Source organism: Lactuca serriola, chromosome 2 (assembly GCF_051521515.1).
Source record: "Lactuca serriola cultivar US96UC23 chromosome 2, Lser_US96UC23_V15, whole genome shotgun sequence".
Classification (NCBI taxonomy): domain Eukaryota; kingdom Viridiplantae; phylum Streptophyta; class Magnoliopsida; order Asterales; family Asteraceae; genus Lactuca; species Lactuca serriola.
Window position 1 is genome coordinate 213426131 of NC_136409.1, and position 144179 is coordinate 213570309.

The 144179-nt window shown below is 37.8% G+C and overlaps 11 protein-coding genes, 2 non-coding genes and 1 pseudogene across 14 annotated transcripts; 8 read left to right on the top strand and 6 right to left on the bottom strand.

Annotated features, from left to right (window-relative positions):
* Positions 1 to 2410: 2410 nt before the first annotated feature.
* Positions 2411 to 4648, top strand: LOC145088435 (THO complex subunit 4B-like). Its single transcript, XM_079026792.1, has 5 exons — positions 2411 to 2759; positions 3027 to 3134; positions 3830 to 3898; positions 3991 to 4175; positions 4249 to 4648. Exons 1-5 carry the CDS (start codon positions 2556 to 2558, stop codon positions 4436 to 4438), a joined length of 756 nt encoding a protein of 251 aa, XP_078882918.1. The 5' UTR covers positions 2411 to 2555; the 3' UTR covers positions 4439 to 4648.
* A 7377-nt stretch (positions 4649 to 12025) lies between these two features.
* On the bottom strand, positions 12026 to 19672 carry LOC145088436 (uncharacterized). Its single transcript, XM_079026793.1, has 15 exons — positions 19342 to 19672; positions 17982 to 18061; positions 17207 to 17257; positions 16367 to 17110; positions 16212 to 16277; positions 15865 to 16044; positions 15463 to 15778; positions 15272 to 15382; positions 14732 to 15190; positions 14030 to 14647; positions 13444 to 13955; positions 13315 to 13375; positions 13140 to 13208; positions 12616 to 13059; positions 12026 to 12494 (listed from the first exon to the last, which is right to left on the bottom strand). The coding sequence occupies exons 1-14, from the start codon at positions 19558 to 19560 to the stop codon at positions 12976 to 12978; spliced, it is 3570 nt and encodes a 1189-aa protein (XP_078882919.1). The 5' UTR covers positions 19561 to 19672; the 3' UTR covers positions 12026 to 12494; positions 12616 to 12975.
* Positions 19673 to 35413: 15741 nt separating this feature from the next.
* Positions 35414 to 36342, bottom strand: ECI1 (delta(3), delta(2)-enoyl CoA isomerase 1). The gene has a single exon (XM_079026794.1). The coding sequence runs from the start codon at positions 36257 to 36259 to the stop codon at positions 35537 to 35539; it is 723 nt and encodes a 240-aa protein (XP_078882920.1). The 5' UTR covers positions 36260 to 36342; the 3' UTR covers positions 35414 to 35536.
* Positions 36343 to 39585: 3243 nt separating this feature from the next.
* Positions 39586 to 86703, top strand: LOC145090787 (uncharacterized; annotated as a pseudogene).
* LOC145091111 (small nucleolar RNA R71) lies at positions 65192 to 65298 on the top strand. The gene has a single exon (XR_013701999.1). It is a non-coding gene; the product is annotated as a small nucleolar RNA R71 (small nucleolar RNA).
* A 2408-nt stretch (positions 86704 to 89111) lies between the features above and the next one.
* On the bottom strand, positions 89112 to 91112 carry LOC145088438 (ACT domain-containing protein ACR9-like). Its single transcript, XM_079026795.1, has 6 exons — positions 90791 to 91112; positions 90363 to 90593; positions 90177 to 90282; positions 89761 to 90082; positions 89401 to 89685; positions 89112 to 89303 (listed from the first exon to the last, which is right to left on the bottom strand). Exons 1-6 carry the CDS (start codon positions 90942 to 90944, stop codon positions 89163 to 89165), a joined length of 1239 nt encoding a protein of 412 aa, XP_078882921.1. The 5' UTR covers positions 90945 to 91112; the 3' UTR covers positions 89112 to 89162.
* A 19635-nt stretch (positions 91113 to 110747) lies between these two features.
* On the top strand, positions 110748 to 112834 carry LOC145090036 (uncharacterized). The gene is made up of 3 exons (XM_079028394.1): positions 110748 to 110811; positions 110920 to 112771; positions 112816 to 112834. The coding sequence occupies exons 1-3, from the start codon at positions 110748 to 110750 to the stop codon at positions 112832 to 112834; spliced, it is 1935 nt and encodes a 644-aa protein (XP_078884520.1).
* On the top strand, positions 112762 to 114439 carry LOC145088439 (uncharacterized). The gene is made up of 3 exons (XM_079026796.1): positions 112762 to 113054; positions 113141 to 113390; positions 113474 to 114439. The coding sequence occupies exons 1-3, from the start codon at positions 112863 to 112865 to the stop codon at positions 114259 to 114261; spliced, it is 1230 nt and encodes a 409-aa protein (XP_078882922.1). The 5' UTR covers positions 112762 to 112862; the 3' UTR covers positions 114262 to 114439.
* A 7136-nt stretch (positions 114440 to 121575) lies between these two features.
* On the top strand, positions 121576 to 123476 carry LOC145088440 (Transducin/WD40 repeat-like superfamily protein). Its single transcript, XM_079026797.1, has 8 exons — positions 121576 to 121852; positions 121991 to 122093; positions 122180 to 122287; positions 122384 to 122493; positions 122580 to 122687; positions 122782 to 122827; positions 122908 to 123039; positions 123195 to 123476. Exons 1-8 carry the CDS (start codon positions 121644 to 121646, stop codon positions 123276 to 123278), a joined length of 900 nt encoding a protein of 299 aa, XP_078882923.1. The 5' UTR covers positions 121576 to 121643; the 3' UTR covers positions 123279 to 123476.
* Positions 123477 to 123697: 221 nt separating this feature from the next.
* HDH (histidinol dehydrogenase) lies at positions 123698 to 127225 on the bottom strand. Its single transcript, XM_079026798.1, has 15 exons — positions 127028 to 127225; positions 126425 to 126536; positions 126254 to 126291; positions 126002 to 126123; positions 125859 to 125911; positions 125690 to 125762; positions 125489 to 125590; positions 125314 to 125415; positions 125154 to 125225; positions 125009 to 125071; positions 124822 to 124923; positions 124618 to 124728; positions 124375 to 124545; positions 124189 to 124279; positions 123698 to 124117 (listed from the first exon to the last, which is right to left on the bottom strand). The coding sequence occupies exons 2-15, from the start codon at positions 126532 to 126534 to the stop codon at positions 123840 to 123842; spliced, it is 1488 nt and encodes a 495-aa protein (XP_078882924.1). The 5' UTR covers positions 126535 to 126536; positions 127028 to 127225; the 3' UTR covers positions 123698 to 123839.
* Positions 127226 to 128382: 1157 nt separating this feature from the next.
* On the top strand, positions 128383 to 128455 carry TRNAK-UUU (transfer RNA lysine (anticodon UUU)). Its single transcript has one exon. It is a non-coding gene; the product is annotated as a tRNA-Lys (tRNA).
* Positions 128456 to 131097: 2642 nt separating this feature from the next.
* Positions 131098 to 132333, bottom strand: LOC145090037 (uncharacterized). The gene is made up of 6 exons (XM_079028396.1): positions 132326 to 132333; positions 132090 to 132167; positions 131733 to 131989; positions 131648 to 131658; positions 131370 to 131582; positions 131098 to 131283 (listed from the first exon to the last, which is right to left on the bottom strand). Exons 1-6 carry the CDS (start codon positions 132331 to 132333, stop codon positions 131098 to 131100), a joined length of 753 nt encoding a protein of 250 aa, XP_078884522.1.
* Positions 132334 to 138789: 6456 nt separating this feature from the next.
* Positions 138790 to 139032, top strand: LOC145088444 (Oligosaccaryltransferase). The gene has a single exon (XM_079026801.1). It carries the CDS (start codon positions 138790 to 138792, stop codon positions 138901 to 138903), a length of 114 nt encoding a protein of 37 aa, XP_078882927.1. The 3' UTR covers positions 138904 to 139032.
* Positions 139033 to 139077: 45 nt separating this feature from the next.
* On the bottom strand, positions 139078 to 142308 carry LOC145088443 (uncharacterized). Of its 2 annotated transcripts, none has more exons than XM_079026799.1 (7): positions 142193 to 142308; positions 140726 to 141104; positions 140483 to 140625; positions 140314 to 140409; positions 139893 to 140149; positions 139571 to 139791; positions 139078 to 139488 (listed from the first exon to the last, which is right to left on the bottom strand). In XM_079026799.1, the coding sequence occupies exons 2-7, from the start codon at positions 141077 to 141079 to the stop codon at positions 139171 to 139173; spliced, it is 1389 nt and encodes a 462-aa protein (XP_078882925.1). In that variant the 5' UTR covers positions 141080 to 141104; positions 142193 to 142308; the 3' UTR covers positions 139078 to 139170. The 2 variants fall into 2 exon arrangements, with proteins under 2 accessions (XP_078882925.1, XP_078882926.1); XM_079026800.1 differs by having other exon boundaries at positions 140726 to 141097; positions 142193 to 142245.
* Positions 142309 to 144179: the final 1871 nt, after the last annotated feature.

A 144179-nucleotide genomic window follows, 5' to 3' on the forward strand; every position in this document is an offset into this window, starting at 1 on the left:
CGGCTCAACCGGGTTTTTCTAAAAACCGGTCGGTTCAATCTGGTTCAGAAATCGACATAAAACCGGTGATAGTTGAACCGTTCATTTTCTCGGTTCCCAATCCAACCGGTTCAACCGACCGGTTTAAACTGGTTTTTAAAACATTGCTTTTAAATAGGTTTTAAGTATAAAACACCAATGTTTTAAAAACCGGTTTTTTAGTTGAATCGGTATAGTGACCAGTTTGCGGTTCAACCGGTTCTACCGGCGGGTCAATCGGTCTCTATAAATTTCATATTTTTTTCTATTGTCCTATACATAAATACATATATAAATAATGAATTTGACGTTTAAAAGTTCAAACATTAAAAATATACATACAAATAAGTTGTAGATCACTCCAAATACATTAAAAACTTTATAACATTTATCATATGTTTTTATTTAGAGAAAAATATATAAATTTGAAAAAATTCACCAAAGTTTATTATGAAAATGGTTTTTTTCTATGTGTTTTTATTTGTTTTAACCGGTTCAACCAGTATATTTTGACTGGTTTAACCGGGTTTTCTAAAAACCGTCCGGTTCAATCCGGTTCAACAATCGACGTAAAACCGGTGATAGTTGAACCGCTCATTTCCCCGTTTCCCGGTCCAACTGGTAAACCGGTTTTTAAAACATTGTAAAACACGTTCAACAATAAGTCAAACTTATGGTCATCCTCTTACAAAAATGGTCCTCAAAGTTTTGTAGAAAAACAAGATTTAACAAACAAAAAAAAGACAATTGAGTTATTTTTATCATTTCACGTCAATTTAACAGCGAAATATGGATGGTAACAGTCCCCAAGGACCATTAGTAATCAAAACCAATTTTATGTGTGTTTCTGAAAGGGATAATGACTTAGGAGGGTAATAACGTTTCATGTTTGTCCATTTTAGGTCCCTAATGTATTTTTTTTTTGTGTATTACACCATTAAGGTTATTATAACCATTTACAAATAGTCCTTTTAACAGAAAAAAACCGGTAAAAGGGATTATTTCTAAACAATTATAACAACCTTAATAGTGTAATACACACAAAAAATACATTAAGGACCTACTATGGACAAACGGGAAACGTTATTACCCTCCAAAGTCATTATCCCCGTATGAAACTATAAACCCCTATAGTAAATTTTTACTTTTTAAATAAGAAACTTATAGGTCTTGGGGTTGGTAGTTTGGATGCTTTTAACCTCGGCCTTCTTTATTAATGGAAGTGGCGGTTTCTTAATGACAATGAAGCTCTTTGGGTTAAAATTGTCAAATTCCGTCATGGGGAAGGTGGTGGTTTTTCGGACGATTCGAGAATAGGAACTGGAGGGGGTGTTTGGCAAAAGATTGTAGGATCCATTAATCATCTTCATGAGAATGGTTGTATTCCTTCTAATTCCATGTATAGAGTGGTGGAGGATGGGACTTAAACGAGGTTCTAAAAGGATGTTTGGTGCTTGGATATTTCTCTTCAGGAGCGGTTCAGGATGCTCTTTTCTTTGGCCTTTAATCAAGATGCTCGAGTAAGTGAATAATGAGATTCGGGGGATGGAATTTTCATTGGCATCGGGGGATTAGAGGAGGGGCTGAATCGACCCAATTTGATTATCTTGTGGAACCGTTTTGTCCCTATTAAAATTAACATTTTTTTATGATGTGTGCTTTTGGATTGCATTCTGGTAAGAGCTAAACTGGTGGAAAGGGGGGTGGTGATAGATTCCTTATTGTGTCCCGTGTGTCATAATTCTCAAGAAAGTGTGAAGCATTTGTTGTTGTAGTTTTTGGTTGTTGATCAGGTTTGGAGTCGGGTTGGGCATTAGCTTCATTTGGACCTTCCTGTGTTTTCATCTATCCGTGATGTGGTTACAAATCCAATCCGACCTTAATTTGTTCTTCTCTCTAGCTCCTTGCTAGAGGTTTTGTTTTGCTAGAGGTTAACTGGATGATGTGGTTACAAAATCCAATCCAATTCAATCTAATCCAATCCAATCCAAACCATTATACTTTTTATTCTTTTTAATTTCAACAACTTTATATGAAATACACATATAAAAATAAATACTAAAAATCTTAAAAATATATATTCAAAATAATAAATACTAAAGATCTTAGGAGGGTAATAACGTTTCCTGTTTGTCCATTTTAGGTCCCTACGTATTTTTTTGTGTGTATTACACCATTAGGGTTATTTTATCTGTTTATAAATAGTCCTTTTAACAGGAAGAAACCGGTAAAAGGGATTATTTCTAAACAGTTATAACAACCTTAATGATGTAAGACACAAAAATAAACAGGAAACATTATTACCCTGATAAGTCATTATCCCGTTTCTGAAATAATAAGAGTGTACAATTACGATTACAGGGCGAAAGCGTTAAGCGTCCATAAAAAGCAGCCTCACATCAAAAGTTGAGCCAATCAAATACCTACCCGTGGTCTCTCATGCCTTGAAACCCTCCCTCCAAATTCCCCCCCAAACTCACCGTCCCTTCATAAACCCTAACGATCATATCACGAAATTTACACTTTCCTTGCCGAAAATGACGGGAGGTATCGACATGACACTCGATGATATAATCAAGAACAACAAGAAATCCGGAAAAGCTGATACCGATACTAGGTCCAGAGGCGGAGGTCGCGGCGGTGGCGGTGGCCGTGGTCTCGGTTCCGAATTCGGTCCCGGCCCCACCAGACGTGTTGACAACCGGGGTACGCCCCGTATGAGCCCGTACTTCGCTCCGCAGGTGGTGTTTTAGGGGTTTTCCGTGTATATCAAGATCATCTTTACCTTTTATTGTAATGTCTAGAATTCTACATGCTTTTATGAGCACAATGGGTAGTACTTAGGCCAAGATGATGATTACGGTGTGTCTGAAATGTGAGGCGCACTTAATAATTACGTATATATTGATGTATTTGTGTTTAATATTGTTGAGAAGGTAGAGATTATCATTCTTTGTGTCTAAGGAATATAGATGTGAGGCGGCTTAGGGTTACGGTTTTGATGGCAGGCTTTTCGTGTGCAAGAAACGCTTGTTAGAGGGCATTCCAATTCTGAATCTGGGACAAAGCTTTACATCTCGAACTTGGACGAAGGAGTTACTAACGAGGATATTAAGGTAATAAATCAAGAGCTACTTCAGTTGTATTTTGGTTGATACTTGTTGAAGAAACTTTATGTCTAATGAATATTATAGCACTTGAATGCTGTTGCATGCTGTATTCAAGATGTTCAGAGGGGTTTTTGAGTGATTGAACCTACTTAACTGTGGATTTTGTGTATTAGCAAATTGGAAAAAAGAGATTACAGTGTTTGGATATATTTGTGAGTACTTCATTTTTTTGTAGGTCAGATGTGATGTATGTGTGTATGTTGTGTGAAGTATATTTGTAAAGAAATAGCAACACATATATGGTAACATAACAAATTCCAAAATAGATATATAAATTCTCCCATCTATCGACTAAGATTTTATTGATTACATCATTATCCACCAGCATGACTTCTTGTAATAGAAATTTGATTGGTATATTTGTTCTTTCATATGTTAGTCATTTCAAATATGCATTTTTATTAGCCACATCTTTAGATTTGAATCTTAAGTTATACATGCATGCATAAGCACATAGATTTGAGTTATTTATAATTGTTTAGTGTCTCGATATATGGCTCTAACTTTTATGATGGATAGATTTACTTTTATTTACATGTAACTTTGTGAGTACAAAAATCCATTTGATTTATAACGTTGAAGTATCAAATTTCTATGGAAAATCAAGTGATGAGCATGATACTCATGTGGTCCATCTGCAGGTGCTGTTTTCAGAAGTTGGTGAGTTGAAAAGGTACTCGGTCCATTATGATAGAAGTGGAATATCAAAGGTATGTTAAAGTTTAATACCTTTGCAAATATGACTGTATTTGTATTTACTATTTACTAGGTTTTTAATTTTTTTATTTTTATGGAAAAACAGGGAACTGCAGAGGTGGTGTATATGCGCGAATCAGATGCAGTTGCAGCTATGAAGAGATATAACAATGTACAGCTTGATGGGAAACCCATGAGACTTGAACTGGTTGGATTGAACATTGTTACCCGTGTCCCCATGCCATCAGTGCAAAAGGTTATTTTGGGAAATCCCACTAATCCTTCTCCAAGGTTCGAATTCTCTTCTTCTATACTAGAGTAAATAACTAGTGGCATTGTAAATCTGAGACATTTCTTATGTTAGAATTGTTGGAAGAGGGCATTTTGACAGCTTTGGAGGTAGAATTGCTGGAAGAGGGCAAAGGCGTGGTGGTTTTGGTGGCGGTGGGAGGAGTGGAAGTGGGAGTAGCGGTGGGTCTCCAAAGATAGTGTCGGCTGAAGAGCTTGATGCTGATTTGGAGAGGTATCGTATGGAAGCAATGCGTATAAAGTAAGAAAGAAATGGTTGTTGAGTTGAGGGGTTTATATTTTTGTTGAAACTTGAAAACATCCAAAATTTTGTCATGTAGAGTGTGTAGACTCACTGTCACTGTTGAAAAGGTGGTAGATAGCAATTAGCATACAGTAATTTTGGTGGTTGGTTTCTGCATATGATTTTTGAGTTTTGAGATGATTAATTTGCTAGTGCAAGCTTCATTTCTTTAGCTAACTTTCTTACATTACATTATACATACCAATAGAAGGTGACAGTTCAATGCATGTCAAACACAGTATCTGATATAGTTAGAATGTTGTTGACCTGAAATAACCTTCAAGTCATTTTATGAGGATGATGACACACTGTTAGCACAGTCTATGACAGAATCTGAATAAGGGCTCAAATTTTTTATCTTTGCTGAGTTTGAATAATTGACAAACTGCAGTTATGTCCACCCAATGCCTTTAGTGTTTATTCACCAGACCAGAAGAAGTGATTTTTTGTGGGGATGTACAGTCCCTTTATTATCCAGCAATACTAATCAAGGTCTTAACCCCAACAAAACAACTTTGACTCATGTCGAGATACTGATGACAAATACCTTTTAGCCTAGATGTAAAGTAGGAAGAAAAAAAAAAACTCAGTGGTACCATCTATAGTTGTAGGAATAGAGTGAGGATTGTGCAGTGAGATTGAAAAGGAGGCTGATCCGAGACAACTTTCTCAAATCTCCATGAATGCATTGGATGGTGTGGCTGACTATCATACCATATATAAGGAAGGGTTGTTGAATGGATACATTGAAAAAAAAAATTAAACTAGACATTTAAAGCAAGCATAACTAACTTCATGGCCATTTCTTTTGCTTTAAATTTAGGCTTCAAATTGACAAAAAGGTAAATGGAAATAAGATTCAGTGTGACACTATGGTAGGAGGCTTTAATTTGAAGGCACAAACAGTGGAGTTCTAATTTTTATTCTTAATACCTTTAGGAGTATGCAATATATTCTCAATGGTTTACTTCTTTAGGGGTGTCGATCTCTTTTTATTTCATTAACCTTTCCATAGAGTTTCAATAACCATAAGGGAGTATAAGATCAGTAAGGCTCTAGAACAAGCAATGGAGCTTCCAATGATACTACTATATATCATATATGGTACACTTAAAGAGGAGGTACTTGAGCTATAGGTAATGCATTTTGACGACAAATTAAGATAAATTCATATTGGCCATCTCACTTGCACGATTTAACTCTTGTGTTCAAGATCTTGAAGAAACATTTCTTGTTTGCTAAGCTTAGCAAATGTGCTTTTTGTGTAACAAAATAGAGTATCTGGGGGATATTATTTCAAAGGAAGCAGTAACTATAGATCCTAGAAAGATAGAAACCATAGCATAATGGACATAACCTGCCAACGTTAAGCAACTAAGGGTTGTTATGGGCCTTATCATGTATTATTTTTTGTCAAAGGGGTATATATAGGAGCATCTCTAAGCCACTCACTCAGGTATTAAGTAAGGATGCTTTTTCTGGAATGAAGAAGTTGATTAAGCTTTTACAAGAATTAAAGAAAACCATGTTCCAACCACATGTATTGACGATACTTGACTTTGATTTATCATTCACTAACAAGGTTGATAAATCTTGACATGGAATATGTAATGTTTTAATGCAAAAGGGGACATCATATTGCCTTTATTAGCAAGGACCTTCCAGTAAGAAAACTATCATTATCAAACTATGGAAGGGAGTTGTTGGCAATTATACATGATGTCCACCTTCTGTTTAGACACCGTCATCAAGATTCATTAATGAAGTATGAAGTAGCTTATAGAGAATAAACTATCTACTCATTTTCAACAAAAATGAAAATGGATGTGTATTCTTTTGGCTTTTGATTATGAATTCCAATACAAGACTGGACTATAAAACAAAGTTGGTTATGGACTTTCATGTGTCACAAGTGGCAAAGTGATGCATATGGTATTTTTCACAATCTTTCATATTATGAAGGGATATGTTTTGAGACGTTCCCCATAAATGTAAGTGAGCATAATTGAGGATGCTTTTGGTTGTGTGAACCCAAGTGTTGAATTTCACCCTCTTATGTTTTCCAAGTGTGCAATGCTTGCAGAACTCTAGTTTCCCTTTGTTGTATGTTGTAACCTTCAAGAAGATCATGCTTGTTTAACCAAGTTGACAATGCCAGCCAGATCTTGATGGTATCTGTTTCAATGGATATATAGACATTTTATAGGTAAGATCCTTTTTCATGTATATGCCTTTCAATTTGAGCAAAACAGCAGTGCATTCATTCTTCTTCTCTTTCTTAGTTTGGCCGGTTTATCTGTTGCTTCTAAATTCATCTATAGATCATCATAGAAACGAGTATCTTGATCTAGCAGTGAAAGGTCATATTCACTGATGTCATTGTCAATTATCACCTTAATAGGCTTTGAAAGAGAAGTCAACTGAAACCTTGTAGGTTTAGAAGAAATCAATTAAAGTATTAAACCTTTGCGGGTTTCATGGAACTTGGCTTTGATACCACTTGTATAAATCAACCAAAGAAGGATGGACCAATATAAATAAAGAGAAAATAAGACGTAAGAAATTGGGTGGGAAACCTAGAAGGCACACGACTTGGTAAATGATTAATGAAGGGTAGTAGGACTAGTCGCAAATCGATGGAGGGATAGAAATTTGGGTACATGAAATGGAAAAGCCAATCAATAGGCTAGTAACAAGAGTCCTAATATAAAGCTAATGACTAATAACTATCAAATAGATGGTAATTTTCCAAATCCTGATAAGTAGGAAAAGGAAACAATACGACAATGACTCTTAAGGTATTAAACTAAGTTGGTAGTTTAGAATCAGATTGTTATTATTATTATTCTTTAGGGTATCAAAGTGTAATTATTCTTTTCTTTATATTTGGTTGTAATATTGTCCAAATCAATATGAAATCACGTTATTCTTTAGGGAAACTAGAGTTCTGCAATTACAGTCCCTGCTCCTGCCAATCAACAGCAATCAGGTAATCCTGAGTCCTGAATCACCAATTACAACTCATGGCAGCAATAATTCAATTTTCAAATCAGGAGAAAACGATTCACAACTCTCACAAGTTCTCCTTTTCTCTCAAACCAACCAATTATGGCTATTGGAGATCCATGATTGAATCCTTCCTCACCTCTCATAATCTTTTTTGCTATGTTGATGGAACTGTACCCTGCCCTGAACAGAAAGTCACCAATGATTCTGTAACTACCGATAATCCAAGCTACGTCCCATGGATCTGTAATGATGCCCACATCCGTATGCTCATCATCTCAACAGTTTCTGAAGACTCCTATCAGCATATTCAGGGAAAAACATCACGCGGGGTATGGTTGTCACTTGAACGGGCTTATGCTCCTGTTACTTTATCTCATGAATTCACTCTTAAAAGTCAACTTCTGAGAATCACCATGAAGGGTGATGAAAAACCGGCTGAATATCTTAGCAGAGCTCAAGAATTTGCTACTGCTCTTGCTAACATTGGAGAACCAGTAAAGGACAAAGATCCGGTAATGCTCACTCTTACAAGACTTCGAGAGGAATACAATGGTCTCAAGGCCAACTTATTGGCTCGTGTGCCTCCTGTCAGCTTCAATGAATTACATGGCCTTCTATGCGATCATGATTATGTCTTCACAAAAATGATGACTGCCACTCCCCAAGATTTCTTGGCGAATACTTTTTCGGTTACACAATCATCATCAGTTGCTACTCCTTCGATTCAACAGCCAAATATTGATCATTTTCAACAATAACTACAAAGTATTCAACTGATGGCCACTCAGCTGGGTTATCAACTAAACCCCATTCAATCTCCATGGCCTCAAGCTCATTTTGGTTCTCGGTCTTTCAATAATAATCGAGGCGGTCGTGGATCTCGTGGCTCTTCTCGTGGCAACTCATGTGGTGGTTTTAATCGCTCTCGGGACAGCAGTGGCATACGACAGTTTTCTTGGGCCTCCACCCAAAACACCGTCTATGGTCATTGCAACAGGTGTGGTATAGGACACTTACCATCTCAGTGTCCAGCTCATTCGAACCAGTCTCAACCTGCTTCACAGGCTAATTTTACAACACGCTCAGAGGCTGACACATCTAGACCTACTTGGAAGCCCGACACCGGTGCAACTCATCATGCCACTCCAGACCTATCTAGCTTGGATAGCTCCGAGGCCTACTATGGTAATGACTCTTTACTTGTTGGTAACGGTAACTCTATACCCATCTGTCACATTGGTTCATCTAAAATCTACTCACCAAACAAAACTTTTACCTTATCTAACATTCTTCATGTTCCTCAACTTAAACAAAATCTTTTATTTGTTCAAAAATTTTGTCTTGACAACAATGTTTTCTTTGAATTTCATTCTTCTTATTTTGTTGTGAAGGACGAGTCTACTCGCACTACCCTCCTTTCGGGTCCCAGTGAGCAGGGTTTGTACTCCATTCGTCTTCCACAACTCAAGTCAATGTGGAAAATCATCAAAACTATCTTTACCTGATTCTACCTTTCATAGCACTAATATTTTAGATCTTGTTTATTGTGATGTTTGGGTTCCCTCTCCTGAACCATCCTTTGATGGTCATCGTTATTTTCTTTTGTGTGTTGATCATTATACTCGTTATATGTGGATTTATCCTTTAACTCAAAAATCAAATGTTCACCCCATTCTCACAAACTTTATCACCATGACTGAACGTCAATTCAACACTAAACTAAAATGTATTCAATCTGACTGGGGGGTGAATTTCGCCCTCTCACCAATCTCTGTCGCAGCCTTGGCATCATTCATCGGCGGTCTTGTCCTCACACCAGTGAGCAAAATGGCTTTGTTGAACGTCGTCATCGTCACGTTGTGGAAACTGGACTCTCTCTGTTGGCTCATTCCAGTCTTCCTCAATGTTTTTGGAACTTTGTTTTTGAAACAACTGTATACCTCATAAATCGCCTCCCTTCTCGTGTCTCATCCAACAAATCCCCTTTTGAACATGTCTTCAAACGTAAACCTGATTACTCCTTCTTACGAGTTTTTGGCTGTCAATCTTTTCCTTTTCTTCGTCCGTATAATCATCATAAAATTGAATTTCGGTCTACTCCTTGTGTTTTTCTTGGCTACAGCCCTGCTCACCATGGTTATCATTGTCTTGATCCCTCCACTGATCGGATCTACATTACTAGAGATGTTCGCTTCAATGAACACGTCTTTCCTTATCAGCCTTCACCAATACCTCCACCACCTTCTACCTCTCCTTACATCTCTAATTTTCCCGACCCACCACCCGGTTTTCCATCTGAACCACCCCGACCTCCACAATCTCCACCATCATCACCACAATCTCCAGCATCATTATCTCAATCTCCTTCACCAACTAATACCAACTTACCAGCTCCACTACCAGCTCCTCAGCCTCGGCCATCCAACCTCCGCCCTAATCCTAAACAACCAGATCGATACAACCCCGCTGCCTACACCACCTCCACCTCCACCTCCACATCTCCTCCTTTTGAACCTACCAACTTTACCGTTGCTAACAAGTCTTTAGAATGGCGTTAAGCAATGGCCGAAGAGCTATCTGCGCTCCATAGGAATGGCACGTGGACCCTTGTTCCCCCTGTCTCTAATGCTAATATTGTTGCTTGTAAATGGGTTTACAGGGTAAAAACTGATGAACATGGAAAGATTACCAGGTACAAAGCCCGTCTCGTGGCAAAAGGCTTTAATCAACAACATGGTGTGGACTATCATGAGACTTTCAGTCCGGTTATCAAGCCCGCCACCATTCGTACGGTTCTCTCTCTAGCTGTCAGCAACAAATGGCCCCTCAGACAGTTAGATATTCAGACTACTTTTCTTCATGGAGATCTTGAGGAAACCGTATACATGCGCCAACCTCCGGGCTTTATTGATCAAACCAAACCTGATCACATATGCTTGTTGCATAAGTCCTTGTATGGCCTCAAGCAGGCTCCTCGGGCTTGGTTTACAAAGTTGTCTACTGCGCTTCATCAGTTGGGATTTTATGGGTCCAAAACCGATCCCTCCCTTTTTATACTAAACTCATCTGGCTCTCTTGTCTATCTTCTGGTTTACGTGGATGACATCATCATCACCGGTAACAACTCCACTGTTGTTGACTCAATCATTCAGAAACTCAATTCTCTTTTTGCACTTAAGGATATGGGACAGCTACACTATTTTTTGGGAGTTGAAGTTGTTCACAAGGGGTCTGACTTGGTTCTTTCCCAACGGAAATATATTCGTGAGATCTTACACCGTGCTGGTCTTGCCGAGTGCAGGCCAATATCAACTCCTATGAGCACTTCTCACGTGTTGTTACCCGATGATAGCCCCTTACTTGATGATCCCTCTCGTTACAGGCAGACAGTTGGAGCTTTTCAGTATGCTACTCTTTCTCGTCCTGATATTGCTTTTGCAGTTAACAAAGTCTGTTAGTTCATGCACGCTCCTACTGAGAACCATTGGGCCGGTGTCAAACGCATCCTTCGTTATCTTAAGGGCACCATCGACTTGGGGTTATGGATTCGACATAATACGGGGTATCAGCTTCAAGCCTTTTCAGATTCCAATTGGCACTCCAATCTTCATGCCTTCTCGGACTCTGACTGGGCAGGTTGCCCTTGCCCAATCGATCGTCGATCCACGGGGGGATTTGTTATCTATTTAGGTTCGAATCTCATCTCTTGGTCTGCTCGCAAGCAGAAAACTATATCTCGATCTTCAACAGAGTCCGAGTACAAGGCTATTGCAGATATTGTTGCTGAATTGATTTGGTTGAAGTCCTTGCTTCGAGAACTTGGTTTGGCCAGCACGGCACCCACACTTTGGTGTGACAATCTTGGTGCAACATATCTCACGGCTAATCCAGTTTTTCACGCTTGTACTAAACATGTTGAAGTTGACTATCATTTTGTTCGTGAACAAGTAACTCAGGGAAAACTAAATGTCAAGTTCATCATTGCTGATATTTTTACAAAGCCCCTGTCATCTCAGAAGTTTGAGTTTTTGCGTTCCAAGTTGCAGGTTGCTAACCGCCATGAACTTGCGGGGGAATATTAAACTAAGTTGGTAGTTTAGAATCAGATTGTTATTATTATTATTCTTTAGGGTATCAAAGTGTAATTATTCTTTTCTTTATATTTGGTTGTAATATTGTCCAAATCAATATGAAATCACGTTATCAATTCCTTATTATTGTTATAAGGGAAAAATCCAAATGATGCATCAACAACATGTGTTAGAAAGTTCTTTTTATTGGCATAAGTTATGCTCTCTTGACATACCATGTATGTTATGCTTGAGGATGGGGAATAGATGTGGCAAAGCAGACAACTAAATATAACAGGTAAAGTTATTTTATAGACATAAGGTATGTTCTCTCAAGAATTTCACAAAACTATAGACATAAGTTTACTTGCATTTTCCGATCATAATTTGATATTCATGACATACTACTGCTTGTTAAATGTTAAAGAATACCAATTGTTATAATAGAAAGGACAAGCAAAAAGAAGCAGTTGAAAACAATCTTCACACGTTACGTTGAATGGTAACAAAAAATGTATATACATTTGAGGGGTGAAATTGTGCAACTATGTATTACAAAAATGTTGAGGGAGGAAGGGAGGGAACCTAAGAAGAAAAGCAACAAAAAACATACATTTACACATATGTACTAATGTCTTCCATAAATAACAGGATATTTACCAGATGCACCTTGCCATGACCTGACTAACCCCTTCAAAAATTCAACTTGTGCTTGTACAATTTATGAATCAACTCAACTCCGACGTAAACGTTTGTTTATATACTTTTTTACTTTGATTTGATTGAAGCATATATCCTGAGACCAAAACCTTGAGATGATTATTCTTAATTAACAACACCCACCACCCACCACCCACACATATGCCAACTTCCAAATCTCCTCTCCTCTTGTACATCAATAAACACAAACCCTCGGCCCAACACACCGCATGCGTTCAACTGTTCCATGCAAATTCCATTAGCATATGTACTAACAATAATGATATACATATATATATATATATATATATATATATATATATATATATATATATAATCAAGAGAGAATAGTAGTTAGTACCTGAAGAGTACGGGTTATTTGATACTTTGAACGGACGTGTACAAGTTTGACATATATGTATGTATTTTGCGTATTTATTTATTTCCACAACAGTAACAGAACCAGACACACCCACCCACCGCTCACAAAAATTTCATCTCAGGATCAAGGCCTTTTCCACATCAACAATCCAAACCAACCACACAACATTTCAACAGAAAACCAATCAATTTGAGATCACCCGGTCCAGGTATTTTGACGAATCGAACAACCATCTTTGACTTTGTGATTCACCCACCACTTCACTCAGCTTTGATTCTCAACTCAACTCAAGAAAAGGGGACTCTCTCAAAAATGGAAAATACTATTTTAATATGCAATCTAATTCCATAGTCCTTCACTTGATAACTGAAGTAGACCACGCATCTGAAGGTAAGGATTCTCCAATAATTTCTCATTGTTACTCTGCATGCACATCAAAAACAAACAAACCATTTAAACACACTCGCTTTAAATCACCCAAGTCAAGTCAAGTGCACACACACCTGTTGAGCTCTGGATACAAGAGACGAGAGTCCACGTTGGTATTTATCCGCTTCTTCAGTCATCATCCTCTGCAAAATTTATACATTTATATCAATAAAAAAAAGATAACACTGTTGTGATAAAATATCTTTCCACTTTATAGCTTTTGAAAAAAGAAAATGTATCTTTTTGAACCTTTAAAAGGAAGGTTGAAGAGAAGTAAGCCACCCTTGAATCAGTATCATCTAATAGCTCCCTGCCAAATACCATACAACCAATTACAACAGTCTGTTTGCTATAGATTTTAAAAAGAATCCATCTTACCTGAAGAACTCTTCACCACCAACTTCTTTAAAAGCACCAGGATCCGCAGTGCATTTACCAATCAGCAGTAAAAGAAGAGTGGATCTAATATCTGATGTGGCACCAGGTAGGTTTCCACCTCCTTTACTCCCAACAGAAACACCAAGTGCTATATTATCTGTAGCTGCAGCCGCCAGTTGAATCAAAGGCCAGTAAAACAAATCAGCAGGCACACGTGCAACCAGTTGCATAGGAACAATCGCCTGTCCTTGAAGAAGCAATGCTGCCATTGATGCCGTCTCACTGCTTGCTGCGGTAGCAGAATTATTTTTGTTAATTCCAAATCTGCCCTTGCTATCGTCCACTGGTTCCCAGCAAAAGTTCTCTCTTACAGGGAGATCTTCCATCACGCTCGCCTTTTTATTCCAAACCGAGTAATTGAAACTCTTGCAACTACGCAATGTGTCTGCTGATGTGGACGTGTTTCCAGGTATCACTTTCAGACACAATTGAGAAAATAGAATGTCGCACATCTGTTAAAAAAAAACAAAAGACTCAAAATTTTTAAGTATTGTGGCCATAGTAATAATAATTAAAAATGTTTTACCTTCAAAATATTCATACGATCTGTGACGTTGATCTGAGCCACCAAGGATAAAGCACTGCTCATAATATCTATGACAGCATTCGCTTTATCAAGACGTGTTTTCCCATGAGCTTCGTTAGTAACTGTAACCGAATGTTGTAACTCATTTTCATCCAATAAAAATTTACATCTCATGAGAAGTCTTTCAAGAACAAAAAGGAAGCCCCATCTTATGAGATTGTTTCTGGACTTCAAAAGTCCACACATGAGCCAAATGGGTAGTGGAATATCCAATTCGGGTGAATAATCTTTAACAGAAGCAAGTGTGATTCTTTTTTGTAGATTCTTTATGTTTGACCAAATGGAATCCCCTTCGTAGTTTATCTCTGCTATAAGCAGATCACCTAACCATACATAACCGTTTTCACGAATGGCTGCACGTTCTGAATGAAGAAGAGAATGTAACGTGGCCCACGCAAGCTTCACCTTTAAGGCATAACTGTTTCTCACAAAACCTTCCTGAAAGCTCTCTAAGTATTTGTAGGATTTTGTAAGTTCTGTCATGTGACTGAACTCTTTGTCCAAATGAGTTAATGATCTTAACAGTGCATCGAATTTCTCCATGATTTTCTCCAATAGCTGCAGAAAAAAGAGTATAAATATAAACATTAAAAAAAAAAAAAAGGTAAATCAAAAGGACAAATTAATCTTGTGATGACCAACCATATTGAGTCTTTCACTATTGGAGTATCTTGGTAAAGCAGCAGAAATGGATCTTCTTAAAATATCACCAATTCCTTCTATACCAAGTTTAACAGAAATATGTAAAGCTTCTGGAGCATCTGCAAGAGTGAGTAAGGAGGCGATTGGCTGTATCTCATCATTGCTATATTCAGAAATTCCATTAGCTATACAGCTTTCATTTATCTCATGAACAACATAGTCAAAAAGCACCAGATATAAATTTCTCCTGCCTTCTCTGGAGTTTGAGATCACTAGCTCGATGAACACAAACTCAATTCCTCCAATTACATCAACTTGATCCACAAGAAAAGTAGGAGTGGATGTGGTGGACACATCAGAGACTTCATAAAACATGTTTGTTAACATGTTTATTAACTTGCAATGAACCAACTCTGCCCATGAGTTTCTCCTGCTAATTTGTATAAGCATTTTAATAACCTACAAATGGTACAAATTATAGATTTTAGCCTGTAAAACTTTTTGTAAGATATATATCATTTATGCAACAAAATAACTCACTCTTATGTCAAGACCTCTTAATCTGCTTCTACGAATTTTGCCTCTATCACAAACAAAATATAGTAAACAACTAAGAGCAGAAGCCCACACAGATTCTTCCTTCTCTTCTGCCTGCAATTCATCAACATTTTTATAAGGTATCCTTTGAAAAAATATATATAAAAAATGCTAAAAGATTTAAAAGATATTACCTGCACCAGAAGGAGGAGGACTTCATATAAAATGCACAATATCCATGATTCAAAGTTATTTATTGCTGATAAACTTTGGGCCTTTAGGTAATCTTGCTTTATTGACATTTTTTTGTCAAGGTATGGTTCTTGGGTGTATTCTTCTTCAATGGTGGAAGCATCATCAGCTAAAAGTGGCTCCAATAAATGGCCATGAACCCCAAGGTTTAAAATTAAGTCAAAAGCACGAACTTTTGAGGTCAACTGTGAAGAACTAAGCATTTCCTCAAGCATAGATAGCATGAGTGGAGCAGCAATCCCAGAGTCCAATACATACCTACAGAATATAAATATTTTAAATAACTTTCCACGACATCAACAAACTTTATACCAAAAATATAAAATATTCAAATTGAGACTTACATGTCAATTACAAGTTTGATTAAAACACTCACAGCCACATCCATTGACGGCTTCCCACTACTGCTACTTAATTTAGATGAGATTGTCATCATATTAGGAACTGGAGAAGGTTTTTCTGAACAAACTGCAGCTATAACTTCTCCCACTTCATCTGGATTCAATCTTAATGGTTGTTGTTCACTGACAAAATAAATGCACCAAGAGTGAGTGCAACGATATATAAAGTATAAACCACATTCACCAAACTGAATAAGGCTAAAGTCAGTCTGAATTGATTACAAACAGTCAGATTCTAATTTCTAAACAGCTGTCATCATCAAATCTAATATCTAAACATGCAGTCATACCTGTAGTGTCTATATTGGAAAAGTGGTCGAGAACGAGGGCGGAAGGTAGTTAGAGGAGAATCTTCCCTGTAAAGCAAGAACAGATGAAGGACTATATATTAATAAAGTGACAACATTGATGGAATTGGAAAGCATCATAGAAAGTGTCTACATACCAAATCTGATGAGGGCCTGTTTTGGAACGTTTAGAAGCTGTTATTGCTTTCAAATGAGCACGTGCAGACGCGGAATTTGTTACAGTAGTGAGTAATGAAGGCTGTAATAGTTGATCAAGGTAAGGCATATCAATGCTACCAAAATTTCTCCAAAATTCACCCTTTGTTTTAGCTTCCATGTCCCCTAAAAGAAGGGCAGCAGCACCTACTTCAAGAAAATTGTGCTTACTCATGTCTTGATGATTCAAAGGACTATCAGAAGAAAGCAAAGATGATTGTGGGTCCCCATGCCATCTCCATTTGAATACATCACGGGCTATGAATTCATCGCCTTCAATTCCATCAATATCTTCAGGAATCGGTGAATCCAGAACGGAAACAGAAGAACCTTCTTTGTTCTCAGAAGGTTCTTTACCGATTCCAGGGCTAATTTGGGAATTGAAAGATTTACTCATTAGAGATGATAATGATGGAAGTGACTGTCTTGATGCAGAAGTAGCTCCAGCAAAAGCTGCGGGTTGGAATGATCTTTTTGGAACATGTTGAGCCACTAGAGAACGAATGTAGTTTAGTGATTTCACAAGTGCACCTGAAGCAAAACTTGCAACAGGCAAAGGTGATGATACATTTAAAGTAGAGGATGAACCACCAGCTTGTCTTCTGTTTGGACTAATATCACATTCCATGATTATATTTGAACAAAACCGATCAATTTCTAGTAGGGTCTCCTCACTTGGTTTATATCTGCAACAAAATTGCAATTTAAGTAAATAAGTGTTGGGAAACACAACTGATATTCTATAATGAATGAAATGATTCTTAACAAAAAGGAACACCTACCGCAGGAGATAACGTTTCAAAAGAGCCACACACCTTGCAACTACTGCAGGGCTGTTACAGATGAGAAAATGAATCAAGGGGTAAAATCTAACTAGTGTGACTGACGTTTGATCAACACGAATGTTAAACATATTATGTTCAGTCAACTGAAATCATTATCACAAGAATACAGGCTGTAAATTTATACCCATGTTAACCATCACATTATGAAGCTCCAAACCATGGTGACAAATCTATTTTGTGTTTATTTGTTTATGATGATAACTGGTGTTCCATGTGGTTATTGAGAAAAAAAAAACTTTCGTTGCTGGAGTGGTATATTCAAGCATGCTGAATAAACGAGACAAACTTTCAAATTATTTAGCAGCAGAAAACAGGCTACAGGTTGCAATGCATTGTTAAGAAGGTAAACCATCAAGGTGAAAGAAAAAAAAACATATAGACAATCTTAGACAATGATGTGTTACATAGTAGTACTAATTAAGTAATTATCATATTTTTTTTGTTGATCTGGGCTTACAGGCCCTCTATTGTTCTCAAAACATTAAGGGTTAAGTCCTCTGTAATTTATATGCTATTGTACCCTAAAGGTTAACATGGTGCTAGTACTAGAGCCAAAACTTTGAAAGCAGAAGAGTTGATAGCACTTTGTGCAGTATTTAAGCTGCCAGTATGGAAAGAACAAATATAAGAATATTAAATATATGCATACGTTAAGCATTTATTGGAGGTATAAGCGAAAGATTATAATAAATAACAAATATATATTGAAAACCTTCGTTCTCTCTCTGCAAGTGTGTGCTCTATTATCACACCATATGCCAGGTCAGTAGTTGCATGGGATGCTAAATAGTCCTGCCAAAAAGAAAGCAAATCTACATCACTTGTCAGAATAGGTGTTCACAAATCACAATGTTAATAGCCGGATTACATTTTACATGAAATGGATAATGTTATAAATAGAAGCCTAGTAAGGACTCCTTAGTCCTTACCATTTCTTCTATATAGAAGTAACTTTATGAATAGTTTCCAAATTCCAACCACAAGCAGCTAAGTTGTGAAACTTCAGACACTAAACTGTGGCAGTCCAAGTCTATCTCTATCACATATTCACATTTCATTACCATGTAACAAACTAAGTGTCTAAGTTATGACCACATAGTTTAAGAATACTCAGGTATTAGTCGCCTACACCAACTATGTGACATTATCAGTGCAGCACTTCCCCTTTGGAGAATCTATATCAAGTGAACCAGAATCTTCGATTCTACAACTCTATAGATTCAAGGTTCTATTCTAGACTAAAGAAAGTAATAGAAGTCTTGTGACTAGATATCCTAAACCATATCACACTGCATTTGCTCCATATGTAAATTTAGCTACAAATTACGAAACCACATGCAATAATGGGCACTCTAAAACTTGGTGTATGAACGAGCTCAGAGAAAGAACAAAACATTAAGGACACATATTTATTTTACTTTCTTCCGATGTAGTAGGTTCAAAATAGTGGGAAAATAACAGTAGGGAATCAGTACTGAATTACTGATAATGGAACTAGAAATCTATCAAAACAGAAGAAAGGTTAAAAATCCTTAAACGGAAAGATACATCATCTGCAAGAAGTACATCCTAAGTCCATAACTTGCTGATCACTTAAACGTTATCTACAAGTTCATCTTGAAACCATGGAGTACTTAGGTTAGTATTGGTGATACTAGACCGACTTAGCATTAAATAACCTAAACTACATATTAAAGATATTTACAAGCAGACAAGCAAACAAATTTCTCTCCAACTTTAAACCCATAATATACCCCCCATAAAGTAAAACGATGCAAAATTCATAGATTAACCATCTGGTTTCCACAATTAATAATGTGAGAGCTACAATTTTCTCTACCTGCACTAACAATATAATTCCCTAATCCCTAACCATAAGAGAAACCTAACATCTACAGATAACCGAAAGTGCAATTCCATGTATGAGCACAACAATGTACAACTATCTGTATAAAAATATCATAATCCAAATAAATTCCAAATCACGCACGGCCACTATTAAACCCTAGATTCACAAACTAAAAAACTAAGGGATCTGAACAAATAAAGCGAAAATTAACGTCCGTTCGTACCCGAAGAGTCCTAGAAGCTTCGGATACAACGGCTGAAGAGCTGCCCTGGACGGATAGAAGAGAAGAAGAGAGACAATCGGCGATTGCGCGGCGAAGAGGCTCCGGCGGTTTCTTGGACGAAGAAGATCTCATAGCCCTGGAGATACCACCAACGCCTCCTAACTGTAACCTGGAGCTCGTAGCAGGGCTACGAGGGCCGCTGTTGAAGCTCGTCGACATCGTATGTGTAGATATAGCGTCAGTGTATCTATCTATGCGAAGAAACAGTTGTTCTCACTACATCTCAACAATCGAACACTCTTTCTTCCTTCTTTATGTTGTCTATGCAAGAGGAGGCGCCTTTTTATGATTAAGAGAGAGATTATATTGTATTTTGTTGAGATGTAGAAAAATAAATAAAATATAACAACAATACTATATTCTTTTAATTATTTTTGTAAGAAGCTTCAAGTTGAAATTTAAATATCAATGAATTGTATGTGGAAATAAATAAATAAAAACTATGTAAAACTTTAAAAAAATTAATTAAGGATCATTTCGACTTTACAAGGAAGGTCGATGGAAGTATTCTTGAACATCTATGTCTTATAATGAAATAATGAAAAAAAAAAAAAAAAAAACATAAAAATATTTATATAGTGTTCATCGACGTCAATAAATGTATAATAATCATGTTAGATGATACAATTTAAACGATCTTGAAACTTATAACGGTTTCAAAAGAGATACACGGTTAAGATGAAATGTCTTTGTTACGTAATGATTATGGAGTATAAATAGGTATTCAGGAGCATGTGATACACTCATGGAGGTATATGATCCACGAAGAAGAGGATGTTGAGGATGATGTTATCCTGGCGATTAAAATGAAGGGTAACAATGAGAAAAATGTGTGTCAAGTGTAACACCCATAAAAATCACAAGAAATTCAAACTTTTTAAAACCAACCCAAATTCACAAATTGTTTACAAACATAGTTTTCAAAACATTTTTCGAACATTAAAGTCTCCCAAAATCATAAGTCATAAACAAGAGGGATGTGTATGGTCATGCCTTCACCTTCCCGCGGTCATCCGAAATACCTGAAACATAACCCCAAATTGTAATCCAAAGTTTAGTGAGATCCCCTAAAGTACCAACACATAAACATATAACATATACAATAACAGCATGTCGGGTCCAATCAACCATCGGGTTTGAATAGCCCCAAGCCCAATCAACCATCAGGTTGGAATGCCAATATACTATGGGTTCAGTCAACCATCGGGTTGGAATACCCCAGGCCCAATCAACCATCGGGTTGGAATGCCAATCTACAACAGGTCATGTCATCATCGGGATGGAATACCCCCGGGCCCAATTAACCATCGGGTTGGTATGCCCCCGGCCTGTTGGCTTATACACAAAGCAGTAAAGCCTCAACCACCACCAAATATGTACACATATAACATATAAACATATAAACAGTCTACAGACGGTCATACAGATCTACAGATCACTAAGCATAACATCATCTTATATACCATGATACCGATCTAACAGATTACTATATCACGATAACATACTATCACATAATAGGATATCAAATCCAAATGGTCGGCCTTGGTGCCTTCGACCCGCAAGTACAACAAGGAAACTCACCTCACAAATTGGACAAAAGTTGATGAGGTCCCGACTCCGAATCTCAACTCTCTAACCGACACCTAATCCAACTAAATGACCAATCTCCATCAAAATCCTAAAATACCAAAAATACCCTTGAGGTCAAACTTTGTCAAACTAAATCAAAGTCAGTGTCAAACTGTTCAAAATCCATAAATCAACTGAGTCAACCCAACCGAGTCAACTCAGCAAGCGTACGTTGGGCGGACTCCTATGCTTGAACAAAAACAGGGTCATTAACCGTGTACGGGGAGTACACCCAGGTACGCACGACGTAACCCCAAACTTCCTTTTTCCTCATTAAGTGCTTAATACAACGTCTTAACACGTCCAAATGCAGATCCAAGGTCAAAATGACATTAGGAGTCATAAAGTTTCCAACGTTATGACCTTGCATGCTTAATAAGGGCATAATCCATAAAAATCCAACATCTTAATGCCTTAAGACTCTATATATCATGCATGGGACAAAACTAACCATTGGGACTCCATTTTTATGACTAAAGACCCCTACTAAGGTCTAAAAGGACAGCTTAATGGTCAAGAGCGGGTCATGCTCAAGATCTAACCTTTTGGGACCGAAAAGCATCATTAAAACACCCATTTCTATATCTATATGATAGAGGGATAAAGTTGTAAGCTTTATAACTTAGAAAGGTTGCAAATGATGTAGAAACCCCAGATCCAGAGTGTTTCACTCTTCCAAGATGAGTATGGCTTCCTTCCTTCTTATTCTAAACACAAAACACACATTCTTAGGCTTTGAAATAGCTTCTCAAGGTGAACTAGGGTTGCAAAACGTATAAAGATGGATGGAGGCTGATGAGGTGAAGGGAAATGAGGCCATAAGGGTGTTTAAATACGAGCTAAACCCTAAAAAATATGGTTTCCAAATCTGGAAAGTGCGCCCAACGTACAACATGTACACCCAGTATATTAGGGCACTCAGTGTACACGCGTATGTATGGCGTACTGCCCAAGCTTATTTACGAAAATGCCACTATGGCTAATTTACACACTTCCTTGAAATTTAGGGACCAAAATGCAACACAAATAAATTATAGGGTTAAAATTAGAAGTACCTTATCATCAGGATATTACAATTCTCCCCCACTTGAACTAGACTACGTCCTCGAAGTCTGCCGCGGCGAATAACTCTGGATAATGCTCTCGCATCTCAGCCTCTGGCTCCTAGGTCCACTCGGAGCCTCTCCGATGCCGCCATTGTACCTTTACCAAAGGTATCCCCTTGTTGCGCAGGACCTTCATCTTACTTTCTAGAATAGATATCAGTCTCTCAACATAGTTCAAGCACAGGACCTTCATCTTACTTATAAAGTACTTTTGAATATTTAGAAAAAATGATATTGAATGTTGACTTAAAGATAATTAATGTTGTGGTTGAATTAAAAATAAAATTTTTACCTCATAATTTTGGGACGTTTCAAGTTAGTATCAGAGCCTTGGTTTGAGGGATTCAGGCACACTCTCGGGTATGCCTGAATTCAAACTGAGGAATTAATAATCTTTTGATAGAAGATGAGTTTCTAAAAAGATTTTGAAAAAAGGGAATTAATATCTAAAAATATTTTATAAAGACAAAGGGAGTGTGATGTGTGCAATCAACCAAGCTCAAGTAAGTGATTCCCATAATACCATACATGTTTGCTATGATTATATGTTATGAGAATTGCATGTTAGGATGAGGTTAGGAATACTTTTAGGAGTTTCATGATAGATTGGCCCAATATGTGATGCCTTGTAGCCTAGGAAACATTGGATGCTATGCTAGGTTGGGAATATGTATTGGTATCAGTAATTGCTAAGTATATGCTTTAAAAGTTGTATATGTTTAGGATCATATAGCCCTAAAATGATTTATTTTGCCTTATTTCCTGTTCCTTGTTTTGTTGTGATCCTAGGGTAGAGTCTTTTATTCGACGGTCTATTTGATATTGTATTGTGTATAATTTGCATGCATAGGGAAACCGGTAGCGGGAGTGGAAGTTCCTAGCATGAGTTGTAGTAAGTGAGTTTGAATGTTCTTTGGATATTCTATGGATTGGAGTGCTACTACACGAATGATGCTTGCTTTATGCTTTGTGGAACTCTTAAGTGATTTGAGCTAACTACTAAGTGAATATCTTAGGTCACGTGTGACGAAGGTTGAATAATCTCAGAGTGATGTATTCGAACCTATTACGCAACTCTAATTTGAGTCTAGCCGTTGTAGAGATGATTCTTTTACTCAAAGGATTATCTAAGCTTTGTTGCATGTAATTGTATTCATGAGATGGTTAACTGACATTATTGGGAGTTCTTCAGCAGCTGATGGCAGGATGAGATTGGAAACCTAGGAAAGCCTAGGAAGTGCTTTAGTGGTTTTAGTTGTGCTGTTTAGCGGGCATTTGGCGTATCAGTTTGAGAATGTGACTTAGAGGATTTTGGATGATTCTTGAGGAAAGTATGGATAAGTGTGGAAGGTAGTATTGGGTTCGTACTACTGAAAGCACAGGATCCATACTCGAATCGGGAGAGTCTTGGAGAATCTAGGAAGCCTGTGGGATGAGGATTCTTGGGTATGTTCTGATCATTTGTATGTTTATTTTTCGGTGTGGCGATGAGCACTCAGGAAGGGGATTCAGGTTCTGGTTTTGGCTCAGGTGCAGGTACTGAGTCGATCAATGAGAAGATGCGGGAGTTCATCTCGTCAGAGATTACCCGCCATATTTTGGAGCAAACTCTTGTGATATTTGGTACGGACAAGGAAGGGATTTTGGAGATTTTGGATAAGCGTCTGGGTGCATTCTGTACTAGAATGCTATTGTTGGAGCTACCACTCTTTATTTCCGTGAGTTCCGTGCTTGTGGAGCTCCCAAGTTATTTGGGGAGAATAACGCTTTCGGGATGAGTTTCTACCTTGATGGGTCAAATGTCAGATTTGCCTCCTGTCTTCTGAAGGACATAACACGAGATTGGTGGGAGGAGGTAGACTTCGCTTTGGGAGGCGAAGCCCTGGAGACGATGACTTGGGATGAGTTTTTGACCTGGTTTAGGGCCGAGTTTGCACCGGTTATTGAGGTGAAAAAGTTGGTGAGGGAGTTTCAGGAACTTCGCCAGACGACTGAGACTGTGGTGGAGATCACTTCCAAGTTCCGAGAGAGAGCTTTTTTGGTTCCATAATATGATGCGTACGAGGAGATGAAGAAAGTAAGATATCATGACATGTTGAGAGATGACATTGGGGAGTTTGTGAGTTTATCAGGGTGTGAGACCCTGAATGATATGATTGCTAGAGCCCAAGAGCGTGAGATTGATTTGGAGCACCTCGGAAAGAGGAAGCCAGAGCAAACTCATATTTCAGTGGGTCAAGTGAAGAGGCCCAAGACTTAGGATTCGGATTCAAAAGGCCATAAGGGTCGGGGCCGTTGTGCCAAGTGTGGGAGGACCCATGAGAGAGGATGTCGGGAGACAGGCCGAGGATGTTCTAGTTGTGGTCAGATGGGTCATTTTAGTCGAGATTTACCCCGTGGGTCGGTCCGATGTGTTTTCACTACAACCAGGTGGGCCAAAAGAATGTCAATTATCCGATGTTGAGAGGATGAGCAATGATTGCACCTAATCTAGCTACTTTGAGGATTACTAACGATCGCGAGGGTAGGGCAGGAGCCCCAACAGCGAGGAGTCGAGCATTGCAGTGTCAGTCAGAGGAGGCCAGGGTTTCATCCGGAGCTATTGTGAATATGTAATCTTTGATTTCTTCTTGATTATTATCAATATTTTGTTGCCTTGGAATCTTGTATTGGTTTGGGTAAGCATTAGATTTGGTTTAGTTCTCTGTTATTGCCTAAGTTATATCATCAAGAATTGTTATATGCCAGTTTGCATGCCAAGAGTCAGTAGGGGGTTTTATCTTGCTGAGCGGAATTCAGTTTGTTCGGTTGTCGTTTCGGTTCTTTGATGGGGTCAATTCAAGGGTATCGCTTGGAAGGTCCATGGTCGGATCAACTGGTTAGTTCTTTAACGAAGTCGAAGTTCGGATGTGATAGCATTTGTTCAAGTAGGATCAACAGTCGTCTATAGCAGGACCTTTGGGTCCGATCTCTACCATTTATAGGGAAGGAGTCGTAGCAAGAAGACGAAGGTGGCAACCACATGATTTTGTTTGGTCATTGGATGTACCAGGGGAATTTTATTATCACAGGGGTTGAAGATGGTTAGAATTCAGAGAGTTTATGAGGATGGGAAGTTGGAGTGAAGATTCGCCAGTTCGGAGCAAGGGTTATGGTCCTTGTTACCGACATAAAGGAATTAAGGAGGTGGTTGATGTATCATAGGAAGCGAGTGGGGTTGTCAGATTTGCTGAGGTTTCGAGAAGTGTTCATCTGGATTTCAAGAGTTTATGCGATCATCGAGATTGGCTAGTATCGATAAGCCCATGTCGTCGACGGTTTGAGTTATAAGGAGGTAAGGTGGGTTGGGAATCCATCAAATTATGTGGGTTCGGAGAGCTTCAATGAATCCAAGTGGGGGAGAATCGTTCAGATTTCCGGGAGTTGAATCAAGAATGAAACTAGGGAGAGTTTCACATCCTAGTCGGGAGGGAAGACGACTCAAGTGGCCGTTTGGATTGAAGCTATGTAATTTGGGAATTCAAGAAACTTCTAACAACTAGTTGGTGTCTTATTGGTGATGTTAAACAAGCATGTGAATGGATCCAAGTTTAGGGTTGTGTTAGAGCTTCACTGCCTGTTCTTGTTTGATGAATGCTCTTGGGTTCAAAGCATGACTCGGACACCTGATTGGGATTCAGTCGGATGCGAGTTCGACTCAAGATGATTGTGGTTGATATGGTAGAGGTGTGGTAAGACCATGGGTGGTGACCATGGTAGGATAGACGTATTGTAAGACTGCGGGGTGGCCGTAGCATTCATGGATTAGCAAATAGTATGGTAAGTGTTGTAAGTCTGCGAGTGGATCGTAGCATTCACCATATTAAGGTAGACCATCGTTGGGGTGGCCGTGAGTATAAAATAGGATCAGCTCGTGCCTTGGTCAAGGAGGACAGTAGGGTCAGGGAGCATCTTTTTGTTAGGGGAGGATGACCATTGGGGTCCGAGACGAGGTTGGGCCTGTGTAGCTCTAGACGGGGTGAGACCTATGGGCGTGGCCCGTTCGTTGGTGTAAACTAGGTGAGACCCGTGGGCGAGGCCCGTACGATTATAGAAATGCAAGTGAGATGATCGATGTCCTTTTATCAATCAAAAATACCCTTAAAACCACTAGATAGCTAGGGTAAGTAAGGGTCGAATCCACGAGGAGTTTGTGGTCAAACTTTGTGTTAAAATAATTAACAAAAAACTACTAGCAATTGCCACGGAAAAAAGATTAAAGCAAAGATCAAACAAAAAACCTGGAAATTTATTAATTAAAACGAAAATCTCAATGAGAAAACTAGAGTACTCCCGGTTTAGTTATGGACAGTTTAAATTCACACACTTTCTTCCTTTAAATCCTAATTTAATTACTTAGATGCAATTGGGGTTTATTAACTTGTAATACATAGTTTAGGCACACTAAATGTTCATTTAACTAGTTGTCTTACTCCTTTATGTCTAAATGGATTAAGAATAATTAGTGGACTAGCTATAAAATGTCTTACAACTACCTATTACCGCATTAAGATTCAATATCACAAGTTGGAATAATATATGTTGATTCAGTCACTTGTCTTTATTCCTAAACTAATTGAACTTGGAACAAATGATGAATTGACAATAGACTATCTTAATTATGACATCAAACAATTCATACAACCCAATTTCAGTTATCATTACCAAAATATCATCACGTGAAGCATAAAACAACAATTGAAATTAACTAGAATCAAGTAATAATCAAGTGTGTTCATCAAAAAGTCATAAACATCCCCGGAAGCAACCCTAATGATTTAGCCTTCCATTGAGTTCATAAAAACACCAACTTGGATGAAATAAATAAAATACATAATAGAATTCGTAATCAAACTTAGAATCATCAAACAAATGTAGCCTAATGATTATCAAAGTATGAAACAAATAAACATTGGGAGGAAGTAATCGTTTCTGAATATTACTAGAATTGATGAGAATCACCGGTTGAATGATCTTCAAATGTTGCTTGATGATGAATTGAATTGAATCTTTCCTTGAATCCGGATTGAAATGGAACGGACTTGTGTTTCCAAATGTTTCCAAGGGTTTTTGAAGCCTTAAAAACGCAGGAAAGACTCTGAAAATCGCAGGTGGTAGCCCTAAAAACGAATGCATAAGTCCCTATTTATATTATTTGACAGAAAAGAGAGAAATCGAGCGATGTGGGACGTTGGACGTCCTAGGAGACGTCTTAGACGTTGTGTATAACGCCCAAGCATTCTTTATACGTCCTAAAATGCCTTATGTCGTCCTTGAAATACACTAAAAAATGGCCAAAACGTCAGACGTCTTAGGAGACGTCTTAGACACGTCAGACGTCAAAAAATGGCCACACCGTTCCAACACGGGACGCCCCTAAAACGCCTGGACGTCCTAGGGGCTGTCTTAGATGCCATGCAGGACACCGACGGGCCCTTCTCTTTCATTTTCTGCTCCGAAAATTTACCAAATGTTGAACGTTTGACTTGGACGTCCTAGGTGACGTCTTAGACGCCTGGAGGCGTCCTTCATCTTCCGTGCAAGTTTTGGTGGTCAAAACGACACAACTAGCAGAAACACAAAACACAAAAGTTGTAGAAAATCTTGTCTAGTTTCTAGAAATTCTTTACTCATATCAGTTAGAGCTCCAAAACTTGATATATGACCAAAACATTGAGGCATGGTCAATTTTCCCAGCAACGTTTCTTCATTCCTTTAGCAATCTGTTTTACTTGCAGGTTCCACCCACTTTTAGTATGATATATTGACATGCATATGAAGTTCAACAACTTATCAATTTAGTGCCATTCTTGGACAATTATACATCAATTCAACAGATTTATGACAATTTAGTATATTCACAAAATAGACTTATCATGAGACTTGGTAGAGACCGGTTGGGTAAAGGAATTGGATTATAGTTTTAGTGGGATGGTCATGTGGTCAATAAGTGGAATAGTGTGGTGCATAGGCTAGGGTATCCTTATCAGTTGGACTCTCAAGAACCTAGTGGCTGGACCAGGTATGAGGCTGGTAGTCTCAGCGGTGGATTGGGGATTTTATATCCAGTTTAATGAATGGATGCACTGAATCAAAAGATTTTAGGTGAAATGCAAGTGTAAATCCTTGGATCTCGGGTTATGAGTTATGCACCAATTTGGATTTTGGTCGGGATTTGCATTGGGAGTCGCTAGTGTGTTTATGCAAGATCTTTACTTCAGCAAGTTGTGGATTAAGGAATATGTATGTCGGGTTATCAGTTGGAAGGTTCAACGTTAAAAGGATGTTTTCAGTTCTGATGGTAGGAGGAGACCCTTGTGATTTTGTTTCGAAATGGTTCTACATGTGCGGAGGTTAGGCAAGTTATGGGGATTCAAAATTATTGAAGTAACGTATTGGATCAACAATTTATAGGATTAATGATTTGTTCAACACTATAAGGTTTTGTTCGGAAAGTTGGTTCCCAAGAGGGTGGTAAGGAGTGATTTTGAGGACAAAATCTAATTTAAGTGGAGGATAGTTGTAATGCCTTGTTCCGAATCATTTCCTAATGTGGGGCGGTGAACCGAAGATCGGGTATCATAAGGCTTAGGGACTTTGGAAAAGATATATTTAGACCCATTTGGCTATGGTGTAACATTCGAAATTTCGGGTATGATAGTTTGCGTTTCAATTTTTGAGGATTTAGGAGGGACTCGACGAGTCGAAGGTCTGACTCGTTGAGTTATGTCGAGGTGATCACGTGTATTTAATGAGCAGACTCGACGAGTCCAAGGACAGACTCGCCGAGTAGGCTCTGGGCAGATAAAACCCTAAGTTTTCGGGGTTGGGGCCTATTTAAGGGAACTTATGACCTTAGGTGCACCTCATACCTTCTGTGAGAAGCCCTAAATCCCCATTAGAGCCATGAGAGAGTTCTTATGATGAAATCAAGTAATTTGGTGGGTCTTATGGAAGGAAAAGAGCATAATTCAAGCAATAAACGAGATGGGGGTTGTGGATCTAGCATTTCTTCACGTGGAACTGCTGTAGAAGGTATAAACTTGCATCATTTTCATCTAATTTGGTTAGATTTCATGATCTTGGGAGTTTTAGGGTTTTACTCCCCTTATTTTGTGCATATGAGCTAATTGAGACATGATCTGAGGAGGGAAACCTCATATTTAAACCTTGTGAGGTCCTTGAAGACTAGATGCCCCAGCTTTAGTTGTCCAAATGAGGCTTACTGAGCTAAATCTTTCATGGAGGGCATGTAATGGCATTTTGAAGCAATAACATCATGCATGAACGTAAAGATTGAAGCTTTACGTGATTATTGATCCTTGAGATGATAGATCTATAGTTTAGAGTGATAGATCTGAGTGAAATCGTCTGAATGAGAAAAGGGTTGGATAGACTCGCCGAATCCATGAGCTGACTCGACGAGTCAGTTAGGGTTTTCCTGGTCAAGTTGAATCGCGTTCTAACTCGGCGAGTTGTGGGGTCAAATCGACAAGTTGATCTGAATCCTCACGAAACTTCGGAGAAAGTGAGTGGACTCGGCGAGTCACAAGGGTGCACTCGCCGAGTCGGGTCAGATTTGGACTGTGGACTCGAGTTTGACTATGGTTGACTTTAAGGTTGGGTCAACCATGTGTAATGGAAGCCATGGAGGGGTAAAATGGTCTTTTACCCACTTCAAGAGTTAGACAGAGAAAGAGAATAGACTTGGATGTGTTGAGTATGATTAAGTATTGCTAAGAGATGTTTATCTTATGTGTTAGGTGGAAGCTAGGTCGAGATTTCCGAGTGCGAGGCTGTCACTTGGTTGATTTTAAGGTGAGTCTTCTCACTATACTTTACCTAGAGGGTAATTATGCATGACCGACAGGTCTTATGTGCTATGATGACTATGTGATGTATGTTGTTATATGATATGTATGTTTTATGTTATGTTATGAGTAATATGATATGGACCAGAAGATCAACAGTGTATGGGTCGGAAGGTCAAGATGATACGAACCGGAAGGTCAGAGAAGTGGGACCGGAAGGTCTACCAGGATTATGGGGCGGAAGTCCCCTGAGACACATTGACCGGAAGGTCTTGTAGAGTATTAGCCTTGAGTGGCGTACGTGTTGTATGTAGTATTTTGGGGAACTCACTAAGCATGCGTGCTTACCGTGCTATGTGTTACGTGTTTCAGGTTCTTATCAGGATCGCAGGAAGGTGGCGGCTCGATTGTACACACAAAAGAGAAGAGTCATGAATGAGGATCATGGATTTTGATAATTACTTTTGAAAACTATTTCGAAATACGTTATGACATCGACACTAGAGATTTTGCGAATTATTATATGTGACGTTGGAAATTTAAAATCGAAAAATTTGTTTGAAAATTTACGGTGTGACATATGGATAATGTAATTTAGGTGATTCGAGAGTTCAGTTTGTGTTTTGGAGTCAAGGGGTATATCGATAAACTTTTAGTTCGGGCTTTTATGAATATTGGATTTTTGTTCGGAAAGTTTTAAGGCAAGGATGATTTGATAGATGTGTAGAGCTTCTCGTCGCCTTTGTGTGGATATAAGGATCGTCGGAAACAAACTTAGAATGAAGAAGTTATGGCATTCGAAAGTTTGGTGGTTTTAGGGTTAAACAAGTACGCGGGGTGTACACAAGTGTATGCAGAGCGTGCTAATGTTAAGGCCAATACATCAGACGTACTAGGTAGAATGATCACGGATGCTTAAGGGAGTACGCTGGATGTACCAAAAGTATGTAGGACGTACTCCATTCAGACCCAAACCCTAATTTAGGGTATTGGACCCTATTTAAGTTCCTTAACTCACCACCAGACCCTATTATCTTCAGCCTCCAACCCTCCAAAACTTAAAACGAAACCCTAGCCCCCATTTGAGTGATTTTTTAGCTTTTGGTGGTATTTCATGCTTTTTGGTGTTCATAGAATAAGAAGCTTGTTGGAGAAGTGTGGGATTGCTTGAAGCTTTTGGATACAAGCTTGTTGCATCTTAATCTATCTTTTGGAGGTATAAAGTTTATATCTTGATGACTCTAGGTGTTAGATCTGGTTTAAGGAGTATTTTGGGTTCATTTTGGTCCTTAGAGTTATCATTGTGAGTAGAGCTACTCCAAGAGCTTAGAATGTTGGATCTTGGCCTTTAGGAGGTCCCTTGTTCATAAAAATGTCATCTTGATAAATTATTTTGGACCATGTCTGCTTTTGGGTGTTTTCTATGGATTTTATTAAGGTTTTGGTCCCACTGATCCATTTAAAGGCGTAAAGTTGCCAACTTTACGTGTTAAGACGTCTCACTAGGGTCATATCTGAGTTTGGAAGTCATTGTCTTAACTATTAAGAGCTTAGTATGGATTTTCGGTCTATGATGAGTACGTTGGGCGTACGTAGGAGTACGCTCAGCGTAACGGGTGTTTCATGCATCAACCGCTTGTACTCTGTGCTTCGAGGGTGAGTACGCGGGGTGTACCATTCTGGACGCGGGAGGTAGTCCCCAATATGTTTTTTTTCGGCTTTTTGAGGTTTGGGCCTTGTTGTTCCATTGGACTTCTGAATTTGGGTCATGGATAGACTAAGGGCTTTCTTGGAAGCAGGTCCATGATGGTTTTGGGGCCCAATCGGGTATTGGGCCATAATGGGCTTTTGTTGCTATTGATTTGGGCTTTGGTTTTGGGCCAAGTAAAAAAAAGGGTAAAATGGTCGTATACCCTTTAAGAAGTTGGTTTATGAAGTGGGCCTCAGATTTAGGGTTATCGAGATAGATATTGATTAAGATTGTATTATTTTTATTTGGTTCGAGGTTATCTGGTTCAACGACTCGAGCAGTTATTTGATTATCAGCGGATCGAGGTGAGTCTCCTCATTGTACTCATGGGTCGAAGGCACCAATGTCGACCCACTAGGTTATGTTATGCTAGTTGTCTTTGTGACGCTTGCATCATATATTGGGCTAGGCCCATGGATCAGGAGCTAACTGTTTTTGTGACTTTTGCATTTGTATGATTGGGTTAGGTCCATTATGGTGGACTAGGCCCAATATGCGGGTTAGGCCCAATGTGATGGCTAGGCCCAATGGTATGTATGGTATGCGGTATTTTGGGGAACTTACTAAGTTTTATGTTTACATTTTTTATGGTTATGGTTGCAGATACTTTAGGTTCAAAAGGGAAGGGCCCGACTTAATCGCAACGCATCAACCCATGTTTCCTCATTATAATGATTATGGGATTGTACTATTATAACTGTTTCCTTATAAAATACTTTTGAATATTTAGAAAAAGGATATCGAATGTCGACTTAACGATAATCAATGTTTTGGTTGAATTAAAAATGAAATTTTTACCTTGTAATTTTAAGACGTTTCAGAAAAATAATTATAAAGTACCTCAAAATCTGGATGTTACATATGAACTTTGTTTTTGACGTTCTTTATATCCATTGAATCGTCTTTCAGTGAAATACAAATTTTCTTTAGACTACTTTGGCTAAAAGTAATATATTTTCACTTTTATTTATAAACAAATGTTTATATACTACTATCTTTAAAAGTGAAAACAATATGTTAAATGCTCTCAATGTACTACTTATTATATTGTTTTCTAATTAGTAATACTAATTAAATGATGACAATATTTAATTTAATATTAGAGCCTATTTGTTGCAATACTCTAAAATAAGAATAAAAGTGACTTCCCAATAATAGAAGTCACAAAGTTGGAGAAGACAGAATTCAGAGAACATCAATTCCAGAAAAATGAATGCAAAAAATTGTTGAAATCATAGAAGTTTAGAGGTATAAAAATGAAAGGATCGTCCATCATTTATTTTTTTATAAGACTAGGTGTTAGACCCGTATGTTATATGAGTTTGATAAACAAAAAATTAAATATAAAAGTTTAAACAAAAATTTATTTAAAGTTGAAATTTAAAATTTAAAATGTGAATTAAAGGAAACATATTAAATATTATATGAGTACTAATATTGTAATTTATTAGTAATTTTCAATTAAGTTAATTATTAATTGAGGTGTAAATATGCCGTGTTAAATAAGAAAACATAAAAATGTGAGAAAATGACAAATGAAAAAACATTTATTCAAAAATACCAAAAATTGACATGTGTCAAAGTTAATGAAAAAGTGACATGTGACAAAATTATTTTTATTTATTAGAGATGATTCATACGTGGACTTTGTTGTCTAATATTATTTCATTCCAAATAATTAGAATAATCTTTTGTTATTTATTATGACATTAAATAAATTTCTAATTTGAATTTGTTATTTTTAGAGACTATTATAAAATACCTAATTATATTTATGTTTCTTTATTTTGAGGAATGGAATCGAAGGTTTTAGAGACTATTATAAAATTGTGGAATAAGTGAAAAAGGAAATAAGATTAACATAAGGATGCATGTCACATAAACATGACCTAGAAATATGTCATGTGCAATTAGATTGACTATATTTGTAAAATATACTTTCTTAATGTTATTGATATAAGTTTTTGTAAAAGATCATATGTTGTTAATTTAAAATTTTGTAAAGATATTAATGTTTATGATAAAAAGTTTAAATTGTTATTTGTAAAAACAAATTAGTGATTAATGTGTAAAGAGGTCTGTTTTGATCATTTTTATACATAAACAAAATTGGTCAAATATGAAAAAAAAATAGTAGTTTAGAGATGTTTGATAATCTTTGAATTGAACATTTTAAAAAAGGATTATTGACATAAAAACCCTCAATTTTACACAAAATGTTCGATTTTATCCAATGTTCATTTTTGGTACGTTAATACCTTAAGAAACTGGAAAATTAGTTCATTTTTTCCCTTTACCCAATTTTTACCTCCTACAACAGCAGGATACCAAACAATTTAACAGGTAAACTATCACCCTGCTCAGTATCACTTAACGAAAGAAGAGCACAAAAGTTAGAGGATTTGGAAATGATAATGCTTTGGCAGTGGAGGATGGTGAAATGATGATATCGATTTTCAATGGGCTGAAGTGGTGATCAGATGTTACCGGTTTTCAGTGGGCTGAAATGGGTCTCGTGTTTGGTGTATGATCACAATGGAGATGAAAGTATGTCGATGACGAGAACCTGGGAGAAGGGTGTTGGTGTTGATGGTCTAGAGGGTTGAATCGGAAACCTTATTACCCTCTGATACATTCTTCTATGAATTTATATATATATATATATATATATATATATATATATATATATATATATATATATATACACACACACACACACACACACACACACGTCTAATGTATGCATCTTTTACATGGTTGAATGTGTGACTTTTAGTTGTTTTAAATTCATTATCTTGTTGGAATAGAAAGCACATGCTCCTTGATTTTTTTTATGATGTATGCATCTTTTACAAGGTTGAATCGGTGAAGTTGTGTGTTTAGTCATGGTACCTAAAACGAGTTAGAAAACGAGGGAGAAGAACAGTGTACGGAAGGTGCTTGATGAAATACCTGAAAGAAAAGCACCTCCACGATCCCTTGTTATGAAGCGATTTTGTTACATTTAGCGGTAAATGGTGGTGGAATGATGCTGATTAATGGTGGTGGCACGATGGTGATGATGGTAGTGTGATGATGATAAATAATTTGGTGACGTGCTGTAAGAAGCATAAATTAGGTAAAATGCAAAAGTGAACCAATTTTCCGGTTTGTTAGAATATTAACGCACCAAAAAATGGATATGGTACAAATCCGAACATTTGATGTAAAATTAAGGGCTTTTATGTGAATAACCTTTTAAAGACATCTCTAAATCGATCGCGATTGATACAATTTTTTTAACAAACGAATAAAAAACCTTTAAAAAACTATATTAATTTGATCATTAAAGTGGTTGGAACTATTAATCAAACAATTTTTTTTTATCATGTTTAGGTATTTGTATAAGTTTATTCAAACATTTAAAAAATATTAATTTAATACCGTATAATTACTAAGCACATCTACCAATATTGATAAATCATTTTAAATAAGCAATCATCAACAACTTCTAAAATCCTGAAACAAATGATGGTCGATAGTGAAAAAGATTTGTAAACAACACTATAAAAATTTACAAACTAGAAGGATTATTTTTACACTTTGGTCATTAGAAAAATTCCAAAAGTGAAAGAACACGAACTTGAGAAAATCAAAATCAAAAGGATTATGGATGAACAAAAAAAACACCTTACAAATTAGAAGAACAAAATAAACACTATTAAAAATTTAAGAAAACAATATACTTTATCGATTACAATGAGGTAAAATGGTAAATAACCATATTTAACACGTCGGGTCATTTTGACACCAAATAATAACTAAATACGGGATGATATAATATTTGCGCCGGCAACGTCCTCGACGGTCTCGTCAAAGTTCATGGCGGCCAACACGTCTGCAAACACAACTTTCCTGTTACAACCGTACACGTGTCCATCCCACTTTCTCATCACCAGCTCCTCCGCAAGTCTTACCGCCGCCTTCACTGTCTCCTCCGCGCTATCGTGCGCCGAGTGAATGATCCCCTTCGCCACTGCCACTTCCGCCGTGACCTTATCAGCTCTCAGCAAAACATCACGTATTGCTGCCGGAGATCCGATCTTGTTCTTCAACAGCTTCACGAACCAATCAGGCACGACGAGCTTGATATCCATCTCGCTCATGTACAGAAATCCTCTATCCTTCCTCATAAGAACGTAATCGTGAGCTTGCGCGAGAATAAATCCGCCGGCCGCCGCGTGGCCTGAGACGGCGGCAATCGTAGGCATCGGGAGAGAGATTAGGTCTCGAACAAGTAACCTAAGCTTAGTGGACATAAGGATATGCCGATCCGGATCGGACTGAGACCAGGCGAGGTCGTAGCCATTGGAGAAGTATTTGCCATGTGCGGTGGTGATAAGGGCGGATGGAGTGGTGGTTTCCGATCGGACACGGTGGACTGCGGCGCTGATTGAGTCAAGTAGCGTAGGGTTCAACCGGTGGTCGTCATCGCCGGTGAGAGTAAGGATGTAAATGTTACCGCGTTTCTCTAATGTGCACATCTTTTTATCTGGATAACACTGATCAGGTCTCTATTGGGTCGAAGTGCAACTTAAATATTTGTACTTTACCCCAATGTGTTAAGTAGCACTCTACAGTGAAGCACCATTTGGTATTTAGAGGTAGATGGTTCATCTTAAATATTACTAAAAAATAAATCTTATGACATCATCTTAAATAATCTAGACCATTGATTACATTTCAATCTTATTTTTTCACCCTTAAATCAAATTGCTGACATCATCATCTTTATATGGAATGTATTTAATTCCAATAAATGTTTTCCAATCATCAATCAGTAACTTACATTCATTGAAATGGAATGTATTTAATTCCAATAAAAGTTTTCCATATTTTACCTCTTGAATTTTCAGTTATGAAGATTTTAATATGGTTAATTTTAAAAACATATTACTAACAAATCATTTCAATCAAGCCTTAATATCAACCATTAATATAAATCCGTTTATATTAGTTAACCATTAATATAAATCTTTTTTATTAGGAAATCATTAATACCGGAAAATCATATTCAAATTATCACATACATATACGATTCATCATTGAATCTGCGACTCACATTTATTTTCAATCGTTTCTTTTCTTCAAACCTTCTCCTACAACATCGTTAATATTGCTTATAACTTTCATCATCATTCTCTGCTATAAACATTCGCTCTTGTGCGCTAGAAGGTCAGTACCTTCTTTCGTTTTTTATATTTTTTTCGATTATTTTTTGTTCCCATATCAAATGTATGTATTCATATATTTCGATTTTCTTTGTCACAAATTACATGAAATCAGTTAACTACTTTTCTGAAACTTTTCAAATAAACATGAAAAGATATTAGGTACCTTTAACAAAACAAAAATTAACTATATTGGGAACCGACATTAATTACGAAAATGTTACTTTTATATATTAGAGATAATTATGATTTTTTTAGTTTTTATGTCATAAGAATCCGGTTAATTTTGACATGATTGTAAAATATCATTGAAATTATTATGTTTTTATATACCATATCAACCCACTTTTTTTTATCTTTATATAATAACAATAAAATTTATTAATCTACACAACAAATATAAATATTTCAAATTTTGTAATATTATTATACCTTACAACATATAACTCCCTCCAAAATAAATTTTCGCCAGTAATTTCATCCATAATTTCAACAAATTTAAATTTGTATTTTCTTTATATAAATTTTTTTAATGATCCTGATTTTTTTTCTTCAAAAGTATATCAAACATTTACGTCTTAAATAATGTTGCCCTATTATAATTGTTATTTTCTAAAAATATATCCGTTTAATGAGGAATTTGATATAATAAAGGAAGTGAATGTTAATTAAAATGAGATATATATTCCATAATTATTACATGAGTTTATTAAAAAAAATTAATATCAATGTGTAAACATTAAACATTTTTAAAGTGAAATTTTAAAATACATACAAACGATGATGTTGTACAATGAAATATAAAATTGAATAGATTGAAAAAAAAACACTATTAAAGCAGTCAATCTTGAAAATATATAGTTATGAAAAATTATAAAGTAAGATAAAAATTATAAGATATTAGGAGATTTGTAAAAGTACATTTAGTAAAAGCGTTACTGTTATTAGAAAAAATAAGACCGTTAAGATTAGTGAAAATACAATATATAAACTAAATTATCACAGTAGTAATGAAATGTCATTATTTGATATTTCATGTAATTGAAAGATATATCAAATTACATTGATGATATACTAAAATTATTCAAAGTTGCACCACAACTAATACAAAGTTATTGCGAACACCAAATAAATAAGAACAAACATAAAAGCTTACATTTATATTCATAATCAATTTAAAATAAATCAATCATGATTTAGAAAAGAATCTCCATTGATGATATACTAAAATTAAATCTATATAACATTTAACATTTTATAAATTATATTACATAACTTTATTTGAATAAATGAAATAGTTGTCAATATTTAATGTAATAGAAAAAACGGTATATTGGTTGTCAATATATGTTTAAATTAGGTAACATTATTATGGAAGAAGCGTCTAATTAAAATGCTTATAAATATATAAATATCATAACTATATGAGACGAGAAAAGTCGTTCAACTAATAAAACAAAAAATAATGTCTACAAAGAGATCTTTCAATGATTATATATATTTATCGTTTTCAATGTATTTTCTACACATTTCAATAATACCAATAACCATATATTTTTTATAATCATTATACAATATCTATAAACGATTATATGGTTTTTTATGCGTTTCCCGCGTTTAACGCGGGCTATAATCTAGTCATATCATCAAACGAAATAGTTTCTTTCGCATGTTTGGCTAAAATATTACTAACTTGCGACTTGCAAGTACATTATTCTTAACTCTTAAGAATGTTAATTGTTGACATTGGTTTTAGAAAGTATCCTGTTTGGCTTAAATTAGGGCTACGTCAAACAAGTTAGGCATTTCACCTATTTTTATTAGATTTTTTGAACTCATGGCTATAATTGTTAATCATTTTATTTTTCAAAGTTTTTTTTTCCTCGTGTTTGACAAACCAAAAAGTAGTTTATAAAAGTCAGACGGATCCAACAAATTTTGACAACGGGCTCACAATGGTATCATTGGCTACCCCATCGCAAGTCGAAAAGGTGGCACCAAATTGCAAGGTTCACGGGTTACATAGCTCGTTGTAAGACTCTCTCTCTCTCTCTCTCTCTCATTGTTGACTGTTGACCAATATTCATATTTTTCTTTATTTCTTTTAAATCTTTTTACCTACAATAAATACTACGTTTAATTAGAAGTCTCACACTGTTTCAAATTTCATAATAGTTGTCTCTAATTCCATTCCACCTCTCTCCAATTTTATTTCCACTTTATCCAATTTCATTCCAATTCCATTTTAAATAGATTTTGTTCATGGAAAATCCAAAAAAACTGGTTCAAACAAAAGACGCAACCAACACAAAGAAATCGGAAACGGTTCTCAATATTTGTCACATTCCATTCTTGAAATCCAAATCTCAAACTGTCCCTGATATACACCATATCAACCCCAATATTAACCAACTAATGATGCAACAAGTCTATAACCAGTTTCGATTTTCTCAAGAAAATGTTAGTTATTATCTGGTCCCTTATTTTTTACAATCCATTTTTAGAAACCCAATTACAAGCCACTCATGAAGCATCACAATTCTATGGTGCTCCAAATGATGAATCTAAAGAATCAAGCCACGAACCCCCAACTCACCCTAACACCGCACAAAATTATACAAAATGTCAAAAATAAAAAAATGGATTGAAAAGGAAGAAGTGTCATTGGCGAAGGCATATATCGTCATATCAGAATATAAGATGCTCCAAATGAAGAATCTGAAGAATCAAATGACGAACCCCCAACTCATACCGACACCGCACAAAATTATCCAAAACATCAAAAATAAAAAATAAAAATTGATTGAAAAGGAAGAAGTGTCATTGGCAAGACATATATCGTCATCTCGGAAGATAAGGAGCGTGGAAATCAAAAAGATCGGAGGCTTTTGGGGAGTGAGTTTTGGAACACTTTAAAATGCAATCGAGAGGTTCAACTCATACAATGCATCAAACGAACTTCAAATGGAAGGACATGCAAAAGAAATTTAACGATATCAAAAGCATCTTCGACCAAAAGATGAATAGTCGTGCAAGTGGAAAACCCGGGGTCGATATTTTAAAGTCAACACAACGTGACTATCGCAAACTATGTAAAATAAAACTTTTTTTGCAAGAGGCGACTTGAGATATTTTAAAATTTTCACGAGAAATGATTACTCGTTAAGAAATGCGGTGAGAATCCTCTTCCTACATCCAAAAAAATCAAAACATCTTACTATAACACTTAGGCCCCGTTTGATAGTTGCTGACTGAGAAAGTGCTGACTGGGAAAGCTCTGTATGGGTAAGAAATCTTGACTGAGTAAGAAATCCTGTTGTTTGATTGTACATCTGAATGAATGTGCTGAGTGATGAAAAATGATCAGTTTACCCTTTTGTTATATATATATATATATATATATATATATATATATATATATATATATATATATATATATATATATATATATATATATATATATATATTACATATAGTGATGAAGTAAGTTGCTGAATAATTATAAAAATATACATATTGTCATACAAAATGTAAATTACACACAAATAAAAAATGTCATACAAAATGTAAATTAAACATAAATCATTTAATATCCAAATAAAAACATAATGAAATTTAAAATAACATAATAATTTAACGTAAAGTAGGTGAAAGTAGGCGATTTGCAATCTGATCATGCAAAACATGCATATATTCAACGACTTCTGGACCCCATTCTATGCCTTGTATATTTTCTCAATCAATCCCCCCACCTTGGACGTCAGGAGTAACCATAGTGTCCTCCTCAAAATTTCTAAACAAGTCATCTTCTATATTGTATTTCCTTATAAAATTATGGACCGCGACACAAGCAATGACTATGTCTCTTTGCACTGTAAAAGGATAAGGAGCCATTTGTTTTAAGATTGGGAATCTCGCCTTCAATACACCATAAGCACGCTCAATAACATTTCTAAGTTGTGCATGGGCATGATTGAACCTTTCTTCTCTAGTTAAAGGTCTTCCTCTTCGAAAACCGGCTAACCAATACCTAATATTGCGACATGGAGCCATAAACCCACGAGTGTTTGTATATGCGGCATCACAAAGGTAATACTTATCTGCAAATGAATGTGACACATATTACATAAAGATGATAGATAATAAAAGTTATATAAATATTACAAACCCGGTGGAGGAAATGGAAATCCAGAAGTCGAATTGAATGCAACTTCTTTCAAAACTCTTGAATCATGTGATATACCCTCCCATCCAGCCCAAACAAAGGTGAATATCATATCAAAATCGCAAATTCCTATAACATTTTGAAAACATTCTCCTTTTCCTCGTCCCCTATAACGAGTTTGTTGATCAACGGGTACAACCGCATGTACAAGAGTTCCATCTAATGCACCTATTGCTCCGGAAAAAAAAATTGTTAACTGTCTATGTCGTTCCGAGTTATGTCTTGTTGGATTAGGAGTTGTTGGTACTATAATTTCTTTTGCAAAACACATAATTGCAGTTAGGACCTCACAAAAACATTGATGAATCGTTTGCGTGGAGTGATGAAATCTTCCCTTAACTGCGCGAAAATGTTCATTATGTCCTATAACATGTAAGAATATAGTCATCTTCTCTTCAATGCTTATTGTCCTACTAGCTTGCAACCAATTGTTTTGGGTAAAATGGTTGCATAATAAAGCAAACGCCTCTTGTGTAAGACGCATCATATCGTAACATTGTGTAGGGTCTTCGTACATCAAATCTTGCGTATACGCATACCCGCTTGAATCGTTATCTTTAATTCTATGAATTCTGATTAGTCTGCGTCGGTTTGACCTCAACCTATAAAACACAAGTAAAAGAAAAGCTACAACTTCACCATCAGAAACCATACTTGACCTGTTACAAACAATTAGGTAACATGTTAAAGTAAAAAAAAAAAAAAAAAATTAATGCACCAAAAGTCATATTCAATATCCAATAACATCCAAAAGTCATAAAAAAAAACTAGTAAATAACAAAAGTCATATTCAATATCCAATAACAGCCAAAAGTCATGCAAATAACATCTTTCAAAGTAACATCCAAAAAAGTATCAAACATATGATCCAAAAGTCATGCAACAAAAAACTAATAACCAAACTTTTCTACCCGTACCCATCAAAGGTAACCATACTTCCTACCTGCACCCATCACCCACGACTCACAAGTAGTATGTGAAAGTCGTAACCAAACTTTTATAACATCAACATTTTCACCAAATAGCAAAAGAGCGGTCTTGTGTCTTTCATCTTCTTCTCCCCATTCCATTTTGTTTAATTTCTCCATACACGCATCAACATCCTTATCCATTTCACTTTTTTCAATTCTTTCATTTTTTCCACTAACGACCTTGCAAGCTTGACAATCTCCTCTTCAACTTCTAATGCCCTTGCATCTCTTTTTTTCCACCAACTCTTTTGTTTCCACCAACTTCCGTATTTTTTGAACGCCCCGAAGATTCTTCACTTGCTCCTACGTGTTGTGTTGAGGTTTCCATTGGAACACCATCATCAAAATCATGGGCACTAAACTTCTCTACAGGACGAGGGAGTGTAGAAGATGACCCCCAACTTTGAAAGTCGGTCTTCAAATAGTTAGGTGCAAAGATCAGGAAACAGCAGGGGTTTAGTTTTTAATGACAACACGAACTTGTTCAACTGTTTACAATTTTTATAAATATTAGTATTTTTTATAAAAATAATTATAATAGTATTTGTTATAAAAATATTACCTTCCCCTCATCCTTCCATTGTTCATCTGTCAGGTTAAATTTATTTTTTATAAGGTCATATATATTGCCGGTTTTGTTTTTCAGTTTCACCCAAGCAACATACTTTGATTTGTAGTAGTCAAAGTGGTTTCTCATTTGCTTCTGATCAACTTCTTTACCGTGTTCGTTCATCAATTTTTCGTGTACTATCTTCCATGAACTAGCCTTAAGCCCAGAACTCTCACGACCATTAGTGGTTAGTTCATGGATACATGCATCAAAAAAAGTTTTGTCCTCACTTTCGTTCCAAACCAACATCCTAAAACATAAATAACAAGCTAACATAAATATCTAAACATAAAACAATTTTCTACCAATGAGATCAACATAATCCTAAATAGGAATAGCTAAATCAAAGTAACAATTTTCTACCAATTACATAGCTTATACATGGAAAAAAAATTCTAATTTCATAGTTTATACATATACAATTTGAGATTTCATAACATTAGAACATAACATCATACAAAAAAAATCTGATTTCATAACTTATACAAGCAAAAAAAAAAAAAAAAAAAAAACAGATTTAATAGCTTATACAAAGAAAAAAAAATTGATTTCATAATCTATTACATACATTACACACAATTTCAGATTTCAGAGATTATTCATACACAATTTCAGTTTTCTTAACATTACAACAAAAAGGATTCGGATTATGTATGGGAAAAGGAGAAAGATTCCTGATGAAAGTTTGACATATGACATAACATACCAAGTGGTTTTTTTATTTGAATATTTGAAGCACATATACACATATAGGGACGATTCATGATAATGGGCTGTAACCTAACATTAATTCAATTAAAGCATTATCATTCAAGTATTTAGAGGGGACCGACCCATTAATTCAATTAGCGGCTCAATCATCGGCCAAGAAGATGAAGTTTTGACTAAATAAAATCAAAATCGAATTCGATTTGAACAGATGAGGGCAAGAACGAACCTGTGTGGACGGACGTACGGGGAAGAATAGACCGGCGATTGGGATGGCGATCTTGCAAGCTGCCGACGCCGACGTGAACCTGGAAGATGTCGCTGCCGTTTTTCTTTTAGGTCACGAATGGGAAGAATAGATTGGGGGTAGTGAGGTCTTTTTTGCCAGTCAGATGGGTTTTGGAAGCTGTCCAACTCAGCCAATTGAGTCAGACATGCTGACCGAATCAGCCCACATCAAACATATTCATGTTTGACTGAGTCAATTGAAATCGCTGACTCAGACCGGTCAGACGGTTTCAAACAGCCCCTTACACAACCTCTTCAGATGCACAATTTCCATCCGATTCCAACATCGATCTAAAGGACAACACAATATTCTTAACATTTGATATTAATGTTATATGGAAATAAAGTTTTCGTTTGAAGCTCACATTGTCATTCTCTTGTTATAGTATAAAACAAATCCATAACTAGCCCCCTTAACTCTCATCTTGAAGGTAATTGTAGAATAAAACAAATCCATAACCAACTCCCTTAAGTCTCACCACCGAATCTTTTGCTTGTTTATCTGATAATGATTAGTCAATTTAATAATAGAGCATTTGTACTCAAAGTATTATTAGTTTCACCTATTCAGCTTTACTCTTTTTAATACCTTGATCATGGTATATAGCTGGAGACACTACATACATGGATCACATTTAGACGAAATATATTCAAAAGTGATATATACTTTTCTTATTTAAAATAAATAAAATTACAACAATAGAGCACTGGCATTCTAGCATTCGTTTTTCAACAATAAATCCAAATCTAGTGTAATAGAAACGACCGTCAAACACAATCACTTGTAATATCAATATTAAAAAATCAAAAGTGTACGAAGATCTTTCAAACAACTATATTACTTATATAAAAAATAAAGACCTCATTTGAAAAAAAACGGTTTTTTGTTGTTGCTATTTGCTATTGCTATTGCTATTGATATTGTTATTTCTATTGGTATTATTACTATTGTTATTAGTTATTATTATTGTTATTGGTATTGCTATTTTTATTGTTATTGTTATTGTTACAATTATTTATTTTACATTTTTGAAAATGTATAAATACTTTTTAAAATGTTATAAATATGTTGTTAAATATACAAAATATGTTTTTTAAATAATATAAAACACATTTTTTATGTATAAATACATTTTATAAATACCTTTTTAAATGTATAAAAGTGTTATTAAATATACAAAATATGGGATAATATTCAAGATCTAACCACCAAAAGCCATAAAACTAGGAACTTGGACACTTGAAAAGGTCCATAGATGCCCAAAAGAGACCATCAAGCTGGCCAAGATGCACCACAATCCTTCCTAATGCTTCTTCTTTCAAAAGTAACCAAAGACTCCCAAAATGAGCTCACACCTGCAAGAAGGGTTAGGGTTAGGGTTTCTGAAACCTGAGGGTGATGGAGGTCGATAAGGAACCCAAAAAATGGCTTAGAGGGGTTTAAATACAAAGGAAACACTAAAAGAGTCATGTGCTTGGGCCTGAATAGCTGCCACGCCGTGGCCTTCCTTGGCCATGTTGTGGCGGTCCAAAAAAGTACACGACCAATTAATCATTGCCACATCGTGGCCTTCCTTGGCCACGTTGTGGCACAAAGTTTCCTCCAAAACTCTATCTTAGGTCCTTGTGACCAATTAATCATTGCCACATCGTGGCTTTCCTTGGCCACGTTGTGGAACAAAGTTTCCTCCAAAACTCTATCTTAGGTCCTTGTTACAAGTAAGCTTAACCATTCTGGAACATTGGTGTTACAAAGAACATTATCTGCAACCCCACTTAAATAGAAAACAACCATTTTTGTAAACAAACAAATGCCTAACAAAATATCTAACAACATAATATAACACATAAAATGGAGGAGACAGTAAGCAAACACATGGCGTGCAGTTTTAGAATCCTCCCTTCATGCACTTGCCAACATCCAAACGTTCTGGAAGAAGCTCGTGGCTTCGCCAAGGCAAGTAAAATCAACACCTCGTTTAGGTCCCGTTTGATAGTTACTGACTGAAGTTGTAGAGCTTCTAGAGGCAAAGCTTTTGGTGGCGAGTTTGTTGAAAATGCTAGTGTCGTGGCTTTGTAGACTTGGACAAGAAAGAAGGCAATGGTAGTGTTGATCTTGAAGTCATGTTGTTGCCAAAAAAATATTTGTAAAGAAACAACTTAAAAAAAAAACCCAACTCAATAACCATGGTAACTGGTAAAAACCGATAAAAAGTATATTGTTGGTATAATAAACAGGTCACATATAAGTTTAGGTCCCGTTTGATAGTTACTGACTGAAAAAATGCTGATTGGGAAAGGTCTGTATGGGTAATAAAATCCGACCGAGTAAGAAATCATGTTGTTTTATTGTACATCTGACTGAATGTGTTGACTGATGAAAAATGACCATTTTACCCTACTGCTTTATACAATAATGGACAAAGTTGCTGAATAATTATAAAAATATACAAATTGTCATACATAATATAAATTACACACATATCATTTAAAAATCCAAATAAAATTTATCATACAAAATGTAATAGGATATATATATATATATATATATATATATATATATATATATATATATATATATTAATACATATATTAGGATACATATAATAGGATACATATATTAGATAGAAATCATAGGATACATAACGTATTTCCTTATACGTGGGTGTATCCGTTTGTATATATTATATGATCGACTAATGCATATAATATGATAAATATAATAAGATACATATATTAGGATAGGTAGTTCCTTGTATGTGTATCCATTTGTAGGGTAAGGGCACAATTAGAAGACGCTTGTCCCTTTCTTAGTCAGCCAATTCTCGTCTTCTTCCCGAGTCACACACCCAAAATTGTTTAGTTAACCGAGTCAGCCAATAATGTCTGACCTGACTCTTTTAGACACATATCAAACACAACCTTAATGACCTAAACTACAAAAGATAAATACATCAGGAACCTTTTAAACCAAAACCCAATATTGATTGAATTATAGTGATAATAAACCTTAAACCTTTGTTTTAGACTAAAAAAGGACTTCACGACTAAACTGTAAAAAAACGTTAAAATTAATGGTCTCTTTAGTCATTGCTGGAAATTGTTGATTGGAGTCGATCGACACACTCAAATTTCTGAAGATGGGAAAATGACTTACAAGCTCAACGAAGTTTCCAAACCGTTCAAAAAAACTAAATTATGTTTTGGCTGTTCAAGAAAACCAAACGAACTTAACATTTTGTCTAAAAAAACTCAAAAAAGTTTCAAAACAATTCAAAAAACCCAATCATGTTTTGTCTGTTCAAAAGGTTAAGTTAGTTGAGTTTTTTTGAACAGACAAAACATGATTTCGTTTTTTTAACGGTTTGAAAACTTTGTTGGTTTGACAAGTCATTTTCCGAATATGGTAATAAGCCACATGATATATTTCTCTACTTTTTACTTCCATAAAACTGAACAAAAATATAACTTAATTGGGTCTTTTCAGACAAAATACTCAATTCATAGGGTTTCTTCGACAAACAAACATAATTAAAACTTTGTTGGGCTCCTAAGTTTGAAATATATCTCCCACACTCCGTCCCCGATCATCTACTATTGATCGCATATTTCCCTTTGATTATTGCAGGTACGTCTATTTCTATCACTTGAACGCTCGAAATTTTGATAAATGTAATGCCTCTCATTAATATATTATCTTGAACTAATTTGAATTTTCGTCGGTTTTGATCGTCGATTGAAAGCAATGTTTTGTCGATCGTACCACTAATTTCTAGGTTCTCATAAAAACATTCAATTTAGACATAGCAGCCGACTGTATATTTTTGCTTTCTCGAATGGGTTTCTAGATCTGCGCCGCAGATGTAACTTGTTTTATGAGTTAAAACAACTGTGGAGTATATTGCGAATTCAGGAATTACGTGTGATTTAGAGGGTTGAAATTCTAGGAGAATTATTTGATTATGATACGATGCGCCGAATTGTAGGTGAATTAAACTAGTTCAGTTACAAGATTTACACTTTATTTCTCGAACTCAATTTCAATTTTAGGGTTTAGAACTTTAATCCTCTCTTCTACAACTATGGAGCAACACTACTGGTGCACTTAAGTTATATGCACACAAACACATGAATGCCACTAATCACCCACTCATCAAATTCACTTCAACTTTTGTAGATGGAAAAAGAGAAAGGTCAAAAGTGGGCAGTTGATTTCACAGACAATTCATCGACGCCCTCCTCCTGTGACATTCCAGATCCTCCTGGCTTCACTCGTGCTTCTCATGGTCAAGAAGATTCCAGTATGAGTCGTCAACAGAAAGATGTTGAAGCAAACTGGAAGTCTCAAAAAGCATGGGAAGAGGCCCAAGCCCCTTTCAAGCAGCTGCTTATGATGGCGTTTATGTAGCACATGGTTCCTGGTATGTAATTTAAACTAAGTATTTTTGCCTTTTTAGCTGGAACTCGGCGAGTTGTAGGCCCGACTCGCCGAGTAGGGTCGGGATATCGAGCACGTTTAAGTTGGCGACTCGACGAGTCCATATTCTGGACTCGGCGAGTCCGCCAGTCTGGAAGAAACCCTAATTTCAAAGGGTTGCACCCTATTTAAACGTCGTTTTGTGCCTCATAGCGGCCCCCATTGCGTCCAGAACACTCCCTCTCGGAGCCCTAACCCATCTTTTGGTAATTTGGGTGCTTTTGGTGCAATTCCTTGAAGTTTTGGAGAGAAGAAGAAGGTAGATCAAGAGGATAGGAAGAAGATCCAGAATCTTTGTGCCATTTCAGAGCCTCTAGAGGTATTAGACTCGAAACCCTCTCTGTTCCTTCATTATTATCTCATTAAGAGCTTATGATAGTTATTTTAAGGCCTCTTCTAGTCTTGATCTTTGAGTAATGAGCTTATAGTGTTAAGGGACTTCAGATCTAGGCACGATTGGGCTCTAGGAGCTCGGATCTACTGCCTTTATGGAGCCATATTGTAGCACCTGGTTCCCGGTACATAAATCTTATTTGTGTATTTTCCATTTTTAGCCTTGGACTCGACGAGTCATAGGTCCGACTCGTCGAGTAGAGACAGGACCCCGAGACGCGTTTAAGTTGGTGACTCGGTGAGTCCATATTCTGGACTCGACGAGTCGCCGCTGTTGGATGAAACCCTAAGTTTCAGGGGTTTGCACCCTATTTAAGCCACATATCCGCCCCAAGCCAGCCCCCACCCCCCCAGAGCTTCCAACCCTCGTTCTAAGTTGTTCATTGAGAGTTTGAAGCAATTGTTGTGTGTTCTTGAAGGTTTTGAGGCAAAAGGGAAGTAGATCAAGAGGAAGGGAAGGAATCCAAGCATCTTTGTGCTCTCTCAGCAGTTCCTTTGAGGTATAACCCGTTTTCCCCATGTTTCTATGCTTATTACTTCATTTAAGTCATTCTTGAGCCAATCCCCAAGCTTGTATGTGCAATATAAGTCGTAATAGGTTGATTGGACTTTAGATCTAGGCAAGATTGAGCTCTAGGAGCTCAGATCTATTACCTTTATGGACCCATGTTGCTTGTTCACCCTAGATCTACCCTTTTCAGGCATTTTGAGCCCTAAATCCCTCATTGGTGAGTATCTACACGTAAAGTTGGAAACTTTACATGTCATTCATGCTCTAGGAACCCAGATCTATAAATGGCATGGACTGGAATCGAGCAAAATCGCGTATATAGTGATTGCATGACGACGACTCGGCGAGTCGTTCATCAGACTCGACGAGTCTGCTCGCGAGTCTTCGAGTTGTCCCCTTTTCGTAGAGTCGAGTGTGAGTAGTGAGTCACGGGGTGTGACTCAGTGAGTTGGAAGTTGAACTCATCCATGGAGGAACTCGGCGAGTCAATGCCCTGACTCGGCGAGTTCAAGGCAATCTCCTTAGACCAAGAACAGACTCGGCGAGTTGTTCATACAACTCGGCAAGTCGCAGCATGAGTGTTCATCGGATGAAGATGAACTCGATGAGTTGTTCATACAACTCGGCGAGTAGGATGAAGGACTTGAATATCAGTTTAGAAGGAGAACTCGTCGAGTCATTGCCTAACTCGATGAGTAGAAACGGGATTCAGGACAATCGTTTGGGTAGGGACTCGGCGAGTTGGAGAGCCAACTCGGCGAGTCGGGTCAATTGAAAGTTGACTCTGACTTTGACTTAGGGCATGATCAGAGGTAAAATGGTCATTTTACCCAAAGGACAGTTAGCAGTGTTTGATTGAGTATGTTGTGGGATTTGTAGCCGGAGGATTTCCGGAGCAGCAGCAGTAGTAGACAGTCAGTTCCCGATCAGATCGTCAGCTACTTCGAGGTGAGTTACCTTCTAGTAGCGGTGGGTCTACGGCCATAATGCCGGCCCACCAGTAGGAGTCGTATGTTAGATGATTGTCTTTGTGATATCATCTAGGTTTGCTACTACCTGATATGTTATATGAGATAGAAGTAGAGATCGGTTGATAGGACCGAAGGGTAGTTCAGACACCCCAGAAATGTCTGACAGTACGTGATGATATGTTTGCATGCTGGCTTGTTATGTTATATGCGATAGAGGTAGTGGGAGGGGACCAGTCCCTGAGGATCGGTTGTTAGGACCGATGGGTAGTCAGCACCCCAGAATGGCTTGACACGGGTAGTCAGCACCCCAGAATGGCTTGACGCGGGTAGTCGGCACCCCAGAATGGCCGTACCGGGTAGTCAAGCACCCCATAATGGCCGTACCGGGTAGTCAAGCACCCCAGAATAGCCTGGCAGTATGTATGTTATGTGTTTGTATGGTATGTGGTACAGTGGGGGAACTCACTAAGCTTCGTGCTTACGGTTTTCAGTTTTGGTTTCAGGTACCTCCTCAGCTAGGGGAAAGGAGTCGGCGTGGTAGCAGCATGTCACACACACACACACACTCTCTTGTTTCCGCAGTTACGGGTTTATTCTGGGATTGATACTCTGATATTTGATTGATCGAATGTTGTGGTTTTCAATTTGGTTTTCGATGTGAAATGGTTTAATCAAACAATGTTTTAACTATTAATGCTTTCATGTAATGTTTTATAACGAAATTTTTGGACGTAAAAATTGGGTCGTTACACATATTGCATGAAAGCCATATATATATACTCTTTTAGTGCATGTTGAGCCCTAAAACCTTCATTGGTGTTTATTTACACGTAAAGTTGGAAACTTTACGTGTTAATCAAGCCCTGAGAACCCAGATCCATGAATGGAATGCACTGGATTCAAGCAGAATCAAGTATATAGTAATTGCATGCATGCGACTCGGCGAGTCGAGTCGCGAGTCCTCGATTTTTTTCCCCTTTTAAGTTATGCCAAGTGGGATCAGTGAGCTATAAGTGGACTCAGTGAATCGGAAGCCAGGCTCAGTAATGGAGGGACTCGGCGAGTCAATGCCCTGACTCGGCGAGTCCAAGGCAACCTTCTTGCCTCAAGAACAGACTCGACAAGTTGTTCATACAACTCGGCGAGTCACAGACCAAAGTTTTCATTGGATGAAGATGAACTCGATGAGTTGTTCATACAACTCGACGAGTCAGATGAAGGACAATTGGATATCAGTTTAGAAAGAGAACTCGTCAAGTCTATGCCTAACTCGACGAGTAGGGACGGGAGTGAGGACAATCGAATGGATAGGGACTCGACGAGTTGGCGAGCCAACTCGGCGAGTCGGGTCAACTGGAAGTTGACTCTGACTTTGACCTTACTTGATTAGGGGTAAAATGGTCATTTTACCCAAAGAGTAGATATCAGACTTTGACTGTGTTTTGTAGGAATTATATCCGGAGTATTTCCGAAGCAGCAGCAACAGCAGCCAGACAGTTCCCGCACAGATCAGCAGCTACTTCGAGGTGGGTTACCTTCCAGTAGTAGTGGGTCTACGACCATAATGTCGGCCCACCAGTAGGAGTTGTATGATTAGATGATTGTCTGTGTGATATTAATCTATGGTTGCTACTACCTGTGAAATGTATATGTGCTAGTATGATATGATGCTATGTGCTAGTGACAGTAAGGGAGGTAGTCCCCAGATTTCCAGTCGATAGGGCCGAAGGGGCAGTCATGCCCAGCCATGCTAGATAGATTATGTGATATGTGTTATGTGGTAGTAGTAGGGGTGAAATAGTCCCCAGTATCCGGTCGAGATGACCGAAGGGGAGACCAGCACCCAGATATGCTAGTCAGTATCCGATCGAGAGGACCGAAGGGGAGGCCAGTACCCAGATATGCTAGTCAATATCCGGTCGAGAGGACCGAAGGGGTAGGTCGGGCACCCAGATATGCCTGGCAATATATGTATGTTATGTGGTTATATGGTATGCGGTACAATGGGGGAACTCACTAAGCTTCGTGCTTACGGTTTACAGTTTTGTTTTCAGATACCTCTTCTTCAAGGGGGAAGGAGCTGGCGCGGTAGCGGCACATCATACATGCACATTGTTTCCGCACCATGGGTCATTCTGGGATTTTGTACTCTAATAGTTGACTGTTTTCATATTTCGGTTTTCAGACACGATGTATTTTATAAAATGGTTGAACATACAGTGTTTTAAACTACAATTGTTTTCTAAAGTATTGATTTGAAAAGAAAATTTTTGGACATGAAATTTGGGTCGTTACAAGTTGGTATCAGAGCCCTAGTTTGAGGGATTCGGACACACCTTCGGGGTGTTTGAACTCAAATCAAGGGATTAAGGAATTTCAAGAAAAGAAAAAGTTTTCTAAAGGATTAAGTAATGAGTTTTAAGAAAGAACGAAGTGTGTGATGTGCACGACCGGCCGAGCTCAAGTAAGTATTCCCCAGAGTATCCATACAAGTTATGTTATGTTTAACAGTTTCAGTAGAACAGCATGCTAGAATAGGACTATGGATCTAGGAATGATGCCTTATATGCCTGCTTTATGTGCTCCAACTTATAAGAATTGCATGCTAGTATTGAGTAGACAGTAGTAGGATAGCCTATTTATGTTATGCCTGGTAGTATGAGCGTAGCATTATATGCTAGTTCAGCTTCTCACTACGAGGACAGATTCGCTTGAGTAGTTTTCCTGTGTCCGAATGCTGCTTGCTTTGTGCTTTGTGGGACTCTAGGTGATGGGAGTTAGTCATTAGGTGAATACGTCACGTTACATGTGATCAGGGTTGAATAATCTCAGAGTGCTGAATTTGGCCCTATTGCGCAGCTCTTGTTTGAGTCTAACCGTTGTAGGGACAAGTATGTTATTCGAAGGATTATATGAGCCTCATCCTGTGTGATGGTATTCGGGTAATGGCTAATTGGCATTACAAGGAAGCCTTCAGCAGCCGAGTGCTGGTTTGGGTGGAGTCAGAGATTTTCCCTAGGGCAAGCCTAGAATGGGAATAGTAGTGATTAACAGTGGTGAAAGGGATCTGGTGGAGTCGAGGTAGTCCTTAAAGAAGTTACAGATAGATGTGGAAGGTAGTATGGGCCCATACTACTGAAAGCAGAGGATCCGTACCCGAACTAAGGAAGGCCGATACAAGACCGGGAACTTGAAACAAATGTGATCCCTTTAGAGATATCAATATCACTAATGGTTGCCTGTGTGTATTGCAGAATGGTGGTACTACGTCAGAGGCCAGTGGGTGGCAGTTCTGGAGAGGGATCGGGTTCGGGATCAGGATCCGAGCTAGTAGATGAAAGGCTATGCGAGTTCATCGCGTCAGAGATCACCAGGGGCATCCTTGAGTCGACCCCCATCATTTTTGGGTCGATCAAGGAAGGGATAGTTTAGCTGATGGAGGACCGCCTCAGGGCGTTCAGGAGTGACATGGCAGCTGGCCAGTCAGGATCTCGCACACTGTCCTTTAAGGACTTCAGGGGCAGTGGTGCGCCGGATTTTCACGGGGCGAAGGACCCTATAGCTGCCAGGCGATGGATTGCAGACATTGAGTCTGCACAATTGACTAGCTTCTGTCCCGAGGGGTCGAAGGCGAGATTTGCAGCAGGGTGTTTGAGAGACCGAGCTAGCGATTGGTGGGAGTTCGTCGGTGACTCGTTGGGAGCCTCGGCTATTGAGGCTATGACCTGGTCGGACTTTGTGACCAGGTTCAGGGCAGAGATTGCGCTGGCTGTCGAGCTTCAGCAGCTGGCCAGGGAGTTCTTAGATATGAGGCAAACGACGGAGACTGTGACGGAGATCACCACCAAGTTCCGGGAGAGGGCGTTGTTGGTGCCCCAGTACGTGGGTGATGAGGATATGAGGAGGACCCGCTATCATGACATGCTACGAGCTGATATTCGGGAGCATGTCAGTTTTTTAGCTTGCCCTACCTTGGACTCTATGATTGCCAGGGCAAGGGAGAGGGAGATAGACCTAGAGCACATCCGGAAGTTGAAGGCAGAGGAGGGGAAGGTTATGGGGGCTTCGGGGAAGAAGCCCAAGGGACCAGACGCGGGGCCGAAAGGCCAACAGGGGCGAGGCCGCTGCAGGAAATGCGGCAAGACGTACGAGGGAGCGTGCAAGTTGGGATCGTCAAGCTGCTATAAGTGTGGCAAGTCAGGGCACTTCAGTCGGGATTGTACCGCCCCTGCACCTGTGATACAGACGTCTGAGTTGTTATGTTTCCATTGCAACCAGAGGGGCCACAAGAAGGCCAATTGCCCCCAGTTGACAGCAGCAGTGCCAGTGAAGGCGTCAGCTCCAGCTACCCTGCGGATTACTGATGGCCGACAGGGCAAGGCAGAGGCTCCAGTGGTGAGGATCCGGGCGTTTCAGCTGACTACCGAGGAGGCACGCGCCGCACCCGATGTGGTGACAGGTATGATTCCTCCCCTCTATTTTATTTATATGATGTTATGATATTGATATGTGCTCTATGTTTATGCGTTAGGATCGTTCCATGTGAACGGTATCCCAGTTCAGGTGTTGTTTGACTCGGGTGCCACCCGATTGTTTGTTTCTCTTGCGCTTAGCAAGAGGTTTACTGAGTCTTCGGGCATGTTGGATTGCCCTTTGGAGGTAGAGATTGCCGAAGATCGATCGGTGCGAGCATCATCAGTGTTCAGAGATTTTTTCATAAGGTTGTTTGAGGAGCGCTACTTGGTGGATTTGGTTCCTATTCCGTTACGTGGGAACAAGGTGATTATAGGCATGGATTAGTTGAGCCCTAATGGGGCAGTGATCGACTGCGCGCAACAGTTGGTGCGGATTAGGACCCCAAGAGGGGCAGAGCTGGTGAATCAGGGTGAGAGGCCACAGCGAGGACCAGCCCTATATTTAGCAGCGAGAGCAAGGCGTTACCTCCAGCAGGGTTGCGCAGGTTATGTCGCGTATGTTATGGGTACCCGGGAGGCGGGTAGAGCGACGGTGGGCGAGGTGCCCGTAGTATGAGAGTTCGCGGACGTATTCCCAGAGGATCTTCCTGGAATACCTCCGGAACGACAAGTGATGTGTGTAAAATGCACTTGTTTTATCCCTACTTTTATTAATAAATTTAGCACACAAAGGCAGTGAACCTGTCTTTTAGTGGTATAGTTTAGTAAGTAAGGTATCGAACTCAGGGAACGGAAAATTAAACTAATAACTAATTTTAACTAAAACAATTAATGAAAGTAAAAGGTTTTCTTCTAGTTTTACAATACTAGAAACTTAAGCACACAATAAAACACTTAATTAACTAAATATCTAAAGCAAACAACTAATTCACCAAATTTGATAAAGATGTTTTTATTTAGGTTCAACCAATTCACTCCTATGGTTATTTGTATTTATGATAGATTAATTGTTATTGGCTACCAATTATAGTGGTTAGGTTTATGTTCATTACTCCTAACCCTTAGACAATTAACTAATTTAAGCGGTGATCAAGTGTTTAAACTAATTAATTCCCTAGATTAATGATTTGGATTAAATAAGATTTGTAATGGTTAATCAATTTAGTGATTCAATTAACCTCTTGTTTGATGGTTTCTCAAACAAGCTCACACATTAGTCTAATTATTGTCTTATTAATCTTAGTTTCATAATCATTATTCCTAAGCATATGAATTAGTGTTCACATAGACATATGAGGTTAACAACTAAGAGATGTTCATGCAGCTTAATTGTCTTCCAATTAACAGAAAATAATCGTGATTAATGCATAAGGGTCTTTAACAAACTTAATTTAATAGATCACCAATAAACAATTAATCAAAAACTAAGAATTAAACCATAAGAGTTCCTTGGTATTCCCCAAACAGAAACAAAAACAAAATTAGCTCATAGTTGCAGTAAAATCACACACAAAAACAAGTTTAACTAGATTAAACATACTCAAATCCTAAAGCTAAGTGGAATGATTAACCTAGTTGTTTATATTCTTCAAAAGGTTGGAGATTAGAATTCCTCAGCGTCCTCCAGGGCTCTCAATCGCAGAAGGATCTTCAAAAATCGCCAGAAGTGTCGTCCCATCGGATAAAGGTTTGATTTTTATAGATATCTCAAAACAGGGGGTACTCGGCGAGTAGCAGACCCAACTCGCCGAGTAGACTCGTTGTTATCCGTCTTAAATCAGGAGTCGTGGCTATCTTCTGGAATATTCAGCTGGACTCGCCGAGTAGACTCGTGTACTCGCCGAGTAGACTCGTGTACTCGCCGAGTAGTTGAACTTTTGTCCTTCAATCTTCACTCTTTGGCCTTAATTGCTTTCCCTTGTTCCCTTTCACTCCCAAGCATGTCTTTTGGACTGAAAACAAAATTTAAACAATATTAAGTACCTTTTGTCCATATTATTCACATAATTAGTTAAAAATGAATAAAAATATATGCTAAATAACTAACTAATTATGCACATATCAAATTACCCCACACTTGACTTTTGCTTGCCCCAAGCAAAACTAAATTTTAAACATATCAGAATCACATATAACAACTCCAATCTAACCCAACCATTATGCCAAGACCGCAACGCATACATTTGTGTCTAAAATTTTTCCTAAGGACCCCCCATACTCCAAATACTCACAATCCTCATAAACATTCGCCCACTCACCCCGAACTATGCTCATTTTATGCAACCCTCCGAATCCATCCTCATAAAACCTCTTACCCTCAAGGTATTTCTAATTGAGCAACCCAAGCATACATAATCTAGAATTACAACTTTTCGATACCACTATGGAGCTCTTTTGGAATTCTTCACTTCCTTTGGTAATTTGATCTTTGATCTCTTTGAATTTACCACCTTTATTGTTTGATTTTTGGTATCTTCAACTTTTTGAATTTCTTGGAATTTTGATCTTTTGATCTTCACTTTATTTGCTCCAAAGTTCTTACAACTTTTCTTGTAATTCTCTCTCTCTTTTTTTTACATGTACCTCTCTTTTTTCACTCAAATCCTTACATGCTTAAGCAGGGGCGCTCAATCTCAACCTTTATTGGCTAACGATAACAATTTTCCTGGATACATTTAGGTTTAGGCTGCTAAACATATTGCATCCCTCGGACTGAGCGGGGTCGTGTTTTTGTCCCATGATTTCACTGGAATAAGGAGGCCACAAATGTACTAAAACGTATATAGGCTCAACTAAACATTTGGGTCTTCATGCAATTATCAACACAATTCTAACATGGAATCCTAATTTTACTTTTACCAAAATTTTCTAAATTAAATCCTAAGTAATATTTTTTTTTGGTATGCAACAATTTTTTTTAAATTAGCCTAAATTAAGATTCTAAGTTTTCTAATATGTGACCAACCCCCTACCCCACACTTATTTTATGCAATGCCCTCATTGCATACTATGCAAAAAAAATAAAAATGCAAATATATAAAGGGAATTGGAACAAACTCCCCTGGGGTAGCAGTCGATAAGTTGATACTCTCTTCTTTAGCTCCTTCTTCTCTTAACTTTAGCCATGGGAACAGCTCATCCATGGCTCGGGTGTCATGCGTCTCGTGTGGTTGATAGCTTAGAAAAATTTCACGGAACAAGCTTCTTAAGAAAATCTTCCAGTGGTAATTCCTCCCAAAAAGTGGGTAAATGTTGTAGTGAAAGCGCCCAAAGCAGTTATGGAATTCGAAAATTGGCAGTCTACTCGGCGAGTAGTAGCGTGGACTCGGCGAGTAGCTCTTGTCTTAGAACGATATCGTGCAATAGCTCACCGAGTAGGGTTTGTGCACTCGGCGAGTAGAACTGTCAGTTTCAAAATTAATATAACTGATGCTCCATTCGACTCTGGTTCTGAACTTGGAAATGCAAACTGACCCTCTCTTCTAATTTACTTCAGTAATAGCACACTCCATTTCTCTCAACTTTCACGGACTCAATCCTAAGGACAAAACTTCATTTTTGTTCTTGAAAATCTCCTAATTCCTTCTTGACCCTCACAAATTAGCATGCCTCCTAATCTTCTATCCTGAAAAATTAAACAACTAAAAGTGACAATAATAATCAACCCACAAAAACAAACATCATCCAAGTGTTTTAACATTTGTCCAAAACATAACCAAAACATCATAAACATAAAAACATAAAAGAAAACAATTCTTCATCATTCATCCTCCATATCGGCTCCTCTCGCGCCACTTCCTCCTTCTCCGACTCTCCTCCTCATTCGCTCATCCCAATCCATAATATATGGATATCCGGGACCGGGTCTTGGGGAAATATTCATTTGTTGAAAAAGATATTCAAAAGATTGGTTATTATAGTTCACCCCTTGCCCAATGTCATTTAAGTAGCGGTGGTACTCTAATTGGTTCCATCCGTCATTGTCCTCCTCCACCAGAATAACCGGTGGGTCTTCTCGCACCCGCTCACTACGCTGTCTGACCCGCCTCCCCGGCTCCTCCGGAATCGCCGACTCGTCTTCATGTGGAATAGTGAAGGAATCGCCAAACTTCTTGACTATCCGTGCCCTCCGATATAGTGTAGTGTTGAATGGTGGAGGGTGGATAACCGTGAGTGCCCGAGCTTGTGGCAAATCCAAAATCCCATACGACCTCGCTAGCCTAGTCACAAACATGCCTCCATTGATTTTTGAGTTGACTTTTTCTTTAACCGCCCCTTCAGCGAGGAATTTGGCAATGCAATAAGGGAGGTTGCAAAAGGCATCGGGAGTAATGATACTCCATAAATAGAAGATGTCAAGGGTTGGGACCTTGTCCCAATCCTTCCTCTGGTTGATGGTGCTGGCAACAAATCGGTGAATGAGGCGGTGGATTGGTGAGCGAATGTGGCCTTCTTGGGCGGCGGAAGGAATATACACTCGGTTAGCGATCTGGTTCCACCATGTTGAGGCCACCACTGCCTCCGGAAGTTCTTTATGGCAGTTCTCCAAGAAGGCTTCAAAGTCTTCAGTCAACATCATGCTCTGGTCATAGATTCCTAACCTCTAAGAGAACTCAGCCATGCTGCATTGTCGCAGCTCCCCACCCAAAGAAAAGGAGATTGTGTTGGTATTGTAATACTCACTACCACCTCGGAAGGAGATGGTAGCGAAAAATTCCCAACACAACTTGACATACACGGATTCTTGAATCTTGAATAATTGTAACTACCCATCACATGTGATGGTGGTATACCCCAAACTGCATTCTTTCACCAAGTAAGGCGTAAGCTCCTCCTCCAATCCCACATTTCCTAACCACCCCCAGTCAACTGCGTTTGGTAGATGAATTTCCTTTTGCTTGAGGGCCTCCAATCTGTTTCTGGCCCTTGTTTGGGATGACTTAGAAGTTATGTGTTGAAAAGAAAGCCACGGGACATCACTTTGGCTCCCCCCACGCGAAGACTGCCCCCTTCTGAACATTGTTCCTGCATACAAACATAAAAAAAACACACACAAACAATACCCAGTAATTAAAAATAAAGAAATTGGGTCTGAATAGTCATCTACTCGCCGAGTACACGACCTACTCGCGCGAGTAGGATGAACATCGGGACTGTATTGTCTTGGACCTGTGTATGGCGTCTAATAATCCAATTTTTCCACAAGGGTTTGTTGTAATGACCTATCTAACCATAAATCATAAAGAAATTCATCCTAAAATTACCTAATTCATGGCTAATTCGAAACCCTAGAATTTGAGGAAACCCCCAAATCCGAAATCCAGCGAAATTGGGGCAAATCTACAATAAAGATCGAACCTTTAACGAGTTTATAGTGTAAAGATGTTACCTTTTTGGTTGAATGACGAGAATCGAGTAGAAAATCGAAGAGATTGGACGAAATCGCGAAAATCGCCTGGGCTGCTCGAGGATTTGCTGTGCACAACGAGTATGAGGTGAAATGGGTGAAAAACCCTCTTTTTTACAGACTTATATTTCACCCGTGTAAATCAGCTACTCGCCGAGTAGAAAGGACCTACTCGCCGAGTACAGATGCAGTTACGCGTTTTTTCGGGTTACTCGGGCAGGTACTCGCCGAGTATACGTGCCTACTCGGCGAGTAAACCTTGCAGATTGAAAAAATTTGTGACAATTTTGAAAAATTTATGTATTTTCTCATTTTTTAAACCATCCACCCCACACTCTAGGCATTGCTTGTCCTCAAGCAGTTGTGTTCTCAAGAATAGATGAAGAAAAGAAAAAAAATGAAAATAAAGAAAAGGAAAGAAAATGCAAACTTGAAACTCGGGTTGCCTCCCGAGAAGCGCTTCTTTTTAGGGAGTCATTAGCTGGACTCCTCCCCTTCTACGTGGTTGCAATCCCTTCCAGCAGCAGCAACTCTTCCATTCCTTCATTCCGGGGGACTCATTCTTCATATTTTTTTAACCCTATGACCATTGACCTTGAAAGGCGTGCCATCTCTTGATAATAGCTCTATAGCACCATGTGGAAACACCGTCTTCACTATAAAAGGCCCATCCCACCTTGACTTGAGTTTTCCCGAGAAAAGCTTTAGTCTTGAGTTAAATAGCAACACTTTTTGGCCTTCATGAATTTGTTTATCTTTAATCCTTTTGTCATGCCACATCTTGGTCTTCTCTTTATAAAGCCATGAACTAGAGTATGCCTCATTCCTCAGCTCCTCAAGAGCATTCATTTGCATTAACCGGTTGCTCTTTAGTTCCTCCATGTTGAAATTACACCTCTTCAAAACCCAAAACGCCTTGTGTTCTAGCTCCACCGGTAAATGACATTGCATTCCATAAACTAACCTATATGGTGTGGTACCAATAGGTGTTTTGAAAGCTGTACGAAAAGCCCAAAGTGCATCATCTAGCTTATCCGACCATTCCTTGCGATTGCTCCCCACCGATTTCTCCAAAATTCGCTTTAAGGCTCGATTTGTCACTTCGGTTTGTCCACTAGGTTGTGGATGGTATGATGTGGAAAACTTATGGGTGACCCCATATTTCTTTAACACCTTTTCCAATTGATCATTCGCAAAATGTGTGCCTCGGTCACTTATAAGGGCTTTCGGGACTCCAAATCGTGAAAATAATTTCTTTAAAAACCGTACTACCACCCGTCCGTCATTTGTTGGTAATGCTTGCGCTTCCGCCCATTTGGATACGTAATCCACCGCCACTAGTATGTATTTGTTTCCTTTGGACATGGGAAATGGTCCCATGAAGTCAATTCCCCACACATCGAACACCTCGTATACTTGGATACTATGTTGTGGCATTTCATTTCGAGATGAAATGTTTCCCATCCTTTGACAAGCATCACATTCTTTGACAAATTGGATTGCATCTTTAAAAATTGTGGGCCAATAAAACCCAATGTCAAAGATCTTCTTTGCCGTGTAGTGTGCTCCATGATGTCCACCCGTGGGCCCGCTATGACAATGGTCTAGTATTTTCCGGCTTTCCTTCCCGAATACGCATCTTCGTATGATCCCATCCGCACAGCTTCGAAAGAGGTATGGCTCATTCCAAAAGTAATATTTTAATTCAACAAAGAATTTCTTCTTTTGTTGACTGCTAAAGTCTTTCGGGATGTATTTTGTAGCTAAATAATTAGCTATGTCCGCGAACCATGGCTCTTCTCCCACTGTCACCATAATGTACTCGTCCGGGAAGTCGTCTCCAACTTTATCTTCTTGCAATTGCGGGTTCTCAAGCCTTGACAAGTGGTCAGCTGCCACATTCTCCATTCCCTTCTTGTCTCGTATCTCTATGTCAAATTCTTGAAGAAGTAGCACCCATCGTATCAGTCTTGGCTTGGCATCCTGTTTGGAAAACAAATACTTGATAGCCGAGTGGTCAGTAAAAACAGCAAACAAACACCACAACTAATAATTCTTTTTCAGTGGTGGTGTAATTTTCTTGGGTTGGGTTTAGAGTCTTGCTAGCATAATATATGGGTTGAAAGTGCTTATCAACCCTTTGACCAAGGACAACTCCTAATGCATAGTCACTAGCATCACACATAATCTCAAAAGGTAAGTTCCAATTTGGTGCAATAATGATCAGGGCATTAGTTAGTTTTTCCTTTAAAAATTCAAATGCCTCTAAACACTCTTTAGTGAAATTAAATGGTGCATCTTTTAGTAGTAATTGTGTTAGAGGTCTAGTTATTTTTGAAAAATCTTTTATGAAACGCCGGTAAAAACCCGCGGGTCCTAGAAAACTCCTAATGCCCTTCACATTAGTTGGTGGGGGTAATTTGGCAATAGTGTCTATCTTTGCCCTATCCACTTCAATTCCCATTTTGGAAATCTTGTGGCCCAACACTATACCCTCCTTGACCATAAAATGACATTTCTCCCAATTGAGTACCAAGTCGGTTTTTTCACACCTAGCAAGCATTAAATCAAGATTAGTGAGACAATCATGGAAAGATGATCCAAAAACGAAAAAATCGTCCATAAAAACTTCCATGAATTTTTCCACCATATCGTGGAATATAGCTGTCATACACCTTTGAAAAGTCGCGGGTGCATTGCATAACCCAAAAGGCATGCGTCTATAAGCAAAAGTCCAACTTGGGCAAGTGAATGTGGTCTTTTCTTGGACCATTGGGTCTATGGGTATTTGAAAATAACCCGAGAATCCATCTAGAAAGAAATAGTAGCTATGGCCCGATAATCTTTCTAACATTTGATCAATAAAAGGTAAGGGAAAATGGTCTTTACGAATGACATCATTTAGCTTTCGATAATCGATGCACACTCTCCAACCGGTTACCGTTCGTGTCGGAATTGGCTCGTTCTTTTCGTTGGTTATGACCGTCATCCCTCCTTTCTTGGGCACCACTTGGACCGGACTCACCCATGGACTGTCGGAAATGTAATATATAGTTCCCGCATCTAAGAGTTTGACCACTTCCTTCTTGACTACTTCTTGCATGTTCGGGTTTAACCTTCTTTGGTGCTGTACAACCGGCTTTGCTCCTTCTTCCAGATTGATCTTGTGGTAGCAATAAGATGGGCTGATTCCCTTGATGTCGGTGATGCTCCATGCTATGGCCCATTTCCGCTTCTTCAACACTTGCACGAGCTCTTCTTTTTCAGAATTGGTCAGGTCAGAGGCTATAATTACTGGCTTTTGGTTGCCTTCTTCGAGAAAAGCATACTCCAAATGATCTGGTAAAGTTTTAAGCTACGATTTTTGGTTCTGACTGCTGGACTCGCCGAGTGCAGGTAGGGTACTCGGCGAGTTAGTGGCTGTATTCACGACTTCTGCTTTTTCTTCAGAGGAACTCGGCGAGTAGCTTGGTCCTACTCGGCGAGTAGAACTGTTAGTTTGTTTTACCAATTCTTCATAGTCGGCTTCTTCCAACAGTCTTTCAATTTCCATCAAGTCTTTTTCTGGATCAAATTCTTCATCCTCAGTTGTGGTCTTGATGGAATCTTCAGTTATGTATTCCTCCAATAATTCGTCTAACATATCGATTGAGAATGTCGTGTCGTCATTGTTCCTTGAATACTTCATGGCTTGGTCCACCCCAAATGTGACTGAATCTTTTCCTACCCGCAAGGTGAGCTTTGAGTCCCTCATGTCTACTATATCACTTGCCGTGTTGAGGAAGGGTCTTCCAAGGATGATTGGCACTTGTGGATCCGCCTCCATGTCTAGAATGATAAAATCAGCGGGAAAGACGAACTTGTCCACCTTGACTAGTATGTCTTCTCATATGCCTCTTGGGAAGGTAACTGTCTTGTTTGCCAAGTGTATTGCCATGCGAATTGGCCTTGGTTCCGGGAGATCCAGCTTCTTAAAGAATGAATATGGCATTAGATTCACACTTGCTCCCGAATCGGCTAAGGCATGAATGGTGGTCAAGTTGCCAAATTGGCAAGGTAAAGTTAAACTCCCCGGATCACCTTTCTTCTTTGGTAGCTTATTTAGCATAGTAGCTGAGCAGTTTTCATTGAGTACTACCTTCACTTCTTCCATCTTCCTTCTATTAGTGAGAAGTTCCTTAAGGAACTTTGCATACTTGGGCATTTGCATGACGGCTTCAATGAAGGGTATGTTGATTTGAAGAGTCTTGATACGATCTAGAAACTTCTGATACTCCTCTTCCTGCTTCTCCTTGTTAGCTCGGGCTGGATATGGCATGGGAGGCTAGTAGAGTTTTTCAGGAATCTGTGAGGTGGGATTTTGTGATGTACTCGCCGAGTCCAGACGTGGTACTCGGCGAGTAGGGCTGTCAGAGTGCATTTCTTGGTTTTCTGCTTGCTTTTCTGCCTCCTCCTTCTGTGATTTCTTGGATGACTCAGTCTGAATAGGTGCCAGGGGAGTGATTATCTTCCCACTTCTTGTTGTGACTATGTTTATGTGCACGCCTCGTGGGTTATTTTCAGTTTTGCTAGGAAGTTCGCCCGGTGACCTTTGGTTGATTTGTTGAGCAAGTTGCCCAAGTTGTGTCTCTATATTGTGGATAGATGCTTGCTGGTTCCTAAGCATGGTCCTTGTTTCTTGAATTGCAGCATCATGGTCACTATGTCTTTTTTCTGAAGCAGCTACAAATTTGGTGAGCATTTCTTCCAAGCTTGGCTTCCTTTCTTGCACCGACTCCTCCTTTTGGTAGAACCCTCTCCCCTTTTGCCTAAACCTTTCCTCCTTGGCTTTCTTGTACTCTTCATAAGGGAGCCAATTTTCTTTTGTTTGCACTAGTCTTCATCATATCGGTCTCCACTTGAGTAACACACTTGCGCCTTCTTGTTGCCATTCTCATCTAAATCACAGTCTCTAGTGAGGTGAGGCCCATTGCAGTTTTCACAACCCACCCGAATAGCATGGATTGTTTGATCCATCTTATCCATCCTCCTATCCATGGTTTTTAACATAGCCATGACCGCGGATAAGTCTTTAGTAGCTGCATAAGCGACTCCCCTAGTGACATCATGCCTAGGGTTGTGGTATTCTCTAGAGTGTTTAGAGAATTCTTCAATCAATTCTTTTATCACCGGGGGTGGCTTCTTTGTGAGCGGGCCTTGCGAGTCTAGTAACTGCCTAGTTGTGACATTGAATCCATCATAGAAGATGGATACTTCTTGCTGGATGTTTAGGTCATGATGTGGGCAGTTTCTTAGTAAGCTCTTGTACCTCTCCCATGCTTCATATAGTGACTCTCCAGCTTGTTGTTCAAAGTTAGCAATGGCCTTCTTCAACTTGGCTATCTTGGAAGGTGGGCAAAAGTGATCAATGAATTCTTCTTTCATCTTGGCCCAAGTGGTGACTGATCTGGGAGGAAGTGACTTGAGCCAGTCTTTTGCAGCACCTTTGAATGTCACCGGAAGCATACGAAGTAACTGAGTCTCGCGGGGCACATTTGGAACATTGAAGTAATCAGCTACATCATTGACTTCATCCAAATGTTTGTAGGCATCTTCATGGTCTTTTCCATAGAAAGGTATCTCTTTAAGTAAAGCTAGGATATGACCCTTTAGCTCGAAAGTAGCAGTCGCGGGAATTGCGGGTTGCACAAGTCCCGGGCCAGTGTCGTCTCGCATCCTCTTCTTCCATTCTCCCATGGGGATTTCATCAATGTTATCCATTGTGATAGCTAACTCTTCCTCGGACTCGATTTCGTGATCGTATGTCGGGTCCTCTTCTTCCTCGGTCTCGTACTCGATATCTTCCTTCGCCGGTTCGTCGATTACTAAGGAAGCGCTGGATGCTCCTGATTTGCTGCTCTTCTTTTTCCCAAAAACAGTCTTCAGATTGGACAATGATGACTTCTTTGGTGTACTTGAACTCTCCACGTCCTTTCCTTTGTTTCTTTTCAATGCGGTTTCGGGATCTTCAAACGGGGGTACCAGCGGGGTGTTTGATCCTCTGGTCATGAAAGTCCTGAAATAAACAGAATAAAAGCGTAAAAAGAACAAAAAAATGTACTAAAAATCGAAAATTAACTGCTGAATACGCTTGTACTCGCCGAGTAGGTGTGACTGCACTCGGCGAGTACCAGTGTGATTTTGAAAAAATATACCTTAATATTAAAAACTAAACAGATGCTAAAACCTAATTATTGACTACTAAACTGCAATAAAGTAACTTTATGCAAGTAAACTCACACAAAGGATCGAAAAAAAATTAGGAATTAGATTAATTAATTAGAACCGTTCCCCGACAACGGCACCAAAAACTTGATGTGTGTAAATTTTATCCCTACTTTTATTAATAAATTTAGCACACAAAGGCAGTGAACCTGTCTTTTAGTGGTATAGTTTAGTAAGTAAGGTATCGAACTCAGGGAACGGAAAATTAAACTAATAACTAATTTTAACTAAAACAATTAATGAAAGTAAAAGGTTTTCTTCTAGTTTTACAAGACTAGAAACTTAAGCACACAATAAAACACTTAATTAACTAAATATCTAAAGCAAACAACTAATTCACCAAATTTGATAAAGATGTTTCTATTTAGGTTCAACCAATTCACTCCTATGGTTATTTGTATTTATGATAGATTAATTGTTATTGGCTACCAATTATAGTGGTTAGGTTCATGTTCATTACTCCTAACCCTTAGACAATTAACTAATTTAAGCGGTGATCAAGTGTTTAAACTAATTAATTCCCTAGATTAATGATTTAGATTAAATAAGATTTGTAGTGGTTAATCAATTTAGTGATTCAATTAACCTCTTGTTTGATGGTTTCTCAAACAAGCTCACACATTAATCTAATTATTGTCTTATTAATCTTAGTTTCATAATCATTATTCCTAAGCATATGAATTAGTGTTCACATAGACATATGAGGTTAACAACTAAGAAATGTTCATGCAGCTTAATTGTCTTCCAATTAACAGAAAATAATCGTGATTAATGCATAAGGGTCTTTAACAAACTTAATTTAATAGATCACCAATAAACAATTAATCAAAAACTAAGAATTAAACCATAGGAGTTCCTTGGTATTCCCCAAACAGAAACAAAAACGAAATTAGCTCATAGTTGCAGTAAAATCACACACAAAAACAAGTTTAACTAGATTAAACATACTCAAATCCTAAAGCTAAGTGGAATGATTAACCTAGTTGCTTATATTCTTCAAAAGGTTGGAGATTAGAATTCCTCAGCGTCCTCCAGGGCTCTCAATCGCAGAAGGATCTTCAAAAATCGCCAGAAGTGTCGTCCCATCGGATAAAGGTTTGATTTTTATAGATATCTCAAAACAGGGGGTACTCGGCGAGTAGCAGACCCAACTCGCCGAGTAGACTCGTTGTTATCCGTCTTAAATCAGGAATCGTGGCTATCTTCTGGAATATTCAGCTGGACTCGTCAAGTAGACTCGTGTACTCGCCGAGTAGTTGAACTTTTGTCCTTCAATCTTCATTCTTTGGCCTTCAATTGCTTTCCCTTGTTCCCTTTCACTCCCAAGCATGTCTTTTGGACTGAAAACAAAATTTAAACAATATTAAGTACCTTTTGTCCATATTATTCACATAATTAGTTAAAAATGAATAAAAATATATGCTAAATAACTAACTAATTATGCACATATCAAATTACCCCACACTTGACTTTTGCTTGCCCCCAAGCAAAACTAAATTTTAAACATATCAGAATCACATATAACAACTCTAATCTAACCCAACCATTATGCCAAGACCGCAACACATACATTTGTGTCTAAAATTTTTCCTAAGGACCCCCATACTCCAAATACTCACAATCCTCATAAATATTCGCCCACTCACCCCGAACTATGCTCATTTTATGCAACCCTCCGAATCCATCCTCAGAAAACCTCTTACCCTCAAGGTATTTTTAATTGAGCAACCCAAGCATACGTAATCTAGAATTACAACTTTTTGATACCACTATGGAGCTCTTTTGGAATTCTTCACTTCCTTTGGTAATTTGATCTTTGATCTCTTTGAATTTACCACCTTTATTGTTTGATTTTTGGTATCTTCAACTTTTTGAATTTCTTGGAATTTTGATCTTTTGATCTTCACTTTATTTGCTCCAAAGTTCTTACGACTTTTCTTGTAATTCTCTCTCTCTTTTTTTTTTACATGTACCTGTAACATCCCCCTCTGGCACGTATCACAATATTGTTCGCTTTGGGCCACTCGGCACGAGGACTTCCCAGGGGGTCACCCATCCTGGTACTACTCCCACCCAAGCACGCTTAACTGCAGAGTTCTTATGGGATCTGCTGCCCTCACAGCTTTAAAACGCGTTGTGTTAGGGAAGGTATCCACACCCCTTATAAGGAATGCTTAGTTCTCCTTCCCAGCCGATGTGGGATCAGATCTAACCCACTTTACTTGTAACGACCCAAAAATCACGACCAAAAATTTCTTTTAAAACATTACTAAAACTAGATTCATAAAAACGTAGCATAAGTTAAACATAACTTTTGAGTATTAAATTCAAACATAATATCATTATCAGAGTCAAACATTCCCAGGCTAACTGACTATGGTGTGTGCTCTGCAATCTTCCCGAGCTCCTCTTTTGAAAATCGACTACCTGAAACCAAAACTGAAAACCGTAAGCACGAAGCTTAGTGAGCTCCCCCAATCTACCACATACCACATAATAACATATAAAGCACATACTGGGCCTTGCCCACTGCATCGGACCGAAGTCCGGACTAACTGGGGCCTTGCCCCCTACATCGGACCGAAGTCCGAAGCTGACTGGGACCTTGTCCCCTACATCTAACCGAAGTCCGAAGCTGACATCGGATCAAAGTCCAAAGCTGTCCAGGACCTTGTCCCCTACATCGACCCGAAGTCTGAAGCTGACATCGGACCGAAATCCGAAGCTGACTGGGACCTTGTCCCCTACATCGAACCGAAGTTCGAAGCTGACATCAGACCGAAATCCGAAGCTGACTGGGACCTTGTCCCCTACATCGGACCGAAGTCAGAAGCTGACTGAACATGGCATAAACATATCAACTAGCATATACACATAAATCCTGTATGAGCCACGAAGGCATCAAACATGCTAACTACTGCATCAGATCAAAATCCGGATACTACTGCTAGCTAAATGGGCCGGCATTGTGGCCTTAGACCCGTTCCTACTGGAAGGAAACTCACCTGAACTGCTGAGCTCTGCTGATAAACCTCTGGCTGCTACTCGCCAATCCACTGAGCTGTTGCTCCTCTAGCTCTCCGAGCTATCAATATACATATAACACTTAGTCTGACAGTCAACTAAGTCAACTCTGGTCAAAGTCAACCTTCCAGGTCAACCCTACTCGCCGAGTCCTCCTAATGACTCGCCGAGTTCATAAGCTCAGGGTCTTTCTATTCGCGACTCGACTCGCCGAGTCATTCTATGACTCGCCGAGTCCAACTAGTTCCAAGCCCTGTCCTGTCCAACTCGCTGAGTCACCACCCGACTCACTGATTCGAGTCTTAACTCGAAGGGTTTGAGGTTTCGTGACCTGACTCGCCGAGTCTACTAATAGACTCGCCGAGTCCAAAGCAATCTTCAACCAACTCGTCGAGTTGTTCTTCCAACTCGCCGAGTTGATGCCTAACTTCATCCGACTCGACGAGTTGTTCATCCCACTCGTCGAGTTCCTCCTCATCTTCAAGATACTCGCCGAGTCCACTCGAAAGACTCGCCAAGTCTATTCAATCCTTAATCCATGCAGTGGCTTTTCGAGCCAAGCAGGGCTTCCAACTCATAGATCCATACTTCTAAGGCCTATCCCCCACGTAAAGTGGCAAACTTTACGTGTAGATCAAGAGATCTAGGCTTAAAACACATTCAAACTAGGGTTTATGGCAGCATACTTCTTCAACATACCAAGGGCTGATACTTTAGGGGATTCTAGACCAAAACAAACATGGATCTGAGGTAGCAACCTCAAATCTAGACCTCTAACTCGAAATGGTTACTTATCATGCCAAAATGTCCGAAACTCACACATAAGAATAGATCTAGGTGCAAAGGGAGTCCAAGCAACGACTTATTACCTCCAATTGGTCTGAAATGACCTCTCAATCCCGGATCTACAGTCCCTTCTTGCACCTCCAAGGCCTTTCTTCCTTCTCCAAGCTTTAGTGCACTCTTCAAAGCAAGATCTAGCTCAAAAACGGATATGGCGGCTCGGGTTTGGTGTTCTGGGGTAGAGAGGCAGTAAAGGAACCCTAGGAAGGAGAATGAGACGCTTAAATAGGCTCCAAGTCCCGGATTTAGGGTTTTCCTCGTTCAGACCCAACTCGTCGAGTCTCCTTGGCTGACTCGCCGAGTCGGTCGCTTACACCTCGACCCGGATCCCGCTCGGACTCGCCGAGTCCCTCCATGGACTCGCCGAGTCTCCCCTTAAAATTGAGGTCTTCTTTCTTTTCTTGACTTTCCAAACTTTGGGGTGTTACAGTACCTCTCTTTTTTCACTCAAATCCCTACATGCTTAAGCAGGGGCGCTCAATCTTAACCTTTATTGGCTAACGATAACAATTTTCCTGGATACATTTCAGGTTTAGGCTGCTAAACATATTGCATCCCTCGGGCTGAGCGGGGTCGTGTTTTTGTCCCATGATTTCACTGGAATAAGGAGGCCACAAATGTACTAAAACGTATATAGGCTTAACTAAACATTTGGGTCTTCATGCAATTATCAACACAATTCTAACATGGAATCCTAATTTTACTTTTACCAAAATTTTCTAAATTAAATCCTAAGTAATATTTTTTTTTTGGTATGCAACAATTTTTTTTTTAAATTAGCCTAAATTAAGATTCTAAGTTTTCTAATATGTGACCAACCCCCTACCCCACACTTATTTTATGCAATGCCCTCATTGCATACTATGCAAAAAAAATAAAAATGCAAATATATAAAGGGAATTGGAACAAACTCCCATGGGGTAGCAGTCGATAAGTTGATACTCTCTTCTTTAGCTCCTTCTTCTCTTAACTTTAGCCATGGGAACAGCTCATCCATGGCTTGGGTGTCATGCGTCTCGTGTGGTTGACTAAGAAAGTCGTGGTCTTTTGATGGGGGCCTGAGCAGCAGGCAACGTTCGAGGTTCTGAGACAGAGATTGTGTGAGGTGCCAATCTTAGCCCTGCCAGAGGGCGTAGATGATTTTTTGGTGTATTGTGACGTGTCCATTTCGGGGTTGGGCGCGAAGCTGATGCAGAGAGGGCACGTCATTGTCTACGCTTCGAGGCAGCTGAAGCCTCACGAGGCGAACTACCCGACGCATGATTTAGAGTTGGGGGCGGTGGTCTTCGCCCTCAAGATTTGGCAGCATTACCTCTATGGGGTTCGGTGTACCATTTACACGGACCACAAGAGCCTGAGGTATCTCATAGACCAGGAGAATCTGAACATGAGGCAGTGTCGATGGCTTGACGTGGTAAAGGATTATGATTGTGAGATCCTTTACCACCCGGGGAAGGCCAATGTGGTGGCCGATGCGCTTAGCCGCAAGGCGGCGCCGATCAGGGATATTTACGTGCGGATGACAGTGGTGACTCCGCTATTAGAGAGGATTCGGGAAGCCCAACAGGAGGCCATGAAGGAGGAACACCAGAAGAGTGAGCGCATAGTGGGTCAGGTTTCCTACTTCGATTATGACAGCCGATGATTATTGACACTACACCGTAGGGTGTGGGTGCCGTATCATGGAGGCGTGCGTCAGTTCTTGATGGAGGAGGCGCACAAATCCCGATTCTCCATTCATCCCGGGGCAACGAAGATGTATAGGGATCTTCGTTTAGACTATTGGTGGCCCTGCATGAAGCGGGATGTGGCATGGTATGTGGAGTGGTGTTTGACCTGCAGGAAGGTCAGGGCCGAGCATCAGGGACCGCACGACAAGATGCAACCGTTGGATATCCCGTTGTGGAAATGGGAAGATATTACGATGGATTTTATCACAAAGCTTCCCAGGACCGCGTGAGGAGTGGATTCGATATGGGTCATCGTGGATCGATTGACCAAGAGCCCCCATTTTATTCCGATTCAGGAGAGCATATCGGCCGAAAAGTTGGTTGACATCTATATCAGGGAGATAGTTGCGCGACACGGGGTGCCGGTATCAGTGATTTCAGATAGGGATGTGAGTTTCACTTCCAGGTTTTGGAAGAAGTTTCATGATGAGTTGGGCACTGGTATGCATTTTAGCACAGCCTTTCACCCGCAGACAGATGGTCAGAGTGAGCGGACCATCCAGACTCTTGAGGATATGTTGCGGGCATGCGTGCTAGACTTCGGTGGTAGTTGGGATACCTATCTTCCTCTAGCTGAGTTCTCATACAACAACAGCTATCACACGAGTATTGATCGTCCTCCCTTCGAGATGTTGTACGGGAGAAGGTGCAGGACCCTTATATGTTAGGGCGAAGTTGGCCAGAGGGTCATGGGGAGCACCGAAGTGGTGCTCAAGACGACCGAGAGGATTCAGCAGGTGTGGAGTAGGCTTCAGATCGCTCAGAGTCGGCAGAAAAGTTACGCCGATAAGCGTCGATCAAACCTGGAATTCCAGGTCGGGGATATGGTTCTCCTGAAGGTGTCGCCATGGAAGGGCGTCATCTGATTCAGAAAGCGGGGCAATTTGGGCCCAAGGTATATCGGATCATTCAAGGTTGTAGCCCAGGTGGGCAAGGTGGCGTACCGGCTGGATCTGCCAGTCGAACTCAGTCAGATCCACAACACTTTCCACGTCTCTCAGCTGCGGAAGTGCCTAGTGGATGACTCAGCGGTGATGCCTTTAGAGGATATTTAGGTTGATGACAGCCTGAATTACATTGAGCGGCCAGTAGCGATCCTCGACCGGAAGTCGAAGGATCTGAGGAACAAGAGGGTGGAGCTCGTAAAGGTGCAATGGCAGCACCGGAAGGGTTCGAAGTGGACTTGGGAACCAGTAGAAGAGATGAGGGAGCACTATCCCGAGCTTTTCTAGGAGCGAGCGGCAGACTTCGAGGACGAAGTTTAAAATAAGTGGGGGGATTTGTAGCACCTGGTTCCTGGTATGTAATTTAAACTAAGTATTTTTGCATTTTTAGCTGGAACTCGGCGAGTTGTAGGTCCGACTTGCCGAGTAGGGTCGGGATATCGAGCACGTTTAAGTTGGTGACTCGACGAGTCCATATTCTGGACTCGGCGAGTCCGCCAGTCTGGAAGAAACCCTAATTTCAAAGGGTTGCACCCTATTTAAACGTCGTTTTGTGCCTCATAACGGCCCCTATTGCGTCCAGAACACTCCCTCTCGAAGTCCTAACCCCTCTTTTCGTAATTTGGGTGGTTTTTGTGCAATTCCTTGAAGTTCTGGAGAGAAGAAGAAGGTAGATCAAGAGGAGAGGAAGAAGATCTAAAATCTTTGTGCCATTTCAGAGCCTCTAGAGGTATTAGACTCGAAACCCTCTCTGTTCCTTCATTATTATCTCATTAAGAGCTTATGATAGTCATTTTAAGGCCTCTTCTAGTCTTGAGCTTTGAGTAATGAGCTTATAGTGTTAAGGGACTTCAGATCTAGGCATGATTGGGCTCTAGGAGCTCGGATCTACTGCCTTTATGGAGCCATATTGCATGAAAGCCATATATATACTCTTTTAGTGCATGTTGAGCCCTAAAACCTTCATTGGTGTTTATTTACATGTAAAGTTGGAAACTTTACGTGTTAATCAAGCCCCGAGAACCCAGATCCATGAATGGAATGCACTGGATTCAAGCATAATCGAGTATATAGTAATTGCATGCATGCGACTCGACGAGTCGTTCTTCGGACTCGGCGAGTCGAGTCGCGAGTCCCCGATTTTTTCCCCTTTTGAGTTATGTCGAGTGGGATCAGTGAGCTATAAGTGGACTCAGTGAATCGGAAGCCAGACTCAGTAATGGAGGGACTCGGCGAGTCAATGCCCTGACTCGGCAAGTCCAAGGCAACCTTCTTGCCTCAAGAACAGACTCGACAAGTTGTTCATACAACTCGACGAGTCACAGACCAAAGTGTTCATCAGATGAAGATGAACTCGACGAGTTGTTCATACAACTCGACGAGTCAGATGATGGACAATTGGATATCAGTTTAGAAAGAGAACTCGTCGAGTCTATGCTTAACTCGACGAGTAGGGACGGGAGTGAGGACAATAGACTGGATAGGGACTCGACGAGTTGGCGAGCCAACTCGGTGAGTCGGGTCAACTGGAAGTTGACTTTGACTTTGACCTGACTTGATCAGGGGTAAAATGGTAATTTGACTTTAACTTGACTTTGACCTGAATGAGAAACCCTAATTCCTAGGGTTTGCACCGTATATAAGGAACCTTAAGCCCCACCCCAACCTTTTTAGCACCCCCTTTAATGTCTAGAAGCTTTCTCGGAGCTTGGAGAAGAAGGATACTTGAAGCAAGAGTTGGTGGGATCATAAAGGAGCGAAGTGGATCTGATCCCCTTGCTTGGTGGCATCAGATTAAAGGTAAAAAGTTGTTCCCTTGACTTTGTTTTGCTTAGATTGATCATGAATGAAGTTTTAGGGCAAAATTGTCATATATGAGTCTCTTTTCGAGTATTGGGTTCAGATATGTGGTTGCTACTACAGATCTAGACTGCTCTTGACTCATGAATCTGGAAAGTGATAACTTTGGGGCCTGATTGAGAGTGTCCTTGCGTTAAACCTTCATTTTAGCTTGATTAGAGCTTGTTGAGCCTTGCATGCACGTAAAGTTGGAAACTTTACGTGTGGATCTGGCCCTAGGAGTCCAGATCTATGTATTGGAAGCAATGGAATGGCTTGTGATCGTATGAATGAAGATATTACGTATGGACTCGGCGAGTCTGGGAGATGACTCCGGATGCTGCTCACGCATCTCACGCTCCGACTCCCAAGTTAACTCTGACCCTTTCCGATGCTGCTACTGGACCTGCACCAGTGGCACCTCTTTATTCCTCAGGACCTTGATCTTCCGATCTTTGATCGCCACTGGTCTCTCAGCATAATTCAGGCTCGCATCCACATGAATATCTTCTAGTGGCACTATTGCGGACTCGTCGGCTATGCACTTTTGCAACTGCGACATGTGGAAAGTGTCGTGAATCTGTCTCAACTCTGCTGGCAACTCCAAATGATAGGCTACCCTGCCTACCCTCGCGATCACCCTGAAAGGACCAATATATCGGGGCCCCAACTTGCCCCTCTTCCTGAATCGAATCACTCCTTTCCAAGGAGAGACCTTCAGGAGTACAAGGTCGCCAACCTGAAACTCAAGCTCGGACCGGCGCCTGTCCGCATAACTCTTTTGATGGCTCTGAGCGGTCAACAACCTCTGTCTGACCTGCTGGATCTGCTCTGTCGTCTGAAGCACAATCTCGGTACTACCCATCACACGTTGCCCTACCTCTCACCAGCAAATAGGGGTCCGACACCTCCTCCCATACAACAGCTCAAAGGGCGGCATGTCAATGCTTGAATGATGGCTGTTGTTGTAGAGAACTCTGCCAAGGGCAAATACATGTCTCAATTTTCGCCGAAATCCAACACACATGCTCGGAGCATGTCCTCGAGCGTCTGAATCGTCCGCTCACTTTGCATGTCGGTCTGTGGGTGGTACGCCGTACTAAAATGCAGTTTCGTACCCAATTCCTTATGAAACTTCTTCCAGAATCTGGAAGTGAAACGTACATCTCGATCTGAGACAATCGAAATCGGCACTCCATGCCGCGATACCACCTCTCTCACGTACATCTCCGCCAACTTCTCCGCGGAAGAGCTCTCACTGATGGCCAGGAAGCGAGCACTCTTTGTCAACCTATCCACAATCACCAAAATTGCATCGACACCCCTCGCGGTTCTTGGCAATTTGGTGATGAAGTCCATGGCAATCTGTTCCCATTTCCACTAGGGAATCTCTAATTGCTGCAACTTACCATGAGGACGTTGATGCTCGGCCTTAACCCTGCGACAGGTCGAGCATCTCTCTACAAACCATGCGACACCCCTCTTCATACAGGGCCACCAATAATCATTTTCAGGTCCAAAAACATCTTACTGGCCCCTAGATGGATCGAGAATTTCGATCGATGAGCCTCCTTCATCAAAATGGTACGCATCCCGCCGACGGACGGTACCCAAATCCGACCCTGAAATGTCATAAGCCCCCGGCTATCGGTAACGAACTCCGATACCAGCCCGAAAACTCGTTCCCTCTTCTGGCTCTCAGGCTGCACCGCCTCAGCCTGGGCCCCTCGAATAGCATCCAAAACCGGGGTCATCACCGTCAACCTCAAACATACATCTCGCAATGGGGCACCCTCCGCCCTACGACTCAGTGCATCGACTACAACATTAGCCTTGCCCGGGTGGTACAGGATCTCACAATCATAGTCCTTGACCACGTCCAACCACCTCCTCTGACGTATATTTAGGTTGGGCTGATCCATCAAATACTTCAAGCTCTTGTGGTCCGTGTATATCGTACACTGAACCCCGTACAGGTAGTGTCGCCAGATCTTGAGAGCGAACACTACCGCTCCCAGCTCCAAATCGTGAGTGGGATATCTCGACTCATGAGGCTTAAGCCGCCTCGATGCATATGCTATCACATGCCCCCTCTGCATAAGCACTGCTCCCAATCCGGATATCGATGCGTCACAATAAACCACAAAATCCTCCATCCCTTCCGGAAGGGCTAACACTGGGGCTTCGCATAACTTCCTGCGAAGTGTCTCGAACGAGGTCTGCTGCTCCGGACCCCAAGAAAACGCAACACCCTTCCGAGTCAACTTGGTGAGTGGCACAACAATCTTGGAGAAGTCCTTAATAAATCTCCGATAATAGCTGGCCAAACCCAGAAAACTCCTGATCTCGGTGGGTGATCTCGGCACCTCCCACTTCATAACCGCCTCAATCTTGGCCGGGTCGACCAATATCCCCTTCTGGTTAATGAGATGCCCCAAAAACTGGACCTCTCGTAACCATAACTCACGTTTGGAGAACTTGGCATAAAGCCTCTCCGATCTCAGAACTCCGAGGATCTCCCTCAAATGCTCCTCATGCTGCTCTCTGGATCTCGAATACACCAGAATGTCGTCGATGAACACGATCACCGAGCGGTCCAACATTGGTCTGCACACCCTGTTCATGAGATCCATGAACACCGCTGGTGCGTTGGTGAGTCCGAAAGGCATCACCACGAATTCGTAATACCCATAACGAGTCCGGAAGGTTGTCTTCTGGACGTACTCCTCCCGCACCCTCACCTGATGATACCCAGACCTCAAATCGATATTGGAGAACCAAGATGCTCCCTGCAACTGATCAAACAAATCATCGATCCTTGGCAACGGTTAACGGTTCTTGACCGTTAGCTTATTCAGCTCACGATAATCAATGCACATCCGGAGCGAGCCATCCTTCTTTTTGACAAAAAGGATAGGCGCTCCCCAAGGCGAACTGCTCGGCCTGATAAACCCCTTCCCCAGCAGTTCTTGAAGCTGCGAGGACAACTCCTGCATCTCCGGAGGCGCAAGGCGATACGGCGCCTTAGCGATAGGCGCAGCTCCTGGAAACAACTCAATACCGAACTCTACCTGCCTCTCCGGAGGCACACCCGACAAGTCCTCTGGAAACACATCCGGAAACTCACGCACTATCGGGACCTCATCAACTGACTTCGGTCTCTCAATATCAGTCCTCGCATCCATCACATATGCCACAAAACCCCTACAGCCCTGCTGTAGACTCTGTCTCGCTCTGGCGGCCGAACAAAATGCTGACCCCGTACGTGTACCCTCGTCGTACACCGTAAGAACTCCCCCACTAGGGTCTCGAGTCGACACCAATTGACGCTTGTAGTCTATCACAGCTCCATAACGGCTCAGCCAATCCATACCCACTATCACACACACGTCCCCCATCGCGATCGGGACCAGATCTATCGGAAACTCCACACCGAAGATGTGACATCCCCAATTTCACGGCCAAAAAAGACCGGTTTCGTTTATACTTTTTAAAATAAAATCAAAGTAATCATTTGATTAAAAGTGTTGCGGAATTTGTTCCCAAAACCAAACATGATAAAAATTTATCAAAACCTTTCTTTAAGAAATATATTTTTCTTTCATAACAAAACCTCGAGATGTCATGTTCCGATACAGATCAAAAGCATAAACAAGACATTATAAGCCTTACACAGTTCTTTACAACTACTAGCCTATAATCCAAAATCACTCATCATTATCATCCGACTATGCTCGGAGTCCACTACCTGTAATATAAAAAGCTGAGTGGGTCAGGCTTGGAAGCCTGGTGAGCATATATGGTTTTCAACCCACAATAAATAATATACTCTTTAAGTTTATCAATCAACAAATAATTTATTAATTTCATCCACCTAAAACAACCATATTTACCCATACCCGTTATCCTTACCTTACGTCCCTAAAACAACTATCACAAGGGACCTAGCCTAAGGATTTTCATTAGGGGTGACAACTTTGCTTCGGGGGTTCCTCAGCAATTATGTCAAATAAGGCAACCTACATGGTGACAACACTGCTTTCCTCAGCAATTTATGTCAAACAAGACAACCTAACACAAAACGACCAATAAAGTGACAACATTGTTGTCTTCAGCAATTTATGTCAAATAAGGTAAACACCGGGGTGACAACATTGCTTTTCCTTTAGCAATTTATGTCAAATAAACAACCAAAATAGGTGATTACATTGCTTTCTTCAGCAATTTATGTCAAATAAGACCACCTGACATAAAGCAATCTGTATGGTGACAACATTGCTTTCCCTCAGCAATTTATGTCAAACAAAACAAACACCTGGATGACAACATTGTTTTCCCTCAACAATTTATGTCAAATAGGCATGAAGTCACATTGTCGCCAAGGTTTATACAACAGGCACTAAGTCCATAGTTGCCAACATACCAAATCCATAGCTACCAACGTACATCTATACTGTACTAAATTCATAGCTACCAACGTACATCTATACTGTAGTAAATTCATAGCTACCAAAGTACATCTATACTGTACTTCTATCCCTCATACTTTATCTACCCATATTTACTCAATATATTTGAAGATAAAATATGTATACATTTTAAATCATTTTAAAAATGTATAAAACATTCATTTAACACCCATCTCGAATAAACAAACAACATATATACACATAGCACGTATTTTATATAAAATACTTCATATCTATGTGTAAGATGAAAGTGACTACACACTCACTTGATTTAATGAAAACTGGGCAGCAATTCGTTTCCTAAAACGATCGTTTCTAATAAAACCGAGAGTTTTATTGAGAAACCGGGCTTTGCAAAAGTTGGGCTTCGAAACCGAAAAGATAAATTTTCCGGGCTTCACGGGCACTTCGTGGTGTATTCCGGGGTTTATAATCGATACCGGGGCTTCGGGGGATGATAATATGAAAGAAATATGGAGAAAGGGGCTAAAAATGACAAGTTTTCAAAATACCCCCGGGAGGTCTCGCACCCTTCTATTTATAGGGGAGGAGGACCGAAGGCTCGGATCCGAACCGAGGAGGGGATGGCACGCGTCTGCGAGGCTCGGACCAGGTGGCTGCTTCGGCGAGGCTCGGACTGGTCAGCTGCGAGCTTCGGATTGGTCAGCAGCCTCGGTCCAATGAGAAGAGTCCACGTATGCGAAGGGGTGTCCAAGGAGCATCCGCGGGGTGTCTCATGCGAGCCTGTCCGAATGCGAGTGGACCGCGGACTTGGTCCAATCAGAAGACGATACGCGAAGCTCGGTCCTATCAGGAGGTGCCACGTGGAGGCCTCGCATGCGAGGGATGACATGTCCGAGGTGACTTAACAAAATTTCTCGGTTTTGGGGATTTTTCGCGTTTTTTGCGCAAAAACTTCTAAAATCCATAACTTTCGCATACGAGCTCTGTTTTTGACGTTCTTTATATGCACGCGTAGCTAAAATTATGCTCTACAACTTCCGTTTAGACTTCGTCAGCTAATTTTGAATTTAAATTTTATATTATTATTTTTAACAGACCGGGACAGGAAATCCGTTAAAAATTCATAACTTCTTCATCCGACGTCCGTTTTCGTCAAACTTTCTACCGTTGTGCTTCTAATGACGAGACCTTCAATTATCGTTTAGGTTGTGTCGGCTAAAAATCGCTCGATCTAAAATTCAAGTTTTTAGCTGTCTACTGCTAAGCTGAAACTTCGAATACTCATAACTTCCTCATACGAAGTCAGATTTGAGCGTTCTTTTTATCGAACTTCTCAGTTTAACGAATACTACGACTTTCGTTTAGCTTACTAAGGCTAAAAAGCAGTTTATCAAAAACTCACTTTTTACGACATTCGGCACCGTGCCGGTTTTGTCGCGAAACTTCGACAGGTCATAACTTCTTCATTATAACTCGAATTTCGACATTCTTTATACCCCCGAAATCCTTGTTTCGACCACTACAACTTTATGTAAAGATATCGGGCTGATTTCTCACTTTAAATTTTGACGCTTATTTTTATTTTTAATTAATTAAGCCCTAATAATTAAGCATAAAACACATAATTCACATAATTCCTTTTCATTTCTTCTAAATGAGTTACAAATGTTAACCTAGACCATTATGTCAATATTAATGCCTAGCCTAGAAACACGGGCGTTACAGAAGATCTCAAGGATATATCCTCGAATCACATCCGAAGCATACACAGCTCGCTCATCAGCCATGGAAACTCGCAGAGCCCGATCCAATGCCTCTCGACGGGTACTAATATGCTGACTAAATGCTATGGAAACAAACGACCGACTCGCACTCGAGTCAAATAACACCAAAGCAGGCACAAAATTCACAAGAAAAGTACCTACGCATATGATCATATAAGCATAAAATCTCAATTCAAATAAAAGATGAAAAGAAAACACATACCAGCCACAACATCGAGCGACGCGCGGACCTCCTCCGTGGTCAACTGAAACGCTCTCCCACGAGCCCTCGGGGCCTCGGCCTTCACCGACCGAGCCTCGGTAACCCTAGCAACAGGCGCAGATCCCTGAAGAAGCTGTGGGCACTCAGCCTTCCGATGGCCGGTCTGGTTGCAATGAAAGCAAACCGAGAATCCCTTGGGGCATTCCCTCGCGATATGCCCCTCCTTCCCACACTTGTAACATACCCCAGCCCTGCATGACCCCTCATGGCTCTTACCTCACTTCCCACAAGTGCGGCCCTTCGCGCCCCCAGATCTCGAATCAGCGGGTCTAGCCCGCTTGGCTGCCGGTTGAGACTGGGCCGGCCGTCGATCCATCCTCTGAGACTCGGCCTCCTCCCTGGCTTGAGTCTCCAGCTCGATCTCCATCTTCCGAGCATTTGCCTGGAGCTCAGCAAATGTCCGGTAAGTCGAGTTCTCCACGAACTCCCGAATATCTCTCCTCAGAACACCCAGATAACGGCTCATACGAGCCTGCTCAGTCGACACCTGCTCAGGGCAAAACATCGCCCTCTCATGGAACTTCCTGGTGATGACTGTCACTGAATCAATACCCTGCTTGAGGGTCAAGAACTCCTGGATCAACCGTTCCCTCTCTATCGGGGGAACATACTCCTCTCGGAACATAGCGGTGATCCTCTCCCAGGTCACCTCAGAAATCTCAGCCAAAGTAAAGTTCGCCGTCACGAACTTCCACCAATCCTTCGCTCCCAGGCGGAGCTGGTTCAAGGCAAACTGAACCCTCAAGTGCTTTGGACAAGAGCACGTATAGAAACATCCCTCGATGTCATAGATCCATCTCATAGCGGAAATCGGGTCCTGCGTCCCGTCGAACTCTGGTGGCTTCGTGTTGCTGAACTCCCGGAACAGCAACGAGTCACCTCCCTGAGGTCTGGCAGCAGCAACAGCAGCAGTAGCTGCAGCTGCAACAGCCTCAGTCAACGCTGCATACCGCTCATCAAAAGTCTCGATCAATGTGGTCTTGATGTCCCCAAACATCTCAGGAATCTCAACCCGGATGGCCGCAGCCACCTCCTCATGAATCAACCGACGGATGTCTTCGTCGCTGACACCACTGGTCTCAGGTGTGTGTCGAGTCCCAACCATGATGCCTCTGAAATACAAGAAAAATTATCAGAGATTCGATCGAACATGCTCATACTCGATGACGCAGCCCTACTTGTTCTTCGTCGTCCAAAAGATTCTTACTTGAAATGCCCACTGATCCGGTGTCTTCAGTAGTACGGCCTAATACTACTGACCCCACCGCATCAGCATTCACTTCAATTCCTCCTCCATGGATCTTGGATTACAAGCACTCTATTCTCATGAGCTCCTAACTGCTATCACTCGCCCTCAAAGCATCTCAGCATCAGAAAACTCCTAGGCTAAGGCATCACAAATCAGGCCACTCTAGTCCTAATATGTATACTTAGCCTACTCTAGCATGCATAACATAACATATCTCGTAGCACATAAAGTAAGGGTACTTTTGGGGAATTCGTCGTTCGGGCGTTGGCTGATCGTTCACACGGTTCTGCTCTGTTTGTCTCAAAACTCTTTTTACTCTTCTCAAAAGTTTTACTTCATTAGCAAAAATTTTCTCAAATTCTCAGTTTGAGTTCAGATGCGCCCGAAAATGCATCCGAATCCCTCAAACCAAGGCTCTGATACCAACTTGTAACGACGTGAATTTTTAAACAAAATTTTCATTTTCAAATCATTCTTTTATCCACAAAATAACATCAAACATATTGTTTCAAATGTATTTATCACAAAAACATCTCCCCAGAATCCAAAACATAAACTCCTCAAGTGTGTACGGATCATGTCGGCGCCTTTCCGCGCTTATCACTGGTACTTGAAACACATCACACAACAACTGTAAGCATAAATGCTTAGTGAGTTCCCCAAAATACCACATACAACACATACGCCACTCAAGGCTATAATACGAACCACTGGTCGATGCGTCTCAGCGGGACCCTCCAGTACCGTAGCTCGTTGGACCCTTTGGTCCGGTCATAGCTCGTTGGGCCCTCCGGCCCGGTCTGTATCGTTGGACCTTTCGGTCCAGTCTATAACAACATACAACATACACATAACACATAGCACATAATCTCATATATAACACTTCAGACCCTCTGGTCTACACAATATACCACTCTAGGTAATGTATAGTGAGAAGACTCACCTCGATGTCTCGGTAAATATCTGACTCGGAATAAATGTGATCTAGCCTCCGCCTAATCACACAAAGTAATACACTCATAAATACAGCTATACTCAACCCTAAAAGTCAACAAGGTCAACGGTCAACTTTGACCGGACTCGGTGAGTGCACTAGGGCGACTCGGCGAGTCTACACGTGTCCACTGTCTCTCTCAGATCCTCTCTTGACACGACGAGTACCTCCCTGACTCGACGAGTTCCACCTGGCATGAATCGCGGGGCCACCACGACTCAACTCGCCGAGTCTCAAGAACAACTCGGCGAGTTCCGGCTTGAACTCAGCCCCCCCTGACTCACCCTGACACACTGAGTCGCTCACTCAACTCGACAAGTCCACTCACTGAGTGATCACGGGCAAAATTCATACTACTCGCCGAGTTTGTTCTTCAGACTTGGCGAGTTCGTGCCATGCATAAACTCAAAACCACTTCTGAGGTCAGATCTATTCCATTCAGTCATATATCTGGCCTCCCCAAGCATGATAATAACGTAAAATCCTAACCTTGATGCTCAAACAACATCTATTTGCTCCTATATGATGTTTTAGCCCCATATATCATAACCCTTGGTCAAAACTCCCATGAATCCTCATAAAGCTTGAGGAATAAAGCTTCTCTGGACCTCTATGGATCCCATTCCAAGCCTCATCACAAATAGGGACGAAATGGACATCAAATCTAACCAACAAAGGGGTCAAGAAACCCTAAACCCCCATGTTCATCTTAACAACAGAAAGGGAGCCAAAATATTACCTCCAAAATGATTCTCTGAGCTCCAAATTCGAAGAATGTCCACCTCCCTTGCTTCCTCTTAGCTAGAACCTCCTTTGCCTTGCCAAACAATGCTTCAAAGGTTATCAATGGCCTCCTCTCTCTCCCAAAACGCTCAAAATCTCTTTAGGGTTTCTCTCTGGGGTTGGTGGCCGCAAATGACGACCATAAGCCCCTTTAAATAGGTCTCAAACCTTGAAAATTAGGGTTTCATTAAACAACGTGGACTCGCCGAGTCCAGACGCGAACCTGCGTGCAAAACCGCGATCCTACTCGGCAAGTTCAGACTCCAACTCGCTGAGTCTCCTCACAATACCTCAAAAATAAAAGGTTAAAAATAATACCTGGGAATCCGGATGTTACAATATTAGACTTGAGTCGTATAGTAACTCGGCGAGTCACATAGGTGGACTCGGTGAGCTGTATGATGATGGACAGGAACTCGACGAGTTGGAAGAACAACTCAGCGAGTATGTTAAAGATTGCCTTGGACTCGACGAGTCTGGTCGTAGAACCCTAACTTTTTTTGGTTGAGTTGTGAATCGGTGAGCCGAGGAATGACTTGGGGAGTTGAGCAGGAAGGGACTCAGAACTTGTTGGACTCGACGAGTCTTGGGGCGACTCGGCGAGCTGAGTCGTGGCATGGGAGTTTCTGAGCATAGGAACTCGATGAGCAATGGGTTGACTCGACGAGTAGGGTCAACTAGGAAGGTTGACTTTGACTTGGACCAAGTAGGGATGGCAAAAAAACCCGAACCCGACGGGGAAACCCGAAACCCGATCATTTCGGGTCGGGTAACGGGTCGTTATTGGGTTTTTTATCGGGTTCGGGGCAGGGAGTGGGTTATCCTCGCCCCGACCCGCCCCGCCCCGATTATATATATATATATATATATATATATATATATATATATATATATACATATATATATATATAATATCTTCAAAAAACTTTGATGTTAATTGTACGCGTTCAAATATAAAATACTTATCGTGGAGAATTTTTTTAGTTATTAACAATCTGGTGTTAATGATCATTTTTATGTGTTTTGACGTATTAAAAAAAACTTAAATCAAATAATTTTTAATATAACGTCCAGTTTATTTTATTAAAGTGATGCATCATGTTTTTAATTTAAAAGAGTTGCTAGAACATGTATATTTTATAAGACATTGAGGTACCCTAAAAGAGAATAAAGATTTCGTTATCAATTGTTGTGAACCCGATAAGATAGCCGAAACCCGACGGGGAAACCCGAAACCCAATGGGGCGCCCCGATAAGATACCCGAAAGTTATCGGGGCGGGTTTGGGAATCCATGCCCCGTCCCGAACCCGCCCCGTTGCCATTCCTAGGACCAAGGGTTGACCAGTTTGAATTCCAAGGGAATTTTGGTAATTACTGGTGTTTATTGGTTTTGGTTATTTGGCAATGACCAGTGGTGGAGTTCGTGCTGGTGGTCGGAGTAGCGTGGTCTTATTTCTTCAAGTCGGCAGTTGCAGGTGAGTTATCCTCACTATATCAACAGGGTCTAAGGCACCAAGGTCGTCCCTTTATCGGATGGAAAATCCAGTTAGTAGTTGTGATGTTATTGCTTTGCTATGTCTTCATCCTGGTAGTTAGGATGGTATATGTTAGAGACCTGGTTAAGGTCGGTATCCTGGTATATAGGATGATGCTATGCTAGTGACCGGTTAGGTCGTTATCCTAGTTAGGATGTTGCTATGTTATGTGATATGTTGGATATGTTTGATTAGTTGCGAGATGTTATATGATTATACGTTTATGTGCACATGGTTGTTAGACTGGGGTTGGGTTGAGGCGGGTCCTGCTTTGTGCTGTAGGCCAACATACCCAGGGCGGACCGGTTAGGCCGAAGGCCCGACGAGCAGTCCGGATAGGCTGAAGGCCCCAGGAGGGCGGACCAGACGTGCCGAGGCTCAGAGAGTGGACCAGGTAGACTAAAGGCCCGGTACGGGCGGACCATTCATATTGTAGACTCAGAGAGTGGACCAGGTGGACTGAAGGCCCGGTGCGGATGGACCAGTCACACTGTAAACTCGATATGCATGGCTGTTCTGTTTATGATATGATATGTTATGTGTGTGGTATTGTGGTTGGTATTTTAGGGGAACTCGCTAAGCTTTCGGGCTTACAGTTTTAGTGTATTGTTTCAGGTACTTCAGGAGACCGTGGCAAGGCGAAGGTGTGATCGTATCGCTCCTCAGTTTTATGTTGATATTTCTGGGATACTCTGATAATAAATGAATTGAAAACCTTTTTGTAATAACTTAATAAAATGGGTTGTTTTTGAAAAGTTTAAATTGATTGTAAATTTTCACGGTGTTACATATGATGTGGATGTCTGGAAGCACGGTCCATTTGTTTAGCATTGGCATTACGTTTTTAGCTCTTTGGCAGCCATTAAGTGCTCTTCAAGGAGTTGGGAAGGTTTTTGAACCTTTCAAGGATAATAACAAAGTAGACCTTCTTGCACCCAAATTGTTATTCATTGCCCTGAATTTAGGACGTATGTTACTTGGTGTATGGAAGTTAAACACACTAGGGCTTCTTCCAATTCATGCTTCTGATTGGGTTTCATCTTTACCACCTGCTCATGAGATCGAATTTTCAAGTGGAGGTATTAATCTACATTAATACTATTCATTCATGCATCCAGTCTCAACTGAATATTAGTTGTTTTTATTCCGCTGAGTTAGAGCATAGAGGAGAGGAATTTTGTATATTTGGTTGTTATTTTAGCACTTAAAACACCTAAATTTTGAGTCATTCATGGTATCAACTATCTTGTGATTTTAGCACTTGTGTAGTTGTGTTTAATGGTTGGCATTGGACAAGTTATGTCTCAGCATTGATTTGACAAGTAGTTTAAAGATCAACTTAATAACTCCTTAATAAAAAGAATAAAGAAATGTTACTAATCTTTGCAACTTATTTATAAAATATATACTTTTAAGGGCCAATTGTGGAGAATAGCAACATTCTTTATTCTTGCTACCGACACTGGCGATGTAATTATAACTTTTACCCAGAATAATGATGTTCCTACTTTTCTGTGCCCATATGGCAAGTTGCATTCTTTTAAAGGGCCAACTGTGGAGAAAATGTATGTGCAGCCTGTTCTGAGCTACATATTGCTAAATGTTATCTTTATTAACAACATATTATAAGTATGGTTCTACTAATTGGACCCTACATTCATTTATTGGACCCCAACTATTATGAGGTTTCATCTGCACCCCAACTATTATGAGGTTTCATCTTTTTTAGACCTTGAGAATTGTAATTCCTTACTTTATAATTTCATCTATTTTACAATCGTAGTGACTATCTCGAAACCATTTTTACTTTTTCAATTTTTTTTGAAAAAAGTGTTGATAACAAAACTTATTTAATTTAATACTAAAATTTATTTCATTTCATCCAGCAATAAACGAACATATGGATTATCGTTTTAATTTTAAAAAAATATTAATAAACCATGATTATTTTATTTATATAAAATTGAAACATTATTAAAATAAAAATACAGATACTACAAATTATGGATTATCATTTGAATGCTTTTAGTTGATAGCGACATTTTTACATAAATTATATATAAGTATTTTATAATATATTTATAAAAAATGATTTGTATATATATATATATATATATATATATATATATATATATATATATATATATATATATATATAAAAGTTTTATTTTAAATGTTTGATAACATAAAAGTTTTCTCATTAAATATATTTTTATAAAGTTTTTTTGAGATTAAATAAATTTACGTAAAATTTGTAATTTGTATATTAAAAAAAGGTTTCATCGTTACTTCATAATTAATTAATAATTGCAAAAAAAATCATAAAATAAAAAAGTTATCAGTATATTATAATGATAGTATTTAAGAAAAAATATTTAATGATTAGGGGTCCAGAGAGGGTCTAATTAGATGGACCTTTATAAGTATGATATTATTTGGATAAAGAATTATAATTATATTATATTGGTAAAAAGAATGAAATACAGTTCCCGAATTTTAATGTAAAAAGTTTTCAAAAAACTAAACGTTGCAACTTTAATCTTCATTTGTGCCACTAGTATCGTCTGAAAGCCTATCGAGTAACTAGTGCGCATGGCCTTGGAAATTATAAAAATGCTATTTTTTATATTCGGAATCATAGACCATTTTGATGAACAACCTTCCAAATACACACCAATCATGATCATGGTAATGATAATGCAAGACCATAACCAAGAAAAATGATAATGAAGATGAACGGACATAAACAAAAAGTCATTAAGGTTGCTAAATCGTGTTTACATAATTAGGTTATGTTTGACAGACTAACTCAAAAGCTAATTGGTAGTTAAAAAATTAGTCGATAGCTGAAAAATTAGTAAAAAATAATGGTAAAAACTAGTTGATAAGCTAACTAAAAGATATAAAATGACATAAAAAAACATTTAAAAAACAGGTTTTTTGTAATTAAATAAGAATATATTTATGAAATTTTTAAAAAGCTACTCAAGTTACTTTTTAAAAAACTAGCTTATCTATTTTTTTGCAACAATTTAAAAAAATTTGAAAAATAAGATAACTGTTGTGTGCCAAATACAACTTAATATGAAACAAGACCATGTGCTGCAATATCTTGTTGTCAGGACTGGTCCTGAAATATTAAATTTTTTTTGTTAGGACCAGTCCTGAAAAATTAAATATTTTTAAAGGTTCAGAACCAATATAAAAAGACCATTATTTTTATTATGATTTTTATTTTTATATACCGAAAAAAATTATATTTGTCTACTTTGCCCCCACAAACCAATGTTTGTGGTATTCAAGAATCATGGATACCTCTCATTAGTCATTATTATAAAGCTTTATAATTTCTCTAGATAGTGTTGAAGACAAAGTTTCCTATACATATATTATAATTATAATTATCTCATATCGAGAACTTTCATCTCATTCGTATGCTAATATATATATATATATATATATATATATATATATATATATATATATATATATATATATATATATATATATATATATATATATATATATATATTTCGTCCTTGAATCTTGATTCATTCACCAGCCCATAAGGGTTCTTCTGACTTTTTCAACAACATCATCACGTTTAGCTCGATTGCTGCTTCCTCGACTTTCATCCAAAAGGAACCTATACACTTCCCACTGCCGCCGTGAACTCGAGTGTCTTCCTATCTCCGCCTACACAAATATTTTTATTTTTATTTTTTATAGACAAATTTAAGCAATTAAATAAAACCTAAACAATTGAAGTTCAAAGTTCAAACTAGCTACTAACCGAAAACACACAAATCCCGAGTGTCTTCAATGCAAGCGTAGCATCATAAAAAACCCGAGGCCTTCCCTTCCCAGATAACTCAACAGGATTAGCAACCACAAGTTCTGTATCAGGCCCACGATTCGTAATCATAACTCTTAATGGATTCAGCATCTCCTCCTTCAGTCTACAACATAATAAAGCCTGGCTATCTTTATCCACAATCTTTTTCCCATCTTCTTTCTGAATAAATAGATCCAAACTCCTGTACCCTTTATCGCTGCTCCAGATCCTCCCATGCACAATCTGTATAAAAACAACCAATTCAGTAAAACATTATTTAAATTCGTTAAATTAATTGTAAAGAGAAAGAGTATATACACGGATATTGCAGTCTTTGGAGATCTTGAAAATGTCATACACGAGACCTTTCTGATCAAGACACCGTATTTGAAGCAATGTATGCGTTGGGCTCAGTAAATTATCGACTGTTATGCTAGCTTCAGACTGTGGACGATCAACATCAACCTCATATCCTCCGAACAGTTCCTGAGCAACTGTTTCTGAAATACAAGAATGTACTTGTTGAACATCGTACTCTGCTCCTGCTACCTCAAGTTCACACGTGATACAGCATCCTCCCAACACGGCACTAAGGTGTTCACATGTTTCCTCACGTCGTATCTTCGTGTGAAGCAACTCCCTGTATGGAAATTTATTAATTCACCAATATTTCACCTCAAATTAATCATTCATCACTGTAAAGAAGAAGAAGACGACGACGATTGAGGACTTACATGCCATCTGTAATAAAGAAAAGGTCCAGAACTTTTCCATCTGGGGTTGTTGTCACTTTAACTCTCTGAATTGCTAGGTCAAGATCACACAGGACTTTCGTCACATCTATAATAAAAATTTTAATTGGGTCAAAATCAGAACATGAAAAAGGCTAAATTTTGAAATCATGTGAACTCGATCTTTACCATGTATCAACCCTTTTCGATCCAGGGAGAAAACTTTCAACAGGTAGAGTGGAGGTGATTTGGAAGAATCAGAATCGGAATCAGAGAGGTGATTGAGATAAAATGTAGGTAAACATGAAGGGCAACAAGATAAAAGCCGATTTTTTAAGCTTTCCCAATCGACCCTCACCGAGTTTGGGCGTGGGACTACCCATAAGACTACGTAACACCATCTTCCATCAGTCGAGAAATCTAATGATCAAAATGCGTATTTTTAACAATTCAATATCATAAAACCAATTATAGTTTGTTCATAAGCAAGTGGAATCATTTCAACACAATCAAGCATCCATGATATGAATGATCCTTTTTAACTAAAATTGACAGAACAAGAAGTTAAATCTTAGCAGCGATAATTTGGGAGAAAGAAAGTAAATTATAATTCTGACCTCCACGGGTAACATAGAGTCCGAATTCAAGTACAATCCGTAACAGGTCACATCCCAGCCCCGCCTTGTCGGGGCAGTTCACCGTCACCACCGACGGGTCGCAAGAAGTCTTACTTCTCTCTATCAACACCACGTCTTCCCAGGACATCCCCATCTATTTATCCGATTTAGCTCCTCCCCTCCGGCGACTAAAATGCGTCGGTCATGGCCGGAGACGGTGTAATTCCGGGTGGTTTTGTTGATGAAAACTTCACATCATTTCCCCTCCTTCAACTTTATCCCAATCCATATGATAATTGATATGTGTGGCATTCGGTAGAAAACGAATGGGGGTATTTGTGGTGTGGTAGAGTGTTGAACCTAGGTCGTATGATTTCCACGTCAGCGTCATGGTACATGACACGTGTCAATGTTCCGTATAAGTATGTGAGAGGTGGTACAAATCTGAAAATCGGTTAGTTGCTTTGCGGTGTTCAGCGGGAAGCCTCCTCTTCTTCTATTATCCCGTAATAAATTAAAATCGTTTCTTTTTTCAATTCGATACATTTTTTTATTGGAAATTATAATTAGATATACCAATTTTTGTTACTAGTGTTTTTTTTTAAATAAATATCTTCATTATTTATTAGTTTTTCAAAAAAGTAGTAATAAGTAAAAAAAAAGTTGACTATTGTTTAAGTGTTTTTTAAAATGATTTATTTACATGTTTTCAAAAGAAGGTTTTCAAAAATAAAGAAATTTAACTTTTAAATGTTTTTAGCTTTTTAAACCGAAAAAACCTATACTACCACTCTCGTTTTCTCTTATATTCTCTTATGACACTTTTAATTCTTTTATAAATATAAATCATTTTCCCACCATAAAATTTAATTCAAACTAGGAAAAGGCCCGCACGTTGCACGGGTCATTCTTTTTAGAAAAATAAGGGTAGAATAATATGATAGACGAAAACTACAAAAAATAAAGAAAAATGATTAATTTTAGCAACTTTTTAGAAAACATTTGACAAAAGTCTGAATGCTAAAAAGTTCGGGTTAATAATAGAATAAAAAAAAGTATCAAAATAGAATAACCTTGAAAAATGAGAGACAAAACTGTAAATGGATTAAAGAAACGGAGCACTTTTGAGAAAATATAAAAAACATGTGAGAAAAGTCAAAACTGAATCTTTAGAAAAAAAAATAAATGATACAAGAATACGGTAGACGAAAACTATAAATAATAAAGAAAAATGGTTGTAAAGAAGTAAAAGTGAAAGTTTAGTGGCAAAAATATAAAGAAGTAAAAATAAAGTGCCAAAATTCTAAAGACGAAGAGTTTGTTGAAACTTTAGTGTCCAAATTATAAAAAAGTAAAAATATAGTAGTTAAAAGTGAAAATTTAGTGGCAAAAATATAAAGAAGTAAAAATAAACTGTCAAAACTATAAAGAGGAAAAGTTTGTTGAAACTTTAGTGGCAAAATTTAAAAAAAAATAAACATAAAGTGGTAACATTATAAAAGAATAAAGAAAAAGGGTTTTAAAGAAGTAAAAGTGAAAGTTTAGTGGTAAAAATATGAAGAACTAAAAAATAAAGTGGCAAAATTATAAAAAGAAAAAATTTATTGAAACTTTAGTGGCAAAATTAAGAAAAAGTAAAACTATAGTGTTAACAGTAAAAACATGAAAAGTTTACTGTTGAAACTTCCCATGTCCTTTAATATATATATATATATATATATATATATATATATATATATATATATATATATATATATATATATAATGTTTTTTAAAATTTTATTTTGCTAACGCTGTAAATCAATAAACATTTTTGCCCAAAATCACTTTTAAAGTTCAAAAGCAATCTCAGACACCGTCTTAATAATCATCATAATAATATTATATAAAATCAATTAGATGTTGGTGATTTTAGTGTTATCAATATATTTGGTATAATTATTATTAATAATGAGATAAACCGGACTTCATTTACTAACCGAGCTTGGAGGTGCGGGGTGCACACTCGGTGTGATAAATGTGAACTCGAAAATACGGGGGTCCGAGGGCAACCCCCTGGGTGCAGGGTTCCAGGGGGCTGCAACCCTTTGGTGGGGTCTACGGCAGCGCCCCTAACAGTGGTTTCGCTGACCGGTTGCTCTCATATCTACCATTAGATTGCTAACTGCCTTAGCAGCAATTCAAAATTTAGTGATTCACTAAATGGATGTTAAAAAATCATTCTTCAATGGTGATTTCTAGAGGAAGAGGTGTACATGAAACAACCTGAGGGTTTTATTATGTTTGGAAATGAGCATAAGGTGTGCAAATTGGTTAAAACATTGTATGGGCTAAAGGAAGCACCAAAATAGTGGCATAAAAAAATTGATGACTATTAGGGTCAGGATCCCAGAACTAGATTCATGATCCTCAAACCTCAGGATCCTCAAAAATACTTCAGGATCCTAACTATATCGTTTATTTTCCTAACGTTTATAATGGTTATATGCTTTATTATTTTTCACACGTGCACAAATAGTCAACCAAAGACTTATTCTCAACGAATAGTCGTCGTGACCATGCAAAAGACCCAGAAGAACAAGTCAAGTAACATCTATAATTTGATCTTAGAGGATCCCGAAACTGTCGGACCTCTTGTTATTAGCTTTAGACTATAAAAAACACCTATGTTCATCACACGACACACGACACTTAGCAGAACTACGATACTTGTACTTGCTTTTCATACATACATCTCTGTAATCATCATTTTCAATCAATAAAACTATTAAGGTAGGTGATCATTATCACCTCCCTAGGTTTTATGTCGAAGATCCTAACAAGGATCAATGACTTTCCTTGTAAATCACTCGTGTCACTTTGATCATCATTTCATTTTCATTTTACCCTGAACATCACAACCTCTCATACAATTTGGTTGATTTTTTATTGTTCATTTTTTGACCAAAACAATTTGGTGCCCACCGTGGGGTTGTGGTGTTCAATATCCTTCGAAAAATCATGTCTACACAATCGACCTTGTCCTCTTCTTCAATTCCTCCCGTTTCATCCAAAAACCTTCCACCACCTCCGACTGGAGCTCCTAAGAAAGCCTCGGAAGCACCGAAAAAAAACACCTCTTGGTCGTTACCCCAGGACTCCAGGATCCTCATGTGCTGATTTCCAACAATGAAATCTTCGCTATGATGAAGAGACTAGAACGAAAAGTCGCCCTACAACAGGAGGATAACAGGACAATTCTCAAGGAAGTGGAGAGAACGAGGACAGAAATCCACAAGCCTCAGGAAGTAGCACCCTCGATCTTGTAGCCCAAGATCCTGAACTTTGAAAACATGGGATCCTCATCGATTCGCCGCGAGATAGGATCCTCAACACCAGACTCTGTTCCCGCCTGGGGCGCGACTCCGAGAGAACAAGCCCATACGACCTAGGATCCCAACTAAACATTTGTTACTCCCAATAACAAGGATCTTGGTAACCCCGTCAATAACAATATCTTTACTACTAACTCAATGGATCTTGATATAGGTTTAAGCCCGATCATGGCTAAGGAGCTCCAACAACTAAGACAAATGATTTAGAGCGTGCCTGGAGTGGTTCAACCTGTACTAGAAGTATCCCCCACAAGCCATAGGATCTCAAGATTTGTTTCGATAATAGTTGATACCGAAGTCCCAAAGCGCTTCCAAACCCTCAACATGAAGCCTTATGACGGAACTACAGATCATGAAGAGCATGTGACACAATACAGAGAAAGGATGGAGATCATTCCCATTCCCACTCACTTAAAAGAAGCTTGCATATGCAAGGGTTTTGGTTCAACCCTCACGAGATCAACTTTAAAATGGCTCGTTAACGTTCCTCCTTATTCTATTACGTCATTTGCTCATTTGATTAATTTATTTAACAATCTATTTTCTTGTAGCAGAACATTCGAAAAGATCACTAGTGATCTGTATCAGGTGGTCTAGGATCCTAAGGAATCCCTTAGGACTTTTGTGAATAGGTTTGGCAGGGAAGCTCTAAGTGTTGGAATAGTGTCTAAGACTGCAACTATATTGGGCAAGTATTTGACCCGATTGTGCATGGTCCTTTTGGGTTGCCTTCACCATAGCAACTTGATAGGATGATTTATAATGAGAGAAGAAATATTATTAATATATTATGAGTATAATATAAGGAATAATAATATTGTTATTTGATTAATATAAGTCATAAATTAATTAGGAATTAATTTGGTGACTTAAAGAGATTAATTAAATAAAAGGGCATAAACTGTCAATTGTATGATAGTTGTACTTTGGGCTGTAATCCCTTAAGGATAAGGGGTGGATGGTTTTAGGGGCTTTGGATAGACGTAGAAATCGTCCAAGGCTTATCATAAGGAGATTGGATTGCTTAGGGCCTAAGTTATCTAATTAGGGTTTAAGGGTGAAACCCTAGGAGCCTCACAAGTATAAATAGATCCATGGGGTCAAGGAAATCGACACACTTGCCTTTGGAAGAACCCTGGCCGACTTCTTGCCTCTCCCCTCTCTCTTTAATCATCCTCTTGCTAAGTTGGTGTTTGTAAGTCATTAGAGGAGTGACAATTGTGACTCTAAGCTCCAAGAACAAGAAGATTCAAGCAAGCAACTTAAGGTAATCTTCTAGATCTATTTTTCTTATGTAATTACCTAGATCTATTGTTCAAAAGTCTTGGATTCAATACATGTTCAATTAGAGAAACCTAGATCCAAGCATTAGGGTTTGTATGTGCACATAAGAATGTTCTTATGGCTCAAACCCATCAGTGGTATCAGAGCCTTGATTGGTTTCCATTGAATTGATGCATTGGTTGCTTGATTGTTGATTGCAAAATTCGATTTTTTGTCTTCTGACTGATGAACTCGGCGAGTTCCATAGTGGACTCGGCGAGTAGGCCTCAACTCGGTGAGTCCATTGTGGTACTCGGCGAGTTCGAGCGTCAGAAAGAGCTAGTTTCGGGATTTCTTGCTGTTTATCTTATGGAAACTTGCCTTTATCTTAATGGGTCAATATAAATCCGATTTTAATATATATTTGAGTAAATTCTTGACCTAATTAAAGATATTTATCAATTAATTAAATAATAATTTCCTTATGTGATAATTGATTGATTATTTTAATTAAATTGGTAAATTGTTTTGCAAGAAACATTTAAATAAATCAAATAAAGATAATTATGAGATTAAATGGTTAATTTGAATTATTTGTTACTTGATCCCCTATGTTTTGAAAAGTTTAAAACTTGACCTCAAGTTTTGAAATTTATGTTTTGTGATTAAAAGTTTAATTTAGACAATTTAAATTTCAAACCCTAGAATTTTACAAGTTTAAAATTCAACCCTATACTAATATAATATTACAAGATTTATATATATATATATATATATATATATATATATATATATATATATATATATATATATGTATATGTATAATTAAAATGCTAGTCTTACCGTTAGTAGGCCTTATTCACGAAGCCGGTCTATAAGGTGGGTATAAGGTTGCGGCATATAAAATGGCGCTTAATGGGTGTACACTCACACCCACCGCTTGCTTGATCGATGGAGGGTCGTTAGCCGAACGGGTAGGATAAGGCAACCTCATCTCCTCATTAAAAGTATAATATGAAGTACAAAGTAACTATATGTTTTTTCAAAAAATTCTCAATCCTAGTTACTTTAGGAAAAGTGAATTGATGCAATCCCATGAAATTACACTTTGCACCCTTGCTAAGAAGTTAGTGGAGCGTGTGTGGTTTACCGACACACTAATTGGTTCTAAGCAAAGGTGGCAAAGGGTGATTCATTGTTTATCATAGTTCGATGGAGCGTGTGTGGTTTACCGGCACATCGAATAGGTGATTGTTACAATGAAGGCACCGTGTAGATTTGCATGGTTATTCACACCCACTTTGTGATCCTCGGTATCCCAGTCACAAACGAGAGGGGAATATCGAGATTTAAACATGCGATTGAAAAGTTCAATGAATCTCATCCAAACCTAGGAATTCTCAATACATTTAGAACTTAAAGTTATGTTTTCATGGTGGAGAATTAGTGAATCGTCATTCACTTACCTTCGAATTATTTGCATGTTGGATTACGGTATCCCTTTTCTAATATGTAAATATTGTTGTTGGATCCTAGCCCTAATTTTTCTTATTGGGTGATAATTAGGGATTCAAATTCTAATCTATCTTTGTCCTTTCTATTTGTAGATGTCGAACGCAAACAACGCTGCTGCTAGTTCATTCACATTGATGAGCCTTTGCCAAAAGGTGACTTTCGATGGAACGAACTTTAGCGAATGGATAAGATACATTCGCACGATTGCTCGCTACGAGGACAAGGAGTATGTCCTCGATGAAAAGCTCGAGAAGATCAATCCAGAAATCGCTACTCCGGCTGAAATGACTGCTTTTGAGACTCATGAACGTGATGCGATGAAGGTTCATTGCATCATGATAGCCACAATGAACGCTGAATTCCAAAAGTCCTATGAGGACATGTATCCGTATGAAATGCACCAAGACTTATTGGAGAGATACCATCAAAACGCGAGGCATGAACGTTACGAGATCTTCACTAACATTATCTCCGCTAAAATGGGTCATGGAGAATCTCTAACCGTACACCTGCAAAAGATGCAAAGGTATGTCGATCGTTTTCGCAAGTTGAATGTTGACTTTGGGGAAAACTTGGCTATCGACATGGTGCTTCACTCCTTGCCTCTGTGTTACAATCAATTGAGGATGACCTACCACATGAACAAGGAGGAGGTCACCCTAAGTAAGCTCCAAGGTCTCCTTAGGGTTGCTGAGAGCAACCTCAAGGACAAGTCTGTTGCACCAAATCCCAATCCACCGGCTGCTCCTGTTTTGGAAATTGGGCAAGGTAGGGGTAAGAAAAGGAAGGCTCCGTCTAAGAGCTACCGCAAGGGAAAGTCTCGAGATGGTTCCTTTTCTAGTGGGACCAAAGTTGATCCTGCTAAGCCTAACCCTAACCCAAAGGAGGCAGAGTGCCACCATTGCCACAAAATAGGGCATTGGAAGAGAAGCTACCCAGAATACCTGCAAGCCATCAGGGAAGGAAAGATCAAGCCATCTTTCGCAGGTATACACAATTAAATCTAATGATTCATCTCATGCTATTTCTTGGGTCCTAGATACCGGATGTGGTTACCACATTTGTTCTGAATTGCAGGGGCTAAGAAGAAATAGGGATGTGGAGCATGGAAGAATAAATCTAATCATGGGGAACAGAAGATTGTCGCCTGTGACCAAGATTGGAGTGTATTCTTTAGTGCTTAGTAATGGTTTATGTTTAGATTTGAATAATTGTTGCTACTCGCCAAAAATGGCAAGAAACATCATTTCATTTCATGGTTTGTTTAGACAAGGATTTAGATTTTCTTTTAATAATGAGAATGGTTCAATTTATGCTTATCTAAATGGTGTCTTATATTTTGAAGCAATGCCATGTAATGGAATTTATGAAACTGTTATGATTGTAGATAACCTAGGAAATGATGTTTTGTGCATGGATTCTTCCAATAGTATGGATAAAGCATCCTTGTGGCATTGCCGTCTTGGACATGTCAACAAGAAGCGCATAGCCCAACTCCAAAAGGATGGAGTGTTGGAGTCATTCGACCTTAGGGAAGATGACACATGCGAGTCTTGTTTCCTTGGAAAGATGACTAAGTCACCCTTCACTAGCACATGTGAAAGGGGTGAGGGTTTATTGTACCTCATACATACCGATGTATGTGGACCCTTTAGATCAACCACGAAGGATGGGAACCGCTTCTATGTGACTTTTACCGATGACTATAGTAGATATGGGTATATCTACTTAATCAAGCAAAATTCAGAAACGTTTGAAAAGTTCAAAGAGTTCAAGAATGAAGTGGAGAATCAATTGGGCAGGAAAGTCAAGATGCTTCGATCCGATCGATGAGGAGAGTACCTAAGTCTTGAGTTCTACGACTGTCTCAAAGAGTGTGGAATAGTTTCACAACTGACACCACCTAGGACACCACAGTTGAATGGTATGGCAGAAAGGCGTAATCGAACCTTGTTAGACATGGTCAGCTCTATGATGAGTCGTGCTTCACTACCTATCTCATTCTGGGGGTGAGAGACTGCCGCCCATATCCTTAACCGAGTCCCTACTAAGAAGGTTGCCAAAACACCTCACAAGATGTGGACAGGGAAAGCTCCCTCGTTAGCACATATCAAGGTTTGGGGTTGTGAGGCTTTCGTAAGACAAGATACTCACGACAAGCTCGAACCTCGTAGTGAGCGATGTATTTTCATCGGCTACCCGCAGAAATCCTTTGGATATCTCTTCTATAGACCGAAGGACGATGTTGTCTTCGTTGCGAGGAGAGGAGTTTTCCGAGAGCGAGAACTCATAAGCCAAGGAGACAGTGGGAGGCAAATCGAGCTTGAAGAGATTCAAGAGTCGATTGATGAAGGAACCTCTACCGCTGGCGCTCAACCCGAGGAGGAAACTCCGGTTGAACCGATTGACGAGTCATTACCTCTTAGACGTTCCGAAAGAGTTAGAGTTCAACCCCAGTTTTATGGTTTTCATATTACTACCGAAGGGGACACGTATATTAGTGATGGTACACTAATAAATCTAGATGAACCTAATAGCTATAAGGAAGCCATGGCAGGCCCGAAGTCTGCAAAATGGAAAGAGGCAATGGACAGCGAGATCCAATCCATGTATGACAACCAAGTTTGGAATTTGGTTGATAATGTGCCCGGACGTAAGACCGTTGGGTGCAAATGGATCTTCAAGAAGAAGACCGGCATGGATGGAAACGTACACACATATAAGGCGCGATTGGTTGCGAAAGGCTCTACTCAAACTCCTGGAGTTGACTACGATGAGACCTTCTCACCATTTGCGAAAATAAATTCTATTAGAGTGATGCTAGCAATTGCCGCATTTCATGATTATGAGATTTGGCAAATGGATGTCAAGACCGCTTTCCTTAATGGGAAGTTGGCTGAGGATGTTTACATGGCTCAGCCAGAGGGTTTTGTTGATCCGAAGCATCCAAATAAAGTGTGTAAGCTTGAGAAGTCCATTTATGGACTTAAGCAAGCGTCTCGCAGATGGAATCTTTGCTTCGATGAGAAAGTCAAAGAGTTTGGATTTGTACGAAGCGAAGATGAATCATGTGTATATGTCAAAGCCAGTGGGAGTATAGTAAGCTTCCTTGTTTTGTATGTCGACGACATACTACTCGTAGGAAACGACGTCCCGACTCTGCAGGAGGTTAAGTCCTGGCTCGGGAAGTGCTTCGCTATGAAGGACCTTGGAGAGGCTTCCTATATTCTGGGAATAAGGATAGTGAGAAAACGAAGTAAGAGACTAATAGGACTTAGTCAGAACACTTACTTAGATAAAGTACTGAAACGTTTTAGTATGGAAAATTCGAAGAAGGGAGAATTACCGATACAAAGTAATGCCAAGTTGAGTAAGACTCAAAGTCCGAGTACCGAAGCTGAAATAGCAGAAATGAGCCGAGTCCCATACGCTTCCACAGTTGACTCAATCATGTATGCTATGACTTGTACTCGCCCTGATGTAGCCTTTGCTTTGAGCATGGTTAGTAGATATCAAGGGAACCCTGGCAGAGCCCATTGGATTGCGGTCAAGAATATCCTTAAGTACCTTCGGAGGATGAAGGAATGGTTTTTAGTCCTCGGAGGGAGTGATGAATTGAAGGTGCGAGGGTATAGTGACGCCAGTTTTTAGACCGACAGGGACAACTACCGTTCGCAGTCGGGCTGGGTCTTTACCCTGAATGGAGGAGCAGTAACTTGGAAAAGTTCCAAGCAGGAAACCGTAGCTGATTCAACGTGCGAATCAGAGTACATTGTAGCGAGCGAAGCGTCGAATGAGGCAATATGGTTGAAGAACTTCATCGGTGATCTTGGAGTTGTACCTGCCATAAAGGAGTCTATGGAAATTTTCTGTGACAATGAAGGAGCGGTTGCCTTGACCAAGGAACCGAGGGATCATGGTAGATCTTGACATATCGACATAAAATATCACTTTATTAGACATCGAGTACAAGAAGGAAAACTCGTGGTTAAGAGGATATCATCAGAAGATAACCCAGCAGATCCGCTTATGAAGGGACTGAGCAGGGTTAAGCACTTGCAGCATGCTATGAGTATTGGGTTGAAAGATGGTATTAGTATAGATTAGATAAGTATTAGAAACGTGTAATAGATAAATGTAATTAACATTTGATGATTAAATAAATGAGTATTATTTATGAGTAATGTTACTATCTTATGTTAATTGTTTAGCAATTGTTTCACTTTGCATGTTTTGACTTCCAGAATAATTGAGTTTATTGAGAATAATCGAATTATTCAAATAGTCCACAATCGTTCATATGTTGGAAGTAGGTATGAATGAAGATTGTCATGAATTGGTGTGTAGATTGTCTAAATGGTATTAGACATAGCAAAAGTTTGCTACAACGTTCATGAGTGCTTATGAACTAGTTTTGAGCATTGGAACAAACCCGCGCTTGCTGGAATCACCTTATGGAATGTGATAAAAAGGGTGATCGCAAGATGATAATATCATATGGTCTTAAAACCTAGATATATGGTTTGTTATTTGTTAATTGGTTGTACATTGATAATGCGAAACCGCATCAGTAACTTGATGTTATAAAACACATTGTTGTGTATAGTTGATTAATGAATAAGTAAATGCATATAAGTCGAAGTTTATCTGTTACTTTTATCCTAAGAGGGTAAAAGCGATATCTCGGCCGCTCGATGATTTGATTTAACTTATGTGTTGGGCCCGGTCAGAACTGAATTGATGTGTTCGATTAAGTTCTATGTCGAATAAATCTGAGATCGAGAAACCAACTGCTAGACAATTGATTCCATAAGAATTGTATGCATGATATCTAAACAGAGGACTATACGATCCCTTATCTAAAGGATAGATTGATAAGATCAGAGTTTGATAGCGTCTTTGAGAGCTACGATTGCAAATCAGATTATACTTGTGTATATAGTTACTAGACTTATCCAAGTGGGAGACTGTTGGAATAGTGTCTAAGACTGCAACTATATTGGGCAAGTATTTGACCCGATTGTGCATGATCCTTTTGGGTTGCCTTCACCATAGCAACTTGACAGGATGATTTATAATGAGAGAAGAAATATTATTAATATATTATGAGTATAATATAAGGAATAATAATATTGTTATTTGATTAATATAAGTCATAAATTAATTAGGAATTAATTTGGTGACTTAAAGAGATTAATTAAATAAAAGGGCATAAACTGTCAATTGTATGATAGTTGTACTTTGGGTTGTAATCCCTTAAGGATAAGGGGTGGACGGTTTTAGGGGCTTTGGATAGACCTAGAAATCGTATAAGGCTTATCATAAGGAGATTGGATTGCTTAGGGCCTAAGTTATCCAATTAGGGTTTAAGGGTGAAACCCTAGAAGCCTCACGAGTATAAATAGACCCATAGGGTCAAGGAAATCGACACACTTGCCTTTGGAAGAACCCTGGCCGACTTCTTGCCCTCTCCCCCTCTCTCTAATCATCCTCTTGCTAAGTTGGTGTTTGTAAGCCATTAGAGGAGTGACAATTGTGACTCTAAGCTCCAAGAACAAGAAGATTCAAGCAAGCAACTTAAGGTAATCTTCTAGATCTGTTTTTCTTATGTAATTACCTAGATCTATTATTCAAAAGTCTTGGATTCAATACATGTTCAATTAGAGAAACCTAGATCCAAGCATTAGGGTTTGTATGTGCACATAGGAATGTTCTTATGGCTCAAACCCATCACTAAGTATCCCCAACATCGGCATGGTGACTGCATTTGAAGCCTTTAAAATGGGCTTAATGAATTATTCTCCCTTCTTGAAGACCTCGTAATGACTCCATGCAAGAGGATGGACGAAGTCAGAAGCAGAGCATTAAGGTTCATCAGGCTCGAAGAAGACAAGGAGAACCAAAAGAGGAGCAACCCACCAAGCTCTTATGATCACCCCAATAGAAAGGTCGACTCCTATGCCCAAAGATCCTATAAGTCAAAACCATATTCCAAACCTGACCATCATAGGGTTAAAGCCCTTGAAGATGAGGGAGAGGAAGAAGATTTTCCCAAAATTACTGACTATTGTTTTTATATGGATTTTTTAGGTGTAATATTTTCTATACAGGATCTTGGAGACAAAGTAAGATGGCCAAGAAAAGGAGAAAAATCCACCGCTTGGAAAGACAAGTCCAAATGGTGCGCATACCATGAAGACTTTGGCCACATCACAGAGGATTGCATAGCTCTCAGGAAGGGAGATCAACTACATCCTAGGAAAAGGATACCTCAAAGAAATCCTTGGAAGAAGAAAGGAGAAATCCAAATAGAAAGATCAGGATCCTCAGAAGATCCTCGACATACCATGATCCCTCCTGCCGATGCCAAGGTAATCAATGTGATCTCTGGAGGATTTGACATTTGTGGTACCTCTTATTCTGCAGCAAAGAGGCATGCCAAGGTATCCAAAATGGAGAAGGAAAAAATGCCACAGAAGAACACATCAATCACAAACAAGAAGGAGATCACCTTTGACAAAGCAGATAGACAAGACATCCAGGATCCTCACCTTGACGGATTGGTGATCACTCTCTACATCGCCAACCATTTCATCAAAAGGATCCTCTTCGATGGAGGATCCTTAGTCAACATCATACTCCTGGGCGCATTAAAAAGAATGAACATCCTGGAGTCTGAAATAGTTAGAAGATCCTCAGTGTTGATTGGATTTAGCGACGAAACCAAACACACCGTCAACGAAATAAAGCTGCCTATCTACATAGAGGGGGTAAACTCTATACAACATTTTTGTTTAATTGACACATTATCCTCTTATAAAGTTATACTAGGAAGACTGTCACACCCAAAACCAAGAACGACGGAAACGTTCTAGGGCGGGGGACGTCATGTAAAGTATCACAACAATGCAAAGTAGTAAACAAGCAACAACATCATCAATTACATTAATAGTATAATTTTAAATACAAGTGTGTTCTTTCATAGAATATAACAACATAATGAATAATCATGATAAAAGACGAGTCTTGACTGCTCCATCTTCGCAACACCTGGTCGTCGTACCTGTCTATTGGTGACCTGAGAATACAAGTTATTTTGAAAGCGTAGATCAACATTTAAGCTGGTGAATTCATAAGTATTTTTGTGTCATTGATTTGTAAGACTGTAAAGAAAAGACTAGTAAATGTTTAGTGAAAAAGTTTGTATAAGTATGAAACCCTAGAAAATCCTATATTTCCTATTAGTATGAAAAGTAGTCTTCTACCAAGACCCCACTGTTTTGAAAGTTTGCCTCTCTGTAAGACTAAAGGTTTTTCCCAAGTATGACTACCATTGCCTAAATATAGCCTTATATTACCCTTTATGTGAGAATACCACAATTTGAAAATAATGGGAAAACGTATATATGTACTACAGTATTATTTGTATTAATCACCGAAGTAATAACTACCTTAAAACCAATGGTTTTAAGGCAAAATGTGATATGATTGTTACCATGCTAATCTAACCAAAACACGACGATGAAAGACGTCGGAAGAAATGACATTTGGCACCCAGAGACTTGCAAGTCCCACTGTAGCGAACAAAAAAGGTGTAGGATAGTCAATCTAGTATAGATCTATATGCAAACTCACGCTCTCCCTCCAGGAAATTCTGGTTACAAAACGTGACATAACGAAATGGTCGATGTGTCATGAAGTAGTATCTCACATTATGTTATTTCTGAACCTTGTTATAGTATACTTGTTATAGTAATAGTATTCTATGTATAGTATTTTCTGTCTAGTATTCTCTGTTATAATATTCTATGTCTAGTATTCTCTGTTATAGTATTCTCTGTCTAGTACTCTTTGTTATAGTATTCTCTGTCTAGTATTCTCTGTCTAGTACGTAATAATATATTTGCATAGACTCATGAATGAACTGACTCTTGTGTGATTCCTTGTACTAGGAATAGTAAGTAGTATCCCTAACTATACCTATTATAGTTGCTAGTAATGTATGTATATGACTGAATGAAGGTATGCCTTTGCTACCCAAAGGTACTGAACTGACTGATAGAACTTTTATGTCTACATATGTATAAATAATATGTAACTAATATTTAGATGACCTTCGGACAAATAACCGATACCCTAAGGCCACATCCAAACAAGGAAAAGGAATTAAAGCGAGTTAGCAATCCTAAGTCCTTTAAATATTACTTACATAACTATACATATATATGCATGCATTTGACAATATAAAAGTATAAAAGAAGTTTTGTAAAACCTTTGAAAAGTTTAATAAATAAGAATTGATGACTTGATGTAAGTTTATAAAATGATTTGAAAACAGTTTGTTTGATAAGAACAGTTTAAAGTATAAGAAATCCTTTATTTGAAATACAATGGTAACTGAGTTTGAAAGGAAATATACAGTATGTAAGACAGTTTGATAAAGAGTTTAACATGTAAAAAATGTTTGGAGTACTCATTTCGAAGTAGTATATTGAGTAAAACAGCTAAAAGTGTAGTAAATTCATTTGCTTGCTAGTTATTAATCACATGTGATTGATATAATAACTAGCATGATTTAACTTGTATTCCCCCCCCCCCCCATAAAAGCATTTATAAACATTTAAAAGGTTAATTAAGGGGTATGAACTCACCTGTAGTGAGTGGATCGTATGGAAGTGTCGGGCAGGTGCTAGGTGTCAAGTGAAGACTTGAACACACACAATGATCCTAATAACATATAAAGACATATAAGTGTAACAATTAGTGATTATAACACTAATTTAGACAAGTATAAACATCCTAATGTGTGGAAAACACTTTGGTCAAAGTGTTAGGAGGCCACTGGGTTGCAACAAGGGAGTGTAAGGCATTGTTATTGAGTTTATGGCCCAAGGACCATACCTAATGGAGTTTACGGCCCATGGGAGTTTACTCCTGGCCGTGAACTCTCTAAAGGGTCTTATTTAGAGGCTTGAAGGTATGATATCTTAAGTGGTTAAGTGTTCCAAGGTTAAACAATAGGCTAGGTGAGTTTAAGGTCCAAGAATTGACCTTAACTTGTGTTTACGGCCTGGGAACCACTTCCCCATGATTTTTCGGCCGTAAACTCATGGTATGGAGTACCATTTTGATGTTTGAGGTCCCTAGTTCAATGGTGGTTGGTTCTAGGCAAATTTCTGAGCATAAGGAAGGAAGAGGGGGGCATCGTTGCACCCTTAAAGGGAGTTTACGGCCTTAGGAGATCCTTGGCCGTAAACTCTCATTCAACCTTTTATTCTTGATGTTTCTAAGGCCTAAACATGTTAAAACTAGTGTACAACGAGTTAGAACAAGAGTACTTACGATATAGGATCTTTTATGGTCGGTTTTGGCCAACAACACTAGTGTGTGTTTTTGGTGAAACTTGAAGATCTACACAAATGGAATGATTTCACGGATGAAATCATGTAAGATCATTAGATCAAGTAAGATATCAACTAATTAGGACAAGAAACTTACTAGTTTTGAAGATCGGGGATGAAGATCAGGATGATAGTTGAGAGGATTTGGAAGAGAATTAGCCAAGGAAAGGAAAGGAATGAACAAATGGCCAACATTTCATCATATAAGGTGAGTTTACGGCCATAAACTCCATTGTGGTGGCCGTGAAATCATGGTCAATGTGTTTTAGGCTTGTTCTTTGTGCTATAGCTTCAACAGATAAACCCCGACACTTATCCCTTCAGTGTACAAGGCTCAGAACACTCAAACAGACTCTAAATTGTGCTAAATGTCAACAGGAATGAGTTTGACTTTCAATGAAGTGTTTGACTAAACATGATAGAAAATTTTGGGTTGTCACAAAGACCATGGATCCACGAAATGAAGGTTGTTCCATCGACATATCATCAATGCGTAAAGATGCCCACCCCATGGGGGACAGTGAAGATCATAGGAAATCAACAGGAATCCAAAGAATGCTACAAGACTTTGATGAAAGCCTCGACGATACCACGACAAGCATAAAAATTAAAGAAGGGGGCACTAGACGTATTGGAAACAAGAGAACAAGATATAAAAGAAGTGCCCCTGGACCTTGAGGATCCTGAAGCCAAAGTTCTTATAACCTGAACAAGTCGAACATGATCTTATAAAGTTCCTCAAAGGTAGAAGCAAGACGTTTGCATGGAAGCATGTGTACATGACAGGTATAGACAAAAGCATAATAACCCATAAAATTAACATTGATCCATCTTTTAGACCAATACACCAACAGAAAAGGAAATTTACACCGGAAAGAAACCATGTTATATAAGAAGAAATAGAAAAACTTCTCAAAATTGGGATGTGAAAGGATGTGAAATTCCCAAGGTGGCTAGCTAATGTGGTCGTAGTACAAAAGAAGAATGGTAAGTGGAGAGTACGTGTAGATTGCATAGATATTAACAAGGCTTGTCCCAAGGATACTTTCCCTCTACCACACATAGACTCCATGATAGATGCGACAACGGGTCATGAATTATTGACATTCATGGATGCATTAGCGGGATTCCAACAGATCCAGATGGAACCATCTGACCAAGAGGACACAGCGTTTATAACTCGAACATGTATCTATTGTTATATTGCCATGCCATTTGGTATTAAAAATGTTGGTGCAACATACCAAAGACTAGTCAACAAGATGTTCAAAGAGAAACTGGGGGACACCATGGAAGTCTACATTGATGACATTGTGTTCAAGTCCAAAAAAGCTAAGGGTCACCTCAAGTATCTTAAAGAAGCCTTCAACATCCTGGAAGAATATAACATGAAGTTGAATCCCTTCAAGTGCCACTTTGAGATGAGATCAGGTAAGTTCCTTGGATACATGGAGACTAAAAGAGGAATTGAAGCAAGCCCGGAGCAAATGAAGGCCATCCTCGATCTAAGATCACCATCCTCGACAAAAGATATTCAGAGACTAACAGGCAGAGTGATAGCCCTAAACAGGTTCATCTCAAGACCCTTAGAAGGAGATGGTACAGTTTTGGGTGGTGGCTTGGTGGTACCATTACAAAATGCATAAAGATCAAAACAGATCGGGATGGGTTCAAATTGATTGAACCAGATCAAATATTTGGTTGAGTCAAGTTTATGAGTACTGACAAGATGAACCATAATATGGAAAGTGAGAAAATCATATGATTTAGAAAGGGGAGTGGTAGATGATGAAGCCGGTGTCGCAGGGGTCATAAGGATCGATTAGGTTTTTGTTTGTTGAGGATAAACCTAGGGGTCGTCTGATACCATATGAGGATAATAATGTGTGCCTCATTTGAAGGCATGAGACTTTGTATATATACATACACAATCGTACAAAGAGATAAGAAATACAAAGATTACAAAAGATATGTACAAGAGTAATAAATTAGGAAACAAATAAACTAATCTTTTAGAGGATCTGTAGGATCGTTGTTATACACCAAATAGATGTAACATGGTGAAGAATAAATGTTTTGGTGTGGTCATTCTCACTATCCTTTGGACGATTTGGTCTTTCAAATATGCAACTATCTTCAACACTTCGAGCCTATGAAGTTTTATACACCAATAGTCTTGCAATCTTTTTATTGGATTTCTAGTAGGTATCTTACAAAGTATTTGAATTGTTAACGATCATAATATTGTTTTTACTGTTTGTTATTATTTTTAGCTTTTGCTAGTCTACTATAATAAATGAAGGTTTTTTGTCACATGTCCTATTCTCTTTAATTTGGACACATGACATTTTCTTGAATTTTTAAATTTTTTATTTTAAACTTGTCATTTTATTGTATTTTTCATTTTATTAAATTAAAATTCCATATTTAATATGTAAGGTAATATATATGTAAGGTATTTATTAGAAATGGTTTATATATGTAAAATATTCAATATATTAAAGTCTCATTAATTTTAATAATTCAAAAATTTTCTTATTTTTCTTATAAATTCAAACTATTCAAATTATTAAAATTTCATATTTATTTTTTTTAATTAAACTCATGTAATACATGGGTATCACACCTAGTTTTTAATAAATATTACCGTTATATATATATAACAATGACGGTTGGAAAGAAAAATAAATAATTCGTTGCCGACAATCATTAATCCATTTTCATATTTGATGTGAAGTCTAAAATTTAAAGTGATGAACTTGGATCCAATCCGTTTATCTAACATGTTAAACTGAAGAAAAAAAATCCCGGATAAAAAGAGTCTAAGGTATTCTCTTCTAATTAATCGAGTTAATAATCTGAAAACGTTATTAACATAGGTCAAAATCTAATCTAACCCAATTGCCTTGTTGCTAACTCCAGATGATTTTGTGGACAAGAAAGAACAAGGGGGGGTGGATGGATGTTGTCGAGGTAGGGACAGGTCGATGTTTGATTGTTCATTTCAAGTTTGTTATGTATCATCATAGCACCAAAACAGTAATTAACAGGACCAAAACAGTAATTAATGAAAAACAAATAACACACTCGTACACATATGTGTTATGGAACTTTAATTTTGAACATGTAGTATTTAAATATTAAATCTCACCCACATATTGCATATGATATGTTTCAGTAAGGTATTTGTATTTCATCCAACTGAAAATGATACTTCATCGACGAGTTTCAAACTTTATACATTATGTTTATTGACATGTCAACAAATTATAAAAGTACTTGTTATCGTTTGGTTGAACGTATAATATGCATTAGATAATAATGAATGGAATTCCGTACATCTATTAATCTATATATACCTTGTAAATATTATCTACACATATAACTTAGTCATAGTCACCACCACGACTACAAAAGGTTAATGTAACAAACCATTCCCAAAATCAGGATTGTTGCCTTAGTAATGTTTGGTTGTGATTTGAAATTTCCTATAATGTTGTTTGACTCTTTATTTGTCCTTGACTCTATCTTGTTATTGCATCCCATAATGTGTCATAATTTATTTATTTTTATTATTAGATCATGATTTTGACTTTCTAATCTATCTTCTATTGCATCCCATAATGTGTCATAATTTATTTATTTTTATTATTCGATCATGATTTTTGACTTTCTAAGTTAATTATGGGGTATTATGAATTTTGCGACGCATGTATGTATATTTGAATGATTGAATCTAACAAAGTTCTTTCTAAAAGAATTGATATGATACACACAAAGATAACATGAATCACAACAAAATATGAACAATGATTAAACTTTTATGAGTAATTAAGTATTCCATATTTATAGTCCATATTTTCTTTTTAGGTTATGGTAAAATAATAGCTTACTTTTTAAAATAATATCATTTTTACTAAAATCTTTTCATTATTACCTAACTAACTAAATATTTAGTGATGAAATTAAATACAAAAAATGGTAAAGTTGTCATTTTATTGGACAAAATTAATGATAATTAATGTTTTTTAATTTAGACAAAATTGCAAAAATGGTCCCTGTGGTTTGCATTTTTTCAGGAAAAAAGTCCAAACCACGAGTTTTTTGGTTTTGTGGTCCTTTTGGACTGGTTTGTTTGTGAGAATGGTCCCTATACTTAACACTCGTTAAAAAAAATCCGTTAACCCCCTCATGTGCCTTGCACGTGAGGGTATTTTTGTCTTTTTACTTACAGTGTCAACACTTCCTTCTACCTTTTATCCCTCATTTACAATCCCAAACACCCGTCAACTCCCCACCTCCATCCTTCTTCCTTCTGCTCCATTAAACCTGCAAAAAAAAAAAGTCGTTATCGAAAGAACCTAATCGAAGCAAAAGGAGACAAGGTCATACTTTAAAGTCGAAATGGTGTACGTAATGTGGCAGATCAGACCAAAAAATAAAGTTGTCGACGTATCATCCTTATATGGTAAGTTGCTCTGTTTTCTTAAACATTCCTATTTTTCATTTTACCCTTGATTTATACTAAAATCCGCCAAATTTTGACTTTGTTATCATGTACAATTTTGACTTGTAGCGGGTGCACCCACATGGTTTAGTATTAAGCTTCATCATGGTGGGAAGTTTACTAAGTTACCTGACATAAAGTATACTGGAGGTGAAGTGCGTTATGTTGATTATGTGGACATAGATGAGTTTTCTGTACATGAACTTGATGCCATAATGCTTGACCTAGGTTACCCAGACCCACGGATGATTGAATTGAGTGTTGAATCCCCAGTGATATACTACCATTTCAGGATACCCAATGGTGACTTTCAATTTGGTCTTAGAGCTTTAGGGAATGATCAGGATGTTATCAATCTTTCTAAATTTATTCAAAATAACAAGTTGATTGAAGTGTACACAGAACATGGGAAGACAAATCTACTCACATACTTCATGTCTCCAAATGCAAAGGGTAAAGTTGTCATTGAGGAATTACCAGAAAATGATGATCAAGGGGCTAAATATGAGGCTGAAGTTCATGTAGAATCTCCATTGAGAAATATGAACCATGTCAATGATGAACCAATTGGTGAGTACATGTCTTTGATTCTTTTTGGGAGTAAAACTGATGCATTCTCTCCAGAGTATAGAAGGGGTAGAGTTGGGAATTCAAAAAGAGAGGAAGGTTCTTGTAGCAAGAGGCTTAATTTAGAGGATATTGATGATTTAAAAGAGAAGGAAAACACTAATGAGGGTGTTAAGGAGGTTCATGAGGCTGCAACTGTTGTTGAAGGATGCTACAATCCATTTACTTCAAATATTGCTAATGTAGGGGATGAGATGATTGGGGTTCATGATAATGACCATATTGATGGATGCTACAACACACCACCCATTAATGATGATGAACAATATAATGAACTTTTTGACAACCTTATGGAAAATTTAAATGGAAGTGATGAGTATGTTGAAGAGTATGAAGGGGATGTTGAATCTGAAGAGAGTGATGAAGAGTATGAAAAGGATGAAGGTGATGATCATGATGGGAAACAATCAGAAAATGAAGATAAAGTGGATGACATAATGGATGAGGAGAACAATATAGAAGATGTTGATGTGGACATGGCAGACTTCTTTCTAAATGTTGAAAGTGATGTTGAAGGAGCATGTATTAATGATGGTCATGAACCTGAAGATATGGAAGTGATCAACAATGAGGAGTTCGAATCATTGGATGAAGGATCAGACCAAGACAGAGAAAGAAGAGCTCTCATAAGAAATTTGGGAAAAGAAAAAAGGTGCAGCCTTGGGTCAGTACATATACAGTCATTCTCAGTGGGGCAAAAGTTTAAAAGTAAAAAAGAATTAAAGGAGTTAATTGATGTGCACGCACTAGAAACAAGAAGGAATCTATTCTTTAAAAAAAATGACAGTCAAAGGCTTAGGGCACAGTGCAGAGGAGTTGTACCTGTCATCAATAAAGGTCAAGTGGGGACTAAACCTACCACTTCAAAAAGCAAGGGCAAAGAAGTAAAGACACAAAAAGAAACATGTGGTTGGTATATACATGCATCTAGGTCAAACCCCGAATCTGATTGGTTTATAAGGACCTTAAACCAAACTCATACATGCTTACAAACAAGAAAACTCAGAGCTTGTACTGCTTCTTTAATCTGCAAGAAAATCATAGATCAAGTTGAGGCAGATCCAAAGATTCCTTTGAGAGCCATACAAGATCACTTTCAAAAGACCTACCAGGTGGGTATTTCAATGGATAAGGTGTTTAGGGCAAAAGATATGGCAAGAAAGCATGTAACTGGGGACTACACAAAACAGTTTGAGTTGTTGAGGGACTATGCTCTTGAACTTCAAGCTACAAACCCAGACACAACAGTCAAAATAGATGTGTGTCCTAATGGCAAACCTGCATCCCCAACAAGGCAGTTTAGAAGGATTTATGTATGCTTGGGTCCACTGAAAAAAGGTTTCAAAGCATGTCTTAGAGACTTAGTAGGTTTGGATGGTGCCTTCATGAAAGGCCCATTCCCTGGTCAGGTTCTTACAGCAGTTGGTCTAGATTCCAACAATGGAATTTATCCCTTAGCCTATGCAATTGTTGAGTCTGAAAACACAGCTAGCTGGAAGTGGTTTTTAGAAAACCTTGGGGATGACTTGGAGCTTGGGAGCAACTCAAACTATACTTTCATAAGTGACAGGCAAAAGGTAAATTAAAACTCATCAATTGATCATTTAGATTGTGTTTTTTTACCAAGAAATTAATTCTAATTATTGTATGTTGAGTCATGTAGGGATTACAAATTGCAGTTGATCAATTGTTTCCCAATGCTGAGCATAGGTATTGTATTAGACATATTCATGACAATATGAGAAAGAAGTGGGGGCAAACTGAGTACAGGGACCATTTATGGAGGTGTGCATCAGCAACCACCATTCCTGAGTTTGAACATTTGATGAAAGAGTTTAGTGAGTATGATAAGGAGGCATGTCAATGGTTGAAGCAAATTCCTCCTGTACATTGGGCAAGGAGTCATTTCTCAGGTAATTGTATATGTTTGCATATGGTAAAGATTATGTGTTTCAGTTATTTATCAGCATTAATTGTATGTTATTGTAATGTGCAGGAAGAGCTGTTTCTGATGTGTTGATTTCAAACATGTGTGAAGTGTTTAATGGGAAGATAGAGAAAGGCAGGGACAAACCTGTAATTTCATGTTTAGAGTTCATTATGGAGTATCTAATGAAGAGGATATGCAATGTCATGAAGGCAATGAAGAAGGCTAAAGGTCCACTAACACCTACAGCAACAGACATCCTAGATGCAAGGAAAAAAGGTGCTTCACAATATATTGCTAGGTGGAATGGGGCAAACAAGTATCAAGTCACTGCAGCATTGCAAGATCAACATGTGGTGGATGTTAGGAACCAAACCTGTACTTGCAGAAAGTGGGAATTAATGGGAATACCTTGCAGGCATGCAATTGCAACTCTGAATGAAATGAGCAAAGACCCTGAGGCTGAGCTTGACATTTACAAGTGGGTACACAAGGTGTATTGGCTAGAGACATGGCAAAAAGCTTATTCATTTAAGGTGGAACCAATTAAAGGGAGACCCATGTGGCCTAAAAGTAATTGTCCAACAAAGCTAATCCCTCCTCCACATCACACTCAGGTGGGAAGGCCTAAGAAAAAAAGAAGACAAAGTGAGGGTGAAAGGTTAAGCAAAAGGCAGAAGGCAAGTGAAGGTGATGGAGTCAATGAGATGCAAGGAGAAAATTCCCAAGGGCCAAGAAATGATGGAGTGCAAAAGCTATCAAGGAAACATGTTAGTGTTACTTGTAGCAAATGCAAGAATAAAGGACACAACTCTAGGACCTGTAAAGGGCAAGGAGGGAATCAATCTAAGAAGTGATTATGGTTATTTGTTGTGGTGCAATGACTATTTAGTTTCTTGTTGTTAAAAACTGTTTGTTTTTGAAAACTTTAGTTATGGTTTGATGATGTGGTTATGTATGGTGCACAGACACTTGTATGCTTAACTTGGTAATGGTTTTTGGTTCCACTCATGTGGTTAATGGAATGTTCATTTTGGTAAATTTATGACATGTATTTTGGTAATGTACTTTTGTTACATTTTGGTTCTATTTATGTGCTTATATCTGACAACTGATACACATTTTGAACACAACTGATACACATTTTGGAATTCATTACAAACATGATGAAGTCAAATTACAACAAAATTATACCATTTTTACCCTGCATCACTTGATCAACAAAAATCCCCACATTTGCCTAACCCTATCCCTTACATAGACCAAGTACTAAAGATAACAATCACAAACATAAACCAACTTGCACATAAATACATCTTCAGCTTGAAACCTTCATCCTTCAATGCATCACACCTTGCCTCCAACATGTTGTTCCTGCTCAAAAGTCCATTGCACTGTTCCTGTAACATGTTGATACTTCTTACCAGCCCATTACATCTTTCCTCCAATGTATTTATGTTTCTTAGAAGACCAGGTATGATGGTTTTACTCCTAGCACAAATAGGTGGGTCAACCCACCCGATAAACCCACAAACAGAATCCTTAGTAGGGCAAGCATAAAACCTCCTGCCGGGATTCAGTGGTGTCCAAGACGTTTTCACCAAAGCAAGCTTTCCACAAAAACAAACCACCATTGTTCGATTGCAAGTCAGGAAAGGAGAAATGGAAGAGAATAGTCGTTGGGGAAGAACAGTTAAGAACGTTGGGGAAGAAGATTTGTTGGGGAAGAAGCTGGGAAAAGAAAACGATATATAAAGGATGTTTTATTTTTCCATATGCAAAAATGGTCCCTATAAGTAAAAGGACAGAAATACCCTCACGTGCAAGGCACATGAGGGGGTTAACGGATTTTTTTTAACGGGTGTTAAGTATAGGGACCATTCTCACAAACAAACCAGTCCAAAAGGACCACAAAACCAAAAAACTCGTGGTTTGGACTTTTTTCCTGAAAAAATGCAAACCACAGGGACCATTTTTGCAATTTTGTCTTTAATTTATTTGTGTTTTTGTCTGTAGATAATAATTTTGGGACATACGAAATATTAAATATATATTTATAAGGAAAAAGTTCAGTTCGCTAGAGCTACTTTGAAAACATGTGTGGTGTTTTTTTTTTATTTATTTTATTTATTTTATTTTTTAATCTTGGAAAGTAAAGAAAATATACAAGGAGTTTGTGAAATATGCATGATATCTTAAACATGTTACATGCTTCATAATAACAATGGGAGTTTAGGGGTTCGGTAGAATTAAATCGAATATAATATAAAAGAGAGGGTGCAGTTCATAGGATATAGTTAGTGCAAAATGGTGGGTTTTTATTAAATTAAATAGAATATATGTGTGTGTGTTTTTTTTGTCGCTACATTCAACTCTATTTATTCAACCCTTATTGTGTAAAAAGCCAAAAGATGTCATAAATTTTTGAAATTCATATAATTTAAACTGAGTCCACTATACAATTGTATACCGTTTTATTTCAACTTTTTTATTGCAGCGTGACAGAGTTTCCGATTTTGATCTCCGACACGCGATTTCGATTCCGATTTCGATCTCTACACGCCCCTCCGACCCTCCGATTCCGATTCCGATCTCCAACAAGACACTCTGATATGGAAGATGATCACTATGATCCGGTTGTTTTATGAGTGAGTTCTTTACTCAAACTTAAAAGTATAAAATATTTATATCATTCAGAATGAACTGACAACGTTCCGGAGTTGCAATAGAAGATGTCATTGCATTAGGATGAATCCAAACCTAGTTTAGTTGTTTGTATAATGTAATTATTCACCAAAAAGTACTATTTCAGAATAAAAATTGAATTCTTGAATTCGAAGAACACCTTCAGAATGAACTGAAACGTTCCGGAGTTGAAACATAAGATTTCATTGTATTAGAACCAACCTAAAACTAGTTTAGTTGTTAATGTAATGTTGGTATACATCGAAATATAGTGGGTTAGAACATAAAATTACATTCTGAAACGCTCCGGAATGTGATGAAATAATTAGGAACTCGAAGAACAGGTCTGGAACACTAAGAACTAGTCTGGAATGTTGGTCAGTCTTTGTTCCGAAGTTGGTTTATAACAACTTTTTTATTGCAGCATGACAGAGTTTTTGATGCATTCATTACACTGTCTTGTAAACAAAAAACCGGCGGAGAATTTCTTGCGGCATTGAAAGACAGACCGACATGCAAGACTATGTTCCAAAATTCATGTTTTGGGAGATGGATAGACATTCCTAATGTAGATGAGGATCCTTTGCTTCTACATTATGTATTTTTGCCATGAAGTTATAATGAACCCTTGAAGCGAAGTAGATGAAATGAGTTTTGAGATTGGGGGTTACGATCTGTCTTTTAGGAAGAAAGAATTTTGTCTTATCACCGACTTCCGCTTTGGAGATTATTTTCTTGCCTCCGGTTCCAGCGCCACCTTTCGTTCCTGTATGTTTCCTATGGCCGCGAGGAATGCCTCCGTCAAATTAGAAGACGTGAAGAATGAGTTTGAGCATTCGCTTAATGACTTATCGGATGGGGATGTAGTCCGTGTATGTCTATTATATCTGTTAAAGAAGGGGTTCAATGGACTGTTGACTAAACAACCTGTTTTAGAGACCGTTGACTAAACAACCTGTTTTAGAGGAGTATTTTGCTTTGGTATCCGACTTTAATGAATTTAACATGTATTATGTTGTTAATTTATTACAAATTATAATTAAGGGGAATTATTTATCATTATTAATATTTTTTAGAAATTTAATTGAGAATTTTTTATGTCGCAAATATCCATGGGAAATGATAATTTGGGATCAGTTGTACTCACAGTTAATTGATGTATTCAATAACGTTGACATACATATACACCCGGTCGAACCGAAAGAGAAACAACCTCAAAAAAATGACCTACACCATAAATGGTTTTTTATACGCTTTTAAAGTAAGTATATGATTTTTAATTTATCCAATATTATTATTTTTTTGTTTGCTAAGATTCTAATACATGATTTTTTTTTTCAGATATGGATTCTTGAGACTGTTCATGCGAGTAGTTTGTTTGGTACACGCCAAGAGAATGTGATCCCTCTTGTTGTTGCATAGTCGAAACTGAGGCCTTTACAAAAGACTTGGTGTAACCAATTTATAAAAATTGACGACATATGGTTAATTATATATTTTAAGATTTTCCTTTATATGTATAATTTATGTTTTGTTTATAATTTTGTTAACACGATAATAGACTTGTATAGAAGTTATAGCCGACAAAAGCTGAGAGATGTGTTGAAGGGTAGATAGTTAGCTCAGCGTGAATTGATGACCCTGATTTACCCTACACAGAAGTTTATAGGGCACCTTCCCTAACACCGTCACCCAAACACTCCCCTACCTATGAGTGTCGACAAAAGAAGGCACATACATATTTCCGATCTCACCAGCCACCACCAACGTCATCGGTCATTGAACCATCAACCGATAATGACCAAATTATTCTTGGGTTGCAAACGAGGTTTGTCAATTGCAAAACGAGCTTAGTGAATGCCGAGCGTAGTTGAGGTCACAACATAAGCGTTTAGCAGAGCATGACGCTACTTTAGCCATGCTTCTAAAACTTATCAATGCCTCAAAGGGGGTGGAGGTACATTGTTAATTATTTCACTCCCATACGGTTTTTATTTAACTTTTATGGTCCTTATGTTTTGCATCGTTTATAATTAAACATTTACAGACACTTATCTTGCAAGATGTCGGTACCACATAGTGCAAAGACAATGAAATATGAAAGCATGGTTATGGGTTAGGCACGCCCAAACAACGGCTAGATCACGGCCCTGAGCAGCTGTCTCCATGTATTCAATCGTCAGATATAAAAGAGATTTTGCGGGATGAATACAAAACGTTGTCGACAACACCTCTTAGGCGTTCTATGCGCCAAAAAGTTATGTCCATATGGTATATGTCCCCATGGATACAAATAAAAAGGCAATGTGTTGCACGATAACAACCAACACCGTTGGATAATATTTTAGAACATGTCGTACATAGTGTATATAAACAACGAGATGTTTCACTGTTGTTTGCTCACTGTTATTTGACCGGTATTTCGACGATTGAGTTTTGGGCGCGCTTATATGCGGATAGTTACATATGTTGGTTGGAATGTGATGTAAGTTGTATAATTGTGTGCTCATTAAATACTACGTTTCTAATAACCATACGTACTTTACTGCAAAATTTTTGCTTGGAAGCACACCATGTTGTGGATCTCATTACTGATAAAGTGTAGAGGGGATGATGCTCAGTGGACGGTTGTGCGAACAACCTTCAACATTGATGTATTTAACTAGAGTGACATGGTTGATGGATCTGTTTATCCAACTTGGCAGAGTGTGATATGGTATAATTGTGTTTGAATTACATTACCTAAGTAATAGTATATTATAATATAATGTTATTTTATGATTAATTAATTTCAACCTATTGTGTAGCTTTACATCCCAATCAATATACATTGGTTTTTGGGTGCTTTAGATTTGAAGACATTCAGATTGACTATATATGATAGTTGTTGGACGAGCGGATATTTTCCAGAAGAAGAGGAATGGTTTATAGGTATGCGAGACCGCATTCACAAACTACTAATGGGTATCAACTATTAGGGTACCGAACCAACCAATGTGATCTCACTTGAGAGTTTCAGTATGACCCTCGAAAAGCCCCCGGACGTACCACAACAGATTATTGATAATAGATGAGATTGTGGGGTGTTTTTGTGTTGGTTCCTGGAGATGTTAGTCTCCGGGAAATCGTATTCTACAGAGAGGAAAAACGGTCCATGAACTGTCATATTGTAAACGATTGACAGAAATTTTTTTAGGGTACAAGGACAAGGATCATTTGAACATTTTAATATCACTTAAAAAGAATCCCTTAAGTTTATGTATTTGTTAGTTTTTTATTGATTTTAAGATTACAATTCAATTTTTGATTTTATAAAAACAAAACTTATACAAAAAGAACAAAACACATTTTACACATTAAAAAAAAAAACTCTATTTTGGAACGATAATATAAGATCCTACTCCGGTGTTCTGGAGACCCCTCCATAATGAAATATTCCGGACAAAATGATTATTTAAAAAAATGCTCATTTTTTTCAAATAGTTCATTTAGATGAGTTAGATTACTCCATTTCTCATAAAAATAATAAGACGTGTATACCATAGTAGTGGGTTAGCATAACCAAATGTGAGAGGTAACACACATAAATTTTAAAGGTAACACACTAAAAAGAATTTAAAAAAAATCCACCACACTTAAAAATTTTGAAGGTTAGTTTGGGTTAGCGTGAGCTCCTTAGTAGATCCGCCCCTATTCCATTTTGGTTAACAACATCAACGATTACTTAGGCCATCCGTTATACCCACCACATACCACATATGTGGTGAGTGTCACATCAGCACCACAGTACCCTACCACTAACATGGGATACCTACCACTAACACACCACTCCACATCATTATTTTTTTATTTTTTTTAAATCAAAAATACAATAAAATAAGGCAGGTTTTGTTAATATGGGTAAATCTAAGGACTGAAATTGGCAATTTCTGAAAGTTTTGATCATCTCTTTCCCTTAAATCACAAAACTCGATGCATGCCCTGTTCCTCCTCTTTCCCAATTGGGCGTTTACTTTCGTTGTCTGCACCACGAGTGAGCACGACCATGGCCGACCACGAAAGATTGGGATGGTGTGCACGATGAACTTTCGTGGCCATGTAGACCACAACCTTGCTCGTGCTCGGTATACCAGATGGTCTTACATAATATATTAAAATAATCTGAGTTAAATATACAAACTTACTCTTTATTAAAATCAATAACAATTAAAAATTTTAAATCAAGATCCGCGCGATGAATAAATATATCATGGTTATAAACAATTTTGCATCCATGATTCATATGTAGAGTGTAGACAACTTCGAAAATTATCGCTATATTTATTTCGGAACAACTGAACAAAATGAATACTTAAAATAATTTGATGGATATATTTTTCGGCCTAAAAAGTATTTTGATGTTGATGAGTTATCATGTATGTTCTTATTTTTGGTGAAGACTTTAAATATGTGAACTAAGTTAAAAATCATAGGATATTGTTGGATTCGAAAATGACCTGCTTACATATTTGTCGGTCTTTTTTTGTAATTTTGGTGCATGTCACATTTCTCCTTGCTTCTTGTAAAATAAAGCAATAAATAAATAAATCATCAATCAATACTAATAAAAGAGTAGCTTTTTTGCCATGTGTCACCATATTATACATTTTAATTAATATGTTGCCACTTGTCAATCTATTAGTTTTCCATTTTAAATTTATTAAACCTCCTCATTAATGTGATTTTGTTTTAAATTTTTAATTTTAAATTTTAAATTATTGTTTTCATTAATTCACAAATAAAAAATATCTAATATATATTAAAAATTAATTTTATATATTTATTTGAATCATTGATTATAATTTCACATAACTAATAAAAAATATCTCTTAAATTAATAATTTATTTAAAATAACTTATTAATAATTTCGAGTTTTTACTATAAAAGTTTGATTAATTTTATAACCGTGGTTCCCACGGGTTATAAGCTAGTGTAGTATATAATAATGTATTTTGTTAACTTTATATTTGTTAACATTACTATTACAAAAATGTATTTTACATATGTTTCAAAGATCTATCTAATATAACAATCTATATTGAGCAATTTACTTTTTAGATCGCTTATCGTTTAGTTGTAATCAATATTAAACATTTTTAGGTATTTTTTTTAATTTCATTGTAGTGTATTTCAATCGAATAAACCGAATCATAAATGTCAACTGTTGCAACGTTATTCATTTAGGTATACCTCACCCTAACATTGCATCTACATCATTGGAGTAAGGTCAATAGTAATTAAAAAAAAATAAATAAATAAATAAATAAATAAATAAAAATAAAATAAAAAAAACTAAAGTAATGAAAATGAAAATAAAAAACAAAGAAAACCAAAAAACAACGTATGTTGGGCCAATTTTCGCCCTAGATTCAATATCACAACTCATAAGGCACAAGTCCACAAGAGCCCATGTTGCATAAGGTACCAGGCCGGTCCAAATTCTTTCCATTGTAACGCTCGCTCACCTACACTAGTGAATGAAGCAGTGCCAGTGACGGTGGTCGCCGGAGTAGGATGAGCGCCGAAGATTTACCGAAGAACGAGGCGCAGGTGTTGAAGGGGCACGAAGGTGCAGTTTTAACGGCAAGGTTCAACAAAGATGGAAATTATTGTCTCACCGGAGGCAAAGATCGGACTATTCGCCTATGGAATCCTCACCGTGGTATTCATATTAAGACCTACAAAGCCCATGCTCGTGAAGTTCGAGACGTCCACGTTACACCGTAAGTTATCCTAGCTACTGTGTTCATTCATCCACATACAAATTCCTCCGATGCTTTGTTTTCTTATTATTCTTCTTCATTATACTTAACCCTAGTTATTCGGCTGAATGTTCCTTGTTATGATTTATTTGATTGTAGAGATAATTCAAAAATCTGTTCATGTGGTGGTGATCGTCAAGTCTTCTATTGGGATGTATCAACTGGGCGTGTGATCCGAAAGTTTAGAGGTCACGACAGTGAGGTATGTAATTCCCCCAACAAACCGATTTATCAATCACATGACACATATTTATAACTTCACAATCATATAACACCATTTTTGTGCAGGTGAATGCTGTAAAGTTCAATGAATATTCATCTGTTGTTGTATCAGCAGGGTATGATCGTTCCTTGCGTGCCTGGGACTGTAGATCTCACAGCACTGAGCCAATTCAGGTTTAGCTTTCTTTCCCTTTTCCTTTCCTACATTTACATGCCTACTAAGTTTTTTTTATATATCAAAAGTTGATGACAGTTTTAATTGATTCACAGATCATTGACACCTTTCTAGACAGCGTTATGTCTGTTTGTTTAACAAAAACTGAAATCATTGCTGGAAGTGTTGATGGAACTGTACGCACATTTGACATCCGGATTGGTAGGTAGGTATGACATGTGACAATCATGATGATTATGAAATGAAAAACTTTGTAGCATGTTTGAACTTTAAAGTTTCTTCTGTTTCCAGAGAATTATCTGATGATTTGGGGCAACCTGTAAACTGTATCTCTCTATCAAACGATGGTAACTGTGTATTAGCCAGTTGTCTGGATTCTACTCTGCGCCTTTTGGACAGGTGAATTTCTACTTCACATATCTCTTTTAAGTTTTAACCAAAAGGAAGGATGAGTCTGCTATAAAAATTGTTCTTCTTCTGGTTTGGTTTGCAGAACTAGTGGTGAATTACTACAAGAATATAAAGGCCATACATGCAAGGTGTGTGTCTCTTTTTGAGTTGCTTTTGGTTAGGTTGTTAAGAGTAACTAACTAATGTTTTGAACTTGTGTTTTCACCAGTCATTCAAAATGGATTGCTGTCTTACCAATAGTGATGCTCATGTGGTTGGTGGATCTGAAGATGGGCGTCTCTTTTTCTGGGATCTGGTGGATGCATCTGTGGTTTCAAGTTTCCGTGCTCACTCCTCAGTGGTAATTAACACCTTCTCTTTTCTCTTTTCTCTTTTCTTTCTAAAATTATTATGTACATAATAGTAATAATGAGACAAGAGATCTGCAATCAATGTAAGTAGATTGGTATTCTGGGTAAGAGTAGTAACCAAACAAATTCTACTTTTTGTTGGCAGGTAACAAGCGTTAGTTATCACCCAAAAGATAACTGTGTGATGACTGCATCAGTGGATGGATCAGTACGAGTTTGGAAAGCCTGAGGATATCATTCATATTCCTGACATGTCCTTTCATGTTTTAACTTTTAATGATTATGGAATGGAATGATGTATGTATGTATGTGAACAAGATGGGTTTCCCCTCCCCTTTTATATTAGAGCTCAAATACATGTATCATGCTTTAGTTTTAGAACCAGAAAAGAAATTTTGAGATCAAATTTTAGCTTCATTTCTGGCAATGTTGTTTAATTTTTCCTTCAGTTTTGTACGGATAAGTAATGTTAAAAAGAATAGGAGAAATCCAGGATACGCTTGGTCAAATGGAAGGAAAATAACTAAGTAGAAATTGTTAAAAAGTCAGGATTTAAACATTTATCTCGACCCTTTTTTTTATATGAAGCCATAATTTTTGTAGCTTACTGGATTAAATCCGTTAAAGTTAAAAAGAAACAACGTTGGATTTTGTTAATAATAAAGAAAAGATGCATAATTATTGAAATTTATGGGTTCTAATGATTGATCCAAACTCAAAATTGAACATTCTGCCAATACAAAAAACAAACAACACAGGTTCTAAACAAACAACCCAACTCAGCAAAAGCTCAAACAACCTGTTGTCTGGCTTTAATGTCCTGAAGGCGAAGTGTAACAGCCCTCTTATGAGCATCCAAGCCTTCAACTTCAGCCATGGTTGCCACATGAGGACCAAGTTTTGCAAGGCCTTCCTCTGTCAAAGACTGGATGGTTATATACTTCAAAAAAGAGTCCAAAGACACCCCGCTGTACATCCGTGCATACCCATAAGTGGGAAGCACATGATTCGTCCCACTAGCATAGTCCCCCACACTCTCTGGAGTCCACTGCCCTAAGAACACAGACCCTGCAGAAACCAAAATAAAAATTAAAAAATTTCACTTTTTTTTAATGGCAGATGTATCAAGTGATGTTCACCTGCATTTTCGATAAAACTTTCCCACTTTTCTGCGTCTTGAACATTAATGATCAGATGTTCGGGTGCATACATGTTAGAAAAAGTAACCGCCTGAGAGTTGAAAACCCAGAAGATTCAGGTTGTTAAAAGTCAAAAAAATATTATAAAAAAATAAAATGAAAAGAAAAGAAAATAGAAAAACTAACCTCTACCATATCACGTGCATATACAGTAAAGCTATGGCTAAGAGCTTTTGAAGCAAAGTCTCCTCTTGGGAGACTGTTACATTGCTTGGTGATTTCTTCATCAATGGCTTTTATATCCACCCCATCTCCTGCAATCACCAAAACCACCTGGCTATCTGGCCCATGCTCAGCCTAAAAGTAGAAAATTAAACATCAATTTTCCATAAATAATAATAATAATAACGGGATATTTGAAAAAGTAACCTGAGAAAGTAGATCTGCAGCTATGTGAACCGGACTAGCATATTTGTCAGCAATCACAAGCACTTCAGATGGTCCTGCAGGCATGTCAATGGATATCATAGCCTCACTGTTCTGTCAATATACAAAAATAGTTAGTTTTTTTTTTATATATATATAAAATCTGTTAATTATTTATTTATTTTTCCACAAAATGGGATCACATACTTGAAGAATCATTTTTGCAGCTGTCACATACTGATTTCCAGGGCCATATATCTTCTCAACCTTAGGACACGTTGCTGTCCCCCATGCCATTGCAGAAATGGCCTACAAAAGCTTCAAATTATCACCCAAAAAAAAAACAATTTTCTCAAAAAAAAAAAAGTAAAAATGGTGTGGTGTTGTAGAGAACCTGAGCTCCACCAGCTTTAAGAATGTGAGTCACACCAGCTTTTTTTGCACAATAAAGTACCTCCTACACATTGACATTGTCACTCTTAAACTTTGTAAATAATTTAAATAAAAATAACTTAACTCATCCAGATGGAAACAAATACCTTGCATATGCTTCCATCACTAGAGGGAGGAGTTGCAAGCACTATCGTTTTACACCCTGCAATCTGTGCTGGCTGGTGGACATAATAAGCAAAATCTCAAATCACAACCATTTTCTTTAAATATAATAAACTAATAATGGAGATGATTATTATTTCTTACAATGGAAAGCATGAGAGCTGTTGAGGGTAAAACTGCAGTGCCACCTGGAACATAAAGTCCAACAGATGAAATGCTTCTTGCCACTCGTTTGCATCTCACACCCTAAAAAATTCACAAAAGAACGATATTAACTTGAAAGTCGAGGGACTAAATTCGTAAAATGTGTACAACTTACTTTCATATTCTCAACAACTTTCTCAACTGGCTTTTGTGCAGCATGGAATGCATAGATGTTGCTGTATGCCACATCAAACGATTCACGAACAGATTCATCAAGCTGAAATAAGGTAAAAAAAAAAGTAGACATAAATCATTCCAAATATTACATACAATAAAAATGCATACTTTTTGATGTGTTTATACTTTATACAAGTACCTCTGGATCTGGAAGTTCATTCACATTTTCAATAATCTTTTCTAATTCAACTTTGTCAAAGCGTAAAGTATAACTGCAAAACAAGACATAGAACATCATTTGGGTGCAAACATTTAATCAAAAAGAAACTCAAACACTCCATTGATTAAAAAAAAGAAAAAGTAGTAACTCTTTAACAGCAGCATCTCCTCTGTTGCGAACATCATCAACAATCGGCTGGACCTGAAGTAAAACAATTTTGTTCAGTAATTCATCCAGATATAAGCATTCTGAAAGACATTTTCCCAAAAAAAAAAACAGAAAGAGACTCACTGTGCTGAAAATGGAAGAGAAATTAATTCGGGGTCGAGCCTTGAGATTGTCAACCTCAGTTGGTGTAAGCTCAGATAGTTTATACGATTTCATTGCACTTCTAACAGTGTTACAAAGTCGTACTGCAATGAAACAAATAGGTTAACATTTTTGGAAGAAGAAAACTGTTCCACATTAATACAATTTACATGTGAATGCAAGTTAGAGAATATAAATTATAGAATCTCTGTAGTGATACAGTATTAGTTATACCTGGTGTAAAACTTGTGTGACTTTTACTTAACAATTGCCTGTAGACAACCAAAAGTAGAGGGACTAGGATTCAGTTCATTTATATAAGAATATATACAATCAATCCAGCTCAAACAAGAAGGTTAAAGAGGCAAATAAAAACAGATTGGGAATTTTATCTGGCAGAAAAACCTGGATGCTAGAGCTCTGAAGGAGCCAATCGTTGATTGGTGTAAAGAACAAAATCGAGGTGAAGCAGGGCTCTGACTGAAAACCAGTTGACTGTAGGCTCCAATTGACATTACTGCAAACAATCATTTCACATGTAATTTGTTAATTTAAGATCATGAAGAAATTAAGTGTACAGAGAACAAAGAAATGGATATATTTTCCATGCAATACTGATTTTTACTTTAAACATTCATAAAATTCAACATCCTAAGATGGAAGACAGATAGAGATAAAAGGAGGGATGCGAACAGCTGACAGAGTATATGTTCAGTTATCTACCCTAGAAAACATCCAGCTTATAAGTCCATAACCAAATAAAAATAAGCATACACACAAACAACATTATTATGTTCTTAATCCAAGTATACACATTGCAATTTCTTCTCGTTTTTTTCTAGGGGAAGTATACATTTAGCGGATTCAGCTGAACAGCTAACTGTATAAATAATTAAACCGTTACTAAGAACAAAAATCACAAAGTCAACTCTAAAATCCAAATTATCAATTAAGTAACAAATGATTCGTAAATCCTACTGCATGTCATTTGTAAAGGCTTTTACTTACGATTGGTTAATGAAGTGTTGAAGAGTGATGAAAGAAAAGAGTGACGATCGAGACAAAACGCTGGCCAGGTGGCGCGACGTCGAAACCCCCAATGACTAGGAAGCCGGGGGCGACGGAATACGGCGGAACTGGACTGCGGATTTGTTGTCGATTTTCGTCGGGTATTTTTGGTATGCGGCTTGAGTCGCTTGTCCCATTTTACATCAGTAAATTACGGTATTAAATTCTGATTATTTTCAAAACACCCCCTTATACTTCTAAAACGTTTGTTATATGAGAACATTTTACAAAATTAAATTATAAAAAAATAACATTTCGTTTGGTGAGGATTAATAATAAAATTGGCTATATTGAATTTCTTATCATTTGGTCTGAATTTCTAAGATTTTAACATGTTGGTTGGTGACCATTTTACCCTTCTTTATTATGTTTTAGTGAATTCAAATGTCTAATTATATAAAAAACCGAAAAAAATTCTTAAATACTTATTACAAAAATCATAAACATCATATAAAATCCAAATCAAACATAAATGAAAATGAACACAAATCCAAATCCACGAATGTTATTGTTTGATGCTGAAATCTGAAACTTGATGTTATGAGGTTTGAAATGTTGAAATCATATGTGCTGATGTGTTCATCTGATTTCAGAAAAATAGACATTTCAAACTACTAATATGATTTCAGGAAAAAAAAAATAACATCAGATCATATTTTCAGCATTAATACATCAAGAAAAGGTATTTCAGGAAGAAAAGAAAAAGACCAAAACAGCCTTGATATATTACAGCCATCGATTTTCAGAACTCGACAGGGGAAAAAAGAGAAGGAAACCCTTACCTGCAGAAGTGACGGAAGCGGAGGCTGGACAGGCAAGTTCCTGTGTTTTAATTTTAGGGTATAATTGTCTTTTGGTTTAATTCAGAGATATATAAACATCTGATTTTTTAAGAAACAAATAAATATTAAAAAATATTTTTTAAGAGTGAAAAGTTAAGAAATTACCCATTAGTTTTTCAATTAAGAGACACTTATACGTCTAAAATGCTTATTAACATTTTACAAAATGAAATTATAATAAAATAACATTTCGTTTGGTGAGGATTAATAATAAAATTGGCTATATTGAATTTCTTATCATTTGGTTATGAAAATTTCAATCGAACAGACCCTAAATTATTATAACTGTAGCAACTTTTACTTGAATAAAATTAGCCATGGAAGCGTTGATATTTTTGCAAAAAATAATATAATTTAATTTTATTTGATAAAAAGGTGATAATGATTGTTTAATAGAAAAAAAATTACTTTTGTTTTAGTTTAAATATCGATGATTATCTAAAAAGCCATCTTGCCGTTCTAGCTCAGTTGGTAGAGCGCGTGGCTTTTAACCACGTGGTCGTGGGTTCGAGTCCCACGGATGGCGTGAATAAATTTTAGTTTTTTTTATCGAGTCGACCCATACAAACAATTTAGTTGAAACTTATATCAAAAGATCAAAACTTTAGGTTTCAATATCATGGATCGGTATGTTAAAAAGTTGTTGAAGGATTTTTTTTTTTTTTTTTTTTTTCTTTTTTTTGGGAATTACACAGAAAATACTTGAACTTGGAAAAAATTTCAAAAAGTTCCTAAAACATTTTTTTAATAGAAAATTCTCATTATTTTGAGAAAATCATGTTGTTCAAATATAAAAAATGATTTTTTATTAATTTATGCAAAATATTAAATAATTGAGAATTTTCTGTTCAAGTTTTTTTTTGAAATTTTTCCCAAAAATTTTGGACTTTTCTGTAGATTTTTTTTCTGGTGAATTCCTGATATCACATATTGTTTAAGGTCTGACATTATTTTCTGTTGATTAAAAATATAAACAAGTCCCTTTGTTTGAATGTTTTGTTGATGAAATTAAGCTTAAGTGAATGTCTTGGCTTACTAAACATTCTTTGTTGTTGTTGTTTTGGAGTTGATTATGAGTTGGTTTTTATTAAATAATGATTCTTAAATTTGAGTGATAATAACCTCAACGCCTGGCCTGGTGCATTTAATAATGATGAAATTAAGGTTGGGGCATTTTATTTGTAAATAGATAAGAGGTGTTACATGGTTTTAAAAACTGAAAATGTGGGGAAAATTATGTGTGTGTGTGTATTAAGAAGTGAAATGAAATGAGGGTGTTATGGTTTGTTGGTGAGTCTAAGGAATCTCTGTGGGAAGTTATGTTCCATGATAGGTAGGCCCTCATACAAATTGATGGTTGGTTCCCAGCCTGGCAACTCCTTGGCCTTGATAATCACCGACTTTCTTTGGCGAGGATCATCCGGTGTTGTCTACATGTTTAATTTCTACTTTCGGGTTGATCAATTGCATATGCAAAATAAACCAACCCATCATCATTGGCATTCACTGCATTTGCATGTATTGGTTTGTTCTAACAAAAAAAAGACCAATTACGGTTTTAAGTAACTAACCTCTTTGACAGTCTCAGAAAGTTCAATCATGGTGAATTCACCTGGATTTCCAATGTTGATTAGCTCTGTATGGATTCCTTCAATAAGTTTTATTAGACCAGAAACATGGTAATTGGTAAACATAAAAAGAAGTTATCCACTTTGAAGTTTGAATTGCAATGTAAGTATAAGAATATACAAGTTGGTTGGTTGTAGTTGTAGCTTACCGTGTCAGAGACATAACAAAAACTCCGAGTATGAGTTCCAGGTGACTGAACAGTTAATGCCTCATTCTTGCATATTAATGTCGAGATCAAACAAGCCCCAAGCCCAAGCTCCGGGAGGGAGGGGTAAAAGTGAAAGATGTAATGTGGGTGATTGATGACGAAAAGGTGTAGGTAGGTGTATTATGTTGTTACCGGATTGCTTGAGCTATGAAATTGCTAACAACACAACCATCATTGATGTTCATTCTTGGACCATATGTATTGAATATCCTAGCAATCCTTATTTTTGTTCAATGCAACTTACTTTATTCAAATATCTATCTTATTCTTACTTGAAACAATCTACATACTCATACCAATGTCCTAATAAGAAAAACAAAATTCAAAATACAAACTACAATGCTATAAAAGGCTAGATTTTTCAGAGTACAATGCCTTAGTAACAAAAAATCAAAAAATATAACGATGTAATAGAGAGATATGAAAGCATGAAGTTATAATATACACAAAAAGATAAAAGTGTGTTGCTCTTTCTAGGGTTACACACAATGTGTTAGAGGAACCAACACGGCGTGTCTAAATTGAAGAAATGCAGCTTTCTTTAAGGTCAACACGACGTGTTTATGGAGCAACACGGCGTGTTGACGGCTAGTTAAGAAAACCCTAATTTTTAGGGTTTTGCACCCTATATAATCTCCTTAAGTCCCAAGGGGTGGTTTTTTATCAGCCTCCAACTCCCCATATCGACCCTTGAGAACCCTAATCATCTTTCCCTCTTATTTGTGAACTAGTGTGGCTTTTTTGGAGCCAAAGAAGGAAGGGGTTGGAAGAAGGAAGTAAGGATCCTACAAGCAAGTCCTAATCCTTCAGTTTGGCACTCTTCTGGACCTTTGTAAGTGTCCAAGATCCGATTTGTATTCCTCTATGTTGCTACTTCCTTTACAATAGAACATTCCAAAAATAGGTGATGGAACCTAAAACCAAACCATTGTTTGTTATATGAGAGAAGAGATCATGAATGTATATGATGACATTGAGAACAGGCCCATCCCAGAGGATGGACGATAGGGGCGACCATCCGGGGCCCATATTTAAAAGGGTCCAAAGTTTTTATGGAAATTGTTATATTTAGAAGATAGTACAAATAATTTTCTTTTAATTATTGATTTATTATAAAAAAAACTTGATGACATTTGTGTATTTTAAGGGCCTATTTTTTTCTCTCGTCCTATGCCCAAAATATGTTTGGAACGACCCTGATTGAGAAGGTGCAATAATGACAATAAACTTCTAATAATTTTGTTTCACTTGTTTGGAATTGTGTTTATAATTTTATGGAAGAATATGCATGCTCTCTGTTAACTTGACAATGACCATAATCAGAGCATAAATTAGAGAAAATAATGTGATAAAAACAAGAGAAGACCAATGAATAAACATAGAATGACAAGCCCCCCAATAGCTTCTTCTCCGGTTGTTGGAAAATCCGGCATGTCTTTAAAGTAGCTTGAAAGAACTCTTCTGTAATCAAATGCCTCCACAAATATCAGCTTTCGCATTGTTCCAGGCCTCAAATCCTTTATCATTAACAAAACAAAATGTAGAATTTTCTATGCCGCATGAAATTGGGGAAAAAAAACATTAAAGTGACAAACATGTTTACTTGGTAAAGAGTTTGAGTCATGACTTTGGCATTAGAGGGAACTCGTACAACAAGTAAGCATCCAAGCCTGTTCGGGTAATGATCTTGAAGAAGAGCCACACATGATTTAAATGTTTGTAGCGGGAATTCAAAGGGGGATAGTCTAGAACAATCTAACAAAACAGTAATTTGAGGATTTTCCGGATGAACCAAATTTACAACCCCGTATTCGACCTGTGAAACTTATATATAAAATATATATGGTTTCAAACATTTGATTAAACACCAAAATAAATTACACGAAATGTTACTACCAATAAAGATAATGAAATAGAAAAAACATAGAAAAGTTATGAGGAAGTAGCTACTGCATTAATTACATACCGACTGCTCTAGCAAACTCTGCTTGGTCATCTGAATCCAAAGTAGAACCTGCGAGTCCAATCCGTATAACGAGGGTAGGTCGTTGCATTACATCGGATCCATGCCAAAAGACCAAGTTGCCCCAGGCATCAAGTTCTTGTTGTGAAAGCATAGTGTATTTACGCCTCCATTGAATGGTCTTTTCAACCGATGATAAAAACTTTGCAAAGTCACCACCAGAGGCATCATGGAATATATGAAGTTCATCCTCATTAAGCCTACACCAATCATCCAGTTTTAAAAATAATGCATAATTCTTGTCAGTTGAATAAATTGGGGAAAAAACATTGTTACATAAATATAAATAACTGAGAGTACCTCTCCGGTATAGTAATACCCTTCTCTTCAAGCTCTGCATGGAGTGACACCAACCAATCTTCCATAACACTCATGAAACTGCATAAATAAACTCTTTAAATAACCAAAAGTGGTCTAAAGAAAAGCATTTACACAAATAACTACTCATTTGGGGCATTTGTATTTATTGAACATTTATTTACCTTCTTCACCCTAAATTAGTTCAATAAACATTATTGGCATCAATTGCTTCATACATTCCCATTTTTAGTTTTCACAACATTCTCCATTTTCTTTATAATCCACTTTTACTTAATCAAATAACCGTCGTCCATTTTGCACAACCTTGCAAATTAACAATTTCAAATATCCTCAAATTTACGGATTTTAGAGTGAATTTCTTTCTATTGAAGGGAGGATTATTCAAAACAACAAGAGACAACTTAATTGAAATAATCATTAAAAAAGATTGTCCATACAATCGATTGACCTTAAAAAAAAGTAACACGTAATTGATTGCTCTTTGAGGCTATTGAAAAAATGAAAAACGTACAAATATAAATACATCAAAAATTACTCCACTGTACAACACGACATCCATATAAACAAAGGTTATATTATAATTAATAACAAATTTATGAATATAGTTATGGTGTGAGTTATCCGGCCACTCAATATAATAATAACAATAACATATATTTACGTACAAAATCACTACAAATCTACAATATCCATTCATAAAGCGAATCTATTCTTGATACTTCTAATCTTTGTGAAAAATTGCCTATAAAGTGAATATTAGAATGGTAGTACGATCTTCAAAGTAAATGAATGATTAAAAAAAACAAATAACCCTCATTTGGCAGATCAAGCAGGAACATGTTGAGTTCAATCAATAATCAAAAAATAAGGTATGATTATGAAGTTCGTGTTTCCAACTATAAAACAATGAATTATTGATATACTTACAGCAACTCAGTGGCGGAGCGCCGTAACAATGAATTTGGCGGTGCTTTTTCGACCCCACTCTTCTTTTGGAATGTATAACGTAAAAGATTTGGGACTTTTGGTATTTTTCATAAGAAAAAGAAAATTAGCTGCGTTTCATTTAAAATTCTTATTATTATTATTATTATTATTATTATTATTATTATTACTACTTTATAACCCGTGGGAACACGGTTATAAAATTAATCAAACTTTTATAGTAAAAATTCAAAATTATTAATAAGTTATTTTAAATACATTATTAATTTAAGAGATATTTTTTATTAGTTATGTGGACTTATAATCATTGATTCAAATAAATATATAAAATTAATTATTAATATATATTAGATATTTTTTATTTGTGAATTAATGAAAACAATAATTTAAAATTTAAAATTTAAAATAGGATCACATTAATGAGGAGGTTTAATAAATTTAAAATGAAAAACTAATAGATTGACAAGTGTCAACACATTAATTAAAATGTCTAATATGGTGACACTTGGCAAAAAATTACTCTTTTATTAGTATAGAGATTATTATTATTATTATTATTATATAATTTTTACAAGCGTTTATTTGGTATGATATTTTTAGCTTTTTCTGAAAAACAAGAATTTATATTTTCTAAAACAAGCTGATTGGTATATAATATTTTTTTTAAATACAAAATAATAATATGTTTTTTTTTTCACTACAACCAATATAAAACATAAATTACTTTGTATATTCGGAGAATTATTGTGTTTATCTTTTTTTTTCCAAAACTACAAAGAAGTGAAAACTAATAATTAGTTTTTTCTGCGCTTTATCATTTATATATATATATATATATATATATATATATATATATATATATATATATATATATATACACACACACACACACAAAGAGAGAGAGAGAGAGAGAGAGAGAGAGAGAGAGCTAGGTTCAAATGTGGATTGACATCTATTGTGTGGACGTGTGGACAGTACTATTATATGAGAATGACAAAGAAAATATGTTGTTTAATAATATAAATACATTCAACCTTACATAACTATCGTCGTTCTCACACATTCTCACAAATTAAATCTCTATAAGGTTATTATAAACTTTTTATTATTATTCTTATTTTGTAAGAATGATTATTGAGTCGTATTCTGTAATAATGAAAATGAGGGAAAAACGATGTGTAGCACTCATGACAGGTAGCACTCATGTCAATCCATCACTCAATGGAGTTAGCATCCATAAAGTTCACTTAGGAAATCATTCCACTATAGATGGTGACATTTCAAAAATCATTTAAACACCAATGTAATTATTTAAACTTAGAATTTCCAGAAAACATTTTTCCCTTTTGTTTGGACAGAATTCAACATATTATAAAATAGCCAAAAACTATTATCAAAAACTATAACCTATTTCAAAAATACATTTCAGCAATTCTGAAATTGTAACGTCCCAAAAATTACAAATAGATTTTTGAATTTTAAAATATAATAACCAATTAAACTTTTGCCTTAAAAACCATTGAGTAACATTTGATTGTTTGAAACCATACAATATCAGAGTTAAATTTACAAAACTATGGAAACAAACATCTTCGATGCATGTGTACAGTCTCGCCGAGCTCTTCTTACGAACGACCTGCCAAATGTTGAATCCATAACTTTAAGCATAAAGCTTAGTGAGTTCCTCCGTATACCACATATTCCACCATACATATAATGCATCCATAACAATCCTCGACTCTAACATCGAGCGAACAAAACTCTTATCCACAAACATGTTTTATATGCAACAAGCCCAACCTAACTCATAGAACGTGCCCCACCCAACCATACATAACGGGTCCTGCCCAACATGCATAACGAGACCCGCCTAAGGAGTGAATTGGCCCAGCCTAGACTCCACTGCCAAGAGCCACATCCTGGTCTTCCATACGTTGTTAGAGGCCAGATCTTGGTCTTTCATACAATCCATAAAGTCATATGCGATCAGGGGTCAGATAGACAATCGAACATATGATCCATCCGAGAGCAAATAATCAAACAAGAACATTGTAATAAGGCATTAGACCAGGAGTTCTCAGGCTATCCAACTTAGACTACATAGAACCCAAACTATCACTACCACAGAATCATGTAACATAAACACATAACATGAACTAGCATATTGCATACCCTTGATAACTAGCCTTCCCTAGTTACCTTGCCATTGTCTATTTCTCAAACAAGTTCTTCATTGGTCAAGGACATTGTTTCCTATGAGTAGTATGTAAAACGCCACATTTTCATTGGGTCAGTGAAACAAATATCCAAAAGCCTTTTGTAGGTAAATGACAAAACAACATCTCTCAGATTTGGATTCAAGTTTATCTTGGGTTTCGCGTCGAACGAAAACCTCACAACCCTAGACCTTAATGTGATTAAGTGAAGGAACTTTTTGTGTCCACATTTCATGAGGTGTCTTTGAAACCTTCTTAGTTGGTAAGGTTTTAAGATAAAAGATGTTGTTTTAAGTGCATAACCCCAAACCATTATCGGTAATGAAGCTTGACTCATCATAGAACGTGTTGGGGATTATTAGCGTCAAGTAAACAATATATAGGTAGCAAAACCATCAAAAGATATACCCAAACGCACATGCACCCTAGAATATGTTTTTTACTAGTTATAGCATCCTGCTTTGGAAAACAAAAGTTAAGGATTACCAACCTCTGGATCGCCTGCTTGTAACCTCGTACGTGTCGGCTAGTTGCAAAGATTAAGAATCCAAAAGATCACTCTTCTAATGAAATCATAACCACAACACCAAAAGAAAAAAGGATTTAAACCAAATTAGGGTTCATACGAAAATCACCAAACCCTAGGAGAGAGAGTGTGATTTTTGTCTAAGGAGAGGGAGGGAAATAGCATGGACGACTTTAAGAGAGGAATAATGTAATGCCCAAATATTCGGGCTAGATATTTAAGATGTAATAGTTAATCTTAACTAAAGATGTAGCAGTCTTAATGAGATGATATAAGGAGCACTTAAATCCGACTTCGTATTAAGAAGTTATGCTTCTTCGAAGTTTTGCAATTAAACCGACACGACTATGAACATCATAAAAAGTGAATCAGAGATAGGCGGCTTATTAGCCTAAGCAATCTAAAGAAAAGTCATAGTAATCATAAAATCAAACTCGTACATATAGAGAATGTCCATATTTGATTTCATATAAGGACGTTATAATTTTTTGAAGTTTCAGTAAAGTAGTATCCGACACAGAAACCAAATTTTAGATCACTCGACTATTAGGCAAAACAATCTAAATGAGAATCGAAGATCTTGTGAATAGGAATCTATCAGTATAAAGACAATTGAGAATGGATATCATATGAAAAAGTTATGACTTTTATACGAACTTTAACAGTCTAACTATGTTAAAAATACAACTTTAAAAATAATGTGAGAATTAGACAAGAACAGAGAGTGTTTTGATGATATTTTCATATGTACCAGAATTGAGACCAAAACTGACATTTAGATATCTATCTGAAAACTGTCATATGACAGTTTCAAACTGTCATAAAACCATAGAAACATATATTTGAGTAAGGGTCAAACCAATGGTCAATTCTCTGAAAACTGATTTTCTGATGTATTTTAATATAGTAACATACCCTATAATAACAGCTCGACCCCAGCCAGGGGCTCTGCCCTTGGACCCCGCTCCCAGGGGTGTTGCCCCCGGACCCCCATTCGTTTAGGGACTTCGTCCCTAAATGACAGTGTACTTTGAAACTTGATCAAACTTAAACAGGTGTGGACTCCACACATTCCTTACTTTTTTAATATTTATCAAGATCACTTTTGTTCAACAAAGTAATCCCATTACACTTAAAATAACATTGATGACAACAAATCACCACCATATTTTATTACAAGCAAACATCACCTTTAAATTGTTAGATATGGACAAATGCTATTTTGCTATATATTAAACAAATAAAATGGTAGGGTCACAAGAGATTGAAGTCATTTTCAAATGCACGTAAAAATCCATGTCACAAGGAAAAAAAGTGATCTAAAAGAAAGATGGGAGACGAAGCAATATCTAACAAGAAATTGGAAGTCATTTTTGATTCTCAAAAAGAGATTTCATTCCATTATTCCAATATATAAGAAACTGTATTCCCTTTTTACCAACAACAAATTGTATTATTTGTTTAAAAGACACTCAAAATAAATTATAAATTTTATAATATAATCATCTAATAGCAATATAAATATTTGACAAAGGGTCGTTATTTTTTCAAAGCGGGATCTTGACTTTTACCTAGAAGGAGAAACACATGCATGATACCAAAGTCTAAAATATAGATTATAATATTATTTCAATTTTTTTTTTGGTATGCCTGTAATTTTATATCCAAATCTTATACACCCGACCTAATGTATTATCGGGTTACTCGAATACCCATATTTTGAAACCCGAAATACCCGAATTTAAAATATGTCAGTCGAATAATTCGGATATCGGTTATTTTCGATAGGCATAGTATTAGGTCGACTTGACGACACCATCCAATCCAAGGACAATTGGTTAACAAATAATAATTACCAGTGGCGGCCCTGGGGGTGGTGCGAGTGTGCAATCGCATCAGGCCTCCAATCGTAAGGGGCCTTCGATTGAGAATTTTTCTTAATATTATATTACTAAAAAAAGTTAGAGGAAAATAATAATAATAAGTTAATTAAAATAGAATTGCATGTTACAAATCTCATTTATATTATAAACATTAAATAGTGGACTTTTTTTGTCTTTAGCGGTAAAAAGTTTCGTTAATAATATTTTACAAAAAAGGTATGAGACCTTAATTTAATTTTTGCGTAGAGCTTCCAATATCTCAAAACCGGGCCTGATAATTACCTGTTGTAGATCAAACATGCAAAAACAATTTTCAACCTATTAAACCCGTTCACTAAATGTAAATGAAGGGACTAAAGGGGTGTTTGGCTTAGCTTTTGAGAAGCCAAAATATCTTTTAAAAAAAGATAAAAGGAAAATCAACTTTTTGAAAGGATAGTAAATCTAAGTTTTTACGAATTTTCTAAAAATCACTTTTGACCCGAAAAGATCACCCCTTAAATATGTGGTCAACTAGCCTATTTACCATCACCAGAACTTTGTTTATAAGCTTGTGATCGTATATGGTTTAGACTCTGTTTTCTCCCAACGGCGCTCCAGTTTAGCGACTCAAGTCAATCTTTCAGTTTCCGTTTTGTTCAACTGATAAAGCTTCCAAGGTATGTGACTTCTTCTTGGTTTCTCAGAATCCGGAATAAATTTTAGGGTTTCATATGCCAATCTAAGGATAGAGATGTGCTTATCACGAACGATTTAAGATCCATTCTTGTTGGCATTGTTTAGATCGTGTTTGGTTCGTTTTTACTCCGAATCTTCTAAACGCACTTGATTTGAAGTTGATTTTGTTAATATCTGCATAATTAGTTGCTGGATCTCGACAATCGATGTGTGAAAGAGTGATTGTTGCTGATCCGCACATTTGGTTTCCAGATCTCAAAATTCGGAAAATAATGTAGAAGATAATCCATAAACAGTTCGCATAGCATCGTGGATCTTTCTTTTTTTGTTTGCTTTTGAATCTCTTTCAACCTCTCCCTGATTAGGAATTTGGATTTTGCAGCATGGACATGGTCTAAGATGTTGACTTTTTTATTACTTTGTTTATGCAGATGATCACAGATAGCGACCTGGGATTCATTGCCAACTTCCTGGGCATATTCATATTCGCCCTTGTAATTGCTTACCATTATGTGTTGGCAGACCCCAAGTACGAAGGAAACTAAACCACCATTAAGACATGAAATGTAGGTGTGGAGATGTTTGTTATAAGAGTCAAGGGATTATGAATGTATATGACATTAAGAAGGTTCAATATCAATTATGACAATGAAATTTTGATAATTCTGTTTTCATTTGTTTGGAATTATGTTTATGATCTTAAGGAAGAATATGCTCTATTGATAATGAAAACCAATCTATAAAATGTCTGTAAAAGAGTGGTTACGTTCAAGAAACTATTTCTGTTGTACAACTGAGGGAGCATAACCTGATCATGATAAACTTCTAATAATGTAAACAAGACATAACCATAGTAGAAAAGAGCCAAACATAGCAGAGACTAAGAACTTGCAATCCTTATCTAATCTACTACCATAACAAAGCTCAGAATCAGATAATGTAAGCTTGAGATGACGATCTTCACCACCAATTCTCGTTCTTTCCTCTACAGTTTGAACCTCACTTGCACATTTAGAGCAACAACACTTTCCACCAAGAAAAGGAGGCAAATCTTCAAAGTACCTTGAAAGTACCTCTTGTAAATCTTCCCCCACAATTGTCAGCTTTTGCTGTGTTCTAGGCTTCAAAACCTTCATGAGTAAAAAAAACTCTTTTCAACATTTTTGATTGCATAAATGCACATTTAAGCCTAGATAAATGAGATTGGCTTACTTGGAATAGAGTTTGGGTTATGATTCTGGCAACAGAGGGAAGTCGTACAACAAGTAAACATCCAAGCCGATTCGGGTAATGATCTTGAAGAAGCACAGCACATGATCTAAATGTTTGAACCGGGAATCCAAAAGGTGATAGTCCGTGACAATCCATCAAAACAGTAAGCTGTGGATGTTCTACATCAAGCAAGTTTAGAACCCCGAATTCCACCTGTGAAACTGATATATACAAATATGGTTTTAAACATTTGATTAATCAGCACCAAAAAATTCCTTGAATTAAAAGGAAAACAAATAAACCTGATAAAATTAATGCATACCGACTGCTTTAACAAACTGTGCTTGGCCATTTGAACCCAAATGAGAGCCTGCAAGTCCAACACGAATAATGAGGGTAGGTCGTTGCATCAAATCAGAGCCATGCCAAAAGACCAAATTGCCCCAGGCCTTGAGTTCTTGTGGTGAAAGCAGAGTGTATTTCTGCCTCCACTGAATAGTCTTCTTAACTGATGACAAAAACTTCTCAAAGTCACCATCCGAGACAGCATAGAATCTATGAAGCTCATCTTCACTAACCCTGGAACAATCATCAGATCTATGTTATAGACCACCTCAAAACTCACAAAATGCATAACAAACTGATAAAAAGTAAACCTTTTGGATAAATAAGAATTTAACACGTGACACGTTCATTCATATTTTGGCAAAACATTGTTTGCATAAACAACTGAGAGTAGGTACCTCTCTGGTATAGTAATGCCCTGCTTCTCAAGCTCTGCATAGAGTTTCACCAACCAATCTTCCATATCAAGACTTGCTGCAACCTTGTCGACATGCCTGCATAACACCAATATTTACTACTAAACTAACTATTAATATAATCTATGAAAAACAAGAAAGAATTACACACCTTGTGTCTTGTGTGGCCAATTGTGCAGATAGCTCTGTGAGATCAGCACCTGAACCACTGAGTGTTCCTTTTGAGTTGGAGGTGCCTGATTCACCTAACAACCCTGTTGCCACTGACAGGAACAACAATGGCCTTGACAAACTCTGACAAAAAAGAGAAAAGTATTAGATATTGTGAAGATTTTAAACACACAAATAAATAAATAAATAAAAAGAGATGGATGTGTATGCTTGTATAATGAACCTGCATTCCTTTAACCAGAGCAGTAAAAGGAGCCCATCTCTGGATCCATTTAAATGGTGGACAGCAGAGAATCTGAGCTGCCTGAAGCCCATGCCAGATAAAAGGACAGTGAGCTACAGAGAACCTTCTGGCTATTTCCAGAACTGCACTTGTCAAAAGAAAGACTCCAATGTCACCAACACCACCACTAGCCACCAGGCTGACTTTCATTGAAGTCACACATTTAAGTGTCTTCTTTGAAGATTTCTTTGCAAATGAACCAAGCAAACGGCTTTTGGGAAAATTTTGGGTAGCACTAATTCTCAGCTCTAACTTCTTATTAGATTGGGCAAAGCGTATTATCTCCCCCTTCATATCACATCCTTTGTCAACCTAGAAACTGCATAGATTGTTTAAATAACCAAAGTGACACAACGTAAAGCACTTACACAGATAACTAATGTTTTGGCAACAGATGTTTTCATTAGATGTTTACCTTCTTCACCCAAGATTAGATAAATCGAGTTCTATTCATCACAAGATACAAGTTTAATTTTTACTTATAAACATCATTTGCTTCATACATTCCCATTCTAACATACTTTTGTCAAAGTTATCCTTTTTTGTTTATAATCCACTTTTGCTTAATCAAATAACAACAGTCTAGTAGGTGATCTTATCACATTGCACCATAGATATACTAGGATTTGGCAATTATTGATGGAATTCCTTCCTTCTTTCTTGAAGTGACAGAATTCTTTATTTATTTCAGGAATTTCTTTCAGATATGACGTTTCTTCTGACCCCAGGTCTATTAGTGAACCTTCTCTCCAGGGATTATGAAACTAGAAATATTCTTGAGCTATCATCTATCATATTATCAGTTTATCTCGATTCTTAAAGATATCACAACCAAAACACATAAATATCACTTATTTCATAAATTAGAAACAGAATTCATCAAAATCACTAGCAAAAGTTGCATCAAGAACAATTCCAAACTTAGAAATATGACAAAGGAAACACATAGATATCATTTATTTCAGAGACTAGGAACAACATTCATCAAAATCACAAGTAAAAGTTGCATCAAGAACAAATCCAATCAAATTCTGACTGGGTTGCTTTTTTTTTTTTTTTTACAGATATGAAAATATATTTAATACAAAAGTGTGACTGTGAAATCAATTCTAACCCAAATTATTCCATAGGTTTCAGTCAAAGTCAATTAATATCCTCAAAATTCATGGATTTTGGAGTGAACTCAATTGAAGGGAGAACTATTCAAACGAAAACGGAAAAGCACAACATGATTAATCTAATAGTCAAAAACGGCGTCTAGATAATCGATTGGCTTTTGAAGCTAAAACAACACGTAAACGATTGCGCTTCGAAGCTACTGATAAATGAAAAATAAAATACATATATGAATAAATCAATAATGACTCAATTATACGTACGTAATCCATAAGAACAGCGGTTCATTACCTCGGAAGTTCTTTCTCTTCAATGGCGGTGGCAAGGTATCGCTTATTCGGACATGATTATGACTTGTTTCCGATAACCGTGTAGCTCTTTATATATTTGGGTAAATTACACCAATCGTCCCCTCGTGCACATGCCAGAAAACATGTTTAGTCCCTATTTTCAAAAATTAACTCCGACCGTCCCTCGTTTGCTTAAAACTTGCTAACTTCGTCCCTGATATGTGTTTTTGTTGCGAATTTAGTCCACTCCACATTTGAAATGACCATTATGCCCTAGGATATTTATTTTTAATTAATTTTAATATTATTTATTATTAATAACAATTAAGAAAACAAATCTCTAATATTTATCTCTCTCACACGTATGAAGAATTGAAAATACCACCACCACCTCCAATGTATCTCTCCCCCCCTCTCTCTCCCTCTCTCTCTCTATCTCCATTCTTCTTCAATACAAAACAAACACACACTACACACACACAAGAAGCCATCACATTGACTTGAAGAACCTCAAATCACTTCACTCTGACTTGAAGAAGCCATCGGACTACAAACTGAATCCTCAATGAAGCTATAATCTACATCACGAGGTAAATTAGCCATCGTCGACTTACACCATCTATGAGGAAGATGAAGTAGAGGTGGATGGAATCCTCCTCGATTTGGTGGCGGTGGACATCACGTTCGTCGATATGATTCTGTCGATCGAAATCCTATTTCTTCTCCTGCAACTCGTTAGTTCCAATTTGCAGGCTTAGGGTTTAGTTAGTTTTGATTTGTAGGTTTAGGGTTTGATCTTTGAGGTTTGATTTTTCCGATTTGTAGGTTTGGGGTCTCGTCGGATCTGTGTGGAGGAAAGAGTGGGATGGTTCCAGAAATTGAAGTCGACATCTAAATTATACGTTGGTGGTGGTCGTCGTTCTTTAGCAATCGGCGAGTTTAGACCATGGATGGAGATTGGAGAGTCTAGATCAGACAATTTATGTGACATTTATAAAATCACATATTGCAGGGATGGAAACTGGCTCCTACGATTCACCGGTGGAAATTTTTGGTTGGTTTGAGATACGAATGATCGCCGATGATGTATCAATTTTTTGAGAGATTATTTTGGTTGTGGATGTATCGATTTCTTGGTGTATGGTCTTGAAGAGGATTTGGAGTCGTGGAGTAATGGATTTGATTTCTTGAGAGATTATTTTGTTTTTTTTTTTTTTAATTTAAAACTGATAAATAAATAAAAGAAATGAAAAAAGAAATTATTAAGGGTAAAATGGTCATTTCATGTCAATAGGGACTACGCATGCAAGAAAAAAACAAATCAGGGACGGTCTGAGTTAATTTTTGAAAATAGGGACTAAACACGCTTTTTGGCATGTGCACGAGGGACGATTGGTGTAATTTACCCTATATATTTATTTACGGCCCGATCCGTACAATTGTGGTTCGGGTCTACTTTCCGGTTACCGCGGTTTGGCTATTTATGTTTGCGTTTTAGGGCCCTACGTTTTAATAAAAAAGTTGGGTAAATTACACGAATGGTCCTTGTGGTTTGGGGCAGTCTGCACTCTTGGTCCCTATAAATAATTTTTAACTCGAACTATCCTTGGAGTTTGTATTTATTTCGAATTTGATCCTGATCCACTTGAAATGACTCTTTTGCCTTTTATGATATTTTTTAAATCTATTTAAACACTTGTTTTAATTATTATATGGAATAAATTAGTAAACAAACACACTCTACCTATTCCCTTTATCCCTCCCTAACCCTCGTATTCCCTGCATCTCCTCATAGACTCGTCGACACTACCTATTCTCATCGGAAAAATCGTCATCACCTCCTATCGTTCCTGACATCCAAAGCCACCCTATCACATCTATTCGCCATTTATCCAAAGTTTGTAAAAAACCTCACTAGCAAGAAATCCTATTACTACCTTGATATCTCACCTCTCAAGATTCTCAATCGTCGACTTGCAATCTGCAAC

Bases quoted from the DNA above. Each gene is read 5' to 3' on its own strand.
- LOC145088435 (XM_079026792.1), top strand. From the start codon at position 2,556: ATGACGGGAGGTATCGACATGACACTCGATGATATAATCAAGAACAAC. The intron at 2,760-3,026 runs GTGGTGTTTTAG...TTTTGATGGCAG, and splicing joins GCCCGTACTTCGCTCCGCAG to GCTTTTCGTGTGCAAGAAAC. The intron at 4,176-4,248 runs GTTCGAATTCTC...TTCTTATGTTAG, and splicing joins CCCACTAATCCTTCTCCAAG to AATTGTTGGAAGAGGGCATT.
- LOC145088436 (XM_079026793.1), bottom strand. From the start codon at position 19,560: ATGTCGACGAGCTTCAACAGCGGCCCTCGTAGCCCTGCTACGAGCTCC. The intron at 18,062-19,341 runs GTACGAACGGAC...TCTTTTTGGCAG, and splicing joins AAGCTTCTAGGACTCTTCGG to GACTATTTAGCATCCCATGC. The intron at 13,209-13,314 runs GTTCAAAAAGAT...TAAATTTTGCAG, and splicing joins CTTCAACCTTCCTTTTAAAG to AGGATGATGACTGAAGAAGC.
- ECI1 (XM_079026794.1), bottom strand. From the start codon at position 36,259: ATGTGCACATTAGAGAAACGCGGTAACATTTACATCCTTACTCTCACC.
- LOC145088438 (XM_079026795.1), bottom strand. From the start codon at position 90,944: ATGGGGATGTCCTGGGAAGACGTGGTGTTGATAGAGAGAAGTAAGACT. The intron at 89,686-89,760 runs GTATATACTCTT...GTTTTTATACAG, and splicing joins CCAAAGACTGCAATATCCGT to ATTGTGCATGGGAGGATCTG. The intron at 89,304-89,400 runs GTTAGTAGCTAG...ATATTTGTGTAG, and splicing joins TCGGGATTTGTGTGTTTTCG to GCGGAGATAGGAAGACACTC.
- LOC145090036 (XM_079028394.1), top strand. From the start codon at position 110,748: ATGGTGTACGTAATGTGGCAGATCAGACCAAAAAATAAAGTTGTCGAC. The intron at 110,812-110,919 runs GTAAGTTGCTCT...TTTGACTTGTAG, and splicing joins CGACGTATCATCCTTATATG to CGGGTGCACCCACATGGTTT.
- LOC145088439 (XM_079026796.1), top strand. From the start codon at position 112,863: ATGAAAGGCCCATTCCCTGGTCAGGTTCTTACAGCAGTTGGTCTAGAT. The intron at 113,055-113,140 runs GTAAATTAAAAC...TGAGTCATGTAG, and splicing joins TCATAAGTGACAGGCAAAAG to GGATTACAAATTGCAGTTGA. The intron at 113,391-113,473 runs GTAATTGTATAT...TGTAATGTGCAG, and splicing joins GGCAAGGAGTCATTTCTCAG to GAAGAGCTGTTTCTGATGTG.
- LOC145088440 (XM_079026797.1), top strand. From the start codon at position 121,644: ATGAGCGCCGAAGATTTACCGAAGAACGAGGCGCAGGTGTTGAAGGGG. The intron at 122,688-122,781 runs GTGAATTTCTAC...TTTGGTTTGCAG, and splicing joins ACTCTGCGCCTTTTGGACAG to AACTAGTGGTGAATTACTAC. The intron at 123,040-123,194 runs GTAATTAACACC...TTTTGTTGGCAG, and splicing joins TCCGTGCTCACTCCTCAGTG to GTAACAAGCGTTAGTTATCA.
- HDH (XM_079026798.1), bottom strand. From the start codon at position 126,534: ATGTCAATTGGAGCCTACAGTCAACTGGTTTTCAGTCAGAGCCCTGCT. The intron at 125,416-125,488 runs GTAAGTTGTACA...TGAATTTTTTAG, and splicing joins AAGTTGTTGAGAATATGAAA to GGTGTGAGATGCAAACGAGT. The intron at 124,546-124,617 runs GTTACTTTTTCA...TTCTACTTTTAG, and splicing joins CTGCAGATCTACTTTCTCAG to GCTGAGCATGGGCCAGATAG.
- LOC145090037 (XM_079028396.1), bottom strand. The intron at 131,990-132,089 runs GTACTCTCAGTT...TGATTGGTGTAG, and splicing joins GGTATTACTATACCGGAGAG to GCTTAATGAGGATGAACTTC. The intron at 131,284-131,369 runs GTAAACATGTTT...TTAATGATAAAG, and splicing joins TGACTCAAACTCTTTACCAA to GATTTGAGGCCTGGAACAAT.
- LOC145088444 (XM_079026801.1), top strand. From the start codon at position 138,790: ATGATCACAGATAGCGACCTGGGATTCATTGCCAACTTCCTGGGCATA.
- LOC145088443 (XM_079026799.1), bottom strand. From the start codon at position 141,079: ATGAAGGGGGAGATAATACGCTTTGCCCAATCTAATAAGAAGTTAGAG. The intron at 139,792-139,892 runs GTATGCATTAAT...TGTATATATCAG, and splicing joins ACAGTTTGTTAAAGCAGTCG to TTTCACAGGTGGAATTCGGG. The intron at 139,489-139,570 runs GTAAGCCAATCT...TTACTCATGAAG, and splicing joins TAACCCAAACTCTATTCCAA to GTTTTGAAGCCTAGAACACA.